Source organism: Thunnus maccoyii, chromosome 4 (assembly GCF_910596095.1).
Source record: "Thunnus maccoyii chromosome 4, fThuMac1.1, whole genome shotgun sequence".
NCBI lineage: Eukaryota > Metazoa > Chordata > Actinopteri > Scombriformes > Scombridae > Thunnus > Thunnus maccoyii.
In genome coordinates, this window is record NC_056536.1 from 28,292,066 (window position 1) to 28,422,427 (window position 130,362).

The following is a 130,362-nucleotide window of genomic DNA, read 5'->3' on the forward strand; positions in this document are numbered from 1 at the left end:
ATGTAATTTCCCCTCGGACCAATCAGTGTAATTTTGAACGCCAGAAAGCTGTGGTGAGATGCATCATTTTCCAAGTTTTGTCAAAGTGAGATCAGTCATGTCGGATGTTTTGTGTTTGACACATAAATGAGCAAACAGATGTTGCACAGCCCCTCCTTAGGCTCATCTGTGTAATTCAGCAGTGAGTTTCAGCCGAGTCCAACAAGTAAGTAAATACTGTGGTGCTCCTATATTTATCACTTTAATCTTAAAAAGGCCAGAATGCACCATTTGCTTCAACTGCTCTTTTATGACTGTTTTGGAATCTTGAGCTGTATTTATTAAAGCTGCTGTGATCAATATTTTTATATTAACAGTAAATCAAATTACGATGTATAATGTTACAGAGGTGACTCATAGTGACAGACTCACAGAGAATTATACTCTGCAGTTCCCCTCAGCTCTGTGAAGCATTTCAGCATCTTTTAGCTCATTGTTTCGATTTTACAGCCCACAATTTTAATGTTTTGGTTCACTCTCAAAGTCCTTTCCAACAACAAGAAGCCAGACAGACAGAGTTAGCGAGTATCTGGTGACCACAGTAGAGCATTTAGAGCCGGATGCTTGTAAAAATAAAGTTAAATGGAGAGTTCATATTGGACTAATATTTGTCAGGTGTACAGTTTTTTTATTTTATTTATTTATTTAATTTTATTTGTGTGATTTACTGTGTAATTGTAGTACTTAGAAGTTTTAAGCATGTAAAACATTTTGTGCTACACAAAGAGCTGTATAAATAAAGTTATTATTATTATTATTATCATTATTGTTGTTGTAAACAAAACTCCAAAACAAATGGTAATGTTGCTCTGTGTCTACTGGATGTGTAAATAGGTAACAATTTGCTAAGACGCCATAATAACCTTTTAAGGTTATATGTAAATGTTGTGTTTGTTGTGCTGCCCCCAAGTGGCCAAAAAAAAATAAATCACTAAAATCAACGCAGGTTTAAAGAAGAAAAAAGTTATACTGGCTGAGGCAAAGCTACATTTTTTGCTTACAGTTTTTCAATCATATACAGGAGTCACTACGTGTCCTGAGCTTACACAATGCAAACAACATATCCCTAGTTAGCATAACAACCCTGGCTAACATTTTAGCATGCTTATATTGGTTTTGGAACAAGCATTTCTGCTTCCTGACTAATGTACCAACACAACAACAATCGCGACTCTTGTCAGCAGCTATACTAAAGCTTCTGACCTCATCTGGGATGTTCCAATCTTGATAACAGTCTTCTAGTGTGAGTGGTCAAACGAGTCGAACCTTCACTGTGGCCAATGTCAAGCTGCAAATGACACCAGCAATACATCTAGCGGGTGCCTGGTCCTACAGAAAGCTGTAGTCAATTGCTATCTTGCTCCTGTTGGCACCGGCTGTTAAGTTCAGTTTATCTTTGAAGAACATTTGAAGTCCCCTTGTCACACACTGGCACTCTGGTATCAGAGCCTCATGGAAAATGGGTTTCTGTTGGCTAGAATCTGACAAAAAGTGACTGGGTTTCTGTGTGCTCCCAGCAGTAAGTCTTTACGGTTCCTGCTAAGATGTTATTTGTTCTTGAGAGCTGTGTGTCTCTGTTGTCAGCATGTCTTACAGCACAGGAAGTATCTGAGAAGCTCAGAAACATTTTTTTTTTAACAACATGATGGTCTGGACCACCTAATGCACATCTTTACTGAAGTATAGTTTCTAGACTTATCTCTGTGATTACTTCCTGCTGTGATTTGATAATCCTGACAGCTGCATTCAAATTCTTGTTGTCATAGTGTAAATTATTACTGTAATGTTGTCGTCTGTTTACACTGGAGTGAATGAAAGAATTAACATTCATGCTAAACAGTAGTTACTAGACCATTTTGTCTAACATGACTGATCTGGTTTTCAGAGAGCCCGTCCTCCCAAGAAAAACAACACCATAGGTCATAAATCAGTCGCCAAAAATGACCCATAGCTACGTTTGAGTGACAGACGCCATCTAGCGGCCGTAGTAATCATGACCCGGGGAAGTGACGTAGTTCAGATGACGTTAATGTAAAGCGACTTCCTTATAAGGAGGAGGCGGGTTGGGTGGATGGATAGATAGTTAGTTAGATGGCAAAAGTGGCAAAACCTGCAGGAGACCGCTGTTTGCTTCCTGTTTCCAACCACAAGTGTCATGTTTTAATTTGTGAGTTGGAACATTTTTTCAAAACCATAATATATTGTTTACTGTTGCCATGATGACGACGGTTGCCACGTTTAACCACATTTCAAGCGATCATTTTAACCAAAACTTTCCGTAACCCTAACCAAGTGGTTTTTGTGCCTAAACCTAACCAGACCTTAACCACAACGTTGTCACACCATAAAACATCCTTATTTTTTAACAGTGATTTGTTACGGTTCTGGAAAGCAACATATCACGCTTCAATGGGTCGTTCTGGAGTGCATGTACAAATGACCTATGTGGTTGTTTAATTTGGAGGACTTGTTGTTTTCAGACTGAAGAGGAAAGAAGAAATTAGGTTTTAGACCCAAAGATTTGACTTAAAAGATCAGTGTGTAAGATTTATGGGGATCTATTGGCAGAAATATTGGCAGAAATGGAATAAAATATTCATAAGTATGTTTTTAATAGTGTATACGGTCCTCTTCCATGGAGCCTACCATGTTGCACCACCATGTCTCTACAGTAGTCCAGAATGGACAAACCAAACACTGGCTCTAGAGAGGACCCTTTGTGTTTTTTTTTTTGCGAATTTCGCGGCCACCATAGGTTCTCCTACATGCTTGGATGGGGAAGGGGATCCATTAAATCTTACATATTGGTTCTTAAAAAAAAAACAAAAAAACAACAACTTTTAGTTGGACCTCTACTTTGAAACAGAAAATAGGAAACTAGTTGTGTAGTTGTGTTAAGATTAATTTAATTTAAATTTATTTAAAATTAACATGGGTTTACTTTCAGTCTTTCTTCAGTTATATCCTGAATATTTTTCCACTTACTCCCACACAACTCCCTGGTTAAAGTTCAGATGGAAAATATTTTTAAAAAAATCAAATGTGAATGTACAAGTCACAACTGAATAATCCAATGAGTCAAATTTGGACATCCGCTTTCCCCCCCCCCAAGATCCAATATGATCAAACATGTTTCCAGATATAATCTCTATTTACATCCACGGATTACTCAACGCACAATCTTGTTACATGAGTCGCACATGCTCTTACCACCACATTAAAGCCTCCTTATAAGCATAGGTGTCACCCCTGTCTCTGGTGTCTGGCCATTTGCGTTTGCTCTGTGAGTCCAGAGATGCTTGAGAGGCACAAGCAGCCAGTCGGCAAGAATTAGAGCAGCGTCCATGATTGTGCTGACGTCTGCAAGGGGCTAGGCTGGAGATTAAGCCCAATAAAAATGTGTGATTTGTTGCTTTCATATTTGGGAGATGTCAGCTTCAATTTGAGCTAGCACGCTGCCTTGAGGCAGGCTGGGTGACATATATGAAGGATGCACTGAGGAACTGCTGGCAATCAAGTGTTAGTTCTCTCATCCACTATATGATGGCGATGAAAACCTCCACATATTTTTACACAGAGGTTTGGCAACATCTAATGGTATCAGCTTTTATATAAGATCATGTATCAGCTTAAAAAAAAGAAGGAAATGTGATTTATTTATTCATCTTTTGTTCACTTGTTTGGTCAGTTATTTAAAGGTTTCCTCTACAACTGAAAATATATGATGGGTCATTCTGATTAAAAATACATTTAAAATATATAGATGTTTTGGTTTACAGTGGTCACCTCAAGTGTTTTTTTTAGTGTTTTCTACTTGCAATTTAACTTTAAAAATTCTACATTTTAAATAGATATTTTCATAAAAAGTAAATAAAAATAAAATAATGTTGGATACTACTTTGAAATATAGCCCTCAAAACTGGTAAAACCTTAAAAAGTTATAAATTTAATCACTAACCCAAAGCAAGAAAGTAGCGAATATCTGTAAATACAGTATTAGGCAATCATTACAAGTGAATATCTGAAAGAAAAAAAGGAGGGGGGAGAAATAATTAACAAGAAAAAACGTGCAAAGGGTTAGGAACATCTGAGCTGGGCTATCAGGAGTCGGGATCGACTGACTGTTTGAGATTCTGGAAGTTTGAAAATACCTCATGCATTATAAAGCACTACCCTGAGTTCTCTGAGTTTAATCCTTTTTGCAAGTGCTTCATCAACCTTCAGCTTTTTTGACAAGACAGAAGTTTCAGCATGTATGATTAATAAGATACAAATGTGCAACTGATATTTGATAAATGACTTTGGTTTCATATTCATGATGTACAATGAATATGCAGCACCAGGGGCTTAGGCCTACTTGATTGATCAAATGTATTCCATTCATCACTTATTTTTGCTTAATTAGCATATTTGAAGCAACACCATTAACAGTGGAAGGACTATGGGCTATTTGGGAGATATGATGTATGTATGAGAGCAGACATACATGCATTCCTCTTTGTCTTGTAGAGCTCTCATTCTCAGGAGGTAGAATTCATTATAACGAGGTGAAAGAAAAGCAGATTTTAGAGGTTATTATTTACCAAAAAAAGCACAGTGTTTAGGTTCATCACGTTTTGCAAACCAAGTATTTGCTCTGCTACCTTTGGAAATAATATCATGTCACTGTCTCTGCAATAGTACAATGCAGGTAAAAGGACAATGAAATGTTCTGATATGTCTGTGAAGACAGGAATAGAGGGGTGTAATGCTCTTTCTGGGAGATTTCTCCGAAGGACATAATAACCTGAGGACTTTGGGGAGAATAAATGGGAGAAAGGGGAGTTAGGATGTGGGTCATTATAGCTATAAGTTCTAAAGCCCTTCATTAAACACATGAGCCAGTCATTACCCTGCTGCTGTGTGATGAACATTTTGAACCCCCCCCCCCACCCTCCTCTGGTTTACAGGCCAGATGATGCAGAGAATCCATGCTTGTCTAGCACAGGGCGAAGCAAAGTCAGGCACAGTGTAAATGTTTTGTGTGTATCCAAGCAGGCAAATTCTGCTGCACATTTGCCCTATTACAGCACATCAGCATCAGGGAGACGCACGCTAGTGCGAGCAAGGAGCGTACACTTATCATTATTTGATAGCATGTTTAATGACAGATTGACAAAGGATTTGCAAATGCGAGCTGGCATCAATTTTGCTAAGGTCGGGTTTCACTGCGTCTGCAATGCAAGTGTACTTATGTGCATAATTTGATTTTTCAACTAAGCTATTAGAACTGTTTCAGAAAGTAACTCCAAGCTGTGAAAAATAGGAGCACTTCTGATGTTTTGAGTCAGAAAGTGAGATATTACCTTTCTCGGTTTACAGTATTTCAAAACAATTTCACAGCTAAACTTCGGTAAATCAATGATACTAATTGTAAGGATAATAAAAGAATTGTTTGAGCTGTTGACTTTAATTTGATTTACTACATGTAAAGTGATTCCTCGAAGAGATAAATTGACAACATCCATTTTAAACCACATTTTTTCTTATCATTTGTATTTTTTACGTTGAGAAGAACCATGAATGTATACAGCTTTATCACTGTGTGATCTGCCTAATGCTCTGGCTAACGTAGTGTACTGAAAGAAAAAAAAGAAAAGTTTACTTTTTTTCATATAAACTGTGTGTGTCCATGTCACTGTGTATAATATCCATCATACTCAATCAGTTTAAAACACAAGCATCTGTGCATGTGTGTGTATGTGTGTGTATAACTGCAGAAAGCTGGCTGTGTTCTGTAATTAGCCATGACATGTTAGATATACGGTGCGATTAACTGTGTTAATATGCAAACATCTAAAATGAATTAATATAAAGCATCAAAAGAATTATGGGTTTATTTCAGTTAATTACCTGCAATGTGTTACCTGAAGTATATCAGTATTTAATAACTCATGTATTCCTATTACAGAGCATTAGATTTATTTGAAAAACAGGATTAGCTGATATTTACTGTACAGTATTTTGATTTCAGCTCACTACAGTTAATGTACCTTTTGAATGATTGGTGATTACATGATAAGAATCATATTAACCTACAAGAAAGTTTGCTTTAAATTTAGATTATATCGCATTTTTGTGTACTAACAATAAATCCTGAAGAGACTTTGACTTATTAGAGCAAATTATGGTCAGAGACAACTAATTTCCTTGTGTGATTGCACTGATGATTGCATTTTTCTTTGGTTAGCCTTGGGTGAATATCTACTAGGTTGTGCTGAATCCTCAAAATGTACTTGTAGCCTACTACTGCTATGTATGCTCTGAATAATGATTGGTGTCTACATAAAGGGAATTGCTGTGGAAATGAATTTCCAATAAAAATGGATACATTTCGTGTTGCATTATTTCTCCTTTTGTTGGTAAAAAGCAAAGAGCCCCTCTAAAATTCTATTAATAAACACAAACAACCAATAATATTCTTGTTTCTTTCCCTGCACAGTATTCTGCTGCATCTTAAGAACAATGCTTGCTTCAGTTTGGAATAAGTTGCTCCTTTAAAACATAATGGCCCTACAGACAAATCAGAGATCCATCGGTGAAGAAAGGCACTAAATAATTTATAGCTTTAATCTGCTCACTGAGGTGTGTGGTCTTTGACAGTAATTATAAATGCAAGGAGAAATTATAGCTGAATACTTTAACTGCATTAGGAGTCATCTGATGAACAACGTGATTGCCTGCTCATTTCCAACAATAGGGGGCAAGTTGGTGTCACAGCATTCAAATCACCGCAGTGCCCGTGTGCTTTTTCCCATTTACCATCAAATGTCAGTTGCCCGTTATAAAATAGAGATTTGATGGGTGGAGGTAATTGAGGACTTGATTGCTTGAAAAGAGATGAATTGCATAAAATGTTTATGAATTTAGAAGGCAATTATTTTTAATAGCCTTGAAATAATAGAGCTGGAGGAAATATGTTTAATTGTTATGATACCATCTTGCAGCAACAGCAGCGGCATTCACAGGAAAGCAATAAAGTCTGACAAAAAGATCTATCTTTGAGGTGTATCTAAAAGTCATTAGGTAAGAAACAGAATGCAGCGTATTGTACTGTATGAGGATGTTGTCTTTTATCTCATACAGGTTCTCCATGGATTTAAAAACTTGTAATAGATGAGAATGATATCCTGAATTTGAATATGAGATACTTGGATAATGCTTTATTTTATGGGCCCACAATTTCCTGATAATTTCCTCATAAGTTTCCTGAAAAGAACAATGTAATGTGGTGCTAATTAAAAGGAAAATATGAATTTTCTTGAAAGAAAGGCTCCATTTAAACCCAAATGAATATCGATTCATTGTTGGTAACTTTATTCTCCACATGTCGAATTTTATGCTTGCCTGTAGACAAATTTAACATTTTTGCATGTTCAGCTTAACTGCTGTGCACTGACTAAATGACTATTTAGGTTTCACTTGAGATTAATTGTAATATTTTTAATTGGATGCATAACAATTAAACAGTCTCTATTTTCTCTATAATTAGTACCGCATTGCCAAGCTCTTTCTGGTAAACTTTCTAGGAAATAATAAGGAAATTAGCTAATAATTTAATAAAGCATTACTGATGATTATATGACATTTGAAAATGAAAAATTTGATATTGAGTATAAATTGTTGGTATAATAATTTTGGAAACATATTCAAGCTGCTAACGTCAAAACTAAACAATTAAACAAACGGCTTGATAATAATAAAAAAAAAAGGAATACAAGCTGTTATCAAATGTTAACTCTTTATTTGAATAAGTAAAAAAAGGTGCAGGTATCACAGGTATCCTCTGTCTTGCTGTTATCCTTGTTGCATGAAACACACTGTTTTTTCTTTTTTTCTTCTAAAATATATTTACATGTGAAATATCCTTGTTTCCAAATTCTAATTATTTTTGAGTCATGTACAGAATCCGAGTCTAAACTGGTGATTAAACATTTATTAAAGTGCTTTTTTTTTTTCTCTTCTATCATTGCAACACAAAACATCTTTACATAGCAATACACTGTACAGTTCTGCATGTGTGTTATCATGTGTCGGGCTACCTGTTTTTAACAGCTGCACATTTATGCAAGTGTACTGTATCACAGAAGTTGTAAAGTACAATTAGTTCATTATTTTGTCTTTGAAATACAATTGAAACTTGACATATCATACAAATAAATAGTAGTCATAGCCAGGGCTATTGCATGCAAACATCAGCAATTATGTTTCTTCAAGCAGTAATACATTTCATTACTGGTGATGCATTTGAGCAGGGTGCAAACGTATCTCTTAGTGTTTTCCTTATACAATTTCTAACCAGTGTGTCTTTGCTGTACTCCATGAAATGTTTTAGATGTCATAATGATGCACACTACACAACGCTAATTTGAAAAATGGTTGAAATATCGGACCCGTGTATTAAAATAAAAAAAAAAGGAAGAAAAGGAAAAAAAATGTGACAATAATATGAAAAACTACTCCCTGTCCATTTCCACATATTGTGAATGGTTGTCGGGGGATTTGCTGTGAGTTTTACTCAAATGGAGTTTGACTGCGTGATTACTGGCAAATGTCCGACAGCAGAGCTTACATTTGAACTTTGAGTCAATGTCCTCCTCTGTGACCAGAGCCTCTGTGGCTCTGACATTGAGAGCCTTCGACAGTTCTGGCTCCTCTACCTTCGTCTGGTGCTCTATCGGCATTTTGCACATGTCTTTGATTTGGAACCCGAGATGGGATTCCAGATGGGAAATGAATGTGGTCGGTGACCTAAACTGGGAAGCGCAGTCATTGCAGTAGAAGACCGGGTGGCCCGTGTCCATGTTCTTGAGAAATTTGGTCCCTCCAGTTTTCCGCAGTTGGTATTTTACATTTGCTAACCAGTGGCTTATGGTGGTCATGGACAATCCAGTGAACTTGGAGATGTGCATCCGCTCCTGAGGGCCGAGGTCTGAGAGTAAGTATTTTCCCTCAGAGGTCAGGAAGAGGCTGGACGCAAACTGAGCTTGCAAGATGAGAAGATGGCGAGGATTCCAGTTTGACTGTCTACCTTTACGCTTGTGGACAGAGTACACCTCGGCAGACACGTCCTCAAACCGCCTGACATCTGATTCCAGTTTCATCGTTGGGATCCTTGATGGGATGGAGGGTTTTGGCGTGGTGGCTTTTGGAAGAACTTTAACCATATCGGCGATGTCGGACAGAGCGTATTTCTGCGGCATCGGGGTGGAGGGCTGTAGTAGCGAGGAACTCGGCTTGCTGTGTTTAGATTTCGTCAGGTCTATTGGTTGGTCATCAGTGACATAGAGAAAGGTGTTTTTAGGCCTATTTCTTACAGGATCTCTGAGCATTAAAGCTGGTTTCTCGCCGCCACGGTTAATGTCAGCAAATATGGACTTGGTGTGAGAAGATAGTTTATCTACTCTCGAGTTATTGGGCTTATTTGCTTTGCCCAGATGATTGTTCAGAACTGACTGCAGTGCACTAAGAGGGTTTATGCCAAGTATATCCGGAGTGTCACTGAGAGACTCTGAAGTAGTGCTGCGTCCATTGCTGGCAGAGGGGCTCGGTGTCTTGCCTCTGTCAGAGAAATCTGGGCTCAACTTCCCTTTGATCGCTTCACTCCCTTCATTCACACAGTCTGCATCAAGCTTTGAAGAGGAAGAGGAATCATCCTGACAATCGCTGTCATCATTCTCCACCAGATCAAACTTAATATTCTGACTTTCTTTACCATCGCTAATGCCAGCCTTTTCTTTTTTGATGTCCACATTTTGATGCTGTCCCTGGGGAGCCTCGACTCCCACAGCACCGTGGTAAAACTTCCCCTTTGGGGCAATCGGTCTCAGCTTGTGGTTAAATGTTTGCTTTAGCTGAGCAGGGGGAGATGCAGAGAGAGGGGTGCTTTTGATGATCCCAGAGAGCTGATAGGCAGCATGAATGCTCGGGTAGGCACTCCAGCTTGGTGTCCCTGTTTGAGCTTTATTGATGGCAGAGGCCACTGTGTTGGCTAAAGATTTAAGAATGTCCCCTCCTCCACCTGAGTCCTGTTCGAGATCCTCCTCACGGAGATAAGGGTACTTAAAAGCCCCATTGCCTGCCTTTTGATCCTCGCTCTCTAGCTTGTCATCTTTAGCTTCGGTTTCTTCCACTTTGTCTGATGTACCTTCCCCCTGGCTATCCTTCTCACTGCTCCCAGGGGGAGAATTTTTGGGAGACACCTTTTCTCCCTCAGTCTCACCGGCGGCAGGCTCAGCTAAACCCTGCATCTTTTCTATGGCCAGAGGGTCAAGCGCTAATTGTTTACCCTTCTTAGAAGCTGAGTTTGTGACTTTGATGAAGTGTCCAGTGACCATCATATGTGTGGTGAGTTGCTGAAGGGTGTCATGGGAGCTTCCGCACTCCATGCATTTAAGAATCTGAGACTTGCATGTCTCAAATTGCCACGTGTAACTCGCTCCGTTCTGATAGCCGTAGCGATTATTGTTAGCATTTGAAATGGTCGCAGCCCGTTGTGCCTCAGTGTAACCGGATACACCAGTCGTAGAGTCAGGGGAGCAAGGTCTTGCTGTTTCAAAGGCCCGTTTCTTTGCTGGTGGCAATAATTTGGGTGTGATTACTGGGATTGGCTCTTTTAAAGGCACTTTTTGGTAATGCTTAGTTTTAATCATATGGACGCTCAAATCCTGGAGTGAGTCAAAAGAATGGCCACAGAACATGCACTTCAAAACTTTCTGCGCATCCTCTTTCCCTTCCATATCTTGCAAATTTCGTTTCCTAGATTTAGAGGATGAGGCAGAAGAATTACTCTGTTTGCTGTGGTTGTTGTCCTGGTAGTGTCCACTCTTGTTCATGTGGACCGTCAGCTCCACCAGAGTGTCATAAGCAGCACTACAATCCTTACAGCGAAATCGGCTGGCTCCCGTGAACACTGAGCCACAGGGTTTGGTGCTTTGCCTGTACAGGTGCACAGAGCTGAAGAGGTTGGGTTTGGATGCAGGCTTTGGGGAGAGTGTTTGCTGCAAGGTCTTAGAGAGGGCATCCTGGTGCCAGTCAAATTCACTCTTGGTACTTCCGTTGGTGCTGTCACAGTTGGCTTTGCTGGTGTTTTTGCCTATTTTCAAGTCCATTCCTATCCCCGTCCAGTAGGAATCAGAGAGGAAGTTTGCATAGGCTGCCCTCATTTTCTCCAAGCTGCTTCCCGTCTCCTCTTTATGTTTGGAGCTACGACTTTCCTCATCCCTCTGGCTCTCAGGTGGCGAGGAGGTTTTGAAGTCTGAGAGTCTGTCACTGCTGTCGCTAAGGCGTGACTCCAACTCTGCCTCTTGATTGGAAAGGACACTAATGGGAGAATTCTGGTTGCTATAACTGTTAGTGCTCTTGTTGTCTAACTCTCTGTCGTCGGACACTTTAGGGCTGGTCTTCTCCGAGCTTTCTTCTTCGGTTTGAGTGTCGTTCTCGCCGTCTTCCTCGGCGATAGGGTCATGAAGAGGAGCGTCTTCATCAGGCATGTACACTAGAAAAAGGAAGAGATATGGAAATTAATGACATTAAAACATGTAGTTTAATCAATGTATAATTACATCTCTTAAGTACAATATTTATACAACACACATTTGTCATCAAAGAAGCCCTTTAAGACAACATAATGGTGGCTGCTCGGGAGGTTTGAGAGTATAACTGGACATAATGTCTTTACTAACAGACTGCTGCCGGTGTAACAGCACCATGTGATTCACGACAGGCCATTGACTTAGTGCTGTGTCCAAGGTTTTTCTGGCCTCAAGTTGAGATGTTTACAACAATCATTGGCCACTGAGTGACAAAAGGAAATTGATTCTTCTGGGGCCTGTTAAGTGTTATTGCAAATGACCTATTCCATAGCGATTATGGATGCCTCAAAACTGCAATGAAAATGTAAGCCTTCTGTTGTGGATAACATCTCTATTTCCCTGAAGCCAAATGTGAGCAATGGCTGAACACAAACTCAGATATTCTATTGTACCGCATTGCTCTATCAATAAATTAAAAGGCTTGACTGGAAAAGATGAGAAAACATTACTTCAGCAGACATTAGCCGGCATCACAAGGTCTCAATATGGCAAATTCTACATCAGGGAGCTGGTTTTTGTCAACAGCAAAATAAAAATATGTTGCAAATGTGAATGCTGATGAAGATGTTGATCATGCTGGTGGAAAAGCTGATTCAATTATCAGTGCTAAAACTAGACAATTATACAAAATTTCAAAAGATTACTGGCAATCTGTCATGTCATTATATTTTCCCTGACAGTCTCATAAACAGCAATTACTTCTTTCATTATTCACCTGTTCATTCTCCCAACTCAAAGAGCACAAACATTATTGCTTCAATTAACAGATAATTAAACAACAGTATTTCTAATTGACACATTTCCCATCATCCAATTAGTGGAAACTCTGACTCAGCATCGAGGGCTTTTCATGTGGCTGCAGGGTCTGCTCGACATAATATGAACACAGCTACGGAAGAATGAAAAACGTCCCATCTGACAATAACTATTTCAGATTATTTTAAATCTAACCACCCGGCAACCCACGTCAACAATTTCACAACCAATGTTTGCATATCTTTTGAAGACACCCAGCGATACACGCAGTTTTGTCGGTGTTGTCACATATCTGAGATATTTTCCGCCTCATAGTCATGTAGGAAAAAATGTGCATTTTGGGAGAGAGAGAGACGTGGCAGATGTGCTCTGAGTTAAATATGAATAGGACATAACAGCCCTGTCCAGGCACTTATGCATTTCATGTGGTTAATATTTCTTTTCTGAATAGAGGGCACTCCATGAGGGGATGGCTGAAGCCGAGCACTCAGGAGTCCCACACTGGGCGGCCCCATAGAACAGCTTCCTTCTTTGCCTTCTGAAAATACGACTTTTTTTTTTTTTTTTTATCAATATTTCACAAGTGCCTCTAGAGAAACCCTGGAGGTGAATTGCTTGCCAGCTAATGGATGAAGATGGAGATGGGATTCGGACTTTCAAAACAAACATAGAGAATGGGGCCTGGTGAACAAGAGGCTGCGTGCACACACACACACACACACAGATACACACACACACACACACCCTAGATCCCCAATGTGCTGTGACCTTGATCCACCGCGAGAGGGATGTTTTGATTGGCCAACCGAGATCAGTGATGGCCTCCAAAACACCCTTGATGCTAAGGGAGAGAGTTGTCAAGAGCACAGAGGTATGTTTTATTTATAGTCTTATATATAGTATTCACAGTGAAGGAGAACACCAATGGCTATGACAAGCTCCCAGTTGATGTCCTCTCTCTTCAAAGTTGCCACTAAAACTGAAAGACTGGTAAGAATGAACACTAAAGTGGGGAGATGAGCATTTTTCCAGTCCAGTGGAAAGGCTATTTCCTGCATATTTTATGCAACTTAAAACTCACCAATACACACGATTCAGTTCCACCTACCCTATTAGTACAATAATTCCACTAAGAAGCAGACTCAGCACAGTTTTTTCCTGAAAATAACCACTTACATGTAGTTTAATTGTATTTTAATGTGTGTGTTTGTGTTGTATCTTGGTATTTGAGGATGGAATTGACAGAGATTAACAGCTGCCCTTCCTGCTGTTCTATGCCTTTCTATCAGATGCCCTAAGTAGCAGACATCCAGAGGCACCAATTAACCTTCTGGCAGGGATCACTCCGAGATACCCGCATGTCTAACTCTGCTTCTCACTCCATTTGTAACTGTGCTTTGCCAGCTCCTGCCCTGCCACAGCAATGTGTCCATGCCAGGCTGCATTACTCTTTAATGCAAGATCAGATTCAAGGACAACTCCACATTAAAAAAAAAAAAAACAGACAACACCCAGAAAAGATTGTTATATTATGACAAATAAGTTTGTCAAGAAATACAGAAAAAGCTGCTGATATGCTTCATTAAACAGCGTTGTTGAAAGAGTTAGAACTTGTGCGTCATAGTGGAACCAAAAGTTAAGTGAAGTGCTCTCAGGCCCTTTTTTTTTTTTTGGCAACTTTGAAAAAAATAGGAAATGCCTGCTTTGAAAATGTTGTGCTAGAGTCCAAGCAATGCAACTCCCAGCTAACTAGCCTTACAAAACAAGAGGCTGGCATGCCTTGCCTGAGATTTAGCATGTCATAAACTGCTGTAAAGCCTCCAATCTGTGTCACTACAAATTTATATCTTCAGACAGAGATATGCAAAGGTCAAAAAACCTGAGGTGTCCATCATAAATCAGGCAGCTGAAGTGTTTATAACCTTTATCCGTTAGAGCAGACTCTTGGCATAGCAAGGCCTGGATTTACAGAAGCAGCAGCCTGTTTCTCAGCCAAAGGGCTTTTTTCCCCCCTTACATCTAAAGAAACGAGCTAACTGCATAGGCAATAGTAGATTACATTTACTGCTACATCCACAGCAGGACGGTGTCCAGCTGGATTTGTCCTGAAAGCTTACATGACAATATATTTAGAACTCCACTTTAAGCATTTGTATCTTCATAGAGCACAATCCTATCTCCCCCCGTGTAAGTGTGTCTATTCAAGACGTGTCAATCATTTCAGAAATGTGTGTGCCAGCTGTAAAACGGCATTCTGTTTCCAATATTAACATGCCAGTAGAAACTTTTGTAATGGTGAGAACATCAACATTTATCCCTTGGAAGGTCAACATTTCCTTCATTAATCTGACAAGCCACAGAGAGTTAGCAGCCTGAGGAGCTTAGCTAATGGACAGCTGCAATACCCAGCGCAGGACTTTGTGAGTATCCGAGGTAACACTATCTTCAGAGAAGATTGGGTAATTCATAGGTGCCAGTGACAGGTCTGCACGTCTGTGCCACTTTCCCCAGCGCTCTCTGGTTGTCTCAAGCTACAGTTTTTGCTGCTCGCAAATCAATATCTCTTTTTACTTCTCATTGATTGCCTAGCGGTGGGACCAACCTAAGCAGGACTGTTATGACATTTCTAGATTTCCCCCTGTCCTTGGAACAATCAATTACACGCGCATGGCAATCAAAACCTCTTTGCAAAATGAACCTGCTCCATGACATTTTCATCTCCCGGATTTATGCCATGTAAAGAAAAAAAAAAAAAAAGAAGAAGAAGGAAAAAAAAAAAAAAGGGAGGCCTTCTGGATAGGCAGAGCACACGTTAACAACGCAGGTCAGGATCACTGAGCAATCTCCAGGCTGTCTCAGTAACCATCATCACTTTCTCCTTTCTGTTTTCACTCACATATAAGCAACGTACTCTCTTAATTGCGTCTGTAGATTTAAAAACACTTAGTCACCGTGCTCATCTGCGGTTATAAATAGGTGTGAAACGTCAGTCAAAAAGTAGCTGCTGTACAAAACATAATTCTAAACAAAAGTTGTGAAGCTCTTTTGTGCCCGCAATTCTAGAAACAAGGTATGTGTTTATAAAAAGTCACCACAATGTGATTTTCTTCAGTGAGCTATCATTAGAATGAGGCACACATGCCACAAGGTTTATTATTTGACAGTGATATCTGACTAACTCGGTGAGCGCTGCGTGTCAAGATCAAATAAGATACATTGTCAGACATCCTGATGATAGTCTTGATGACACATCTAAAGTTAATTCTGAACTGAATCACATGAGAAATAGTGAAGAGCTAATTCTGAGCCCTGGAGCCATCTGTAAAGATCTGTAAACACCTCTCTCTTCATTGTTCCCTGTCAGGAAACAGTCTCCCCGAGCCCAAGGACACTGCAGAATAAAGAGAGAACAATCACACACACAGGCTGCTCCCTTTGACAAAAATTTATCTGGAGGTTAATTAATATCACGGAATAAAATAGTTTCTGACTTGCTTTTCAATAGGAATGTGTCATTAGTTCCCATCTGACCCGTTTTTTTTTCATTTCAATACTTCTGTTAAATGACTCCCAAACTGGTGACAACACAGTAGCTGAGTCTACATTATGTTAGGTATTAAGAATCGATCGGTTATTAACAGTATTGTGGTTCATATGGTGCGGTAAAAATAAAAAGGATGTATAGATTAGATAATAAAAAGCGGGTTTAAAAGCAGCCATGAACCCCCCCCCCCCCACACACAAAGGGGTTTTGTTGGAGCGTTCTGAGGGTTTGACTCCATGAGACGGAAACACTCATTAATTTTTGTATACATGAAGAAGATGTTACTTAAAGCGCATTACTTACTTCACTAAACACAAGCTATTCATGCAGATAAATGCCTTGCTTTCATACACCCTCAACTTTAATATTTAATAGTCTAATATAATCAAATAAAAACTTGCAGCTCAAAAAAAAAAAAAAAAAGAAAGAAAAAGAAAAGACACGGACAACTTGAGGACAGATTGTGAACACAGCAAATGGCACAATGTGCTCAGATGGACCCAGAGCCAGATTAATATGATAGGATCGCAAATATGACACCATATCCTGCCATCTGGCTGTTCATTTGGGCAAAAATGATCACAATAATTATGGCTATTAATCAAAAATGTTTTCACAACCAACATTCTGTTAACTAAAAACACAGAGAAGTTTGGAATGCATGATCATCACCCTGATAAACACTAAGAAATATCCGAAAGGCAGTCAGTCTGAGCATCCGCAGCCTTCTGAGCGTGTTATGTTCGAGTTACAGGGGGGAATTTTTATGTATGTAATGATACAAATGTAGGAATTTCTAAAAAGTCTGTCTTTGCATGTTGTACGGATGCTAATCATGATATTTACTGAGCCACGTCAGATTGCCCTGCCTAGCTCCCGGAGCCCCTTCCTTCCAATGATGTCACCGAGCGACGCTGCTCCTTTTGATGCCTACGAGAAGCTTCTGCTTCAAGACGCATCAGTCGGCCCACTGCCTAATTGGAAGTGAGCGGTTGGAGAGCATTGCAATCTGCACTCCAGCACCTAAGTCATCACTTTGAACATGCCACAGCCGCCGCATCACATGCAGTTGCCTGGTGTTGCATCTCACCAAAGGGTCCCTTATCAGCACCAGCAGAGACAATTATACACACAACATTCCCATCCTGTCCTCTACACATCTACCAAACAAGCTATTCAAAGCTGATATTGTGAGTAAGGTGGATATTAGATGTATTTATGCTAGAGATGAAACAAATTAATCTGCAACTATGTTGATAATTCGGTCATTTTTTAAGAGAAAATGCTGAAATATTTCTGGCTTGTGATAATTTGAAGACATTATCTTGGGCTCTAAGAAAATAATAATGGGTATTTTTCACTATTTTCTGACATTTTTTAGACAAAACAATTAATCAAGAAAATAATTTTCAGATTAATCAATAATGAAAATAATCATTTTTGCAGCCCTGATAATACATATGGATAGAAACAGAGACTTTTAAAGGTTTGGTTCACCCAAATTACAAAAAGTACTGTAATAAAATACAATTTTGAGGTGCTTCTGCTTTACATGAGAAGCTCCAGTTTACGCTACTTTACACTTCAACTCCACCATAATACAGATGGAAATATTGTACTTTTTTACTACATTTATTTGACAGCTGTTGTTACAAGTTACTTTTAAAATTAAGATTTTACATTTAAAACATATGATCCGTTTATAGAATATGATGCATAATTATACTTTTACTTTTGATCTTGGACTTTTACTTGTAATGGACTGTTTTTATGGTGTAGCATTGCTACTTTTACTTGAGTAAACTATCTGAATACTTCCTCAACCACAATGAGTCTGTGAGTCCACAAACAAAACAGGCAGATATCTAGTGAGAGAATATGTTTTTTTGCTATTTCTTTGAACCAACCCATTAAAGTTATTGGACACTCAACACGTTGCAATGTACTGTTTTGTATAAGTAGTTAAAATATACTGTACACAGTGCAACAGTCCCCTGTTCATTCTCTCCTGCTAACAAGCAAAGGTAAATATAAACAATATGGCGAGCTTGCTTGCAGGATAACATTGCAACTGAAGAGGCTTAAAAGCCTCAGTGTATATTTGTCAGATTATAGATGATCTTTTCTGCCCTGACTGATACAAAGTTCCAGTTGGTGGAGCAGAAGCAGGGCGGCTTCAGTGCCACTGTTTTTTCCACTGGCAGGATGGGAGCAGCCTCGCGCCGCTCTGTCACTTGGTTTCTGAAGAGCCCGTGACACGGCTCTCCAGGAGCGACATGATGAGGTCTGATGGTTCCTTTCTGCAGAATAGCAGTTTACCCCTCATTCACCCTTATCAGAGAGTGAACCCATCATCTTACAGTACGCCACTCAAACTGCTTCGCATAATGGAGCTGACCAGTCGAGCAAACAGGGCGGTACTAATAAAAGACCATCTTGCTTCGGTTCAAATTTCCCTGATTGAATGTCAGTCAGGAATGTTTGCGTGGCAGCGGGGAGGAAAGTGGGCCATCGTTTAAAGGACGACTGCCTTGCACACATAAGGCCTTTGTTCTAGTTTTATGAGATACTGAGTGAAAGGTATGATGGTCTACACTCGCCTAACGTGCTGTTTGTTTTTCATGCCCACTAGCCCGACTAAATAAAGAGCTTTTCAATTCCAAATTCATTCGCTGATCGTCTGAGGTTTTGTTGTTTCATCATATGATTCAGTTTTATTTTGCATCTATGGGGCAATATCCAGGATTTAATTGTTTTCAATATCAAATCGATCTTTTATTTCCTTGTATTATTCCATGATATAAAAGTATAAAGCCAGTTGGGAGCCTCTTTTACTCTTTTTGCTTCATGGGACTGTGCTCCATTTAGTCCTCCCCTGAGATCTGAAGACATATATACACACAGTACATACAGTCCCTGCATCATAAACTTTGCATGAACCCTAAACGCCGGCCCTCCCAAACAACAACAGCCCTCCATCAAGGTCAGGCCTTGATGAATCTGATAGTGCAGCTGGAAGAGACTATGTGTATTCTATTAAAACAATCTGCATTTCACTAACTCTTCCCGCCCGCTCTGTCCCTGTATGGATCTTTCATTAGATTCTGGATGGGCTCCAGCCAAAGCTTTCCTTGTACAAGCAGTTTTATGCAGTTTTCAGCAAAGGGAGGCATTTTTTTACATTCCAAGTTCATTAATAGTAGATTGCCACTTTTTCCCTTCATTAAATACAATGAGGCTACAGAGTGAATTTGCAGCTGAAGCGTGGTACTGTCAGTTTCTAGTGGGACCAAAGGCTGCTTCATGGCAAGCATAAAGGGAGTGAAGCAAGCCCGCCAAACCTGGAGCTCTGTGGGACAAGATGAGCAACAGTAAGAGAGGCAGAAATGCTTCAAAACAGCCCGCTCCCTCCTATTCAGATTCATTTTAATGGCAAATTTGTTGTCAAGTGTCCCCCACAAAATGATTAGGGCCCGCTGTTTTCTGAAAAGTGCAAACTTCTGGATTTGCCTGGTGCGCACTGTCACTTTGACAGCCCATTCTGAGAACAATGGCTGCCCAAATAGTGAAATGTGTTGGCACCCAATAGTTGAAAGTTTCCCCTCAAAACAGGCTTTCTGCTGTTTGTGGGTATTCTGCTGTGTTGATATCTAGATGTTGATTAGAATGAAAAAAGGAGCCAGTGAATTGGGCTCCGCGGAGCAGGCACATCAACCATTGTAAGAGATTGACAGTCACTCCATTGAGCCAATTATTTCTCTTCATAAGACCTGTTTCTATAAAAACTGGTTAAAGACTACAGTCATTGTTAGAAAGTCTGAACTAAACTACTGGTAGAATTTACAGAAAACCAACAGCATTTAATGGGAGCCACTTTGTGTTACTTTTACTACGTGGAATAATTACAGACATAACACTGTTTCTATTAAAAGGTAGAGTCAGTGATTCTGGAGGAAGATTGTTCAATACATTTTTTTGTCAAAATCAGCAAATATCTCCCTATTGTCTGTTAGCTGTCTGTTCCGTGTGTGCACTGAAAAAAAATGGTGGTGTTCATACACAGCCGTGGATCTGTAAATGGAAAACAAACAAAGTGGCTATTCCAGCCAATCAGCAGGGGGCGCTCATGCTCGTGAACAGGATAGAGGGAAGTCTATGGAAGATTTTATTGGATTTTAATAGTTGTAACCCACGAATATCTCACTATCCACAAACATGTAATTTTTTTTTGTGTTGTGTAAAGTCATATCCACAAAAATACAGAGCAATATGCAAATACGCATAACTTACTCTGTAAACACATTTGTGGATCCATTTGTACATTTGAAATGGGTTTTGCACATTTGTGGATCGTTTCCTGTCAATTTATGACGGAAACATTGTGGGGCGCTTTGGATATCGCTCCTGCACAGCAGCCTCCCTCATCAGTGTATGTGAATGGGTGAATGCTGTATTGTAGAGTGCTTTGAGTGATCGATAAGACTAGAAAAGTGCTATATAAGTGCAGTCTATTTACTCATTATAAGAGTATTTAAATACAACTTGATTAAAGTACACTTAAAGACATTAAAACACAAAGTAAATACACTTTTTTCATATTTAAATGTAATACAAAAAGTAATAATGTGCTTTAAATGAACTTATTGCTGTTCTTTTACATATTAAGTACACTTAAAATGTATTTTACTTTTATTAGGGAAAAGTTGAGGACGTGTCAACTCTGGTCGAAGCAGCAGGCGGGTGTGTGTGTGCACGATACGAACACAAACACAACTTTTTTATTGTTTGTTGTCTCCTGTTGTACGGATGCGGATGCTAGGTAGACTCTAGAGGCTAGTAACTGCGCCTCACATTTGTGGATTGTTTCGACAGATCAGCTGCGGTACAAATTGGACAAAAATCCACCAACAAATCGGAGTCACGTGGCTCACAAACTGACAGGAAGCGATCCACAAATGTGTAAATATAACTTTAAATGTATTTTTGTGGTGAAACTATTCACATTTGTAAAATCTATAACATTTTTATGTGAAATTAAAATATGTGTTTACAGAGTAAGTTATGCATATTTGTAAATTATTCTGTATTTTTGTGACTTTTCACAACACAAATAAAATAATACATGTTTGTAGATAGTCAGACATTTGTGGTTCGTCTTCTCTGGGTTACAACTATTAAAGTCCAATAAAAACTTCCACAGAAGTCATCAGAGCAGCTGTCTGTGTGAGGACATGACAGTCTCCCGTCTCCCGCACCCGTTGAATGGTGGGGGGGAGGTTTGGCCAACTGGAGACAGAGAGGCCGTGGCCAATTCACATAGAAAGTGTTTTCTCACGGAGCAGATACGCTTCCATTTTATTAAATGTTTCAATCCACACTGAATCTGAGACAGTCTCACGGAGACCCCCCGCGTTCTTTTGTGTTCCACATATATTCCTGTTGCATTTAGTGAGCATAATCTGAGCAGGCAGCTGTTTAAATCACACAAATATCCCACTGTATATGTGTTCTCAACTTATTAACTGTATCAATGAATCAATAAATACAAACACTGTCGATTTCTTCCTGTGGAGTCGACATGCAAACTATTTTGGTTTATGGTTGGCACAGTAAATTTCTGTGGTCAGTCAGCCTGGTGAAGGCAGTTTGAAGGCGGAGGATGTGGATGGACTGTTGTGCTCACATGAGATTAATTTTTTTCTGCTCGTGATAAAGTGTGAGAGGAACAGAAGTGACTCTACAGCTGGCACATCGCTCTGAACTCCGCCATACTTCTCTTTCGGTTGTTGCCTTGGCAATGTGCATCCATGAATTTGGGGGGGGTGGAGCTTCTGAAGTAGCACGAAGGGAGGGGTGTGTTTGTTTGGGTGTTTAGTTCAAGTATCAACAATCTTCCTCTAGAATGACTATATCTACCTTTAAAGGACCAGTGTGTAGGATTTAGTGGCATCTAGTGGTGAGACTGCAGATTACAACCAACTGAATACACCTCCTCTCCCCCTCCAAACATGTAGGAGAACCTACAGCAGCTGCAAAACTCATGAAAAACGTGAAAGGCCCTCTCTAGAGCCAGTGTTTGGTTTGTCTGTTCGGGCTACTGTAGAAACATGGTGGTGCAATATGGCGGCCTCCGCGGAAGGGGACCCGCTCCTTATGTAGATATAAAGGGCTCATTCTAAGGTAACGAAAACACAACAGTTCTTATTTTCAGGTGATTATTCACTAATTAATACATACTTATGAATATTATATTCCATTTTTGCTCCAGTCTGTTCTGCTAGATGCCACTAAATCTTACACACTGCTCCTTTAACTGTTAAAGTTGAATACTTTTCAGAATGAACACATAAAAGAAATAATAGTCTAATCTAGGCACATTTCCTTTGTTGTGTGTTCATTTTTTTGGAAAATTATTCTCAAATCACCTACAATAAAAGAAACAAAAGCAGATGTGGTGCCCTGTATGTGTGGGATATATGTTCATTAATGCCACACTGCAAACATATCAAAGCTGTTCAAATATTTCCACTGGAAAAGTCAATGCAACAAAAATATTTTCTCTGTGCTATATCCTCATTTAGCCTACGAGTCAGCGGCATGACATTTCTAAGGTGTTCGGCTGTAATGGAGGAGGAGTAGGTGCCGACTGCAAGACGAGTGCAGAGCCTTTTTATTCATTGCATGGGAGAAAGTGGTTAATTTATTGAAAAGAAGGTAGGCGGACGAAGCAGCGGAACGGAACTGATACCCTGCGTGGCTGTAGGTTGTGCACCGAGGGGGAGGGAAGGAGGGTGGAAAGGAGTGAGGTGCGGGGGGGGGGGGGGGGAGAGAGAAAAAGGGAGGTTGAGGGAGGCGGAGACCAGAGCGACAGAGGAACGGTTAATGGAAATGAGTGACAGGCTTTCAGAATGATTTACAACGGGTGGCGCTGCGGCAGAGCCGGCGCTTGATGGATGATCCTGAAAGACGGAGACGAACCATAAATCATGTCTTTGAATCATTGACAGAGATAAAGGAGGGGGAGAAAAAGCAATGGCATTGACGTTCATTCTTCCAATAATGTACATTGACGAGTTACACTACGGAGCCTTAATTAAAAAGTGAACACGGGTCTTCTCCCTCTCTCAACCCCCTCCCCCCCCCCCCCCCCCCCCCCCCCCCCCCCCACCTCCCCCTTCCCTCCCACCCCCCCCTCCGGCTATGCTCCTCTAACCCTCTCTTCTCTATTGCGATATCAATGGTAATTAAAGATGCAGCATCCCCAGCCCCTGTCCCATAGCCACTTCCTCCAGCTTCCCACAGCAGCCAGATTAGATAAGTGCTCTGCTAAAAGATAATGTCACCCCTCAACAATATCAATGTGGGTCGGGCCCATTTGTTTCTACATCTGTAAACACACACACATAAACCGAGACGAGCGGGAGAAAGAGGCTAGCTTTGTTTCTTTAGAGGGGAAAACAAATAGCAAACCGAGGGTTATGTACACATGCACGGACAAAAACTAAACACTACAAGTCTTGGTTTACGCGGGTTCCTGATGGTTTTAACTTACAAAATAGCATTGGAAAAATTTATCACAAGAGGAGTATTAGATTTAAAAAAAAAAGTGCCACTGACTCTATCTTCCCATCATCCTATCCCACTCTTAAAAATTGTGTTGTTCTGTCTTGAGTGCAGATGGCACTTTGATAAACAGGAGGAGCCCTGTAGGAGCACAGAGCCTGAATGAGTGGCATTCCACATCAGCTGAGCTCCCTTAAAGTGCGCACAATAGAGCAATGAGGTGAAAGTAATCCTAAACATCTGTCTTATGTGTCCTACACGCACAGGCTGTTTGTTCAAGTTCTAGGAAAGACATTAGCAAGAGGGGGAGTGCAGAGGAGAGAGAGAGAGAGAGAGAGACGGAGGGAGAGAGAGGATATATCAATTCATGCACTAGTTCTCCAAAGGGATTAAGCAGGGCCTCTGTTGTCTGTCCTCTCACTGCTCTGGCAAACAAAATGGAGAAGGCTGCCCTACTAATGCAAATACCCTCTTCATGAAATACTGTAGCAAGCTGGTGTTTAAATGGATAGTTTAAACTACAGTTTATCATCGTGTTTGTTTTTAATTATTATCTCCAGCAGGCGTAAGCCTGGAGGAGATCATGTGTTTGGTCGTGTGTGTCCGTGTATCTGTGTGTCCGTGTGTGTATCTGTCCGCAGCTAATCTTGCATATAACTGGACCCGTCAGCCTAATATTTTTTTGTGTGCGTTTATGACTGTATGCTCAAGGTCCTCTTGTGGTTTTACAATTTACAATTGTTGAAAAAACAGTTTTATAGCATGTTTTACACCGTCATTGACTGCTGACTCCTCGCTCCTCTTAACCAGCCGGTAGGGGCAACAAAAAGCGTTTCCGTCAGTCGGCTGGGCTAAAAACTAGTCTGCTGGAGGCCATATTTTGGCCTTGGGTCAATAACTGACATCCATAGAAAAGTTTAGTCTCATATTGAACTGGAGCATCTGCAGATTAATTCTGTACCCGATGTGTTATGATGCACTAAAGTTAAGTGTGATACAGGATGAATAAATCCCTGTTTTTGTTAGATTTCCCACCATCTTGACTGTAAGGGAGCCAGGAGTGACATAGAGTGAGATTATTTGTTTGGGAGGGGTGAATAAGGCAGGGGGGGTTTTATTTTGTGTTGTGTGTTATAATAAAATGTTCTAAATAAATTACAATGTTTAAATTGAGAAGTTTGGATTTATCCTCCTGTTTATTGTCACCTTATTAAGTTTATACAGTGAGGTGAACCCAGGAGGACACTCGGTTACAGTACCATTACACTATTCTATACATCTTAAAGAAAACTGAGACTATACATGTCCCCAGACACACCTGGCAGAGATCTGCACTCTTCTAGTTTCTGAGGCTTGCATAGAAATCACAGCAAAATGTAAAATAATAAGAAAAATGTTTGTATTTGACACTAGGATACAGGGTTTTAAGGCCTCCTGGCAGCCAGCTCTGCCCCCGTGAGAAAGGACAAGTGATGAAAATATAGCCGGCCCGGTGCACTGTCCTGTTTGACGGCCACGCAGGGAGACCGAGGGCAGTCGGTCAGCCTACTGCATATGGGGATATTCACCAACAAAAAACTGAAAGACACACAAAGCTGTCGCTCTCTCTCTCTCCCTCCATCCCTCTCCTGCTGTGAGAAGACATTTTGGCAAGCTAGAATGGAAATGAATACACAATGGTCATCTAGCATTGAAAAGCTGTGGTGATAATATTGGTCAGGCAAAAGGCTGCCCTACCCAGTGTGTGTGTGTGTGTCCATGTTTATGAATGACTCATGCTGCAGCGCAACACAAAAGGCTCACACTCAGGCTCCGCACGAATTTGAAATTCATTTTCATTTGAAGGCTTGAAGTTGTTCATATCATGTTTGATCGCATCCTTGCATCAAAACACAGTTTGACGGACAAGGGAAATAATTACTTGTCATTCATGTGTCTGAGTTTTCTCTCCTCTCCTCTTTTGTTGCTGTTAAACATGTTCCTCTTAAGACTTTCCCCCCCCCCCCACCAAACTCCAAACGCTCTGACACAACTTTCAAGTCGCACTTTATACAAAACAAAAGTGAAACGATTCCGTTCGATTCACCAAAGAGAAAAAAAATAAATAACTCCACGTTTCCTGATGACTCTTCAGCTGAATGAATCAAACGGCTTGAGTGTAATGAACTTCTTGGGAGTCTCAGTCATTAGTGGACGATAGTTCTTGCTGATCTTAAATGGTCTTAAAAGATGATCCATACAGTAATGAAGCCAGCTCTGCTGCTGGCTTGATTCCCAAAGCAGGACATAATCAAAGTCACAGGGGATACGCTGGAGCTACTGTTACCAAACAACAGCCCTCCACTTCCCTATTGTAAGCTCTTTTAAAATTAAAAACAAGGAAAAATCTGTTTGTTGTTACACTGTAGATCCTGAATGCTAAATATTCAAATTCATAGCATGTGTTTCGGGGCCGTCAGCTGGGACCACAGAGCAGCAGGACGGCTTACAACCTACTGGGTCTTTGGAAAAAGCAGCGTGTAGTGTCCAAGGCCCACCCTCCTTCTGACTCTTCTGCCTGGACCACCCTGCTCGCTGTGCTACGCTACATGACAGGACGATGCTGCTCAGTCCTTGGACCCATCGCATTGTTTTTCTTGGACCATGGTGAAAGCAAATAGCAGCTAAAGGGCCCCGGCGCTCGCAGTAAAAACCAAAAACCCGTGCAGTCATTCATCAAAGCCCAGACAAGTCGCTACTCCCCCACCAACTACCAACCCCCCCCAACCTCCCCCAACCCCCCCAAGGCACGGCCATCTCCCCCCCACTCTGGGTTTTAACTAGGACTCCAAATAATTCCAGAAATGACAAATGATACTTATATCTCTGGCCTGTGCCGAATCAATAAGCATGCAGAACAACTATCCATCTTGAGAGGTATCGACAGACGCGGCTCGACATCGGCGGAGAAGCACTTGGTGGCTTTATTCAGGATCGGGATGGGAGGGACGGAGTACAGCAGGAGAAACATGACACTTACTTTTAAATTACAATAAACCACCCGACACTGTTAACAATCAAAAAACGATTACAAGAAACTGCAGCATCTGGAGATATATATATATATATATATATATTTAAATGTCCTCACAATGAGAAGGCAGACTGACCATTTGTGAAAATATGCACGACCTTGTGAACTGGGACGGGGGGGGGGTTATTTTGACAGGAGCACCTGCACATGTTTACATGGCAGTTGTGTGCTGGGTATGAGCTGATGGGTGGCGATACAGCCCCTCTCTGGTCCCCCGGCTGGATCGGAGCAGCTGACAGATAGCACTTCAGAGCAGCTTTAGCTGCAGCTCCCCTTGAGGGGCTGTGATTGATGACTCGCACTGCCACCTAGATCCATTTTCTCCTCCAATCTGACTCCTCACAGGTAGAGTGGAGTCCTGCTTCCCTCCTCTCTCTCTCTCTCTTCCTCTCTCCCTCTTCCTCTCTCATCTCCCTTCAAATTCAAGTGGGCTCATTTTTGCAAAGGTGTTTACCAAACAGAGCGACTTCAAAACCGTCTACTTTGAACAAAATTAAAAACAGAATCATACGGAGGAAATAATCTGAACTAAATGCCTCGTGAAAACCATTTTGATCCTGAACATTAGAGATCAGAAAAGTAAATGGAAAAAAAAACAAAAAAAAAACACAATGAGATGTTTGGAGGCATAATGTCATTAGCAAGGAAAATGTTAAGACCCAGGACCCCTGCAGGTCTGAAGGCATTTAAGAACAGTTAGCTTAGCCATCTGGTAGACAATTACACAGGAACAAACACACCGCCTCAGCAAATAAAGCTTGGCTCATCAATCATGAGAATAGCCAGAAGTTGGCCTGTTATTCCCTCTGATTTAATAACCCGATGAACTGCAGTGTTATCCACCACAAGTCTTCAAGTCAACTGGAAAACATTCCGACATTAACCGACAGCATTTTGTGGGCCGAGAAAGTCAAACTGTAAATAACACTTTCTGGTAATGTCAAATTATTGTTTTAATTTTCAAATATCCAATATATTTCATTTAATCAGTTGTTGATGTTATACAACATTTTTGGTGCTTAACCAAAGAATGAAAAAAAAAAAACAAAAAAAAAAAACCCCCTTGATTGCGTCTCTAAAATTATACTGTAATTTGCACTGGGCTGCGAATATAAATTGAAGTGAAAAAGAAGTGCAAGGTTAAAAGTAAAAACATTTAAAACATTCACCGCTTCCTGTTTCAAGTAGTTTGCTTAATTAACATTTGCCCTGCGCTTTTAATTGCAATCATACTTTCCCGTGGGACCTGAATGTGGATTGTCTGGTAATTGCAGATGTTGATATGAGATGGTGACACAATGTCAAGTCTGTTTCTAAAAATTACAGAACAAAAAAGGAGGAGGATCAGGGATGCGCTGCCGCTGAGTGAACCCCTAAATTCACTAACGAGGGGATTTCACTAACTTAAGACACTACAGTGAAGAGATACTGACCCCGAGGAGTAATGGAAAACAAACAAGCGCTAAGCTATCACAGTTAAGAGAATGAAACAGATCCCTAAGCATAGAAACGCTAAGATAAAGCCTGAATTTCACCTGGATGCGGGTCATTCTTTGTCAGTTTCACCGGGGTGTTTTCAGAGCCAAGAACATATTCATCTGTGTTTCTGGGTTGTGGCCTGCACGGCCTGTGTGGAAGAAAAGAAGTAGGCCACTGCTGCGGTCTCCGATTCTCCTCAGTACACGCGTCACCTGCCAGCTCATGTGGCCCAGCTGAGATGTGAACAGGTCTGGCAAGAACCAAATGTTTTCATTTACCTCAGGGGCATCTACACTCTTCTTTAGCAGGCGGTGGCAGGCTAACATGTCAAGATACCGGCGCGGGACTCTGGGCCTCTGGGAGAGGTCACGACTCGGAGCATAGGTTCAGAAAACATCAAGATATAACTCTCTGAAAGACGGAAGGAAGGCAGCCCCAGACCTCTGCATTACATCCTGCTACAGCCTCGAAGCTTAATACTAAGCAAAATAACATCAACATCAGATGTGTTATTAATGCAGTCATGCAGATAAAGGCAAAGGTAGCTCTGGATCATTTTAGTTTCATAGCTGATTCTGACACCTTGAAACCTGAAAATGTGCTTCATTACACCTTTAGGCTCATATTTGATATGTGTTCACATTGTTTGATGGTTCTACATCCTACTGGGCAGCAGGGGGTGGCGGTGCTTCTCAGGCTAACCTCAACAAGTCTATTTCTAGCTGAGGACTTGCTGACAGCACATTTAACTTTGTGATCTTCACATGAGAGACAGCTAACAGTTGCTGACAGCTGAAACACATTGAGCTCCATTTCCCTATACAATATCTTATTGACACTTTCCATTTGATGAGGACTTCAACTGACTTTCAGATGAAAAAAAAAAAAAAAAAACCTATGTCAGGATGGTGGGTACAAAAATATCATAATAATAAAAAAAAAGGTTGATTTCCAGCTAGCTCATGGAAACCAGTAGTTCCTTTGGGGAGGCTCTGGGAGGGGTGGTGGTGGTGGTGGTTGGTGGGGGGGCAGCGGCTGTCTATAGAAGCCTGATTTATGATCTACTCAGTTTTGCATGTGTGTTCACAGGTTTCTGGGAGTTACACTCAATTAGAGCAGCAGGGGTTAGGAGTATGTTTTTCTCAGGATAAGTTAAGGCTTGACACGTTTATTTCTGCCAGTGCAGCTGAAGAGCTGGTGACAGCCTATCAAAAGTCGTTTTCTTTGATCACCCGACTCAAAATGTGAGAAATAGTAACCGTCCCTGACAAGTGAAAAGAGAAATCCAAAAGGAACACAAAATGTTTATAAAGCACAATCTTAAATACCAGTCAACATAAGCGAGAGCAGAAAATAACTGTATGGTGGGAGATGAAAATGTCATCACTTAGCAGGACAACAAGAAGCTGACAAATGCAGTGCTAATCAAATTTGTAAAATTCAAATTAGCTTAAATGTAATTCTTGCAAAGCATGACCAGGGAGCTTGCATCAAACCAAAGACTGAAGAGCGACTTAATGGATTCAGCAGGACAAAATCCCCAATTACAAGTTAAATGCCATGTCTCTTCACAATTGATATAAAACTAGTAAATCTTATTTTTTGAGACATTTAATGATTGAGCCAGCCAGTGAAACACAGGGACAAAGTACCAGCGTGAGGAGTTACTCATATCCCTGTTGAAAAACTCCTCCGTTTAATGATTCACCACTAAGGAGAGTCCACACACTTCCAGAAGAATTCAAATCCCTTTTCCCACAGCCTCTTTCAGTCCGTATGATAAATGACACCCGTCATTCCGCCGTTGCCAAACAGCACAGAGGGGAATTGTACTGATATATGATTCACAAGAACAGGAAATAAACTCTGCCTTTCTCTGTAGCTCTCCCTCTTGCCAAGTAGGACGGACCTGGACAGTGTCAAGGCTCTCATGGTAGAGGCAGTGGGAAGGCTGACGGCGCTGAAACCCAAAAAGGGAATAGACAGTGGGTTTCCAAAATGAACTCTCCCCTCTCTCAAAAACGCTGGAGCTTCTGATGACTGATGAAAGGCATAAGAGCCACTGCATTAAAATAACAGCAGAAATCTATGGGAATGAGCTTAGGAGGATCAAAAAAATTAAACAGAGGGCAAGCTAAAGTCTGCAATTATCAAACAGGGGAAAAAATATAGAATGAGCAACCTCCCTCTGCCCCCAATTACAATGCAGCAAGTGAGGCTAATTACTGTGCCTTGATTATTTCAGATTTCTGAGTGAATGAGAATGACAAAGACTTAGAGAGATCGGTGCAAGTTCAGATAAGGGCAGTACACACAGATATAACATATATATATAAATGTATGTATGAATTATAATATCTTATTCTTTGAATTAAAAACATTAGAATAAAAATGATTCAGCTAATTTAATACCGTCCTCAGAATACTCTGTTAATAGCCAGCTGCATTAAGTTGGTGTTCTTGTGTCAGAGAGACAGAAGGAGAGGCACATCCTGCTGCTGCTGCGTGGCTGCTCGCCTTCAGGCGAGTCCCTTCAGGCCAGCGCTCAGCGGTAGGCCTCCCACTTGGGCTCAGAGCGCAGGGATGTGCCCAGGGCCAGGACCAGCAGCACTCAATCACCCAGACAGCGACATCCTTTCGCCATCACCATCAGAGAGGCCCCTTTGGGGTGGTGTGAGGGGGGGTGGGGGGGGGGGGGATATTTATGAGTAGAGCGTTCACACACATGCCCATGCGGCTGCGATTCCGCTGATATACTGTCGACTGGACTGTGGGATGGAGCCATATAGTTCATCTCCTCCTCATTTTTAGCCCCTAACCAGACCCCTGTAAGTGCTCCTCTGAGCTTTACAGGTTTGGGTCTGATGTAGGAAGCAGACAGTGAACACAGCACTGCATGTAAATCTAGTGAATGTGAAGCTGGAGTTAGAAGGTAGTTATTAGATGTCATTGTCAGTGATTGCTTTGTTTGAAAATGTGAACCAAATGACCAAAATAAGTTGCAAAGCGGGACGAAAACAATGCTCGAGCTGCACTATTTTAGCACTATTTGTTTCAAAAGACACTTTCAGTCAAGCCCCTTCATGATGAGCAGCATATGTTTACCTAAGGGGTGTATTTTAATGCCTCTTTACCTTTGATTTCAGAGCAGAATAATTACAGAGGAAGCCATGTAAAACCCTGTGGCAGATTAGGGAAGTGAGTTGGAAATGGGTTCAAATTGTCGTTCTGAAGTAAAGAGGCTACTTTGCACCACAAGGGGTTTCTTTCCTCAGGCAGGCCAGGGGATTAAAAGAAGCCATAAAAGGTCTCTGTAATGGCATCAGTAATGTCTTGCTGCCATTAAAAACGGTGAGAAAAACATCTGCTTTGCATTTTTCACTCCCCTGCTACTCATTTGTCTTTCAAACTATCTGAGAGAGTGCCATGGTTTCAATGTGCTCATATTTTTTTTTTTTTCAGAATAAGGTTATTTTACAGACTTCATCCAATGAACATTAGCTTGAACTCAAGATTGTATTTGCAAATGCCAGACCGAGGGCTAACTTGCAGTGGTCACATATTGTATTAACGGTGAAGTTTGTATACTTGTTGGGACCATTATCTGGAGTAGATTTATATTCACCATAAAACTGTGTGGACTTGCATCCAAACCTGCAGCATATCATTATTCTTTGGTAGTGCTCTGTTTATTTCCTCTTTCGCTTTTGCCAAAAAACAGATTTTAAAACCGTCTGTATTCGCACCCAGATCACACAATGGGAGCCAAAACACCTTGATTGGTTTATAGCTAGCCCCTAACCATTAGAGGTGCACTGTATCCTCCTTGTCTGGGCTTCTGGGAAAGCTGAGGCCCTGCAGTAATCTTTTCTCTGCTAACCCTTTAATAAACCATAGCCTGCTTCATTAGCTTCCCCTCACAGAGTGATTGATCGGTGCCAGTCACAGAAACCCCATCCTCGCTCTGCCTACCTCTCCTCAACCCACTAAATAAGGCACTTTTTTTTTTTTTTTTTTCAGCCAGCTACCACCCATCACACTATTAAAGGGGAGTATTCAGCGTGAGCCAAAGAGGGAGTGGCATCAGCCGTGGATGGCAATGCAACAGTGTTCCTTTTGTTCAAAGGCTGGGTCAAAATCAATTTATAGGATGCACTATACTAGGCTCAGTATATTAGATTCTTACGGGTTCAGATTCTGTCTCGACACATGAAAGGAAAAAAAGGAAAAAAAAAAACGAGATTCAGTGAGATTTCAACAATGAGCTGTTCATATAACACTGACGGAAATACATTAAGAATACAGCTCCACTGAGAAAAAAAAAATAAGATGGGATTAAAAGGTGCAGTTTATAGACGGGATGAATCATTATTTTGCCGATTGCTTAACAAGTCTGCCATTATTAAATTACATCCACTGCTGTGATTCCTATTCCTCCGATTTCGAGTAGTAATTGTTAGGATAAATATAGAGATAATAATCAAAAAAAAAATCAGTTAGATCAGAGTGAACAACTTTTGGCAAATTTTGATAATGTCCTCAAATTACACATTAGATTACAGATAATTTTATCTGAAAGTCAAGGCTGTAAAGTGAGATGCCTTTATGGCAACATAAGAAACTGCACTCGAATGCTAATTCAGAGAAAATTACCCATCTGATGACACACAAAAAAAAAAAAAAAAAAAACAGCATAAAGATAGTCAGTACACAAGATCCATTTGCAAAAAAAGGCAAACAATGAGACAGATACTGATACTACTAAACTAAATGTAAAACCCTGCCAGAGGGGAAGACGAAACATGTAAGCCAATGATAAGAGTGGATAATACAGCATTACCGTAATAATGACATATCATTTTCCTGCCCACCATTAGGAGCTGGATTCTTTTCTCTTTAGTAATACCTACAATGTATGTGCTGTGTGATCCTTCACTGCTCTACAGTGGAGGAATAGAGAGATACAGAGGGTGGGGGTGGGGGGGGGGAGAGGGGCTAGATGCTCCTCAGCTGCAGTGATAAAGTCAGTAATATCACTATCTCGCCCTCCTCTCCCAAGAATTGCTATAAACCTATTTCGAAAATTGCACCCATATATTCAGTGAAGACAGTTAGCTCATCCTGGTGACAGTGCAAACTTTTAGGGTGAATTATGCCGGTGTCATTCAGAGGGGTTTATCAAAGAGGGTCAATAACTCAAAGGCCCAAATCTGAGATAGGCCGGCCCCAGCAGCAGCTCTCCCTCTCTGCTGCTACAGGCAGCTGGTGTGCTGCCATGGAACAGTCTGCTGCTATTGCTCAGGACACAAGATGGTGCCCAGACGCACTACTACATGGCAACACTGGAAGCTGTACAACTCTAGTAAAAGGAGACACTGGAACACAGTGTGAAATACAGGACAAGTCACCACAAATTATACACATAAAAACAAAAAACTAACTTTGACGCGTAGTGCGGGAAAATAAATCAACAATTTTTATTTCTCTTTATAAATAGTCGTGTGCGTGTTGACATGAAATGTGGATATTTGTCTGGAGAAATGAGCAACATTCAACTTTGCACTTTCTTAACCAACTTCATGATTCAGCGCTGGCACTGAAACACTGAGGGATGCATTTCACATTTCACAGTTTCTAAATGAAATCTTGTGTTTCGAGCATATTTACAAGAAAGCGAGGCTTTATCACAACCCTGCGTTTACTGAAATAAAAATATCTTGACGTTTATTTTGCGCCATCTTAGGCTCAAAACACATTTCACCCTGACACTTATCTGCAATTAGCCATGTTAGATGTTTGTCATGTGCAAACACTTAGCAGAATTTGACATTCATTTGATTCTAATGGGCTTTTCAGTGGGGGTTTTTGCCTGTAGGATGTTGCACTGCGAATGCATGACTGTTCACAAAACACATTTGTCAATTTGAAAGAGAGTAAATTGGTATCATTTATTGTTAAAACAGACACTTCATATTTTCCTCAGTAGGTCAGACTGGCTTCAAGTGTATTTTTTTTTTTTTTTAAATCCTGATACCAATCTTTTCAGTGGGTGTTTTTTTGCCCCTGCTTTGCCTATAGTCTGAGGGGTGATATCACCTGCAGCTGTTTACAATTAGCTGAATTGTGTCCCAAAGCAGTGCTCAAGTTTTACTCACCCTCTTTAAAATCTGTATTTTCCAGATGGCCTAACATCGAAGCTCCTTTATATATGAGCCTGATGCAGCTCGACCTATACAGCCCAGACTAAGAATTGTACTCATTTTAAAACGGCGTCATGGAAAAAGTTACTAAACTTGAAATAGTCTACAGTATATAGTTTAGCCAAGAGAAGATTAGCATGCACTCTGTTAGAAATTCTGACTATAGCTCAGCCTTTAACTTTATATCAGCTTTATTCATTTTCATACTGTGTAATGTGATGAGGTATTATATAAATGCACAGGTGACACCGTGTCCACCAAAATATAACCTGCCCCGGTGTTGAGAAACGCGGATGTACACAAATTACTTTGCGGCGTCGGTCAGCAGGAAAAGTGTGTTTGGGTCAGAGTGAAACATGCCCACACACTCTCTGTGTAGAGTTAAAGCTCACCATGAAAGAAGCAGGTCTATCAGACACCCACAGCCACCAGCTATTTTGCATCTCGCGGGCCTCGGATGACAGACGGAGTATGCATGAGTATCCACATGCTTACTGTACGAAAGGATAATTCTTGTTATCATATATGACCCAGATTTCCAGCCCCGACAATACAGACAAAGTTCTGAGCTCCGTAAATCCACCAGTGAAAACTATCAAGTGCCGTTTTTTTTGAGAGTGAGCTGTCACGCTGACTACCGGAGACAAAACAGTGAAAGCAGGTATCTGATAGAAAGTCGTGCGGATCGCCGCTTTAGACGGTTTGCAGATTTCAAACCTTCAATTTTTTGGAAGGAAAACTGAAAATCATCCAGACAGATAGTTAACTTATCATCTGAATTTCCATGCTTGGTACATATCTCGGCTTTATGACTGTAATCTGTTATTAGAGTCTCTTATTTAAAGCGAAACATAGTCTTTTAATAATTGCTGCATGTGCTTTAATTGTAAACACACAAAAACAGTTACAGGAATAATGTATTCTAGGTATAGTACTAAGTATAAACCTCCGTGAATGGTGTGTCATGAATAATGATCAGTGTGGGATGCTTGCGAACTGTATACACACTCTCTCACTGTATACGCCTGTAGGGCAGGAGTGCATTCCAGTGAGTGCAGCGACACTGCTCTTTATCCAGCCAGAGGTGGAGATGATCCTCTCTCACAGTGGGGCCTTTCCCTTTGTGTACATGTGTGTTTAGGGTTGTCTCGGCAACTGAGAGCCCGCTCCTTCATTGGGCCGGGCCGCCCCGCCCTGAGTGCCGTTGTGCATAGCGGAGGGCAGGATCCTGCTAGTGGAGCTAATAGTCTACCTGAGGTTTAGATAAGTAGGCGCATGTGTGTGTGTGTTCAGTATATATGGCATCATCAAAGCATGCCAATAATTACAGAGTTGGGTTATTACTGTATGTGACTGTTATTTTCATTAACATTCATTTCCCGTCTCCGGTAAGAGTAAATACCCGCCCACGAGTTTAATCACAGGTTTATTTCAAACCAATGCAGTTACCTCCATGATATCATAACTTGACAGTAGATGAGCTATTTATTTTATGAGAAGCAGATCTCTATGAGGAGACAGAGGAAGCATTCTGTGGGAAGTAAATATACCGCAGACAATAGTGAAACTTGAGTAATTTAACAATGAGCAAGTGACTTTATGACTAAAGCATTAACATGCTGTACTGTGCAATGATCCACTCAAAGATTCTGATTCTAACGTGCTGATTTATAACACTAATAACGAGGAGAGGCCTCTATGTTTTAACATGGCATGATACTAATAACATGGTACTGGTCATGTCCAAATGGGAACGAGTGTTTGCAGGTCTTTGCAGATTTACGTTGCATTGAAATGCAGGCAACCTTGGCAGGAAATAAGAGATGGGAAAAAAGCCAGCCTTTCATCATTTTCCCCAAATCAGAGGAGGAAATGAATATGGATGCCCTCGGGCGTGAGGGGAAGGAAATTCAGGGGCTGATGAGGTCCCTAAAGGATGCGTCTGGACAGTACCGGAACTTTTCAGCTGGGTCGCTGCCAGGGTGTGAGGGGCTGCCATGGAGCATGTAGGAAACACATGCAAGCATAAAGGCACTCACACACATACATACAAACACACACACTAAAGCAACTACAAAAAAAAATCGCAAGGGCGCATCAACACACCAGCTTGTGCACACACAGACTGATTAGCTAAAAGGCTTGCAACCCCTTTCTTTTTTATTGCAGCTTACAGAAATAGGGGGGAAACAGGTGAAGAGAACGTAGCGGGGCAGGCACTCGAAATATAAATGAGATTGATATGAAGTTATGGTGTCTTTGAAAGATGCAAAACAAATTTAAGATGTCTCTAAACCGTGTGGATAAAATCTGACTAAAAGAGGAATGTTTCCATGTGACACCTTGCATTAATTTTCATGTTTCAACAGGACAATCTGAAAGTACCCTCATGAACCCTCTCAGACATACCCTTAAACAAACTTAATCAACTCCTACTGAGCCACCATCAGTCACAAGTCTCAGAACGAAGGGATGAATTCTGTTATCGCACTCCGCAAGTAGTCGTATGGCAGGTCAGCTGCGACGGCTGCTGCTGCTGCTTGCTTCGCTGTGGCGTGTGAGGATGTGATAGACGAGGCATAAGAAATAGAAAAAACGGTGAGATACACTGAGCCAGCAGCCGAGGATGAACAGCGAGGGCTACAGAGTCGGGGTGCACCCCCCTGGAAGTCGGGTGCAACGGATCCACCACATCAACAACTAATTCACCGAGGGAGTAAGGAATTCCTGGTTAGGGATTATAGCAGGCTTCAAAGAGAGCTTTTCAAGGCTTCAAAAAAGAGCAGTGGCTCTGAATGGAAAAGAGACAAAACCACATTCCAAAAGACAGAAGTGCATATATGATGGCAGAAGTGGGTTGTGATAACTGATAAAAACTGTTTTACATTGTTGAGGTTACTGTTTGCTGATTTAATGAGGTTTAAGCCTGCAAGGTCAGCTACCCCATTATCCTGTTGTTAGAGAGCAACAGTGAGTTTAGAAATAATTCGGTGCCACGTTCTGGGTTTGAGCCATCGTGACAATGACCCTCTTAAAATATAACATGTCCCGTCACTACAACCTCCCTGCCCTCAACCGTCCCCCATAAAACCAAAGGCAGGATCAATGCCGTTAGCAGGATTTTCATTTTAGATTTTATAAGATGCAACTTTTTTCATGAGTTAGCCGAACCACAAAATGAAACTATCGGCTGTTACCTCGTAAACGTGCATGAAAACCGGTGACTGCCAGAGGTAGTTTGTTAGAGAAACACCACTCTGTACTCTTTTGAGACTTGAAAAAAGTTAGTGAGGACTGCGTCTTTCTGCTGTTCAAAAAGACAAATCAAGTGATGCGTCTGTTGGGAAATAAACAATCTAGCGTAATTTTCCAGCCCCGCACGTTGCAGCTAAATGTTCAAATACTGACTGACAGCTACTAACATAGACAGTCCACTATAGTGATAATCACTCAGTTAAGTGCATCACATCAGTATCTTAATCACTTTAATCGGGATCTTTGTACATTCAGAGCTAAGCTGCATCTTTTCCTGTCAGTCTGTTAGCTAACATTAGCTCAGCTGCTAAAAGGGGGGACTGAAAGCTGTCAATCTTCAGCTTTAATTGACAAACGTGACTTACGCCACCAGCAGTTAATTACCATAAGTAGACATCTATATAGCAGTCGGCCCTAAATGCTAAATGTATGTTATAATTACAATTATGTAAAAGTTATTTTAAATATCTCAGTAACGTAGCTATTATCGCTGAACGTGAGCTACAGTAAATTGGTCTGGTTTTCTTGATGCACGTTTCAATTTCTTTGAAGTTGGCTTCAAGTAAAATGCCATTTAAAACATTTTCAGTGGCACCCATACTTTCTTCATCACCCCTCCTCATTGATATGATTCATAATTTCCCCAAAAATGTAACATTTGTTCAGTGTAATCCAAACTAAACTTGGTATATATGTAAAATAATATGTCTGTTATCTATTCTGGGCCTGTTTGAGCCTCTTCAGATAATCTTAGACACTTTGACTTACAGTAGGTGTACGTTAGAGGGTAAATGTGGATACAGAAACGAGAAGGTGACTACAGCTCATGACCAGAGTCAAAAGCAGCTGTTAATCCCCCACCCCCCCAATCTCATCCTCCCCCTCTCATCCAAACCAGGTGAAAGCAAACCAGACTCTCTATAGTAGTGATGATGGAGCAGATTACACTTGGTGTTATTTCCAGATCCATCACTGACCAGCCACTGCACCGCTGTCCTGCACGGGTCACTCTGTGTTAAAGTCAGGGCCTTTGGCAAAAGCAATGATCTGTGTGTGACCTCTGTTACATTTTAGGGATGAGTGGGCCCCAGGCGACAGTTACCAGGGATACACTATACAGCACAAAGAGGACGTGTCAGTCACTAACACAGTGAGTGAGACAGAGCTGGAAGGACAGGTGGATACTCAGACAGAATAAGAGCTAAATATAACAAGAACTAGTTTTGACAGAAGGACAAATGGCCACACAGAGAGAGGCGGTTATGTACATGCAAATATTCAACAGGGTTCCTATTATGTCAATTGGCGAGTGGGTGAGTTTGACATTTTAGTCGGTTGACAGCTGAGGAGTCTTAGGTGTGTCAGGTCTGCATAAAAGTTTGGGAGATCTGGAAATAATCCAACAAATATTTCATGCTCTTCCAGGCTTTCTACGAGCGCCGTGAGTACAGAGAGACAGGCATGAAGACAGACAGCGAGAGGCGACTACGCCGGACAAAATGTCTTTAGGGTTCCCAATAGACTCTGTTTCAACCAGGCCGAATAGCTCGCTGACTGCCACAACACTGACCTCCTACTGACACAGAGAAAATGACCACTTTCTACAACTTTAAAATGGCCTGCGGGGGAGCACGAGATACCAGTACTGAAAATACAACAGACAATTGCTGACTCAATGTTTGTCAGGATATGGGAGGGAGGAAAATGTGTCCTTGACAACTTAAACGGTTTTGGATTGAACACGACTTATTTTGACAGTTAGTTCTATATCAATGACTTTTCGCAGGCAGACACAGACGCAACGCATGCACGCACGCTTCAAGACAAAAACATATTCTTCAAAGGAATACTCAATGTATTGAAAACAAGCTTTGGAGAGAAGGGGAGAAAAAAAAAAAGAAAAAAAAAAGGATGAAATGAATAACCTTGTCACATCTAGTGTGCACTTGCGAGGATGACCAGGCCCAAGCAGGTTTCCTGTAATGTGTGCACCTGTATTATTATCAGCCTAATGAAAAACAGAATTCAACTAACGGTAACACAAGACCATTATTTTCTACGCTCCCTGAGGTGCAATGCAGGCCTATTAGATCCTCCAGTTGATCCATCTACACACACACATACTTGGCCCCCATACACTAAAGGCCATAAAATATGCCTGTAACATATTGTGCTGTTATAGTTTGCTTTTAGAGGCCTCCCTGTCACTCAGTTAATCTTAAGAATGCTGTTCTGGTTTACAAGTAACAGCTGAAAATCAAGCAAGAGAAACACGGTCTCGTCTTGATAGACAGGATGACTTATGGCTGGCCTGGCTAGCGACCTCTTGAATGTCTGGGCTGAGATATATGATGAACAGGCAAACGTGGGAGGACACGGAGTCCCTGAAATTCTTGTAAAGGGGGAGGGAGGGTGATGAATCTGCATCTGCTCTTAGCTGTACAGCAAATGTGGACATACTGTAGTTATCATCAGTGAGGTCATGGCTATCATTATGTGTTTGGTAGACGTGTAACCTTGAAAACATGGAAAAAAAAAAAAACCCTCTTCACTGTTAGGTTTTTATTGAAGCTAAATCCCATATGCCCACAGTGTTTCTGGAAGGTTGTTGCCAACTGGAAGTACACTAAAAAAGCCCGACTTCTGCTGTTGCTCAATCAGTTGTGGGCTTAGCATCATGAAATCTGGGTGACGATGACATCAGCCCGCACCCACATGAACCATTCGTGTGACGTGTCAGTGCAGTTCCTACTGGCAGCCTTTGGCATCATGTTTGCTCTCAGTCAAGACACAGTTGGACCATAATTAGACATGCTGCTTCCTGTACAAAGACCTCCCTGTGTAATATTAATCATGTGAGGATAAAGTTGTAAATCCATCCTCTGCGGAAATTCCCCCTCTTTCATGTATTCTCAAAACGGAGAAAAAGGGCTCTTTCTGTTAGGAGCTCCGGTTGTAATCAGATGTCAGCAATGGCGAGAGAAGCTACACGGGCTCTGAAATCTGTAAGTGATAAGGATTTTTAATGTAGCGTTTTCTCTGAGGCCGTCCCAGACAACAAAACTAAACAAAAAAAAAAACAAAAACAAAATCAGATCGTTATGATAACCGGAGTATCTGCCACATGCCCCGATGACCTGATCTCTACTGTGTGAACTATGTTTCTATGACAATGTAGAAAAATATTATGAGTAGATTTTATGGGGTATTTAGTGAAATTAGTTCATCTTCATGGAATATCATCATATAAAATGCTGCAGAATAATATTTTTGGTTTCCCAGCATTCATTTTCTTCTCTAAATTATACCATTCGTCATGCACTCATTACTAAGACAGTCAATTTTGAACCAATTCCAATTGCCTCTAATTTCTAACCGAAATAATACAAGATGCACATTTTTCATCTGCCTGACATCCATTGACTTTATTATTGTGTGGAAATGTCAGACTCTGGCTGAATAAACACAAAGAAAAGTCAACATAATTCACATTTTTAGATACAGTTTATTGCTAGGTGTTACACTCTCCAAGTTATCAAAATCAAAGTCAAATAAACTATAAGCTGCTTTCAATCCTCATGTGTTGTGTTTCTTTTTCATTTATAGTTTGAAAAAGTTGATTATTTCACACAAAAAAAACAAAATTGCAACCTGCAGGTGGCATGTTCCAATATTGACCGATAAGAGCGATCATTATAAGTAGCTCGTAAGTGCATGCGGACCGAGCCATAAGGCTACAACACTGACATGTTGTGTGCTTCTGCTTAATCAAGTTGTAAGTACAACAGAATTATTCTACATTCATCACGGACACCTAAGCTGTCACTGCTGTTTAATGAGTATCAATTAAGCTGTTTCAACAGACTAGCTCAGCACATACTGTAGACACAAACAGGCAGGCGCAGCCCTAAGGAGAAGCCTCTAAACACAACACGGCACTGAGTCTCTTACAGAGGCACTTCAGGTTAAGGATTAGGGTTAAAGATGACAATTAAAGGCAGCCTAATGTATTTTAGTTCATAAAACATACATATAAGAATACTTTTTTTTAGAAACTAACACGCTTTTTTGTTTTCCTTATTTTTATTCCTGATAAATTTTTTTTTCCTATTTGGACTAAACCTACAATAGTTGGTCATTGTTTTTGTTTTTGTTTCTAGTAGAGACAGCTGTTTTACATGTATTTATGCTGTAGTACTTTTATTGTGAATATCATTCATTTGACAGGAGATCATTTGACAGAGGTTAGATATATCAGTCTGAAATTTTAAATACGGCATGTTGTCATTCAATTCTTCTTTGACAATGTTTGTTTGTGCTGTAATTTGAACAAAAATAGATAAATAATTAGCAAACCCACTACTGTGCAATCAGATATCTGTTAATCTCAAGCACAATTACTAATAATAAAAAAAACATAAAAGTTATATAGTAAACTGGCACCTATCCACTGTGACTTGCTGTCTTGTCATTCTTCATTCACCTCCATATTTTAGCTTCAGCAAAAAAACAGCTCAGTTGCACCTTGAGGTGTCATGGGTCGAATGTTAACGTGTTTAATAGGGTGCGTGATCCACTGGACCCCCCCCCCCCCCCCCGCCAAGAAGAAAAACAAACTCTTTATTCTTGTCACTTTACATTTAGTTTGACATTAAAACTTGTTTGCAGCTCACAAATATGATCAAATGAGCCGTTCAGTATTTGAAAGCCCTGCTAGTTAGAAAGCTGGAGTTTCTATCCCCCAGATCAGCGTTTCTATTGAGAGAAGAGTTTGTTAGATAACAACAACACCGAAAGCATTAACAGTACATGGAACAATTAGCAAGCTAACAGTGCTGGTTAGTTCTAATTCAGTTGTTCAGAGTCAAATTGTTGCTTATATGTGTTTCAGTTGTAAATTAAGCTTTTTTAAAGCTGCTCAATCAATAGGTAAGATTACCATTAAAAGTAATGAGAAAACAAAATGTTAAATGTAGTTAAAGCATCTAAGAATCTAACTATCACATTCACAGTTAAACTACTTTTATTTTTTGATACATAAAAAACATGTTTGGCTTATATCAGATATACTACAGGCTGCTTTGATGGTTTAAAATATCAGAAAAAGATATGGAAGAGGTTAATAAGTTCTTAAATGTTGTTTTCCACCATGTAAATGTGGTCTGCTCTACTCTCAGTTTAAACTGGTGAGCTAAAGATGTTTAGATGGAGTTAATTATGGGGCGACGGCTGTGATTATTTAAGCTTACATAACATGTTTTACGAACATAAACAAAGATACATAAGAATCATTTTGGACTGCAATTTAGAAATGCATTATTTTGCTTTGACTGGCTGATTAATGGATTCATTTGGACTGACGCTTTGCCAGAGACGTTTAAAACAAACCGACAATTGCTCATTACAAATCAGTACGTTCTTGATTGGCTTTACTAAGAGGTGCATGTTGGAGATTTTTTTTTTTTTTTTTTTTCTCCCTACCCAAGTTTGACTGAATTGCACAAAAAGCGTGAAAGCCTCTGTTTGACCCACGTAGAGAGACGGAAGATCACAGGCCAGCAAGGTCAACAGAGCCGGTGGAACATTGACTTGATTCATCAAATTAGGTCCTATGTAATTGCGCCGCATGACGACTCATAAAACATGTAGGCTATAAAGCTGTCAGGAAGCCATCAGCCTCGTGCTAAATGAAGTTACAAAAGGTGCAAGGTTCACAACTTCATATAGTGCTCGAGTAAAGTGTCCAGCAGCACTTCCTCTGGTCATAACCTCACCGTGTGCGGTAACCGTGGAGATCAGAAAACTGTGAGGTTTATTAATAATCCAACATCTCATCTTAAGGTGGGTTTTTACTTTAGATGGTTGATAAAATTACTCTTACCTTTTGTTTAAGCATTATTTGTTGCTTCTAGTTTTTCAATTGAAACAAGTTTAATAACAATTTAATTCACCAGCAATTGAGTTTTTTAAAGACTAGATTTGATTTTCAGCAGCTTCAGAGGAGTAAATGCATATATTGACTACATAAGTATATAAAACTGTAGCTAAAAGCAAGCAAATACTATCACAACTGTATCTAAGACACACCTCAACATAGACTTGACAAACAATTTGCCAAATCTCCAGAACACCTGAAGGCATATTTAGGGGACTGACCTCTCGGAGACCCTCAGAGCATGCAGTGTGAAGGCGGTTTACCTTTGTAATTGTTACAGATCACACCATTAGCACAATATTGTCATAGCTCCTGCTCCTGCAGTCGGTAGCAGCTGAGGGTTAATTTGCATAATAAATCTTAATTGAGGCTCATTAAGGATTTGATAAGAAGCAAATCAGGTACACCGCGGATAACTTAAGATTAATGTTTTCTCTGTTTTTTTTGACGCACACATATCGAAGGGAAATGTCACATTCATTCATAACTGGGCATCACTCTGCAGAATATAATATGAGATGTAAATTCAACTTTAACATTCTAACCAGGGAGAAAAAAAAAAAATCTAAATCATGATCCTTCTCTTTATAGTTTGCACAAATTATGCTTTGAATTATTATCTGAAGCTCTCTTGAATAAAAGCAGAATATAAAGCTCAGCTGGTCCTCTGAAATCAGAGTCCAGTCATATTTAATACTGTGCAGGACTTTTTTTTTTTTCTTTCAATCTACATATGATACTGTAACTTTTTTTTTCAAAGGCATCTCAGGTTAGCTTAACCTGATCCGGCTGTGATTCTTTTTTAAAGACCTCCTACCCATATGGCTAACATGTATGCCCTTTGACTGACTATACATGTAGGTCAACAACTACAAGATGGATGTCCTCGCTTAAATCTTTTTGACTCTTCATGGAAAAAAGAGATGACAAAACTGCGGATATAAATTACATAGATATAAACTACGGTGGGAATGTCTATCATTACTATAATACAAAGCACATGAGGTCCAGTGCGTTTTTACCATAAACCATATAAAACACACCATACCTCCTCCGTGTAATCAATACCAGGCCCACGGAGCTACTGTATTAACTGTAAGCTTGCCTTGCATTCTTATCCTCTAAATCCACATAAATGAACAACCCGAGCTATAAAGTCTCCTCCACATTTTTCCTTTGTAAATCATCATATCTGTAGGGACCTGGACAAAATACCATAACATAATTTCTTTTTGTATTTGGGATGTCTTGCAGAAATAATGAGTTTTAGCTTGCTCACAATAAACTCTCCCAATATTCTAGTTATTGTCAGGCTTAATGAGTAAAATAAAAAAAAATAAATAAATAAAAAAATCATAACAAGAAATAGTCTCTTTTTTTTCTGCAGTGATGATCACATGGAAACATTATCCACATGAATCACCCCAACGGCATATCAAATTGTGTCATTTGCCTGGAAACTAGTGCAGGTCTCAGAGGGAAGGCAAGGTGAATGAGCAGTTGCTGTAGAGAGGTGCAACACTGCACAAGCACTTGCCTTGAGACCAATCATAACAGGCTGTTTTTTCCACACGGGAGAGAGAGAGAGAGAGAGAGAGAGAGAGAGAGAGAGAGCAGAGCGGGAGGAGAGAGAGAGAGAGAGCGAGAGATCACTGTGCTGGAGGGCACAGGAGTCTTGGTTCTTATCAACTAGACAGTGCACCACCCTGTCTGCCTCTCATGCAAACAAAAAAACCTTCGCAAACTATTAGCTATCTACACCTGTCAGCCGACTGGCGTGCAGGAGGAAACGCAACCAGATCGCACTGAAGCCACCTGATGTGATATTATTCTTTTACTGTAGTAGGAATATACAGCATGTGAAAGTAGCTGATGAGGAGAAAGTTATTAAAAAGAGGGGGGGGGGGGGGGGATCTCTATGGGGAGCGCCTTCAAGTTTGAAAATTGCAAGCGTTGCAACAAAGTTTAAGTATATGTTTTGGTGTGTTCATAAGCCGATGGAAATTTTAAGGCTGAATTTGATCAAAACAAAACATTTGCCTTGTTGACATCGACCCAGAGAGATACAGTGCAGAGAGATTTAATTCCCACTAATGATTACATCACTTGGCAACTTAATAGACTTTATTTGATGCAGAGTTTTTGCACTCAGGATGAGCTAAAAAAAAAAAACAAAACAGCTGATAAAGTGACCAAAACACTCCTACAAACTGTTAAGTGGGGGCTGTGCTCTTTTATTGTACGGATTCTGAGTTGATTTGCAGAAATTCCCCATTTCAGCCTTGAAAAATGAACACAGCAGCCCGTGTTCCTACATGCTGAGAGCTTCATTTAAAATATTACAATTCAAGTATCGCAATCGTCAAAACGGTACGTCGGAGGTATCCGTACAGCTAGGATCACATGATTTGCGAGGCCACAAAGGAGCTGTGCCTCATTGTTTTCACGTATCATTTCTTTGCACTGGAGTAAGGTTATGTGCTACACTCTCTCTCTCTCTCTCATATCTGTACATTTCCAAGACTGAAAATAGGTGAAGCAGTCATCTGTTATCTGTCTTTACAATATTGTTCCTTCGGTCATTTTCATAATTCAGTCGTTAACGTGATTACTGATACTAAACCAGTAACGCCGCAGCCAATGGGAACTCTTGTTTCCTGCAATTAATCAAATCGTGGAGTATGCGGGGAGGCTTTGAATGGAAAAAATAAAGAGCTGTCACATGCACACGTGATAGAGAAAAAAAAAAATTATTAAAATCATCACCATCATCCTTATATTGAGCCTCAAACGTATCATCCATGAAATCATACATTTGCCTCCCTTTGCTTCTAAAACCCTCTGAGTTGGAGTCCAGTGAGAGTCTAATTCTCTTTTTGATCTCATTTTATAACAATGGTTAAATAGATTTAAGCGAATCACAGAAAAAAAAAAAGAAAATCATATTATAAAAGGCTATAGACAAAAAGGATAGCGTGGTGATACAGGAGAAAAAAAATCCAAGAGAGTGTTAATCTGGTATTAAAAACATAAAATAAGACACTTTTGTATCTGCTGCCATTTTCCTCACAGCTTTTTGTCATTCAAAAATGGACTTCCCCTTTTTCTACCTAAACTGGATAAACAACATCTGCCTTGATCGTAGGATGTTTTCTGAACAAACCACTTAGGAGGAATTTCTGCTAGCCAATTCCCACAAGCTGCTGTCAGTCACTAGCTGGCACTGCAACACTTAATGCCTTTGTCTGTTCTCCAATTTATCTTGTTAACAGCAAATTGGGCTAACGGTTAGAGGCACAGAGCTATTGTAAAAAAAAAAAAGAAAAAAAAAAAAAGAGGAATACGCCCACGGCCGCAAAATAACATATGGCCCCCTTCACTCAAAAATGCATCCCAAGCACTTATAGGGCTTTACGTTTACACCATATATAAACCTGATACACAAATTTCATCCTGGAATCTGCAGAGCCTGATAGCCCTCTGTCTTAGTGATGCTTTCGCAGTGATAAAGCAAAAGGTTTAGTGCATCCTTTCCTGGACCGGTGAGTAATTGGCGTTTTAAAATTACCATACAAACCATGTATGCAAAAGAAGTAAATCAGATACAACTGGCCTTTTACTTGTGCGTCTGTGGTCTCACGTTTTACAAATATGCCTATTAATAATACAATCCCCAGAGGAGAATACAAGCACCCTGGATGTTGAATGTCCTCTGAATTAATGCTTGAGCTGGGAATGGTGTTTTTTTTTTTTTTTTTACATCTTGCAAAATACTATTCCCACCAAGAGGGATACTGCATCTTTAAGAGCCCTACAAAAAAAAAAAAAAAGAAATGAACCTATTCCTTTGCATCTTCCATGCTCTTATTTCAATACTCCTCTCTCCTTGTTCCCACTCCACACATCATTAAACATATTATTATAACATGACTGTCAGCCTGCGTCTCTCTTCGCTCCATTCTTGCTCTGCCAGGTAATCAATTTGTCGTCACTCTCTGTAACCCCAGTAAAGTCATCAAGTGAAATGAGTTACAGCTGCAAAGAGCCTTCAAGAATACAGGAGGAAAAAAAAAAAAAAAGAACGGGAGAAAAATGACAACACAGCCCAGGAATATTCCACCGCTTGATAGCACATCCCAGGTCTTGAAGATGAAATATTAATGCACAATTTGTTTATCTGCAAGCCCACATCTCTCCAGTGCCGAGCTGTTAATTTTCTATCGGCACAGACAACGGATCAGTCAGTCATGAACTCTTCACAGCCATTACCGGGAGACATTTTGATTAAGTATTCCTAATGTAGTGGATAGGAAAGAATGAAAACACTCTGCCTGCCAACTTTTGATTGACCATTAAGCCACTGATGAATGTGCCTGTCAAAGAGGAGACAATTACCTCAACAATGAAGAAACTCTTCTGGAAGGCTTATTTCTCTATAGGGCTGACACATTTACCAGAGTACAGGCGAGGCAGCTGAGAGCGTGTAAAGGGATCACTTAGGCATCTTCTCAAAAGTTCTCTGAATAAAACTGGGGACATTGTTTTTAAGAAAAGGGGGCTTTTGGAGGCTGAAATGTGGGAAAAAATATTTAGTGTGTGACTGTATGGCAATGGGTGCTGTGTGTCTGTGTGTGTGTGTGTGTGTGTAAACTGAGAGTGTGCCGGGCAGATAAGGGTCTCAGTATCTTAAGCGGGTATAAAGAGACGCTATTATTGGCAGAGAACAATCGCCATCTGGTTGCTACATCCGCAACCATAATAAAGACTGATAACTTCTCAACACACCACGAGCAAGTAATTGCATCCTCAAACGCGAAAATACCCTTGATCAATCTAGTTTTAATCCACCGACTCAATCATAATGGGGCAGTTTCTGGGAACATCATAATTCATAGAAAATATGATGACCTCAGGAAAATAAGGTCAAGGGTAACACTGATTTTGTGACCTTGTGATTTTGATAATTTACGAAGGAGAAGTTATGCTTTTTGGGGAGATATGAAAAGATGAAAAGATAAGGTTAGTTTAAGGAAAGAGAGGACACACTGAGGTTTTCTGTCCCATTTGGGCAAAATCTTACAGCATTACATTATAAAAAGACACAGTAAACACACACACAAAACCAGTTTACAACTAGGATGTTGGCCTGTACTACACAAGGGCCTCCTTGTATACATTTCCTGTCAATCTGACACACAAACACTAGACTGCACATAAGCATGAGGTAGATTTCACTACATGACACTGCTGCACAAAAAGTAAAATCTGTATGTTGTGGAGATGTGTGTCCTCCTCTCCCTTGCAGCAGCGTGGATGGAGTGTATGTGTGTGTGTGTATGTGTGTGTGAGAGCAAGAGAGAGAGAGTGTGTAACCCATTCTCCATTTGTCCATAAGATTATGAAGAGTTCATACAGAGTTCATCTGCTATGGATACAGCGGCTCCACATCTTTCAGCTCCTCTCCGCACTTCATGCGGGGTCAAATCAAACACAGCGAGGGAGGTTTTTTAAACTAAACTTTTTAACCCAATGAATGAACAAAAGCATCATGACTTGTTATAAAGATCACTGAGGTGAAACTACACAGCTTTTTTTTCCTATCTTTTTTACTCCTAATGAACTCTTTTCTTCTTCTAGTGTTTGTATTATCAGTGTTATTAATTTACCCACAAGCAGCTCATGATGCTACAACCATCTTTCTCCATATTGTTATAACATTTTACAGCAGTGCAGTACCCAAACTGGGGTCCCAGGCCCATGTGGGAGCCCTTAGGGGTCCACGGTGAAATGAGAATTAGCTGAATTTCTATAGTATTGAATTCTCCCAAAGCACAAAACATAGCTAAGTCTATATTCTTCACCACAGTACACGTATAGTTATATAACTCTGTACTAAATCCTAACCTAACTACAAAAACCTGCTCATATGGGGCTCCTCGGGACAATATATCTCTCTTAATGCAGGGGTCTATAATGCGTATCTATTCGGGGGTCCCACATGAAAAAAAGTTTGGGAGGGGGGGTGGTGGGGGTGGAGGGGGGGGGGGGACCCTGTGCGGTTCACGGAATCATAACAAAAATAATCCACAAATGTTACACTCATATTAAACAGATCCTTTGAGAAAATAATATCGCTTACCCGCAGCCCGTTTGGGCGCCTGCTGTTTCCTCCGTGGCATTTTTTGGAGTCGCAGTTCACTACTGTGCCCAGGTGAAATCTGAATGCGGTCTACGATAGTCCATGCATAGAGAGAGAGAGAGAGGGAGAGAGAGCGAGCGTGTGTGTGTGTGTGAGAGAGAGTCTTTATTTTGGCTCTCGGAGTAGTTCAGTCTCTCTCACTATAAAGAAAAAAAAATCCAGTTAGGAATCGTTTTCAGTGGGGAAACAGATGTTAAATCGGGCTTGTTCTTTCACCTTCTTCTTCTTCTTCTTCTTCTTCTTCTTCTTCCTCCTCCTCCTACGGGGGGCGAATCGTCTCCTTTCACCATCCGTTTTTGTCCATCAGTGGCACATATGTTGATCGACGTGTGTCAGTCAGTCCCTCAGGCAGTTTTTCGCTGGATAATATGTGGAGGGAATGCGCGTAAAAAGCGTTTGGTAATGGTACAGTATATTACGCACGGTGCAGGCGAGGGGAGAGGCGATGCCAGCAGACATCGATCCATAGAACAAACTGAACATTAAAAACTCCTCCCTCCTCGCCTGGACTTGATGATGGCAGCGAGACATTTGTTACACTAGATAACCATGAGTTTATTAAAGGAACAGAGGCCAGGGAAAAAGAGGCAGGAGCACAGGCTGTGTGTGCTGCTGGGGCTGCTGCTGCTGCTTTCTATCACTCTGTGCTCGGTGCCTTTTTTCATGCAGCGTTTTTTTTTTCCTTCTCCTTCTTGTTTTTAGACCCGATCCTGCAGCTTCCGCTTTTGCTCGCTAGATGAAAGACATAAAGTTTGTGAGATTTTCAACCGCTGCGGTTATGAACGTCACTTATCGCTTTAGGTGTAACACATGCTTAATGTGACAACTAAACCTGATCATGTCGCTTTAAAAAAAACACACACACACACATATATCTGTTCATCAGTCTGTTGTTGAGGAGTATCTCATTGCAAGATACACAAAACAAGCTACATCATTGATTTTTTCCGCACTGGATGCAACTTGGGAGGCCTGATAAAAAAATCCTCATGCTTGATAAAGTTACTTTGATAAATATATTTAGTTACACATTGTGTGAAACTAACCAAAAACTGACATTTGAACGACTTTTCAATGATTTTTTTTTTTTGGACTGAAAATAGTTTATATTTGCTACATGAAGTTTACTGCAATGAACAAAGTGAAAGCATATAAAACGACATAAAGATACTGTATGTACATTCATTTATATTCATCATCACATCAAGTTACATTCAGTTTGCTCCTTTTCCCTTTCATGGTTTCACGTGTACAGTAGCTATTACTCCGTCTTGTGATTATGATATTGATTATTGACAAGATGTGAGATATAAATACAGTATTTAATATATGGCTGCAGCTGAATTGAATGAATTGTTTTGTCTGTAGAATCACAGAAAATAGTGAAAAATGGTCTTCACAATAAGCTGATGTCATATTGTTTTCTCCCCGAAAACGTAAAAATATTCACTTTTCTATTCAATAAAACAAAGAAAGGCAACAATTCCTCACAATTGAGAACCTGAGACTGGGGAATGTTTGACATTTGTGCTTGAAAATTGACTTAAACAATGAATCGATTATTCTTAAAATTATTTTGTGTTATAAAAAGCGATTATTTTCTGTCCACTGACTAATCGACTAATCATTTCAGCTTTAATTGAACCTTTTCCCCAAAAGTAACAAAGTAAATGTCTCTTTGTAAGTCTTTTACTTATGTCCTTACAGGTATGGAGATATTTCCAATTTTCTTCCTACAAACTTCCTACTTTTACTCCATTAGATGTGAGAAATAAATACTTCATAATAAAATCAAATCAAATTCTTGTAAAATGTAGATATTATAAATTGTTAAAGGTGAAATGACCCACTTAAGTAACTTTTTACTTTTGATCCTGAAGCATATTTTTCACACTTCAGTCATATTTGGAGCTCTGAATTTGTACTTTTAATGGATTTTTTTTTTTCAATTCTCAGTATTCTTCCCCACTACAGCCTTTATCTTTAGTTATCATATGCTCAATAGTAAAAGCTCTCTTTTTCTTTAAAAGCTATTCATGACCTAATCAAATATGAAGTAGAGGTGATGGATGACTTCATTTCAGAGAGACAACACCCCTTAGAGATCCAGGCTCGCCCCGCATTACAAATGGCTTCCTGATAATATTCCATCACCCTATTTTGTGTCTGTCACTCATTTCGCCGATGATACCAGAGACCTCCAGTGAACTCCACCTGAAACCTTGTGCGATCAATCACGGGCTCAGATCAAGCCTGAGCCATACCTGTCTGACAGCTCTTAACACCCCGTGTGTACACAAAGCATGCGTGCGTGGTGACAGGCGTTACACCGGCGCCCACCGTGACCTCACCTTATCTCTCTCGGCACGGCCTCGCTCCGCAGCCGCTCAACACCTACGCTAGTTTCGCTCACCCACACCTTCGTTCTCCGAACCTGCTTCTGAAAAACTTTTGTGAGCGGCGCTTGCGTTTCAAACTTTTACCTACCATCCATGCATCAGTGTCGGCGGCTGATCCGCATGCAGATGGTGGAATTTGTCATCCCTTAAGTCTTGATGAGCTTTTTTCCTTCCTCACACGGTTGTAATTCTCATACCTGGCTGCTTGAGGATTTTCCGGGATACAACTTCAACAGGTTTTTACTTAACTGTGATCCTCCACTGTAACAAAATATGACAAACATATGTCTTGTTAGTGCTTTTTTAGAATCACCTGTGGCTCTCTTTTCAGTAAAGAGACATGTATGCAGCACACATTTTCAGAAAGTAGACTTTGTCTGTGCACTTTGACCTTTGTTTGATGATAGTCTCATAAATCTAAAGTGGAATTAAAGTCATATATTTGATTTATAAACAACGATTTGGAAACGGTCCCAGTTACACAAGCAGATGTTTCCCAAAGCTTGAAATCAGATAAGTAATTCTTTTATCTCAGACCTCATCAAGAAACTGGAGCTGCTTCTCTGACAAAGCAGAGTTTGTGCATTCTTTGAATGTTTGTTTGAGCTTTAACACCCATGTACGCTTGATTTCCAGAAAAGCTCTGAAACAGAAAATGTGCCCACATTCCTTGGAGGTCACCCGTGGCACTTCTGGAGTGTCGACAAAATCAGACTCTTATTTATTGTCAACAAAGCAGCTGAAGAAAGTGTCTTTTGACGGCGGCCAGGGTTTTGACCTCTCATCATTTTTTGCTTTGAGGGAGTTCGATTCATCTTCACAGTCGATTCTGGACCATTCAGAGGTGGAGGAACGCTGCTTTAGGAGTGGAGTTTCAGGTTAACCTTGGATGTTATGTCTCAAATACAGTCGAGAGTTGAAACCGGGGATAAAAGTGTAGGACAAAGAAGACAGACAGTCTTAGGACAAAGAAGACAGACAGTCTTCTTTGTCCTGCACAGACGGTGTGATGTCAGTGTCTGAAACTATGGCTGCTGATATGGGCCTACGAGCTTACTTACGCACATATAAAATAAATCATTCTATCTTTGTGTTGTAACTTTAGCCAATAAAGCCACTAATACTTCAGAGGCTTATGGCAAATCACTAGAAAATGTATGTATGAACAACGTTTAAAAAGCAGTTATCATCAGTTATTTACATTAGTTATTAATATGGCAGGGACACTATTAAAGGTCCCATTTATGTACGACACCCTCTGTTGAGTCTAATTGGAAATATGTTTGGATTTTTATACTAGCTGACTGATCTTCTGGTAGAAGAAATGACAGTTTGACATCTGAATTTACTTTTTTTGGAAATTATGAGAGTTATAATAGACTACAAATTTATTTCTCAGGAAGTCGTTGCATTTAAAGTCCAAAAACCTGTGTGATTATACATAAAATCACAGATATGCAGCTTTTTTTTTCACAGATATACTTGTCTGTCTTTCTCCCTGCAATGTAATGATGAAATGCTGTGAAAACGCTAAAGCTGCTACAATCATGGTTTTTATATCAACAATATATCAAATCTTCATATGTGTAATGTCCCCTCATAGTGACGAATCCACAAAGAATTATCACCCGACTCTGCGGTTTCCCTCAGCCCTGTGGAACGTTTTACCGTCTTTCAGCTCACTGTTTTTCTTTCACTGCCTGCCAACTTTCCCGATTTGGTTCACTCTCACCACTCTCATCGGCGTTGTTTTTGGCAACAGGCAACTATTTTCAGAAAAAAAATCTTTAAAAAGCCTAAGTACGCCATCTGCTCTCCACCAAATGACAAACAGACAAACTTAGCAACTAGCTTGTGAACATATTGGAACATTTAGCAGCTGAGGAGCCAGATATTTCGCCCAGGAGCTGGTGGAGACCAAAACAGAGTTAAACAGAGAGTGAATATAGGATTTAGACACACAACTCCAAATTCATGCTCATGTTGCACCGTTTCTGCTGGATGTGTACATAAAGCAATTGTTTGCTAATATGCCACAACATCTTTATAAAGGTGATGATATTTTTTCTGGCCCCAAGTGGCCAAAAAATGTATTACTGCAAGTTTTAAATCAGTTTCTCTTTTGAAAATGTGCACTCAGAAAGAGAAGAGCATTAATGGGTTTCCCTCAAAGGGGCTGTATTACAGATCTGTTTCCTTATGAGAGTAATGTCCTAATGAGAAAATGAACTTGGACTCTTGGGTTTCAGCCAGTGCAATGAGGAAGGAGGACAATGCTGCAATTAAGCTGTTGTAGTTCTTTTTTCCTCAACTCTGACATTTGTGTCTGTCTTCTCCCACTCTCCAACATTTCAAACGTATCTAATTGGGTTGAATCTGAGCTCACACAGTTCCAGTATTTAAAACTGGAACCATAAATCCAAGTAGAGTTTCCCCATTTATCTTAGCAAGAATTCTGAAACGATCGTATCGCTTCGTTATCGTTATCACTTCTTTACAACCCACAGTTTTGCTAAACATTAACTGTCCAAGATTTATGGGCTCTTTCGCTCTGGTCTGAACAGTAACGCCTGGTAAATAATGTCCAAATAATTACTCTATGCATACAGCTTTGCCATACAAACATTACCAAGAGAAAAAGAGTAGAGCTCATTTTTTTTGACAAGGCACTGGATTCTAGCAAACATGTGTCAGACAGCGATGTGAGTTCAAAGTGAACCCAAACAAGCACAGTCTTACAGACTTCACAGACCTGCTCACTCGCTCACATTAGAAGATTTACAAGCTCTCTGTGAATCTGCAACATTCAAAAAACACACACAAGTGTTCTGCGGATCCACACTGGTCAATTATCCATTTGTGCAAAAATCTGGACTCAACCTGAAACTGTTTCCAATATCACAACACTGGTCTCATTCATATTTTGTGGTCGGACTGTTTAGTTACACAGTCTTTTGACAATAGGGAGTCTAATTATAATGCTGTAGTCATGATAAAAGGAGGACGGTCTGGGAAATCTAAACCTGTCTTTAATCCAAAGATGCACAATAGACAGCCTGTGATTGAAGTTCAGTTTCATAATTTTCAAAGCAGAACAACAACATATGCATACAGTCAAAAGCAGCTGCTTGATTTTGCGTTGTAATTCATTTAATGCTTGTGAAAATTTACCAAAGCTGAAAACAAAGAGCTATTACAAATTCAGAGGATGTCTGAAAAAAACTGAAGTTGCGTGATTGACAAGCGGTTAAAAATAAAATTTCCCGGAGCAGGAATACAGCGCAGCGATATAATGATGCAAGCCTATTATGAACTTGTTTCAGGGATGGGAAACAACAAATCACATGAAACGGGGTGGGAGTAATTTGTGATCATATAAACAGATACAAACATCATTTAACACATCTTGAAGTGACGCCTCGGTTGTAGATTTTTGATGATGGCATTAAGCGGTTTCCAGACACGGACTTGGATACAATTGGATTTACATGTTCTAAGAGACGTTTGATTCATTCAACAACACACAGATGCAAAAGGGTTCTCATGGTTATATATACAATAGCATGTGGTCCTATCCTGTTGTAAGAACAACACAGTTTAGTTGAAAGTAGGTGAGGTTGAACAAGCTGATGTGAGTGTTGTTGTTGTTGAAAGCGCAGTTAAAGGAGCTTTGTGGGACTCAGTGTGTTTGTCCTCAGGGCTGAATGTAACAGATGACAGAGATCATTGGAGGTTTTTTTTTTTTTCTCACATCAGTCAGAACTTACTTCTTTTCACTATTTTATAGTGTACTATAGAGACAGACACCGTTGTGATATTGTTGCACTGTTTGTACCTAATACTGATACTTGACAAGTGGGTACTTGTTCTCTTCATGACAGGTGTTAATACCTCATACTTGATCTTCTCTTATTCCATTACTTCAGTGACTACTTGTGAGTCAGTATTACCACAGTGAAAAATAAAGGTTGTTGTTGCTATGTGTGTATATATGTAAGTCTATAGTGCATGTAAAGGCTCTTGCAGGTGTCTGTAGTGCCACGATGTAAATAGAAAAATAAGTGCAAGCAGAAACATGTTATAAACTAATTGTCAAGATGCAGCAAAAGCAAAAAAGCTGTTTGTTTTTTGAACTGTCAGTGTATTCAATATCATTTCATGCTGTATTCTTATTTGGTTTTGATTATGTATTATATGCAGGGCGTAGCTGCAGTCCCATTGTGAGAATTTGGGCTTAAATTTCTGACAGTCACGATGTTAAAGTGAGCCATCTTCGGTCGCCAAAATCTTTGAATCAACCTTCGTTGGCTGTGTCTCACAGTGTGATCTAAGTCTGTCGGTTTGTATTGACGATCAAAGATTTTCCCCATGTTTCCTTCACTATTGTCAACTTTTGTCTGGGACAGCTTAACACAACGTAGAGGTAATTTTAAGTATCTATCCTGCATCTGAAGAGACATGAGAACAGAAAACAGAAAACATGTCTGTTGCCAGTTACTTGAAAGTGAAATTGTCCGAAACAAAACCAAAACAGTGAGTGAGTAAGCCACAGAGAATTATAGCTCTACGCTCCAGTTCCTCTCCGTTTCACCAAGCTTTTTTTAGCATCTTTCAGCTCATTGTTTTGGTTTTCTGGTTTCACTTTGTTATGGTTCACTCTCACAGCTCTCATCAGCAGGCAGACAGGTAAACACAGGCAATGTCTGCTAACCTTATATCAGCTTTATAAGCCCATAATACATTAACGTCATGTTTGCAGCTTATTGCATTGCCCACAAGAGGCCCCCAAAAGTTTAATGAATACAGGTTTAATGTATCTGTCCTACATGTGTGGAGACCATTTTGGAAAAATATATTTGTTGTGGGTCCTTGGGATAAAATGCAAGCAACAATAATTTTTATTATAGATTAATTCATATAAAAGTGATGAATATTACAAGAGATAGATTAACATGAGCTCTTCAGACGTCTCCGGACACATCTTTACTCAAATTATACTTCCTGGTACACAAGTCATTGATGTGTAGCTATAGTAAGTATTACTGCAATACATTATAGTTGTTCTGAATTTAGAGGAAGTCTGTTACTATGGCTGACGAATGCAGTCGTACATTAGTTACCAAGTTATCAATTTGTAACAAAGGACTCTAAAAAGTCATATTTTAGAGCAATACTTACTAATAATACTAATCTTTGAATCTCTAAATATACAGTATATTCACATGGGCTTAAACTGACCAATAGTAAAAGTTTAATAGTAATAAACTGACTTTATTTCCCTATATGGCCCGTAGACATTTAATTGCAGTAACATTATTTGCTGTGCTTTTAGGTGCCATGGCAAAAATGTGTCAAATGATAGCAGAACATTTAGAAAAAAGTGGAAAAAAACTCAAAAAATGTCCACATTTTGTAGTAAAAACACCTTCAAATACTGTTATTATCTGTTATTCTTGTCAATGCTAGTGAAAACCACCACCAGTGGTAGGGTTAAAGTTGGCACGTTATCTCAGGTGGAATGGCACTATGACCCAGATGTAACCCTGACTGTCATGGCAAATACACGACTTATCAGAAAAAAGCTTTCATATCTGTAGGAAAATGAGTCTGAAGCTGGAGCTGTCAGTCATTCTGCAGAGTAAGTACAGTATATGGGGCATGAAGGGAGGGGAGTATTGTTCACTGTCTTTTTTAACCCAATAACATCCATGCAAACAATCTTTCTAACATTGCTGCTTGACCTATTTCCTCTCATGTAATATATCGTTAAAGCAGCCTTGTGAAATGGCTTAATTATTCATGCTTGATTTCAAAATGAAGAGCTTTGAGAACATGGCTCCACAGGAGGATTGACACACGCAACGGTGCTCTTACAAGCACACACACTGAGGCACACTGGGGCCTAGCTTACTCAAAAAAAACACACACACACACACATTCACACATACACACACCCTTGACTGACTTCATCCACTGTGTTGTGCACAGAGCATTAAAGCAAGAGTGAAGATAAATGTCCTGTCAGCGCCTTTAATGATTTATTTCAAACATTTCACTCGATCCAATAAGGTTACAATCTATGGCAGGTAATTGTTTATACAGAAATAGAGGGCATTTTGTTTGTTTTATTGAGCATTGAGCAGAGTGAACACACTAACCTCAAAAAAATGGATGCACTGTCAGAAATATCAATTTGCTTTTTAGACTACATACACTTGCAATTCTCATCACACATATTAACATACAGTGCAGTCTTCAGCATTTTGACTTTTTTTCCAAATTAGGCTGAACACTGCCTCTGAAGTTTTTTGTTTTTTTTTTAATCCCCTTTTTTAACGGTGTGAGGCCTGTCTGTCCATATGGACGAGCGTGCACGTCGGTGTCTGATCCGCCGCGTGCTGTTTTTTTGTGCTTCCCCCGCGTGCGTGTGCTGCAGTTAGGTAAGGCATCAGAGCAGCCTGTCACTTGTCCCTTGGTATTGCTTTAGTCTGCGTAGACAGTGTGTCCACCCTAGGTTTGTCAGTGTCTATTCAGACCTGACCTGTCTTGTTCAGCACATGGCAGAGGATGCTGATGGACATTTCCAGTTCTCCTTCTCGGTGTCCATCACTCGGCGCGGGATGCATCCCCGACGCATCTTAGTTTGAGCTCCTGAAATTTGTTGACAGTTGCAGAGGGTGGTCTGCAGTTCTGCCACCCTCAATTATGGGAGATGTGATCTGATTCTGACTTGAGGGATGTAGGTTGCCTGCTGTGCATAAATGCTCAATTGTGGTCGATCGATATCTTGCTAATAGGTTTTGAAAATTGAAAACAATGCAAATAGAAAAGATGCGTAAACCCCGCTGAGGGATTTTGAAATACAAACCCAAAGGGCTAAGTGAAGGTGGGGTAAGTGACATCATTTATTTATTTCCAGTCCTGGTGGATTAGATTCATTCATCCTCTTTCATGTTTGTTGCTTTGCTGCCAGTCAATCTTGTGTTTGTTCTCTTAATTTCCTGCAAGTCGCTGATGTAAAAGAAGGAGTATTTAATTAGCACTCCCTCTGTTCTGTTGAAACAGTTAGTGTGTTTTTATAGGACCAGGAACAGAGCTAAAGTCTGTTTCTAATGGAGATGGAGGCAATCAGATAACTAACATTGCCACCCATGCTCTCTTTTCCTCTTCTTGAAGAGGACAACTTCAGCTTTTAATAAACATGTAATAAGAAGGAAAACAGCTGGTAGCTGCATCACAGATGGTGCCGTTCTTGGCATCTCCAAGGAAGGGACCACACATACAGATGGCTCATTATTCCAGCATTTGGTTATGCATATTGCACAAAATTTTATTCCAATGCTTAACAACCAGTATAAGCAATACAGGTGTTACTATTTTTCACGAGGCTCCCCTCTGCAATGTAAGCAGTCGTGATCTTGTTTTGGTCCTATCTTTTGATGCGGATCACTCACACAAGCCTCAGAATCTACTTCTCCCCTATCAATATTTCAGTGCTGTCTCTGTTTGTGAGGAGTGCCACGTTAATCTGCACTCAGGTGTGATTCATGGCTAAACCAGCTGTCAGTCTTTTCCCTGACTGCAGCTCTGTTTTCAAAGTGCACCTTTGTGTCATTAAGGTAACAGCCCGCAAACACCTCAACGGGTCGTTGATTAAGACAGAGGGAGAGATATTGATCACAAAGAGCGACGGCGAAACAAGTCAGCACGGCCGGCCGAGAGCGAGGCCGAACACATCAGCGCGCGACCTTGACCTCCGTGAAATCCCTGAGACCCTGCTCTTTCATCTCAACTTACAAAACCCCTGCTGTAGGTTATCTGCATATGTGTCCTCTGTGTATTATTTAGATTCGTTCAAATAGAAGATGTCACTGGCAAAAAAAAAATATAATTTGAATGAAAACAAGGCAAAGGATTCGGTCCCGTGAGAGAAATGTGTTCTTCGTTGAGGCTTTTTTTAGGTTGGCTGTTTTAAATTACAGATGCTCTCTAATTGGCTACGGTCAAATAAAACCTGCCTAATGAGGCATTGCATTCATTTGCTTATTTCCTTTCAAGTCGTTTCCCTTTGTATCTCAGAGCAAAAGTCTGCTCTTGTGCTTACTGTCTGGTATTCTTAGTCAAAAGACTATAATGCCTCAGATGAACATGTGAATATATGTTTCCCCTGCTGCAGAATAGCTGAAACTATTGAATTTACTCATTAACTGTATAAACAGTCACAATAATAAACCCTGAACTTTAAATGTTATCTCACCTTCCTGCATTATTTTGATGACCACTAGCAGGCTTTCAAAGGGAAGACAGAAAAACACAAGGCTGCATCTCACTCACTGCGTCTCCATTATACTGTATGATGAACTTAGCGCAGACTTCTCCTTTAATGTGATGATTAAGTGCGCTAATCACAAGTGAGAGTGAAACACAGACACTTTTATCCTGTCCCCCCCCCCCCGTGTGTGTGTGTGTGTGTATGTGTGCGTGTGTGTCCTGAAACATCCAAGGGATTTTCTTTCAGACCTCCTCACACTTGACACTCCATGTATGCTGGAGCTGTCCTGTCCAATTTATAACAGGAGTCAATGTGACCTTTATCCTGGCAATGACTATAATGTACTGTAGCACATGTCAGTCTCAGGTCAGGATCATCCCCTGTGTCATATGTTTTGTCTTGCATGTTTTACAGTCACCGGGGACGTACTGCTGCGCTTCTGTGCTGCAGCCTATTCAACTTTAAAGGGAAGTTAGACAGGTGATAAGCTTATAAAAACATAACGTATTATTACCCTAGAGACAGTTTCTAGAGGCCTATTTAATATAGCATGCTTTTAAGGATATATTCCTTCTGCAATATTACATGTTTATATATATTTATAGCTTGCACAATGTTATTAGACATTATAATTACACAGTAACGACTATTTTGAACCCCAGTTTAATAATAACAGCTCTCTTTTGTTCTCTATTCTACTCTGCAACAAATGCAGGAAACAAAGGAAGCCAAGCGATTTAAAGTGCTTAAAAGCATAGGTAGGCTGCACAAAATAACTGTCACATGTTTTTTGGCTCTAATTTTCCCCCCTCATACTCATCTTATTGCTCATCAGCTAAGTTGTCAGGTCTGCTACATCCCTTTGATGGCATCACTGACAATTAGCAAGATGATGCCACACAAAACCATCTGGACAGGCACGTCTCTCGTCGCTGAAGGAGACAGTTTTCTGGTGTGACAAAAATAAATCTCAAGGTCAGTCGCTGTCACTTTTTAAAAGTATCAGATTCCTTCAGAGGTAGATTTATGGGATTGGATTTATTTTGAGAAGGTTTACTCGCTAATAACGAGGTGTCTTGACTGTTAAGTGGAGATGAGGAATTAAATCAGTAAATTATACAACCCTGTCCCTGCTTAATGTTTTCAATACCGCATTTCATTGCCAAGGTGCAGAGAAGCAGCTGAATTGATAGGCAGGGTGATATGTAATCATATCTATTTCTATTTTTATATGTGTATAATATTTTTAGACGGGCGGATGGACAGACAGAGAGAGAGACAAACAGACAGATAGACAGATAGATAGATAGATAGATAGGTAGATAGATAGATAGATAGATCATGATAGACCTGGCATGTCATCTTTCTAGTGCACTCAGAAAGAAACGATCAGTTATCAAGAGGGGCAGGAAATTGATTTTTTTCCCTTTCTCTATACACAGCAAATGTTCCACATACTGTAAATATATGATGCTTTGAAACCTCTTTGTGTGGTAAAGCTGAAGAGCCTTGGTAATGAAAGTCATACTACATATAACTCTGTTAAGGCCCCGTCACACCAGCATTTAAAATAGCTAACTTTTGTGGCAACCTAAATGAACTTAAATGGAATCAAAAAATCAGTTTGAGTTCAACTTCGGTGAACTTTGGCACACATTTTGGCCGTTGATCTATGGCAAGCTGTCTTTGATGATGCTGACCTTTTAGGAAACTGAGAGAGAGAGAGAGTCCAAAATTGAGGAAGCTGTCATAGCTTATTAGCTGTGTGTCCATCTGACAGGAACAGGAGTTGAAGCTGCAAAGACATATTCTGAAATAACTTACTGTCCGGTTAGTGACCGAGCTACGAGCTTGCTAACTGACAGTTAACAACATCTTTTCAATATCTCTTTATTGAATGAAATCATGTATAATCCTAAGAAGAAAATGCTTGGGTGATTAAAACAGCACAGTAAAGAGAAAATAGCAAGAAGGTTGGAAAGCTATTGTGACTGACTGTTTGCAGCTTGCTAGCATGTTAGCTGTTAGCTCTCCAGTTTAGAGCTGCAACGATTAGTCGATTAATAGATTAGTCAATCCATAGATAATGAATCGGCAACTATTTTGACAATTGAATAATCGTTTTAGTCATTTTTTAATCAAAAATGCCAAATATTTGCTTCTCATATGTGATGATTTGATGCTTTCTTGGTCATACATGACAGTAAATGGATTATCTTTGGGTTTGGGACTGTTGGTCGAATAAAAAAATGACATGAAGACATCACATTTGACTGAGAAATTGTAGCAGACATTTTTCAACATTTTTTGACGTTTTATAGACATAATAATTAATCGATAATGAGAATAATCATTAGTTGCAGCCATACTCCAGTTACTGCTGTTCACCAGCTAGCCTTGTGAGTAGTATGTACGTATGTCACCAAGCCTTTTGCAGTACCTATTTCATGAATTTCACTATTTCTGGTCGTGTAAACACACCTTAAGTCGTTTGGACAAATAACGAAAAACTAGCAAAATGACTTTGGATGTCTGTATTTTTTTTCTGACCACACGGATTCAAGCGATTTAACAGCAGCATCATCCCATATCCGTTTTTAACTGCTTTATTTTTTTGCAGACAGGTTTCGATCAAGGTTACAGGGGCAAACGGATCGTTAAACAGGAACTAGAACATACTGTCATTGTTTTTGAAGAGCATGTACAATGCAAGCCTTGCTCTTGCTACAGTTACTCATCCGCAGCTCTTCCATTGTGTAGTCCCATGATGGTTCTGTGCTTGTGTGTCCATACATCATGTTTGTGCATGCTGTACTAAAGCAGATCCCCTACAGAATAGGCTCCAGAGTGTCATCCACACAGAGTTATCCCTCACCACTGGCTGACCGTGGCATTATTCCGATGGGGACTGTTTGACTAATAAGCATTTTTGCTTCACAAGTGCTGGCTCTAGTCAATGCTGCTGCTCTGGATATACATACTGTATAAAGGACACCTTGAATTGGAAAAAAAGAAAAAGGTGGCCAACGCTATTAAAAGCACCCACTGGTCCGGAAAACACACTGTGATTTCATTACAAAAATCATATAATGGTCGTAAACACAATAACAAAGTTGCATTTTTGCTTGGAGAATTTGCAGCGTATGTAGAACAGAAACAGCCCTCTCTCTCTCTCTCTAGATGATTTTTTTTTTTTTTTGACAAATTACACTTGAATGCGCAAGATATATCCTTTTGTTTGATTTCAATATTACAAAACAGTTATAGAGGAAGGCTAAACAATTCCTTCACTGAGTAGAAATGGAAGTAGTCTAATAGAGAGGTCAAACAAGCTCAGTGTTGATTTTAAATGCATCGTGTCAAAAAGAAAAGCTCAGAGCTGAACACTTTGTCCACACATCAGTGGGTCAAGCTAAGAGTCAGTGATCCAACTAGGCTTGCTGTGATTCCTCTCTCTTCAAGTGGGCTGTTTCACAGCGAACAAGTGCAGGCATTTACATTTACATTTAGAAAATGTAGCTTCACAACATGCTGCGGATGTTATATAAATGTAGTGGAACAAAAAATAGTATATTTGCTTTGGGATATCTTCGAGTTAAGTGCGTGTACGAGTGGTTCTGCATCTCTGAGGTCAGATACTGTTAAAGCAACAATGTGGAGCACAAAACATATTAACACTTCTACTATATAATATCTCTAATGGATCGGTTGCAAAAAAAAAAAAGTAATAAAACTCATGCGCAGTCTACTCTCGGTTGACCTGAAGGTGAGAAAGAAAGCTGCAAAAATACCTCATTGACCCTCTCTGTGCTGGCAGACACTGCATATTTCGACAACCACCCTCTAAAAGCTATTTTAGCTCTATGATGCTACCTGAGTGTTTTCCTCCCACTCGCAGTTTAAAAATGCTCATCGCAAAAATGACCTCTTTCTTCCTGCTCGGTTTGTGTGCAATTGAGCAGTCGCAGAGTAACTTGCAAATTTAGTTTTTCTGTCTATATTAATATTTATGTCTGTGCTGTAAATAATATTCGTAGCAGCCGTGTAAAACCAATCCGCAGTACTCGGTAAATTCAATTCTAATAAGCGAATCTCTCTCTAACTCCTGGATTCTGGAGGTTTTTTGTGCAGCTGCATATTTGCTACTGTGAATCAGGTCTGGGTCCGAGCCTGCTGTTCTTCAGTAAAGTGCTGCAATCACCTCAGCGAACCACGCTGACAACCTCTTCCTCTGCTCTGTTGTTTAGACTTCCCTGCAGAAAGCCTCACAGCGGAGGGATTCAATCCATGGAGGTTTCCACCATCAGATGGTGTATAACGTCCCACAGTCTCTCACAGTAGGGCTTTGGTAGAAGTTCAGCACACATGAGACACCATCATTTGAAAAACATCTGTCACTCTGACAAATAATAAGTGCATAAGTCCCCCAGGGAAAAAGGGAAGTGCTAGCTCCATATTTTATTTCTTTCTGTATAACAGTGCGACTGACTGCTGTTTTTGTGTGTGGTGAACTGTACTTTATATCTAATGCGATGCATGCTCACACTGACAATTGACATTTTAAGGGCATTACCCTTGACAAGGCGACCTGGACAAATGAAAGGAAAAGGCAGAGTGATTTATCAAGGGGACTGACGAAATATTTTCATTTACATTTTTTTTTTTTTCCTGTGCTGTTTTGAAATGAATCTCCGAGACGTACACCACACCCCTGCTCCAGACTGTGTGAGCTGTCTGCAGAACAGCCTGATGACCTGAGATCAGGTAAGGGGGCTATATCTCCCCAGGGCGCTTGCAAAGCCAAGACAACACTGCACTGCTCTCCTTTTTTTTTTCTAATTCTGCCAGTTCCTCCTGGCTTAATTGAGAATTTGAACAAACAAATTAATCATTGCAGCCCATAAAAATGACAGGATTCATGCAGTAGCATTCTTCATTCTCTCTAATTTGTTGTGTTGTGTTGTCGTCCCCCCCCCCCCCCACCCGCCCCTTTCTTCCTGTGCCTTTTCTCAAACCCCCACAGCATTTTTTGTGCTGAATCTGCTAGTTTACCCCCTTATGAAAATTACAAATACTTGTCAAGGTTAACGAGTTAATATTCTCATTCAATATTTATTTTATGGGCGAAAGAAAGCGTCTCCCTTCAGCGCGTCCTCTTCCAGAGCGAGGATGGGTTTGTTAATCAAAATGACAAGGACAGTGTCCTTTTGATAATCCCCTGAATCATCGAGAATAAAAAATGAACTTTATTAATCAGCGGCCTCTGATTAATTGTTATGAAGTGTTGCTCATCCATTTCCCCTGCATTTCCGTAATTTTCACAGAAGCCTAACAATCTCCCCGATGATTTGAAGCCTTTTTGAGCTGGCGTTGCATTCAGCAGCATAGCAATAAATAGCTGGGCAGCACACTCTCCTTCCTGGATGAGCTTCTGCACAGCAAGACTTTTACAAAAAAACAACACACAATGCTTATTTTCCCTCTCTGCTTACAGCATTTTTTTTATATATAACTTTTTTTTTCTCACTTCTGCGTTTGCATTTTTAAAACGGCATTGTTCAAAAAAAAAAACGTCAATACTGACACAGTTTAGTAGCAGCCATCGGTTTACCTTTATGTTTGTATCCTGCATCAATACTGCAGTTTCTGCCCACTTAATCCTTGAATGTGAAGCGCCGACGTGTTCTCCAATCTTCTCCAGGTGGGAACAACATCCCAGCAAGCTAACAGTGAAAAAGCAGGACTTCCTATAACATCAAATATGAACGAAGAGTTAGTAAATGAAATCATGTTACACATTATCTACAAATTAACAACTCTCCTCACAGTGGAAACATGATCGCCCCCAAAAAATTTTTTTTTTTTTTTTATCTTACAGAAGTAGGACAATTAATAGTGCATACACTGATGATGTTTATGATTAATACATAACACTGAATGTCGTTTTTTTTTTGCACAGTGTATGGTGCAAGGTTGGGAATCTGATGTAATTTAAATGAGCGTGTGAGACGTGTGGTGCTCATTTGCTCTGAAGTTATGTCCATGAAACGGAATATACAAACGATAGGAAAGTTTCATATCAGAAGGGTGTCTCTCTCTCTCTCTCTCTCTTTTTCTTTCTTTCTCCTCAAGGCGGATTACTACAAACGGGGCCTGATGAAGAAAGGATATGCCCGTTAATCAGCGGTCATCTATTTCACCGTATTTACCTAAAAGTTATTACATTCAAGCTCTATATTTTAAAGTCCAGCGTAAGGAAACTATACGTTTAACGAGTGCATGCGGTGAATTCCAGCCTCTTCTGCAGATTTAAAGGGGGGGGGGGGGGGGGGGGGGGGGTTTGGGTGGCTCACATGCAATTAATTGTGGAGGTGTTTTATCCATCAGAATGAATAATTTAATGGGAGTGTTAATAGGTATCCCAGACTTGGCCAAAGGAAGGGAGACAAAGTGTTGTTGAAAGACGTTTCATTACTTCTCCTCTGATGCTGCTCTTCATTTGTTCTCCAGTGTCTTTTTTAGGTCAGTCTAGTCACATTTGAGGATGAAAACAAAGCGATTTAATAGTAATAGGAATAAAAAAATAATTAGCATGATAATAACAATAATAGGGGGAACAGATAGAAGAAAGAAAGAACTGTGTGCGTGTGTGTGACCGTGATTCATTTCAAAAAACCGGATATGGCTCGGTGTCAGAATTATAATCATCGCAGCACACAGCCAGAAGTTAAACTTTCACCATAAATAAAAGCGAGTCTGGTTCATAGTACATGGGAACTGAAGTAAATCTGAGGGAAAAACTTCCCCCTGCTGAGTTACCTTTGAGAAATCTGCTTCATGTAACATAAATTGTTTCAAGGGGGGGGGGGGAAGGGGGGGGGCATTAAAGCCACAATCCGTCATTTTTTTTTTTTTTGTCCACATAAATGTTATATCCACATGAATTACTGCAGAGTTTGATTTATTGATGAAAGAATCAGCGCATCATCATTAAAATACTGTTTTCCTGCTGTTTTCCCCCCAAACAATACTAATATGAAACAAATATTTATTAGCAACATCAATAACTAAACAATCATAACTCAATTCCAGAGACGTTTATGTTTGCATACAGATTACGTGTTGCGCCTTTAATGGACAAAAAAAAAAGAACAATATGTGCATTTTTGAGCTGAAAAGTTTTGTGAATCATCTTGGCCTGTATTAGCATACACTTTAAAACACTTAAAACCAAAATTCCCCTTGAAGAAAGCATTAAATTGATGATGTCTTAGACTCGGTACAGCTTTGACTGATTCCTCCTGTGTGTGCGTGTTTCAGCTGGTGGGGGAACAATGTGAACTTCATCGACTCCCACACGCGCAGGAGGGATGACATCAGAAAGGAGTCGTCACTGTCGGATGCAATAAAGGGACGTCCACATGCGCATAGTTCCCCATCCTTCACACTTTGTGTACACCCAACATAAATTAGCTATGGCGACTACTCTCTCTTTCTACAACCATGCAAGACAAGGAGAGAAGAAGAAGAAGAAGAAGAAGGGTGTGTTCCAAAAGCCCAGGTTCCCCCCCCCCAGAAAAAAATTTAAAACAGTAAATTCAGATGAGATATTGCAAAATTAATTTTCTGACAGTAATCCTTTTCCCCCTCGGTAACAGGCGTCTGTTAATTTTTCACAAAAGGATTCACAAATACATGAGTCCTTTTGTACAGTTTCCTCAGATGGAGATCTATGGCGTTGTGAACAAAAGACACTCCTTCAATGACAAGTGCCAAGTACATCAGCCAGTCCTTCTTTTTCAAGTAATTCCAACCCTGGCTATTCAGGGTTTGCCCTGTGGCGAGACCGAGCACTTCGTTCTCCAGAAATAGCCATAGCTCATCTTTCACAAGGACTCAGGTCGTTGTCTTATCACGGGGAGAGAGGTTCATTTGAATTTCTGTCTCTTCAATATGCCTGGCGATCATGATGCCCGGTTAATATTGAAGTTTAGGGGGAGCGCTTGGTGTTGTTCTTCCTCATCCGGTCTCTGTGGAAGACACAAATAACTTGTAAGTTGCTATCAAATATCTTATCACATGACTTTATCTGCTAGAGATGGTAACCAGGTGCACCTGAGCAGCTCTCCACCTGAGAGAAATCATGATCTTCCACATTTTCTTACCTTGATAGCACTCAACATGGTTTGTTTTTATATATATTTTTGAATGGATACAGCAGAATAATTTCATACCACTGGCCACAAACACTCTGTTCATTTATTTGTTGTCCACTGCACCTCATGAAATTCCTTTTGTTCCCCGTTCACAGCAGAAAAGCAGAAACCACATCTAATTAACACGCAAACACACCTTGACAACTTTTTTTTTTGCATGACATTCACTCAGCTAAAAAAAATCTTTTTTTTTTTTAAAATAACAAAAAGAAATCCACACTGAAAAAAGAGAGGCGTTTTTCTTGATAAATTTAAGATAAAAGACGTGGCAGTCATTTTCTCCCGTGACATATTTGTTCTTTAACAACAAATCAATGGCTGTGAAAGCTTGGCACCTGAATACAGAACAATGGGGAGATGAAGCGAAGATTGTCTTCATTAGGCACATTAATATTCATAGAAAGTAGGAAAATCTGACACCACGGAGGACTTGGTAACCTTTTCTCATATTAGATTTTTTTTTTTCCCAACTTCTTAACACAATTAAAGTCCAGCAATGACTTAATTAATGCGGCTTTCTGTCAGGCGCTTTAAAGAACTGTCAATTTGGCCCTGGGTCTGCCTGTCAGCGGGGAAGAAAGACAGTCATCCCACTCTTACGGGAGACAGTCGGAATCACAGTGCCGGATAAAGTCACATTCTCAGACACCTTGCCAAATTGATTCTTTTAAGGGTTTTCTTGCAGATTACCATTTCTTCCTTCCTGTCTCTTATTCTCCACGAGTGTCAAATCTGAGAGAGAAATCTAAATTCAGTTTTAGGTTGTGGCTATTACCATCCCTCTCCCTATTGTGCTGGTTGCTGCTGATACCCGGTTAAATTATGATTTGAAATGAAACGTTTCTAGTGAAAGAAACCTCTGAGTTCTGAATCAATTAAAGAGATATATGGTTAGAGCGCCCCTGCCCTCGCGGTTAGCGAAGTTATTGTATCAACAAAAAGATTAGCTCCTGTTATTAGTTTGCATGAAGTTACCGCGTTATGCGCTCTGAGAACATGCCCTCGTGACAAATGATATCAGTAACACGTCATAACGACGGTGCGGCCGCTTTTCTTGGTAAAAATCAGCCCCCTTTACAGTATGTGGAGAGCGCTCAGGCTGTGAGGAGCGAGGCGGGTACATTTCCTTTTAGAACCAGAACTGTCTTCAAGTGGAAGCCACAGGCTGTCCAAACAAGATGACAGTGTAAATGGCTGCTGCTAATGACTGATTCTCCTCTTGCCTGGGTTTTGATCAAAAATAGCTCCTTCCCCTCTCTCTCTCTCCTCTCCTCTCTCTCTCTCTCCTCTCTCTCCCCTCTGAAAATGGCAGCGACCAAGATTGAGGTAATGGCCCTTACTTTAGAGGCTGACACAGCTGCGGGATTTGTTATCACTTTGACTGAGATCAGTCTCGCTTTATAATAAGTGAGCTGAGATTTTCAAGAGATTCCGAATTAGCCTGTTACGCAAGTAGTTTGAGTCAAACCAAAACAGAAATATACTGCATAATATTTTGTTAATCTAAATGATTATAAACTCCTCCTTATCCTTCCTGAGTGTTATTCTGAATGGTGCCACTATAATATTAAAAGCAGTCAAAATCAGATTTTAATGTTCACTTTCTCATCTATCCACTAGGTGTGACCAGAGGGGGGATGATGAGGGGGTGGGAAGGGGGGAGGAGGGGGGGGGGGATTCATACACTGCCATTCTCTGTATTAATGAACCAATACCTGTGATCATTCTGCAGGAGGTGTAACTGGCTTGGCAGGTGTGCTGCCACTGGGAAACAGATTAAAATAGTCAGAGTTCCTTTCAAGGCTTGTACGGAAAACAATGGAGGCTTCACAAGGTAATCATGCCATTATATGAGACGGAGGGACTAATTGGAATTATACTAGAACAGGCAGGGAGCTCATTAAAACCTTGAGCACTACCTCATGATAAACAGTCACTTTAAGGGCTGGCACTAATATGATGAGGCAAAGTCTTTATTTCTCACTTTCCAATGAACACATCTGATGTTTAAGCTCCTTATACTCACTCAGCAGGTATCGTGCCGATTGTAAGACTCCTTAATTGCCACTGGAAATTAGTAAGATGGTTATATAGAGAGCTTTTCGTCGTCGTCACGCGGAAACACCGACCGAGACGACGCTGTCTCTCAAGGTCTGGATCATTCTGAACTCTTTTTAATACAGTCATACTGTGCTTTTCATACTTCATATTAAACATTTCATGTTTTGTCATCCGCTTTTCAACATGCGTTTCATTATTACAAATTTAACCGTGTGTTAATATATTAATTGTTCAACTTTGCTCATTACAACCCCATAAAACCTCACTAATACAATCCCATAATAACGCAGCAAGCTTGTTATGGACTCTGACAACCCGTGATTAAAATCAGACTCATTTTGCTTGATGAGAAATTGGCTTTACCCAAAATAACTTTATATCCCCCTGCTTTCCAACCACAGTTCATTAGCTCCATCTTGCTCAGGCAGGATTCTTTGTGCCATTTTGACTGTATTCAAATCTCTTTAATGCCATCTCATGTTTAAAGACTGGCCATAAATCCCATATCAGTTCTTAATGACCACTGCCGGCCAGCCGGTAATATGTCATTGTTCGCAGGCGATCACCCAGCGGGGAATAGACCATGCCAGTCTTTGTAATTGCACACCCAGAAAGATTTATATTGCCATTATGCACACCCATAAGAAATAATTCAAACATATCATTGAAAAAAAACAGCCTGCACATTGCTGATCCCCCAAATCTCCACTGAGCATCTAGCTGGTATAATATTCGACTGCTACTCTGCTAACATGGCTTTACTGTCTCATAGTAAAGATGTCTCCAACACTCATATTCCATATGTCTATTTATTAGCAATAATGTTTCTCCTTCTGAAAGGCACTTTAGCAGGAGTATGCAAAGGTGGTGTAGGAAAATGCGAGGCGTCGTATAACTGCTGGAGCGCTACGAGTGATCGAGATTAACAAGATCGAGATTAACTTTATTGTCATTCAGAATATACACAGGACGAGTGCACAGCAGAGGGAAATTATGTTGCAACCGGCTCATGAATGTGATGAAAAAAAATGCTAAAAACTGACAAAAGTAAAAAAATAATGAGTTAATTATATAAACATGATGTAAACAACCATGTACTAATAAAAATCCACATCACAGAATAAAAGCAGTAACTAGATTTGCACAGTCCAAGTGTGTGTTTTTGTATGTGAGTCGGGGAGGGTGTCAACTGGTGGTGGTGGTGGTGGTGGTGGTGGGGGGGGGGGGGGGGGGGGGGGTTACTGGGATTTAAGGAGTCTGATGGCTTGAGGGAAGAAGCTTTTGCAGAACCAGGCAGTTCTGCACTGTATGCCACAGTACCTCTTGCCGGAGGGCAGAAGGGCAAACAGTCCGTGATAGGGATGAGCGGGGGTCCCCCAGCGATGTTGGTGGCCTTGGTCAAGCGGCGTTTGTGTGATATGTCCTGAATAGATGGGAGTGAAGTGATGATGACTTTCTCAGCTGTCCTCCCCGCACTCTCTGCAGGGACTTCAGGTCTGAGGCATTGCAATCTCCATACCAGATAGAGATGCAGCTGGTCGGTACGCTCTCTATGGAGCCTCTGTAGAATGTAGTGAGGATGGGAAGGAAGGGAGGGAGGGAGGGAGGGAGGGAGGGGGCGGGAAGTGCGAGCACTGCTGGGCTCTCTTGGCTAGAGATGAGGTGTTTAGGGTCCAAGTCAGGTTATCCGTGATGTGCAACCCCCAGGAACTTTGTTGGTGCTGTTGATGTAGAGCGGAGTGTGAAGTCAACAATGATCTCTTTCGTTTTTGTTGACATTCGGGGGACAGATTGTTTGTGTTTGCAACAAGTCCGCTGGTTGTTTCACTTCCTCTCCAGCTCCTCTTCGTCCCCGGATGAGGCCGACTGCGTCATCCATGTATTTTATAATGTGGTTGGTGCTGAACTCACCACAACAGCGGCTAAGTGGCTGGAATATTCCTCCGCCATCAATCAGCTGGGGCGGTATTCCCCCTAAACAAACTCCTCCACGTGCACTCCTGCTTTTTTTTTTTAACTGAACGGCTGAGATCCTTGGATGGCTCTGGGATGTGGTGATTGAAGACGCAGTTAGCTGAACTCCCCAAAGTGTGCCGCCGCAGCTTTGTTGTGCAGCCTTTCCTCCTGAGAGGGGAGGCAGGTGTAGGCTGACGCAGGTTTTGATCACCTTGGTGAACGCGGACCTAAGTGGCTTCTCTCTCTCCGTCGTCCGCGGGGAGGACAACGGCAGCCAACTGCGGAAGGACGGGTGTTTGACTCGGGCTAATGAATTGCCTGGTTGAACAGAATTACATCATGCTTGTTTTCTTTAAAAGGATTTGACAGGTACTCAAATATGCCGGTTGACATTATAATTTAAACTACCACACCGCATGGGGGGGAACAAATAAGAAATTGTAACTGTAGATTGATAAAAATGTGAGGATATGCGGGATGTTTATTCATGAATAGCTGATAATAAAAACTGATATACTTTTACAGAAAATCTACAGCTACCGACATGAGAACGACGGTGACCTCTACTTGTTCTCTTTGTCCCTGCTTAGAGGGCCGGGGAAGCAGAGGGGGGAAGTTGAAATACCCTGCTCAAGTCAGTCATCAAAAGCAGGCCAGTCATGCAGACTCCTGTTTCAGAGTCTACTGAGACCGCTCCCAGGGACTCTTTGTTCCTTTTCAACCAGACTGCTGCTGTCTCCTCGCTCAGGGGGCTCACTCACCAGTGACAGCCACAGTCAGATGATACTCCCCGCAATCAAATACAGTTTTATTAGATCTGTCTTGCAGAGCGGCACTCCACTGCAAAAACATGTTTTGTTCTCTTTAACCTATTCCGCCGGGGACGCAAACCAACAGTGACACTGTCGTTTGTGAGCAATGCAGTATGACTCCCTTGTGGTACAAATGTCAGATTATACCGTGCAGTACTAGTTATCCTCCCCCTAAATATAGCCTCTCTGGTATCATAGCCTGTCGCAAGAAATTCATGGCTTCACACACATGGCCTTTAGTGGAACCCAAGACACTGTCACAAACCTTAAGAAGTCGCCAGGATGAGACTAATTGTAAATTCATATCTGTCTGCAAACTCTCCTTGTAATTCTGAGAGGAGAGTCACCTGCCCCCAGCTTGATCCGGGCTTGTAGTGTGTGATGTGCACTTTTCAGTCCCCGTAGATATCAAATTGATTTGCACGCGGAATCGCCGTCTCTTATTAAGCTGGCATTTCAGCAGCGTGTTTGATTTAAATAGGCACATGTATTGGGAAGGTATGACCAGCTGTGTGTCTGTCACAGCATGATAGACTGTTTTGATATTGGTCACTCAAACCAATCATCTACTCTTAGAGGTTTTAATTAAACGCAGAGAACTATTGGTGTATTAAAAAAACATCATCACAGCTCTGCCATATAAAAGGAGCTGTTTGTGATCTGAGGTGAATCATCATAACTGTGACATGATCGTCATTTTCTTCTTGAAGAGCTGCTTGTTTTTCTCCTCTTTTCTCTCAAACAAGGCTTAGTATAATAATACGTGGGCTTTTTGCATGCTGTTATCATTGGATGGAGGATTACACGCAAAACAGCAGGTGAGGTCACAACAACAAGGTGAGGTGGAGGAAAAAAAAAAAAACACACCACCACCGAGCAGTGACTGTTGCATTCACATGTCATTCACCTGAGCGGGAACACTCATGCGCCATGGACGAAGCATGACACATGTCCGGCGTTTTCGTGTATTCGTGAGAGCGTGAGAGACGGCGTGTCATGCGTGTCTGGTAGGAATACATTTATCTGACTGTCCTCTTCTGGGATTCTAGAAAAGTTTTATCTCACACTTTGTTTTGTTTTGTTTTTATATGAAAAGAAATCATTTTATGCCTAATAAATAAGATCCATAAACTGTTAAAACATACAAAATGACTCCAGGGCTTTGGATTTTTTCCTACAGACTTGATTTTTTTTAAAACAATAATATTCTTCTATAACTACTGAAAAGTCATTCAAAGCTGCATATAGGGTTTTTTTTTTTTTTTTTTTTTCCTTTTCAGACATCCAACCCTATAAATAATCAAGGCCTTCTCCGATTCCTCCGAGTAATTATCTGTGTTCTCTGACAGCCACAGGCAGTGGCAAACTGACAGGCCTCCATGAGGGAGATGTTGTGTAAATTTTATGAGTGACAAAGGAGATTAGTAGAGTGACTTTGTACATGTAACTTTGACCTCCTTGGAGCTGTGCATGCGGAAAGGTGAGCCGGAGCCCGAAGAGGAGCCTGACCCAAAAACCCACTTCTGGGTGAGTTTTTTCTTCCCCCAAACATTCAAGAGAAATATGTTTGAATACAGTGGAAGAAAGGTAAAACTTATTTAGCCATTACACAATAGTGATGTCAGCTAACTTGCAAACCGCCACTTGTACTTCCTGTGTATGTAAGGGATCTCAGAAGATGTGTGTTTACGTCGGTCTGTTGTTATATTTTGGCAGATGGTTGGGATATTGTGTTGGATTTGGGTGAAAGCGATAGTTTTCCCACAGATATAGTGATTCTGGAGAGGCACTCGTCAGTTAAATAGTGGCCTGCCTCCACGATTTCCGTTTCCGAAACTCCCCCTTTATCATACAGCTATTGTGCGCCGCTACCGACGGACCAACCCTAAGCGTTCTTTGCTCTGATTTCCCATTGATGGTCTTTCATATAGTGAGTCTGCTCCCAGAAAGAGAGAGGCATTGTTCCCCCGTAATTACAGGGCCTGTGGTTTCAGCACGTATGTATGCCTCGCCTCCGGCTCTCTCCGTGATTGTCACCGAGATTTGACGGAGGCATCGGGCGCACGTGAGCGAAGGGGAACACGGTCTTGCCATCACACACCCTTCTGTTTACCCGAAGTGTCAGAGGACTGATGTCACCCGGAGAGAGAGAGAGAGAGAGAGAGAGAAACAGAAGAGTTGGGCCTCGGTGGATTCCTCCACGTCTCTCTCTCTCTCTCTCTCTTTCTCTCTCTCTCTCTCTGTACGTCTGCCTGTCTGTCTCTCCGGACGTGTCGTGAAAAGCGATGATAACGGAGCGGTGCGTCGAGTTCAGCGGCCACGCGGCGTTGCAAATCTCCCTGGCCATCTTGCACGGCTCACGCTGTTCAAACAGGTTCCACGTCGGCTTGTGTCTTGTCTTGTCAAGTGGCTGACATTCTGATTTAATCAACATCCACGCCTGCCAGATGAATTAGATCACTATCAAAAATGCACAGGGAGCGCCGTGTCCCTCACTTGTCAGAACCAAAACTCATCTGCTCGTTTAATTATTACATTCTCCCGCCAGAGGAGCGTTGTAGCTCTGTGTGGGCTTAAGGTCGTCTGTCCTCGGTGCTTTGTTAAACTTGGATGAGCCCCAGAGACTTTTATAATTCTATCTCCGACTTGCATCATTTTGAAAAAACACATAACGGTGGTCCGGAGAAGAAAAACAAACAACAGCATTCCTTCCTTGCCTTCTCTTCTGAACATCGTCTATGATCTGTTTTTCAGTGGAAAATGAATCCGCTACTATGTTTTAATTTCCACCATATCTGCCGCGGTTGTTAATAAATATAAGATCTCGGCGCTCTAAACAGACAGCGAGGCGTTCTTTGTTTTTATTTGACAAATGACTCAGAAATGTTTAGACACGTATGTCCATCGTGCTTTCCGTGGAACGCCGTACCTATTACTCCTTCGTTTTTTAAGTTTGCTGTGATGATTATAATAAATGGGGAAGTTGAATGCTTGCTGGCAAAGCAACTGAGAGCGGCGTGATCATCTAGAAACAGCTGAAAAAGGACTGATGTGAACGCCAACAGCTCGTTCCCTGAATTGAGACTGTTTTCTGGAAGTATGTACTTTGAGAAGCAAATGCTTTCTCTTATGTATATCACTTTCTTTTTATTATTAAATTCACTATTTTATTCAATATGTGAGTGCAGGAACGGGCATCGGATTGATGCGATTGTATATGAAAGTGGTAGCAAAGTCTAAAAGAAATGATTTTATTTTGAAGTTTAACAGAATTACTGCGAGGAGGAGAGGACTGTGCTGTGTGAGGATGGTTCAGCGTGTTCCTAATGTGAGTGTATGCTGCATGAATTATCAGTGGGAGGACGGCTGTGGTTTAGCTGAGCTGAAGAGATTCAGATTGAGATGTCCACTCACGGCTCACTGGTTTGATATTTCCATCATCGACAGCAAAGGAGACTCTGACAGTTGGGCTGCACAAAGCCAGCTGTTTTCATGGTTTGAAGCGTCCTGAACGTGCACCCAAGTTGAAGGATTTGGTAGGAGATTATTAACTAAAGTGACACCCAGAACACAGGCATCCACAGTTGGAAAATCACTGGGTCTCCCTTTTTTTTTTTTTTTTTCTTCTCTCTCTCCTTCTGCTGCTCTCTTTCTCTGTGTAATTTTGGAGCAAAGTGCTCCAGCATGTTTGTGTCAAAAGTTCCAAATTGAAAAGTGTGATAAGGTAGGAAGAACATTAAAAATAGATAAACATACATCTGTGGACTAATCTGGCGGGGGGGGGTGAGGAAGGGGGGGGAAATCAAAGCATGAAGGCATGATGGTAATCATGGCACTGCTGATCAAATGATTCCAGAATAAAAGGGCAGATTAAATCTGTGATCGATGCGATAGATTGTTGTCATTAAACGACTTTGTGATTTCTGAATTATTCAAAACACATAAACCCATCTGGTGGAGTCTGGTCTCCATTAACAGACGGCGATGGTGGGCAGGTTCACAACCGAAGACGAATGAACGTTCACATGGATCTGTGTTTAGTTAAAAAATTGAATGGAGGATGTGTGTTTTTTTTTCCTGTTTTAGGCATTGCTCACTACTTAAACTCTTGATTTCTTTTTGTTGTCTTATTTATGTATTTATGTACTAATCATTAACAGCACCACCTTTGATGTACTGATCATATTCTGGAAGAAGGAGCGTTGTTCAGCCTGACAATGAGACGACATGAGACGACTCTTGAGTTAACACATAGTTAATATTTCTTTCACTTTATTCTGTGAAGAGATAGATTGTTGAGTTACTGCTGGTCTGTGAAATGAAAATATTGGAGTGATTATGTGCAAAAGAAAGTTAATCCTTCACTCGGTTTTCATCACTTACTCATCCTTCAGGAATTCAGGATGAACAAATTTATACTTTCACAAGGGGAAAAAAAAAAAAAAAGTTTCCACAGGTGGTAGCCACAAGGAAGGTGACCTGTTAACTATTCAGGCAACTTGATCCAAATTTCCGAGAAGCGCTCGTATGTTCAGTTCGTCTCGAAGTTCAGGGGATGTTTCATTTTTCACCATGTTCGCCACATTTGACATCACACCTATCATTAGAAAGCAATTAAAACCCAACTTCCTTTGCAGATTTTAAAAATAAGAGACATTTCTTAATGTTTTGCATCATTTCTTCCTATAGCACTGCAGCTGCTTGCAAAATAAAGGGAAAAAGACCTTTGTGGATGTTGTCCTTCGCCATCCTAGGAAAAGATGTGCATCAAAGTTTTTTACTCCCCATATCCTAGTTTAGGGTTGGAGATGAGGATGCAAACAGACACCTGAAACTTGCATTATGCTGACTAAGTAGTTTTAAGGATATATTTTGATATTGCTTTGCTGTTTTTAAGGTAGATTTTATTACGACTAACACTGTTTTGAGGCTCCACTTGATAATATTGATGTAAAAAAAATCTTGTGTGATTGAGCTTTTGATTATTTCCTGTAATATAATATTTATTTATTATATATATTTCCAAAAATGGCATGGATAAACTAAAATTATTCTCTTTTATTTGTCTTACTTGATGAAATGCATGCAAAAAACTAATTGAGTGCCTATATGATGGCATGTTTTCTATGAATTTCAATATATTTATCAGAGGGAATGAGGTTTGTTTACTTTTAATATTACTGGCTCGGACGCCTGCGAGCTACAACTGTAATCACTGCAGTCATCTGTACCTCAAAAAAAAAACGACGCCAGCGTTTAGTTTTTTCTTTGTTTATCTATCAAAGCACTAATAATCTCTCTAAAAAAAATTCTCTCTTATTCGTTTGACCACAGCCGAGTGTTTTTATGTGTCAATTGAATAAGAGCCAGAGCAGAAGAGATGCTGCTTCATCGTTTCTCTCATCCGGGTCGAGCTCGGGTCAATCCTGAATCTGATCTGAAAAATGTAACATCTCCGGCGATGCCTCACAGACGCATTAAGGGGGAAAAAAAAGGTATTTTGGCTTCTGTGGATCAGCATTCTTCTCAGGCTTGCGTATGGGGGAAGTGAAAATACAATATCATTTCGGAAGATGCTTGCATTCATCTTTGAATGAGCCTAACCCTCACTTTGAGCCACCTCACAGAAAAAGAAAAGAAAAGAAAAAAAAAAAAAGAGGTTTAGGAAGAAATGAAAACCCCCAGCGCTGCTCACTCATCTAAGAAACATTAAATGTACGGTTTGTTTACCCCGCATGTGCACTTATGAATCCCAGGGGTGCCGCAACCTGTGTATAACTCACCCTTAGGGCCTTGGGAGTATTTTTCACTATGAAATGAAATTTTATAGCATGCGAGATTAGCCGACACTAATGCAAGGTCAAAAATAATAGAATCAATAGGCAGGCTTGGTGATGTTAACATTTACAGAAAATAATGGGCTGAAAAGCGCTGTTGAGAACAGAATGAAATGAGTCTCTGCAGAATTCTTATTGATGGCTTTTCATTATTTCTAATAATTTGACTTTCTTTTTTGTGTGCTGTTTGCCGGGGGTACGGCCCTCGCTGTGGTGCAATGGTTTATCTCTCCGTTGTGTGTAGGTGTTTGTATGCTTGTGTATGTGTGAGTGGGTTTGTGCTTTTTTTTTATGTTTACACGCACATGTTTTATGGTCAATAAACAGCTATTTTCTGCCAAAGTCTTTCAGCTGCTGATCAGATCTCTCCTTGTAACGCGGCGGCGGCGGCGGTGATGATGGCGGCGGTTCGGGGGGAAGAGATGAATCTCAGTAGATGGGCCAACTTTGTAGATGTGAGCTTTGTCTGGCGTTCAGAAATGTTTCAGAATGCTGGATGTTTATTGCTTCTGACAACACTTACTCCTTCAGAGAACGGGCCAACATCAAATGAAGTGTCCAAGATAAACTCAAATGAATGTTTCTGCATGACCCTGTGTTTTATAGGCTATTGGGAGTATTTGCACTATCTGAAGCTAATTCTAGTCTGATTACAGGGGGGTCTGAGATCCCCTTCTCCATTATAACCCCGCTCGCTGCTATTGTCTTCCTCTCAGACTAATGAAAATAATGGTTATGAATGTTTTTGGTGCACTTTGATTGTCACATCAACTGTTTTTATTGCTGTCATTATGGTTTAACATCGCACTGTTAATTCTGTTAATTAAAAAGCTGATTGCTTTTGCCAGTCTGTGATCTCCATTTGGTGAGTCCATATGGTAGAGATTGCTTGTTGTAAATTTCAATGAAGCCTTATCACAGCGTCGCTATGTATAATCAAGCAGTACAAGTGCTTGAATTGCAAAGAAAGCCTCATCATCTTCCTTCGCCACTCTTTTCCCACCGCAACTTCACTCGGACTAACGTCTTTAAACGGCTTTTGTTTGGAATCGTTAGAGAGATTACGACAGGGTCTTTGTTTATTAGCGACACGTTTAAATGCATATCTGATATAGATAAAAGGTGACGATTCCAGTTTTAGATGACCACACTACATAAAAAGCTGCAGTAATTTACTTTAAATGACAAAAAAACATGATGAGGATACCTTTATAAGTAATATTTCATGCTCTAAGAAGCATTCAAGCTCTCATTAACTACTACTCAGATACAAACAATTCTAATGAATGAATGTACTGTATGTATGTATCCTCTATACCTAACAGGTGATGACCTACTTCAGCTGGATTTTGTTTGTTGTTTGTTTTTGTGAAAAGTCACTCTGTCCACTCCCTCTGTCTGACAACAGACCGGCTGAATCTCCTAAAAGGACAGATTAGGTTTGTTTTGGGGGCATCAAAGTATAAAATTTGACCTTAATATGAGAATCAGATGAGCTGAGAAAACAGAATAAAGTTCTTCCTGTAAAGAGATGTGAATTCATTCGCTCAATTTTAAAAGTGCACATGTAAATGAGCAGAGTTCTTCTAGTTTGCATAGTGCAGATAGTTTTCACCACAAATGAAAAGGGTTGGAATAAATATTAAATATCCTGATGTGGTCAGTTCAACAAAAAGATCAGTGATTGAATGACTTTTGCTCAATCACTTAAAAGTCTTTGACTAGATATTTTCTGTATCGCTTTGGTGCTGAGCAGAGCGCGAATGTAAAGTAAGTAAAGTAGCGTCTCAGCCTCCGTGTGTTTATGATAAAACAGTGTCAGAGTTTTTACTCCTGCATCAATAAATAAAAGTGCAGCAAATATTTGTATACATACTTAATTCTCTCCTACCTTATTCTGCATCTCTAAACACCTTAAAGTACATGTTGCGTGAGAATTTCCACTTTCCTTCTACTTTATCAAAGAGGTCCTTTAATAAATAAGGATGAATACAATTTGGCTTTTTTGTGGCGCCTAAAAGGGGCTGCAAATTCTTAACAAACATCCTTGCAGGTTTAGTATTGGGGGGACATGCTGTTAGCTGATCAAAGCCTTGTTTCCTGTATCTGTCCTCAGAGCAGGTTTGTGCAGATACAGGAGCGAGGCTACGGTGGGTACAGCTAAACCTGAAACTGAAATTAAAATGTCATGAACTAACATGTATTTGGAGGTTTTCCAACCGCAAAAAAATTTCTCAACTTAAAAAACTTGTCGCTCGCACGTTCCCTGCCACCTTAAACACCACACAAACACCCAAACTGAGCCCACTCAACAGCTGTCCACGTTGCCACCCCCCCTCCCATCCTCCCCCCCCACACCTCCCCTCTAATCTGACTACATGTATCTCTACTCTAAACAGAGGAGGACTCATGATTCATGGGGGCCCGACATAAAACGCACCATTCCGGGTGAGCCGCATAACTCTTGTCATCGCAGGTCTTTGAATTCTTTGACGAAGCTTTTTGCTAAATAACGTCCTCATGCGTGTGGAATGCCGGTGTTTACAGAGAGAGAGAGAGAGACGGGGGGGAGGAGGGGGGCGCTCACGGACGCGTCTGCCCCTGTCGAGCCCGTTCGGACTGTCTATCAGTTCAGAAGTCTCACACGAGTCATCCATTTCTCATTTTTGGTTCCCTCTGACAGGGGCCCCGGGCTCTGTCTCTTCTCCGCAGTATTTACAGTTGGTGGAATCTGTTTATGTCACACAGATGTAAATGTTTATACTTGATGAACGCTGGCTGGAGTTTTTACAGTCTGAAAAGATGTGTACGGCTTTTTTTTTTTTTTTAAAACGCGCGGAGATAGTTTAGCTTAATTTAACTGTCATCATTAGGGAATGTGAGATCCGTCTCAGACGCCGGCTATTGGGTTTTTTTTAAAAGCATGGGTGCCAGGTTTACATGTTTAATAGTGGTACTGTTTGTAGCGCCGAAGCCGGCAGCGTCCTTGTTAGGGCTCTCGTTTGCAAACGCCAGCTGATGTGGAATAAATTAGCTGGTTTATAGTTCTTTATTTCACACGTGAATAACTTTCCCAAAGCATGTTTTTTTCCTGCAATAAGAAAGAGTTTGGTAGAATTTAAGTATGTTGAAATCATTGAAATTAGGTTTTATGTTTGTTTAAGTTATGCATGTATATAAGTAACCATGGCAACTCTTATGATGAACTGGATGCAGTGTTATCACTAGTTTTGGTGAAAGAGAAAAGGGGCAATAACACCTTCAGGCGGAGCGCTACAGTCTTAATTTGTTAAAGCCGTTGTCCTGAGCTCTTCTCAGGTGGGGAACTATTTATCATTTAGGCGGCCGTTATTTTTAATGAGTCTGTTATCATTCATTTTAGGGCATCCCACCTTTCCTTGACACGGATAGTATTTCTTTTTATATAGGACATAGGATTTATGTCTCCCTCTTCCCTCAGCCTCTCTCTTCCTCTCTCTCTCTCCCCCGGCTGGGAAGCTGTCAGCCGGATGGCAGTTGGGGATGCGGTGGTACGCTTGCCCTCCAACACCCGGTGCAACTGAGGGGCCATGGGGGCTCATAGAGCTTAAAACCGTAACCTGCCTTTGTGAAATCACTTACGCTACAGAAAATGTGTCTGTAATATGGACCTGTTGTTCTCTCTGTGTTCTTTACAGAAGAGGACATGAAACTTCCACAAACTGGCTACAAGTTAAACTATCATCATGTTGTATCGATGTAACAGAATATGATTTTATTTTGAAATTTCACAGATTTCTACTTCCAGCGATGGCCTCGACCTGCGCTACTGACCTTTCACTATCTGTAAACTGTAACTTCTGCTATTTTCTCACTTGCACCACCTGAAGGCAAAAAGCTTTACAGCAGCATTTCTTTATAGCTGACGTTTTCTTTGAATATGTATTTTTTAAAGGTTTTAACTTGTTTAAACACTTGTTTCATCTGTTCATCTGTAAAACTGTAACATTGTGTCACACGAACACTAAAGGATATTAAATATAACTTAGTAAATAGAAATACAATTCATTCATTAAAAAAACCAACAAATGTTAGCTTTTGAAGATTTTTTTAAATGAATTTCAAACAAGCCACTGTGGACATTCAGACCGAAAAGTGTTTGAAGTTTTATCAGACGCCAAAACACTGTACAGACGGTTTATTATACTATAAAACAGGATTTTACGACTCTGGAAAGTTATCATGGTGGCATCCTTTTATCTTTTGTCATAACAATCATAGGTTGAAGTGTAGAAATACAGCATTCACGGTACTATGTAATCTTCTACCCACAGTATATTGATCATTGACAGGATCAACTATTTTGCATAACGGCCTTCTGTGTCGGCATCCTCTCATGGTCAGAATGGCCTCTTTGAACGCGGTCAAACTGTTAATAGTCTGGAGAAAAAGTCATCTCTCTGGAGCTAACTATTACTATTACTATTACTACTATCTATAAAAACAGATATGTAAATAACTTTTGTTTTTAACTTTTGCAGATTCAAAAGTAAAATCTAAAAAAGAACTCCACATCAGTCATAAAAAAGATAAACGTCAGCAATAACACTCATTGCCTGCAGGTGGAATGTCTCCATGTTGTTACTTTTCTTGCCTGAGAGTAGCGCAGTTCGGTCTGAAATCACTGACGCTGCACTTCTATAACTGTATCATATTAGCTAGGTCTGATATCAGGTGCTTTGCATTGTTGCTGCTCTCAAAGTCACCTTGTCCGACTTTTCAGATCAGACCGGAGCTCTGCATCTCTGTCACTTAACAGATTTGACATAATTACCTCAAATTTTTATTAGCTATTAGTCTGAGTATTAAATGTTTATTGTGAGTGTTTATTAATGCAGACCGACTTGTCTTAGAAAGTATCTATGAGAGTATTTAAATGCAGTGTCTGTTTCTTTAAGTTATTTCTGTTATTATAACATTATATTGTTATACTTACAGTTCCTCTTAATGTACATCCTGGTCACTGTGCTTGAGTCAGAAGTGGCTCTTTAATGAATGTGTCTCTGCAATCTGCCTGCAGTGTATACATGTCTTAGTCATGGTAGCATTAGACATGTGTTTGTACTTGTATTTTACTAAATGTTGGGCTATGATGCCTTCTCCCTGAAGTGTTGATCTAGGCCATATGTAGAGCTGGCAACAAACTGTAATGGCAGGTGAAAGAATGTGCACTTGGCATCTTGCTCATTCTCACAGATGCACACACACACACATTCAAACACACAAACACACACACACACACACACACACACACATACACACATACAGGACATTGGCTCAAATTTTCTTGCTATAACAGAAATGACCCGACAGCTTTTGCGCAGCAAGATGTTTTCTGCTCTACTACACTTTTGGGTGGTGGTATCAGGATGTCCGCTCGGCGCCAACACCTCCCTCAGTTCCTCCGCCTAACAGCTCCATCTCTCTACGAAGGCCTTCGACAGCATCCACGTTTACGATTCTAGAAAACACGTCTTAATCTAGCGGATGATTGCGGTGAAGATTTGAAGTGGGATAAAGTAACAGACTGTTTCACTAGATAGGCAAAGCGCCCTTCATTGAAAGTTATTGCCAGGCAGCTGGGGGTAATACATCACAGCTTTTGTGAGGACAATGCTACCAAGCCGGATCCAAGTACAGATGCATCATAGTTGCACAGTGAGCATTTTGTTACAAATAATGTTGTCATCAATTTTCATCTTTTGTTTAAACATATTAGTCTTTTGGACAAGATAGGTCATATTTCAGCAGGTTGATAAATTTTCTCCCCTCTCCTCTTCACAGAATGTGCACTTAATTAATTACACAACCTTTAATTGGACAGATTATTCCTAATGGTGCTACGGTGCTAAATGTACAAACTCTGAGAGGGCTCACAAGTAATTATTTTAATGCCACATTCTGGGCTAGCTGTAATCAGTACATTTCAAATAATTAGTATTTTTCATAGGATAGGTACGGATACTCTAAAATAGACAAATTACATTTACATTTGTGTGTTGGGGTTTTTTTTGTGGCTGATCCCTCATCTACTGCATCATTTCCATGTGCTGAGGGCTTTACAGTATTAAGGGGCGTATGATCACCCCTTGATATTTTACGATATCTGGCTGTATTACCTCCTGTTTAATTACCTCAGTAATGTGCATTGATGTACATGATGGATTTTTACGGAAGCCCGCTTCTTAACTATCGGATGCTGCGACATGAATGATCATCACTGCCGCAGTGGTCTTAAGAGATAAATTAATAATTGTGATAGAGGAAGCGGAATACAATTAGCGGATGCGTCTGCGGTCAAGTAAAAAGAGAAACATGAACACAAACATGCTTACACGGTGTCGTGTCACTTAAACCGCTGATGTCAACAGCGTTTAAACAAATACAATCCGGTTTGTTGGCCTGAGTGATTCGGATCGCGTTCCGTCAAAGTACACAAACAATCTTTATTTACCTTATGTGAGCGTTCCTACTCCGAGCTGCTGGAACAATTTAGAGGAAAGAAAGAAAGGGGGGGAATGATGGCGTTGTTAAAACTTCACAGCTTGACTCAGAGATAAGGAGAGAGTGGTTGAACTAATGGCTGAGGCCTGGTTGGAGGGTGCCTATAAGGCCTCAAAGTCATATAATTCAAAGCATGTATGTCAGCCTCGTGCTCATTACCATGACTGATCATACTGTCTACCGGTATCCTGCCCGCCTAGCACCCGGGACCTGCAGGTGGTACTTTATCTAACATCCTTGTCGATTTTTCACGGGAAAAATTTTCTCTGCTAAGCAGTGCGAAATCACAGCTTGGCAAGGAACAAAGAGCAAAAAAAAACACGATATAGTCAAATGAATAGTTGAACGACTGCATACAGTTTCTGTTTGTCTGAAATAAAGACAAACAACAGAAACGATGCAGTTGTACTGGGCTGTATCAATTTGTTTTCAGTGGTGGTGGACAATATAATACCATAAAGTGTATTTCATGCATTTTTTATGTTTTTTGCGGTGAGTAGCCAAACAACACACCACCCTTCCATTCTGACAAACCCTGATTTCATATATCTAAGTGCTCAAATGCCCAAAAATCATGTGTCACCGACCATCATTCTTCCCTCTCCGCCATCGATGGAGCTTTTTTTTTTTTTTGTTGTTTTCCCCTCGTTCTCCCCCTCTGTCTCTTGTCCTTCTCTTTTATTGCTTTGTACAGCAAAGCACCATTACTGATCCCTTCCAAAGCACAAACTAAAAATCTATCCCGTTGTCATTTGCTGCACCGTGCCATCTATCATCGGGGGTGCTTGGCAGCGTCTCCGTACGAGAGAGGAGGTGCTGGAACAGGAGGCAGAGTCAAGGACTTTCACGCGCAACAAAAAACTTGTCACAATTATTTATGGCTCTTGCTGGGACACATAATAGGACACATCAAACTGCTGTTTTTTTGTGTGATGAGCGCCCTCACATCGCTGGCTCCCTTGTCGAAGTGGGTCACAGGCATCTCTTGCCTTACACATACAATTTCCAAGACAATGGCGGAGCACTTGGGGAAGTGACAGTGACAAATACTGGAGCCCCCACGGAAAGCTGGGCAGGCTGTTACATGAGTGATTGCGCCAATAATCATGCGGAGTCGTCACGTGTCTGTGGAGCAGGAGGGAGATGGGCAGCAGGGGTGGCAGGGGGTGGGAAGAGACGGAGAAAGAGAGAGAGAGAGAGAGGGAGAGAGGGAGGGAGTATATGAGTGTGTGTGAATAAGACAGGGAGGAGCTGGGGGAGCAGCAGGCCTGTGTAGAGAAGTGGCTAACAGGTCCTGGCAAATCATTTTTTATTTCCTTATCATCCATCTCCCACTTCCTCCCCTCAGATGAGTTGCTGCTAAATGACTGTCACTTTGGACGGTGCTGTGATATGTTCTGCTGTAGCGCCCGTAATTGGGAAGGGGTCACCGGTGCCTGTTTCTCTATGTGACCTTTCTTAAACTCGGCCGCCCAGGGAATTGGGCAGAGCCTCAGATTAAATTACTTCTCCAGCGCCTCGGCCCTTCACCTTAAGTGCTGGCACTTGGCTCCAGTTCATGGGAAAGAAGCCCCTTGTTCTCGCTTCAGCGCTTCAGGCACCAAGCACGGACTTGCCCGGTTTGCCAGCTTGAGCTAAGAGGAGAGAGAGAGAGAGAGAGAGAGAGAGAGAGAGAGAGAGAGAGCCTGTGCTGTGGATGTATGGCTTAAAACGCTTGGATGTATTTACACCGCACCTACAGATACGTTTCTTAATAAACAGTCGCTACATTCAAATTGGATCACATTGTCCTCCTCGCAAGTATCTCCCGGTAGGATGTCCACAGCAAATCTGCGATAAACAACTTTTTTTTTTTTAACCAGACGATATAGGATGTAGAGTAATGTGTGAGCTGAAGTAATTTCTTCAGTGTTTGTTTCAAGCTGTTGGTAAACAACAACAAAGAGTTAAACGTGAAATCATCATCTCGCTGTCAACGATATATACCCCCCGCCTCCTCCTTCCCGTCACCACTTAAAAAATGGCACATTGACCTGACACAGCAATGTGAGGAGAGAGGCAGCTATTCACTGCTCTGTTAGATATGATATAATGAGACGCCACAGCTCTGAAAGACTGACAGAAGAAAAAAACACCACCCAATTGTTCTCCAAACATTGTGGGGACGTCTAAATAAAAATGTCACATTTTGGCTCGCTATCATGCAAATTAATGGCATATCTGGCTGTAAAATAGACATTATGTGAAATCAAATCATCTCCCAAGACATAAAAACGCTCTGATCAAGTGTTCGTCCTCCCCTTTGAGAGCCTTCAACGGCTCGACTACCTCCTCAATTACTTTGGGTGTCAACAGACAGCTATCTGCAATGAGGGCATGTTTTCCCACATAATGACAACTGATAGCTGGTGTCAGACAGGTTATGCTTTTCAATTTGTGTCTGGCAATAATAACAATTACAGCTCATGCAAGTCCTCATTACCTTACAGTATGAATTCATTTTTGCTGTGCATATTTCCCAAAACACTCATCTCCACGCCCATCAGCAGAGGGGTAGGACAACAGAGGATAGAAAACAAAATGGTAAACTTTGATATAGTTGACCTTTGACTTTAAGAAGAATCTTTGCAGCCACTGATTCACTTTGGCTACTCTTGAAATTGCTCTGGATTTACAGGGTGTAACCTCAAAAAATAAAATCAGTGACACATATTCTCCAGTTAGTGGTGAGAATCATGTTGCTGTTTGACTAATTATAACAGAGGTTTTTATTTCAGTAGCTCAGCAGCGTGCCAATGATGGCAGTTTTACGCATGTAGAGATGAACAGCAAAAATTTTCAGGCTCTTAGAGAGATGCAATTTGAACAAAAGAGGCAAATTTGGCAAGGAATTACAACCGGAGTAATCTGAATCTATACATGCAGACAAATATATGCGATGCATTTCATATAACATGCCAGATTACATGCTACACCGTTTGTATTGGTGTGAAAAGCGACAGTCGAGGGATTATAATCAGGCAAGTTCAAGAAGTAAAATCCCATTTATTTCCCCTCCCATACTCTGTGATTCACTGAAACAGGAAGGAAAGTTAAGACACATCACAGGTAGCAAATACAAGAACTGGCATGAATTCAGTTTGTCAACATCAACAACAAATCTGTTGGCTAATGGAGAAATAGACTATGGCTATGTTTGCACCAACACATACAATACAAATATAATACATATCATACATCTTAATGTCTTCAAATTACTTACTTTGTCTGACCAAATGTCAAAAGTGTCATTTAAATTAATATGAGTAAACAGAGAAGCAGCAAATCGTCACATTGAAGAAACTTAAAGTCACAAAATGTGTGACTTCACTGAATTAATGATTCAAATAGTCAGTTATCAAAATTTTCTGCCAATTAACTTTGATCAATCAATGAAAAAACAGTTTCAGCACAATGCAGGGACGAGATGAAATAAAGTCAACTATTTAAATCCATTCAGTTTTGGATTTAAGGGTCAGTTTTGGGTAAATAGAGCAACTACAATGGTGTGATGTCACATCACATGAATTCTGGGTAATGAAGTCCTTAAAGCTGCTATAATCATCTGACCTGTAACTTTACTGTTTCGGTTTACTTTAGCCGCTCTCATAGCCAAAGCAGGTACAGCAGCAAGCTCTAAAATCTCACCGTACACTATCTGCTCAACACCAAACGGCAAACAGACACAGTTAGCGACTAGCTGGTGAACATAGCTGATCATTTAGCAGGTAAAGAAACGGATATTTCCCTCGGGAGTTGGTAGAAACCAAAATAAAGCTGAGAGAGAGTGAATATTGGACTTCTTTGACTGCAAATGAATGATAATGTTGTTCCATAACTGCTGTATGTGTAAATAAGAAACTTTTTGCTAACCAGTTAGCCTTATCATATTAAAAAGTGATGACATGTTAGAATAGATAATTATTCTGGTTGGTGGTTTAGTTTGCTTTGTTACTTTTGCTATATGAATTCTTATGGCATCAACCTTTTGATCATCCATATGGGGAATACTACCAACTCACCCTTTCATACATGAAAATATAATGTTCACTGGTAGACCAGCTTTAAAAGTGGATCATTGTAACAACAGTACATCGGCAAACAGTAGAAGATGACTGAGTTGAGGGTCATTGCTTCTGTCACTGAGCTGCAGCCTCTCATTTTCTCTGCCTGGCGTCCAGCCCTATAAGTCACTGCCCTCAGTCTGGAGACTGGCTTAGTGTATACAACAAAGACAGACACGCCTGAGCTCCATTCAGTACTCCACAGTCAAGGCCCACCCACTCTGAAATCTTAGCTTACTCTGTCCGTCTGACAGGAGTTCTCCCCAAAAATATTCTTCCAGGAGATAAATGAACCTGTTCATCAAAGTTTCTATCGTTCTATCTTTACTCGTAACTTCCCTTTGCTAAAAATTCCACTCCACGTCTAAAATAAGAGATAATCCTCCCGATGAAAGAGCCTCACGTACCTGCTGGTGATATTCGACTCATCCCCTGAAAGAGAGATGTGACTGGTTGCTGACCTCGCCGCTCGAACATGAACTGGTCGATGCTGGGGGCCGTGAACTTGAAGTGTTGCTACTCTACTATGTGCTGTCCTCAAGACTGTAATTTGGTTCGGGTCCATCAGTTTTTATGATCAGTGTCAGACCAGAACAGGATTAAGAATAAAGACATGGAGGCTCTGACACACCTTTATGACTGGCATGTGAAAGCCTAAAGGATTTACTCTGATCATATATACTGGTGTACGTTTAATGCGACTGGAGACCAGTGCCAACAGGGTGCAACAGGTCCTCAGAAGCACAGATTCTTCAAAATACTCAACAATATGCTGTTCCAAAAATGTTTTTAGGGAAGTTAATCTAAAATGATTAGGAATTTATTTGAAGTCAGTAGAAAATGCTTTAAGTGGTCAGTGTTGAAGGGTTTTTGGGGGGATTTAACAGATTCCGCGGACGTCTTTCCTAATTCTAGTCGACATCTTCTAGCGGACGGATTGCATTGCGCTGGCATCCGTGTGTGTCTGCTCCTTTTAAACACCATCCATGTGTGGCCGGAGCCGCTCTTGACAATGACGCAGAGTGATGCCCCCTCAAAAGCAGAGAGAGAGAGAGAGAGAGAGAGAGAGAGAGAGGGGATCTGTGATGAATCACGTCCCATGGAGGGGAAAAATGTGTTAAATAGTACTTGGACACTGCAGCATGATAATTTTCTATCACAGCAGCCTATAAGTATCTGACAAGCCCTATGCTGACTTGGCAGTCTGTTACAAAATGGCAGGCGTGCCCTTTTATCTCGGTACATGTTTCACGGCAATTGGACAATCAGCCACTGCAGTGAAAATCCATAGTATTGATCGGCCTGTATCTTCTCTATAATTTCTCCAGCAGGAAATCCCTGATGACAAATTATATCTGCACCAGTTTTTGATTGGTGCTTTGATGTAAGTGATCTCCAAGGGCAGACCGAGGAACTGGTTGAGGCTTTATTAACTGAGTCTAACCTGGCTCTTCCTCGTCTCACACCTGCCCCCCCCCCCCCCCAAAAAAAAAGCCAGACTTCCTGTCAGACAGTCAAAACCGCTTCAGTGATTTTGAATTTACAGCTGCACATGTATGCAGGCCGCCCGGCGTCGTCGTCGTAGACGGAAAAACGCGAGGCCGACTGGTTCGGAGGGATGGTTGGCTGTGAAGGTGACTGTCTGCCTCTTGTGTCTAGACTTGAAAAACACACACACACACACGCCAATACAAGCGTGTCACAATAAATCTTGCATCAGATATAACTTTTTCCTATTTATTTCTAGATCAGATCAAAGTCATCGCTGTATTTCATTACAAATTACAACATGTATACTTTTTTACAAGTCTATCCTGAGCTGCCTTTTATTACGTCTTTGTAAATTGCGCCGCGGTGTTAAGTTTCAATTTAATGTCAATATAAGCGGTCGTTTCATTCAAGCAATACAAGACAGGTCCTACACTGTTTCCCCCCTCCTGTATCTGCCATAACAGTGCTGCTACAGTGAAGCTAGCCATCTCCTCTGATCTTTATGAATGTAAAGCAAAGAGGTGGAAAAGGCAGCGCGAGATAGATTAAATGTGATAGTGTCTTCTATTGATTCTAAACAAACACACATGCTCTTTCTCACTCTCTTGCTTTCAGCGCTTGATGTGTATAACGAGCCCTATCATTATGCACTATGTACTACTGCCTTTTTTTTTTTTTTTGCTTCCTTTGGTTGATAACCCTGACCACAATACACTGCTCAACACACACTGGAGTGCACACATCAAGAGGCCTCTTCTAATCCTGCCGGGGTACTTAGCAGGCATCAAAATTGGCGCGGAACTTTTCCGAAATCCACTGTCATAAATCCGATGATTTTTGAAAAGGAGAAGGGGAGAGAGAGAGAGAGAAAGCCCTTTATTGGAGAGTGGTGTGTGTGTGTGTGTGTGTGTGTGTGTGAGGGGGGGGTGGTTGGATAATGTTGGACATAATCCAGCCTCTGACAGAGGAGGAGGGGGGGAGCCAGCATCGTTTACAGAGAGGCATATGCTCCCCTCCCTTCGCACAGACACGAACTACAGCAAAGCAACCTTTTACCAGCCAGTCAGAGAAGGATAATCTTTCCCCCTCGCAGCACAATGCAGAGAGATTACATGGAGAACATGTCAGTCTGCACTGGATTTGCTAGACACTAGATCTCTTGTCCCTATCGATTCTGCGGGCTGCTCATTCATGTTTTCACACGGGTCTCGCAGGCATAGAGGCCAAAAGCATATGGTTGGGGAAGGCAGTCGTTTCTTTTCTCTATGCTCTCTCTCGCCCTCTTTGTGTGATTGGATGCTTCACTTTATATGTGTGTGTGTGTGTGTGTTTGCACCAGCATTTGCACATACATGATCTCAACAGTGTGGATGTAACACCTGCTCCTGGGAAATGCGTTTTGTAATCACAGGACAAGTTAACCTCGACACCGTAGACTGCAGATGTTGTAATCCCCGGTGCTGTTCTGTCGCTGTTGATTTGCATCGGCACAAGCGCAATCATCGCCCCTCATTTTAGGGGTTATAATTTTCCCTAAAGCTTTGCATTATTAATCAATTATTACATTGCACGCCCTAATACAAATAACAGAGACGGCTATAGTTTACACTCCGCTGAACCCAGGTGGTTAGGACTTTCTCTATCTTAAGCGGGGGGTTTATTCGTTATAACATCACAGCAATTTAAACGACGGAAACAAAGCAACATTGTTTTCCGGCTAAGCTGCTCACGGAAGCATAGCTCCTTGGTTTATTGAACACATATGTGCCAAAACACTATTTTGACAAGTTAGCAAACGAGCCTTTGAAACGGTCGACGCCGGCGAACTGCTCTTTCCATAATGAAGCTGTTAAAGTAGAAAAGAGTAGCTGACAGAAAGCGAGTCAACTAGATACGCTTATTTTCAAAAGTCTCGGCTATGTAGCATGAAGAGCTAACGTGACAGATCACTGGCGTAGTGTTTAAAATGATGAAAACCACAATAATGTGTTGCAGTAAAAGAATTCGGTTGAAACTTTTCCCCAGTGATGCTGTCTAACACAAAGTAAAGTGGCAAAGAAAGTTTTTTTTTTGGTGGGGCCTCTTGGTCCTGAATGACAAAGGCCCTCCATATTTTATGCAACTTTGACGAGGGCAGATTAAGGTCCAAAGCAGTAGACTTTGACAGAGGAGTCCAGTGGACTCACAATGCCCGTTTTAAGGAGCAGAAAACAAGAAGTCCTCACTCATGCGTTTCTCGGTGATCAATATGCTAACTCGGGGAATGCTAAAATCGAGGCGGATGCTTGACAAAGATGGATAGATTTGCACCGTCCGTGAAATGTCACTGATTCAGTGGAGGATGTCACCTCAGGATCGCTCGGCTGTGTGATAAGCCTGACACATCAGCTAGGGGTGGAAAGTGGCGTTGCGCTCTCTCTCTCTCTCTCTCTCTCTCTCTCTCTCTCTTCCCTGTCAGAGCAGACGGATGACAACGACCACCGCCGCTGCAGGTCCGGTGGGACCCAGGTAAAAATGAACACAATTAAAAAAAAAAAAATGGATGAGTTGCAATCTGTGGAGAAAAGTCAATGTGTGAGGTTTCGGGTGGTTAGCGACTGAGTGGTCGCAGAAAAATAAAAATCATTAATTTCAAGTGAGGGGTGTCAATCTAGATTTGATAGGAACAGTCTGAAGTGTGAAATGTTTTCTTCTTATTTTTTTTATGAGTTTTATATCAAAGCGTTTGTGTTTATTTGCAAAATGTGATCAGATTTTCAGCTTTTTTTAAATTTCTGAATGTAACCACCTTGACACAATATGATAGGTCCACATCCACAATATATTCAGTCTGACATACATCATTTTCATTTTCAGCACATCAAACACCCCTTGCTAGAGATTTCACTGATAATGGGAACAAAGCTCTGTCATTTTCCATAGATAATGTAATTGCCATAGGAAATGAAGCCATAAAGATGGCAATAAAGGTTTTAATTTTACTGCCTTCTTCCAGAATTTGACCCTTTGTGATGCCCATATTTCCTTATGCCCCGAGGCGGCAGCTCTGAGACTCTTCTATCTATTTGTTCAAGATCAAAAGGTCTGTCCGACAACAAGAAGCACTGACAGGCTGCTTTGGCACATGTTGGGCCCGTCTATGGGACCGTGGGGAAGGTGAGAGAGTGAGAGCTTTCTAGCTTACTGTTTTCCACATCACTCTGTCAGAGAGGCTCATCTCCGGAGACTTTCGGGCCGGTTTGTGTGGTCAAAACAAGAGAGTCGCACGAGGGAGAAAACAGCAATCACCGCAGTGGTACTTTAGAGCGACCCCGTAGCTTAACCTACCGTCAAACTACCCACCTTTTTCCGTTCTGATAGCCTTGTGGATGATTTTGACTGATTGGTTTTGTTTTTGTTTTTGCCTTTTTGTTGTTCCTCAAGCCCTACCGTCTTCTTCCTTTCCACTTCTAGGTAACAGGGATCATATCTCATATTGTTTCCCAAAGACTTTGATTGTAATCCTTGTTGCTTTCTGAAGGAAAAACACCAGAAGCTGACAGAAGACAAAGCACCATCCACCCACAGGATCCCGGGTAACTAATAGCCCAGGTCAAAGTCTGTCCTTTTATTTATAATCCTCAACAGCATGAAATATGAAGGGCTAGATTGAGATACATAACTTCACCCCCTTTTTTTGAAGCAGGAAGCCCTCAGACACCAAAAATGATGAAATGCTTTGGCTGAGAGGTAAACTATTAATAGACTCCTCCACCTGAAACTGTCACTGTGATCCCTGCTCTACAGCCCTGCATCCACACCAGGAGCACCTTTCAGGGACCTGTGAAGGGCTGCCGAGAAGGACTATCACATATGCTTAGGTGCACCTACTGTACAGAAGGCACGTTTACCCAGAGACCGATACCTTTCATAATTGATAGTAGCGTGCACGTGTCAGTGACTCCATGACGTGAAAGCAGGAGTATGGGACATGCGGATACTTCATATTGTGCTGATTCCGGGTGTATAACTGCATACAAAAGCCTAAAAGTGTTGTTGAGTCGAATAGAGGATGATAGTAAAACAGGCACGCCTGCATTTTTCATGGCTAACTAATTAGCTATTTCCCCTAAGAAGCACAAAAAAGAGCTCTTGTGTGTGTGTGTGTGTGTGTGTGTCACTGCCGTCTGCTGTGCATCATGAATAAAATGCTCATTTTAAATATTTTGGGGACAACTTTCAGGATGTAAATCAGCCGGCGCTAAAGTTATGTCAGAGGAAAAGTCACCGCCGGTAGCAACCACATTCCACAAATGATCATTTATTACCCAACACTATTTTAAAGGGGGAAATGGCAGCCTCCCTTTGTCAAATCTAACAAGGGAATAGCTTTCAGGTGCTTATACCGCCATAACTCATCTCGGTGACCTTTTGAGCAGGAATTAGGGCACTTTCATCCTTGCTCAGGTGCTTGTTGGAGTCCATTAGCATTTTTAAAAAAGTGCTACGGAGTGTAAAGAAAAACAGGGAGTCTTTCATTAATAGGCCTAGTGAACTTTAGCGTGATCGGTAAATTATGAAGAATGGCCTGATAAAAGATGATTATAGCGTTGCAACGGATTTGATTTTTAAAGCACCGTCTACTGACTAACAAGCTGAGTTTTGTGGGGTTTTTTATTTTTTTTATTTTACAACACTGTCCCTATTTTTTTGCACACATTGAAGCTAAAATCCATGACAACTTCAAGCACACGTAGCAATCATGAGCTCATATTTCCTTGTTCCGAATGCTCAGTTCCTCCTTTATCATTATTCTCCAATTCAACATGCTCCTCCTTCAGGGAAATTACACAGCCAACCCGCCTAATCCCAGTCGTGGTGAGTGCTATTCCACGGCAGCGGACCAAATTAAACATCTGACTGAGATCGCTGAGAGACAGGACATACCAGTCTTCTAACCCGTTCCCTATTTTTTTTTTTGAAGCTTCTAAATAATTCATAGATAAAACAAAACACAACAAATACCTCGAGACGTGGCGCGCTACCCGGTAAGTTAATCCCACAAAATGAAATAGAACTTTATCTTGCTGCTCAAATTGAAGCAATACCGTGATATTAAAGTGTGAAAGAGAGCACAAACACTGCAACAAATTACAAAATGCCAGGAGGGACCAACGGCGGTATTACAGAGGACGACCGAATACCATTTCATTTGTGTGGGCCGTGCGGTTCAACCGTTATTGTCAATAAATTGTAACATGCAAGCTAGTTGGAGTCCTCACCGACAGTGTCATATATCAAATCATGAGGTATGATCAACAATTTTTCCAAGACCAGCAAAATGACTGATTATAATATAAGAAAAAAGCTCCCAAGTTTTGTTTAAATCCACCACATAAGGCACTCAAGAACTGGCTGGAACCCTAAAGTGCCAGATTGTGTTGAGATGTCATACCTTCTGATATCTGCTGCTGGTTTTGTATTACCAGTTTCCCTGTGATCAAAAGCATTCATCTAAAAAAAGAGGATATCTGAGTGCAAATATCATCTTTATACGGCCATTACTTATTAATCTTTATGTTCATTCCGGGGCCACTAAGTCATGTCACCTCGATGTCCTCTGAAAGCGAATGGCCCCGACACGAGTATATTGAATTACATGTTCCCCTGTTTACTGGAAAAGCAGGTCTTGGAGATAACAAGAAAGGTGATATTTACTGTAGCCTGCAGCAGTGTGATGATGTGCCCTGCCAAATCAACACAGCTCAGGTGGGCCGAGGAGCTCCTCTGTGTTGGGGAGAGGACGAGACCGAGCCAGACGCTCGCCGAAAAGAGTGATTTGTGTAATCGTACCTTAAGATCGGTGGCTATCGGCCCTTTTTACGGAGATCGGTTTGGCGAATAGAGTTTCTTTTTATTGGACTTCCTGTTAATGACATTTGTGTGCAGACTTTTTTTTTTTTTTTTTTTAGCCGTGATGACATTCGCCGGTCTTTTCAGACAAACTGCTGCAGCTGCTGTTGAGAGGTTACTTTTCTACTAAGACAGCGAATAAAGCAGTCTCACAAAATTTGGAGAAACCACCAAACACCGAAATGCAGATTAGCAAACTGAAACATTTCTTTGTGTTAAAGGGTCATGTGACAAAAACTTTTTACTTATACTTCTACTAATAATCATATTTGGAGACAAGTCACACTATTTCTTGCCATGAAGATAAAGCTGACACTTATAATTTGTTTAAAATGAATATATCATTCTTATATCTCGTTGCTTTGAGCATTTTTCACTATTATCTGACATTTTGAGGAATAGTGCCATATCAAGTTGTGTTTAAGTTTCGAGGCTTGTCACCTGATTAGAGCCAAAACTATCTTTTCTTTATGTTATATGTAGAGCTGCAACGATTAGTTAATGAATCGAATAGTCAGTGATCAGAAAATTAATCTGCGACTGTTTTGATTGATTGTTTCAGTCATTTTCTAAGAAAAAAAAGGAAAATATTTAATGGTTCCAGCTTCTCAAATGTCCTCATCAAGACTCAAGAGGTCTCGTTCCAATTAGAGTAGCCTATATAATAAAATGAGAGATTAATATATAAATATATATTATATTGCACATTTGTGCGCAGGTACAGTATTGCACATAAGCAGCAAATAGATAAATAAGTGTATTGCACATAAGTGATGGGTGATAAACACTTGTGATCAATACTTCTGATCTTATACGTCGGTTAATTTAATATCTTAACATTTTTAGACCATTAGTCAGACAAAACGAGCATTTTGAAGACGTCATCATGGCCTCTGAGAACTTGTGAATGCCATAAATGTGAATCTCAAAGTCTAAACAATCAACTGGGAAGATAATCAGTTATATGATATGATAGTAAATGTAATATCTTAAGGTTTCGGACTGTCGGTTGAACAGAACGAGTGATCTGAAGACGTCGCTTTAGGCTTTAGAAGGCTGTGATGGTCATTTTTCACTATTTTCTGACATTTTGAGGACCAAGTGTTTAATGGATTTATTGAAAAAAAATAGCAGGCAGATTAATCAATGATGAAACAAATAACACTAACTTTGCTGTAGTTCAAAGGTCGCAGCGTGTGGAAAGATTTCAGCTGCACCTTTAACTGACATTATAGACAGATTCTAGTCATATTAAAAACTTCAAAACAAAATGATCAATACTTTTATGAGCTGGTTTCTATAATTAACATACATGATTCTTTACATAACGACCTCTGTCACATAAACAAAATGACTTTATGGTGACATGTGACATGTTTAAATAAACACTCAGAGGCAGAGACAGTGTAGCATACAAAACAAGAGCGCTTTATGGTTAATAGAGTGTTTTGATCATCATATATATAGGACTAGGGAAACAGGTGCAGATGAAACAACTGGAACACATGGTGGAAGCCAGAAGCTCCACACACCTGTTCCCTTCCTGCTAAACAGCCTCGCAGTAGAGCAGCGTCTCTGGAGCACAAAATAACTTCCATCTCACACACACACACACACACACACAGTATACATTTCTCCAATTCTAATAGCACAGAGATGGAAAACAGACATTTGTCCCTTTTAGGGCCAATTGCAATAGTGATAAATGAAAGCAGGACTCTTTCTCTATGCTGCTGGAAGATCTTAATGCATTTTCCTCTGGTCTGTGTAGACAGAGCACTCCACAGGGAGGGAGGAGAGGGGAGGGGAGGGGAAGGGGAGGATAAGTAACTATAGGAGGTGGTAATGGTGTTGGTATCGGGCTGGTGTTGTTTGCCCTAGCTGTATTGAAGCGATGGTCCCTGAGGAGCCTGGCACAGGGAGCTGGGTTTGTCAACCTTGTCTGAGGGACTTAATATGAAAACAACACTAATGAGAACCATTTCCATTGCTCTGTTTATTTTCAGAGATGCATTGAGCGGGGCATACGCACGGCTCAGTGATCGCACGTTGCATTGCATTCATTATGGGGCCCTGGATGGGCTACTGATACATTACACACAAACACACTTATAATTGCATTTTTTTTTTTTTTTTTTTTATTGTTCAGTGCTACTTTTAATGCCGCACTGAAGCAAAATGGGCTCCATCTGACCAAACACAATCATAATGTTATGCGTCTGTTTGGCATCTTTTATCCTTTTTAGAAATTCCGACTAAAAAGCTGAAAATTAGACATATTTCATAAGGACTCTGTAGCAAAAAACTCTACATCTGCACTGTAGATTCTATAGTATCTGAAGAGATATTCTCTTCATCAATAAATGACAAGCTTCAGCAGACAAGTATCATTTCCTCCGAGCAAGACGAATCCTCCGGCGTCCATCTATTCACTCAACATCACGCCATTCTGAAAATCTCTCTAAAGTGACATTACTCTAGAGATTGAAACCACTATTTCATTGAGCAGAAAATTGCTATTGAATTTGGAGCTGAATAATTGGAAGCCATGTTCCAAATGCAACCCGCAAGAAAAAAAAAAAAAAAAAAAAAGGTAAGAGTTATGTTTTACTGTCACACTCAAACCGATGACATTCTGAAGCTGAGCGGCACAAATGGTATGGGTATTGTTGGACGGGACATTGCTCTCCTTTGTATATGAGCCATATCAAGCGAGCCAGTTGCAAGGCAATTTTTGAAAAAAGGATGCAATTCACTTTGATTTGATAGAGGGCCATGAAAGGAATAAAAAGAAAAAAAAAAATCAGCATTTTAAAGAAAAGATACAAGCATTCAACTGTGTAGTTACATTTGCTGTATTTGTCATAGCGTGGACTACATATTAATTTTTGAAAATACCGGTTGTGTTGAAGATTGAACGTGGCGAAGATTATTTGTGCAAGGAGAAATTTCCCTTGTGCAGCATAGAAATCATAAATTCAACATGTAACATACATATAAAATATAATGGTTGCATGCATGTACATCAAAACTAAGATTCCTACAAGCCTCTACCTTTTAAGGAAAGAATAACGGCTTCAGCAGCTCTTTATCTGTTTGCTGTTTTTCTTCTGTTGAGCTTAGTGGCATTGCCTCTCTCTCTCTCTTTTTCTCTCTCTCTCTCTCTCTCTCTCTCTCCATCCCTGCCCGCCCCTCCCTTCATCCAGTGATCGTTTTGTGAACCCGTTAGCCTGTCATTGGTTTAGAGACTCCAAATGACCCTGTGTTTCTGCGGAAGACTCATTCATCCCCTCCCTTTCCCTCCCCAGGCCACTGGCAATACTGATGACCACCAGAAACACACACACACACACACACACACACACACACACACACACACACACACTTCCTACAGACAGACATTAACACACACACACACACACATGCACACACGCACTGATGGCTGCTGTGGTTTGCTGGTGTAATGTGCTTTGTTGTGTGAAGGTATCAATCAGAGGGGAGCAGATTATTAGAGTGTCTGAAAGAGATCAAACAATGTTGCCGTCTGCACCCACACATGGCTGATTTACAGGCAGGCTGATAAAGTACTGCAGCTCTCTGTCAGGGGCTACATGACGGCTCGCCGCGCTCTTAGGATAAATTATTGCAGAGGCCCGCGGTAATGTCTCTCCACCTAGCAACCAGCCGCCCCAGCCGCTGCCAGGGGAGCCCTGCCTCGTCTGCCATAATGGCACTGTGTCCGGGGTCAGCAGTTACTGTATTGTAGCGGGGTGGGAGGGATATATACACACACACACACATATATATATACTGTATACACACACACACACACGCTTGAATGCATGCGCGTGCACACTTAACGGCGACGTTTGTCTCTACGCTTGCCATTGGAAAGCGATGCCAAAAGACACTCAGGGATGACTAGAGGAGGACTGAGTGGACACAGGGGAGGAGCTGGTGTCTCGCTACAATTTTGCAGTGGAGCAACATTTTTTGAAAAACTGACGCCTCGGTTCCAAACAAGACAGCGCCGAGAGACGAGAGAGTGTAGGGGGGGGAGTGGAGGGGTGGTGGAAGGGTGGAGGGGGGCTGCCATTATCAAAAAATAAAGCTCACTTGTGTGATTGGCCAGAAGGCAATTCCACAGACACATTATTTCATACTAAGCTGTCTCTAACTGTCTAACTGTGCTTATGTCAGGCCTGCACAAAACAAAACAATCATGTCCCTGATTCATACCAGCCTGATGGGGACGTTTTTTAAAAAAAACGCCGGTGTTTTTATGACAAAACGCGGTATCGCCAGGTCCGCTTTTCAAGGCGAGGCCGCATATCCTGAGCCTCGCTTTAGCGGACGGTGACAGAAGTTAAATATATAGATAGATAGGCAGAGATCAAAATGAATAAGTCACCACCCAGAAGTGGATTTCACTTACAGATGACGCATAACTATTTTATGTCCCGTTGAGTTCCTCGGCCTTTTATTTACTCGAGATGGCTTTTTTTTTTTTTTTATTCCTGTACACAGAGCAAGGTCAGAGAATTCACTCTAGAAATTGGCAGGGAAAAGACACACAGGGGCTGCGAAAAAAGTGAGTAGAAAAACTATACCGAGATGCTAAAAGATAGATGCTGTCGATTGAGCGTGATGAATATTTTACCGAGGCTTTCTCCATTAGAGCTTTTTCAACAGGATCTTCTTCTATATCAAAAAAAGAGGAATAAAAAAAAAAACAACAACTAAAAAATACATTTTTTTAAAGGTGGTCCGCAGTCAGGAGTTCAGAAACTGGCTTTGGCGTGTCGTCTGCCATTTCACTAGTGACTGGGTGATCGTCGCCTCCCTGTCCCCCCCCCAACCCCCTCCCCTGTGTTATCTCGCTCAAAGCAGTGCCATCCCTCCATTGTAATAATGCCGCTTCCCAGCAGCCCTTGGAATGACCTTTCTTTAATTAACTGCATCTTGATGAGCAGATCTACATAGAATGTGAAGGTTAATTAATGAAGTATCACTGCTTAGTCTTAAAACCATCACCTAGCGGATGACAGCCAGCCCACCACTCTCAATTTTACCCCCCGATCTCATTAGCAATGGTAGGCCAACGGACAGCTCGGCTCTGGCCGGTGGATCTCCAGTAAATTGTATCAAAGACAGGCCCTTTGATATCCTTCGTATGGCTACATAAGACCATATTCTGACTCTACATTTTGAATAATATATGAGAAATGCTCACAAATACACACACACACACACACACACACACATTCTTGCATCACATAATGTGTTCGTGTTTTTTCTCTGAGGTATGAATCTAGTCAGCAACACCCCCATAAATAATTCAAATGAAGGTAAAATAATATTTCAATTAAGATCCATGTAATCTGTTTCCTGCAAACAAATACATGATGGATGGTGATGGATAATTCTTGTATTATTGCGCAGTTTCATCTTGATAAGCTTTCGGTTTCCGTGTGATTTCATTTCAGGGCGCGTTTCACCGTCGCTTATCGTTGCAATTTGGAAAGAAGATCCACATTAGCGAATGTTGCCCAACTACTGAGAGTGTCTTCTTGTGGCGGTTAAAGATGTTATGATGATCCAGGGGGTCTAACGTTACAGCACATTTCCCAAAACTGGCTGCGCTCACACAGCTTTTTGTCTATCTATAATCTATCACAGTAGAGGATGAAGTGAGCTATGCGCAGCACTTAGAGCGCCGACACTAGGTGGACGCTATCCGTCATGGTGGATGTGCTGGGTTTTTGTTGCTGTTGATTGCAATTTTCCCTCTTGGGCATGGCGGAGCCGGTCCAGCCACCTGGGCTCATTTGCCATCCCCACCTGGCCTGGACGTCGGGAAAATGAAACCTGAAAGTATCCATGAACCGGCTTCTTTGATGTTATAAATGAGAGCCCCAGTCAAAAGGGTGTTTATTTAAATAATTCACATTTTGCACCCAATTGAATCAGTTCTGTCATTATCCTGTTACGGATCTGCCGTCTTGTATGCATCGTATGCACTTTCACTGACACCTAACAACTTCTCTGACTGTGCTGCTGCAGCATATATACAGATGTGCATGTAAACCTCCCATCAGAAAAATCACTATTGTCTACTGTATCAGTATTTCTCAGCGCCGAGAAACATGATTGAGTTTCTCAAAGTAACCTTGCTTTTAGCCCCCTAAAGTCAAAGCATTAATGCGTGGCTCGGCTTTCAGGTAAGCTGCGGAGGCACAAAACAACTTACGCGAGACGGCGGAGTTTGACAAGCGTGTGTTTATCCGGTTTTATCCGATATCTGCAGAATATAAAGAATAAAATATGACAGATATATACCCAGGGCCATCTGGATGCAGCTAACCTACCGGCAAAGCAACCGGTCTCTATTTGTGTCTGTTAGCGCTACAACGTTATTGATTCTTACCGTTTACCACTACAACCTTTTGACAGCCATGTATGTAAAAACTGACATGGCTGACTTCATGACAAGCTAACAAAGAGTGATACCCCCCCCCCTACCCCCTGCTGTCTCTCACTGCCGTCTGTGTATTTATAGAATAGAACAGAATAGAGTAGTTATATCTAGTTATCCAGGATGATGATTTCCGAGCCTCATTTACGAATCGAGTCATGAAGAAAGACGGGGGTGAGATTCCCGTTTTGTTTTTCATAAATTCTTAAGAGTTTCCCCAGGTAAACTCGATCCCTAATTGGTGTAGCTTTTTGCTACCACTGATATAGTGTCACGCCTTCACTGATGACTGTCAGGTAAACTTTCTATATAGAAGTATTTCTCCGTTGAAGCGTCTATCTGATTTCCATTTCAGCACCTCGAATGACACCCCGCTAAAAGCTGGCACAATACGCTTCCCCGCACACAACGCTGTCACCAAAGACAACTCGGGAGGAAGCGAGTGTTTTTGAGAGTTTGAAACAAAATAGCTGGTGCAGCATTTCCCCCGTTTTCCCGTCTGAAATCCTTGACACCAGAGGATTTACAGTGAAGTGAAAGTGAGGTGGGTGCTGTATGGAACGAGCTGTGGGGGCTGAATTAGATGGGGTGAGGGTGGTGGGAGGGGTGGGGGGGGGGGGGTCCACACTACACTCATGCTGACAGGGATCCTCCCTGTAGCGTGTGCTTTTTTTTCCATTAGTTCCTTACTCACTCTCTTGCCCTCCAGACCCGCAGAGTGAGGAAGATTTAAGTGGCCAGTCAAGTGAAATCCCCAAGGTTTGGCAGGTGTGAGGTCTGGCTTCATTATCTACAGACACCTCTGTCCAATTATGAGCCTTGCTCCCTCTGTGACGATGATGATGCCGTGTGGTGTCCGTGTGTGTGTGTGTGTGTGTGTGTGTGTGTGTGTAGGGCACGAATAAGCCAACCTCATTGTTATCTGTCTAACTATCAAGATTCCCTCCTCCGTCATGACATCACTGACAATTTCACACCAAAAAAAAACACATGCACGCGCACATTCGCACATCTTTTGTTTAGATTTGACTCCGTAGATCCGTTCATGGCCTCGTTTCCTGCTCCTGTTCTACTTGAGAGTTAGAGAGCAACACCTGAAACCTACTTGTGCAATAATGTTAACGGTCAGTTCCTTAGCAACGATAATTAGGCCTCACTGTAAAGAAAAAACAAAGATATATATTACACGCGCGACCGTCCTGTGATCGGGAGTCCTGCTGGTTTTTGATACATCTCTGTGGCTTCTCCATTTTGCTGACCCACTGGTTCCAAAATGTCAGCTACTACAAACTAGAGCACTACAGCCTTGTAAGCCGCTTCAAACAAGCACAGGGTCTCTCTCGCTAGCCTGATTTTGGACACCCCCTGCTGACGCTACAGCAAAATGCACCCACAGTACCCTTCCTTCCAAACCACTGGAAATACCTCAGTTTTGATAGGAATGATTAAATTAGGAGACAAATAGCTGTTATTTATTCCTCAATGTGACATTAATATCTTATATTCCTGCCACTGCGGCTGCATTAACATCTGTATCAGCAAAACCTCCATGTTTAAGAATATATAAAATCTTATACTACATATTAATTTCCTCTTCATTTACATCCCAGCTTGTTTCTAAGGGGTTGAATACTCTCCTCCTAAGGCTGTGGTCTGCTATTGTCTATGAAGGCACATGTACCCTCTAGTCTCTGGTTAGCCTGCACTCATCTGCAGCCCTATCATCTGCATCAGTTGGCAGATACAAAGAGCATAGCGCCGATTTGCGTGTGTGAGCATGTGCGCCTTTTGTGTGTGTGTGTGTGTGTGTGTGTGTGTGGCACGGCTACACTTGCTCGCGTGTGCAAGTCTGTCTGTGTGTGTGTGCGTGTGTTTTCCGTGCGCGCTTGTGTGTGTACGCTGTCTTTTTATATGATATAGTGGGAGTGTTGGGAGGCATCTGATGGTTCCCAGACTTTGGCTCTGTTTTATCTGATGCTGAGATGGCAGCTGTTGACCAAAGGAATTCGTACATGTGTGTATAATTCGTCTTACGGCTAAAAAACAAACACTCGGGGACATCTTTTACCCATTCGATTTGACATGATACAAACAGAACAGGTCAATATGTGTGTGTTTGGTTTTCTGTGTTTGCTTGATTATAATTTCAGGGGTGTCTATAAATAGAGAAAAAGGGGCCACAAATCTAAACACATTATACAGTATTTTCTCCTAGCTGTGTGTGTGTATATAACAATCATCAACATGCTCGAACCGATGTGGGGCTGAAGCATGTTGCAGCAAAGCTTTGAACTCACCGTTTTATTTGCTTCCCTCTTAATGATAATAATCTTAGGACTGGCAGTGGCGAATGAGCCTCCCCTGAATTGCAAAGGAGGAAAAAAATGACATGAATTAATAATGAGCAAAATTACTCAAACTCTGCACACCACGACCTGCCGCAGCACGGTGAGCAGCGGGCCCTAAGGTGACAAAGCTAGATAAATATTTTATGTCTAAATATGATTTTGGGGTCTTAAGCCTGCTTGTCTGACAATCCTGCCCGGGTCTTTGCAGCACACGGCTAAACCGTTAAAGCTAAAAAAAAAAAGAGAGACTTGGAATCGGGTCTTGTCTGGACAGAAGCGAGATCAGGTTTATGTGTTGCAGCCGGCTTCTGAGGCTTGTGCCGGTGAAGTGAGTAGACGGTGTTCTTTGGGTGCCCTCAGGTGGAAGCCTGGTATAATTGCTGTTGACAACCTACAAGTCATTGTGCAATTAAAGCATCTGCCGTTCCTGTGTGGCAGCGGGCTGTGATGCCTTGTGACAGCTCGTAGCCATTAAGCAACTGTAAGCAGCTGGCGTGCCTCGGTGGGGGAAAATAATGTGACAGAGGCACTCCCCCCTATTGTTGCCCTTGTCTCATTGGGGAAAAGAGGGACATTACATCACTCACTGAATACTCAGGCGTCTCAATGAATGGGAGAGGGGCATGTCTACAAATTAGAATTGGCGCAGCTGGATATCCGAGTGATATTTTGTTTCTGAGTACGAAAACTGAATAGAAGTTTATTGTTTTGAAAGGATAACGGAGAACCGGTCATGCTTAGAAAAGCATGTGGTGCATTTAACAACTGCTATTGCTATTACTGGAAATTAGAGCTGAAACAATTAGTCAATCAATACTTTTGATAATTGATCAATTGTTATGGTAATTTGCAAGCAAAATTGAAAAAAAAAATGCTACTCAAGTTTCTCAAATGTGAAGATTTGTGGCTTTTCTTTGTTTTCTGTTACAGTGGATTTAATATTTTTTGATTTGGGGGCTGTTGGTTGGGATGTGAATATGTCAACTTTCTGGGAAATTATGAAAGGCATGGACTTAATTATTAATCCAGAGTCTCCAGATTAATTGATAATGACAATAATCACTAATCACAGCCATACAGAGAGTATTTGTAATCATACACATTACTTTTAGTGCTGTGTTTCCTCATAAATAAAGGCGTACTAATGAACTAACCAGACTGCCCCTCATAAAACTTCTTCAGTGAGAAGAAGTGGAAGAACTGCGAAGTGTGAAAAAGTGAGAAAAAACTAAAAAAAACAGATTTACAATTCTTTTGATTGTATAAATAAAGTCTAGATCAAAGTAGAGAGCACACTGGCTGGCTCTCCGCTGCTGGGGGTAGACGACATAAGTCTTTCTTTAATTACCCCGTCTCGGAGTCATTTGTCTGTCACATGTAAATGTGGTCTTTTGATGTACATTTAACTGTATGGAGTTTGTGGGGGGATTTATGTGCATATGATTTGCACGCTCTTTGGTCAGATCTAATTATTTATTTAATTATCTCCTTTTCATGTGTTTTTTTTTTCTCTCTCTCTCTTCGGGACCATGTCATCAAATTTCAAACTGCCCCAAAGTAAACTGTACTTTCTTATTAATGTGACATTCACTGTTACCGTGAATGTATCTGAATCTATGGAGACAATCCTGACAGAATCAAACTCAAAGACACTGGGTAATCAACTAGTCAGATTCATGTGGGTAGACCATGAAAGGTTGTATGTGTGTGTGTGTGTGCGTGTGCCACTGTGAATATATGAGTGTATGAGTGTGTGTGTGTGTGTGTGTGTGTGTACACACCTCCTGTCTGTCTCAAGGATTTGCTGTTTCAGCAGGGAAGGAATCAGTCCTGTGCCTTTGCCATGCAGTAAAGTCAGCGTAAGGAAATTCCTGAGCCTCACAGTGGCAATCAGGCAGTTAAGGACCTGCCACTGAAAATGGAGCTGTATGTCAGTCACTTTCATGGCTTATTCACACTAGCACAACTACTCTGGCATAAAAAGAGGCATTCTCATTCACTCACCCCTACAACCAAGCAAATTGCCCTTACTTGAAAGATGGCAGGGATGTGTATATTTTAAGTGCCCTGCAACAATTGCTACGCCGGAAATCTTACCTCTCAGATATGCTCTTTAAAGTCGTTGAAGGTATCACAGCTAACGTTGGAGCCCTGAGCTAGTCTGTGAACAATGAAGCCAACAGTGCACATTGAGGCCAACGTCTGTTAGAACCAGATATAATATAATTTATGTGCTAAAATACTGGATTCCAGCATCTGAATAGTTTTATTAAGCCTAGCAGGCCATTGTGTGCCTTTGTTATATGACTCCCAATACGACAGGTGGCAGTAACGGCCGTGCTAGGCTTTTTGAAAACGAAGAAAACACGGTAATAGCTACATAAGATTCTCAATTCACTCCAATTTCATGCTACTTTCTCTTTCTAGAGATAAATATTGCGGTTCAGATGTTAACGTATTATATAACTAAGACTTCTGTTCATTTTAAAATAAATATATGACATTTTTAGAGCAAAATTGGGTTGTTCCAATAATTTGCATCACACTTTGCACAACAGTAGCGGTGTTGCTTTCAGGTGCTCATAAATAAATCCAATGTCACCAACCGAAACGTATACAAAACAAGTGTTGAACGGAAACTGCACACTTGTTTGAATTAAAGTATTTTTTATCGACAACAATTATTATGAAAAAAATGTAGCAAAAATACAACACTTCTCTCATGTCGTCTCCAATTCTCAGCGTTGGTAAATGTAATTTTTCCCACAGTCATTAAAGGCAACGCGTGACGTCACCCGGACAAAATACATGCTTATCCCGCTGCCGCAAACCTCACCTAGAATGTCGTAAAAACCGATCTGTGTCAGTGTTGTCAAAGAAGTAAACTGTTATTCCAGTCGGTATCTAAACCGCGGTATATTTCACCTTTTGAAATGTGAAATTGTTGTGCTGGCTGTATCTGGACTCGAGCCGGTGCAGTTTAACAGCATATTGGTCGTCGTGTTGGCTTTCGGGAGCCAGAAAATGAGTTGATCTCAACCAAAACTAGCTCGGAAATGGCAACATACAACGCAGGAGGTAACGTTTAAGGAAAACAGACTTGTTCCCTTATTAGACCGTATCTCTAACACTTCAGTCATGATTTTACGTCGTAATATTGCAGTCATGTTTCTCGTCGTGCATGTGCACTTTACATACGTTCGCCACACAACTTCATATTGAAATCGGTGGTTTATGTTGTGTGTTTTCTGCCTTCTGATGTATCTGCAGGACATCCTGTTGTGGTGGAGGTGAGCCCAGATATCCATATCTGTGGCTTCTGCAAGCAGCAGTACAATAATTTTGAAGTCTTCCTCGCTCATAAGCAAAATGGGTGTTCCCTACCCGCCTCTGACACATCAGCCCCCGCAGCAACAGCCCCTCTCACAGGTAAAAAATACTCATTCATCATTTGTCTGCTGAGTTCATTGTTTGTCTCATGCACTCAACGCTGTCATATATTTTTCCTGCTTAGATTCCAGCGCAGAGTTTGTTTTTGAGGAAACCTACCAGACCTGTGTTATGAGAGGTGTCAAAAAGATCCTGACCAAAGCACAGAAAACACCTTCCAAAAAATTAAAACCTGCCCTGACTTCAAAGAGACACAGCTGCTGTTTCTCAGGTTGGTGCCTCTTGCCGTTTATGACTATAACACATTCCTTCTTTCCAGCTGCCAAGCAGGGAGAGCTCTACTTCCTGCCAGTCATGTTTGCACTTTTAGGTTAATTTTCCACAACTGCAGAGGCCATACACACACACACCTTGTAAAAGCACAATCTCTCTTGATCTACAGGTTGCACTTTTAAGACACAGTATGGCCAAAAAGACATGGAACGGCATCTCAAAACCCACACTGGTATGTCACTGCCTTGCTGCCACATCTGTTGTTAGAGCACTCCAGAATCAGATATTGACACAAGTTGTTTCTCCATCCACCATCCAGGTGAGAAGCCGTTTGAGTGTGAGCTGTGCCACAAGCGCTTCAGCCGGCGGGACAAGCTCAATATGCACAGCCGCTCACACACAGGCGAGAAGCCGCACAAGTGTAAACACTGTCCCTATGCAGCGGCGGATAGCAGCAGTTTGAAGAAGCACCTGCGTATCCACTATGACGAACGGCCGTTTAAATGCCAGATCTGTCCTTACGCCAGCCGCAACTCCAGCCAACTCACCGTGCACCTCCGCTCGCACACAGGTAGGCAGTCAAAAAGCCCAAATTGTCAGCAACTGTGAGATGATGTTCTGTACACTGCATTGACAATTGTTTTTTTGTTGTCATTTATTTCATTTTCTCCCAAGGGGATGCACCTTTCCAGTGCCAACAGTGTGATGCAAAGTTCAAAATCAACTCAGACCTGAAGAGGCACATCCGGATTCACTCCGGCGAAAAGCCTTACAAGTGTGATTTTTGTGAATACCGCTGCGCCATGAAAGGCAACCTGAAATCCCACATTCAGATCAAACACGGCACCGAGAACTCCTTCCACTGCGTACACTGCGATTTCAAGTGTGCCAACAAAACTGCTCTGCGGCAACACTCGCGAGAACACCAACCCACTCAGCCCATTCAGTGCTCCAAGTGCACTTATTCCTGCTCCAGCAAGGGGGCGCTCAAAGTCCACGAGAGGATCCACTCAGAGGAGCGCCCCTTTAAATGTGACTTCTGCAACTTTGCCTCCAAGCAGCGCAGCAACCTTGTCATCCATAAAAAGAAGTTCCATTCAGATAAGCCTGAGAAAGGCAGCGGCGGGAAAGGAGGCAGAATCGGAGGAAAGAGCGGAGGTGGTGACTCTCCGAAGCCCGTCAGCTCCCGGTACCGAGCCAAACTAGATGCGGCTCGAGCCTTCTGCTGCGACTCATGCGATGCTTCCTTTGTCAGGGAAGACTCGCTGCGGAGCCACAAGAAGCAACACAGAGACACTCAGCATGTGTTGCAGCTCCATCTCTCAACTCCAACCGATACAGTCAACTTGGTTCCCGCCACAGCGTCACAGACCCAGCTCGAAGTTCCTATCACATCTGACTCAATGACTCCTTACAGCACTGCACAGCTCAAAATCATCGTATCCCACCCTCTGAGCCAGGAGAACCCCTTAATTCCAACTGGTGTGGATAGTCAGAATAAGACCAACATGGTTCTGCTAAGCCCAGAAAACCAGGACATGGTAGTCAACTCCATGATCCAGCAGGTCAACCTACTAGCACCTATGCAACCACTCGGATCGTCTCAGACCGCAGAAGCCACCCTTGAACCCCAGACGGTCCTGTTGACGCAGCTCAGCCCAGAAGATACCAACAACCCTCTCCACCAGGCGCTGCTGCAGACGGCCATAACCGCTCAGGACTCCAACAGCGGCACGCAGACTTTCATCACCACCTGCTCTGAACTGGAGGGCCTCAACGCTTTGATCCAGGAGGGTGGCACGGAGGTTACGGTAGTGACAGAAGGGAACACCGCCATGGTGACCACAGCAACTCCACCAGACATGGTGTGCGGACCATCGAAAGACATGTCCAAGCCAGCAGGGACAGTTACAGTCGAGGACAGTGCCTTACCCTGTGAGGAAAGCGCGTTACTGGTGCCAAACATCAGCCTTGGGAGCCAAAATGTCGTCATCCACGGCGTTCCGCTGATCGTGTCCACTCAGCCGCAGCAGAGCGCAATAGAGCAGCTCTCTCCTCACACCCTCTACTCAGATTCACACACACTGGAAGGCATCCCGCAATAAGTGGAGGGCGCGGCGTGTTTTTCTGAAAATAAAAAAAAAAGACTGTAACTGCATCATAAGCTATTTATTTGCCAGAAAAGAACTTTTTAGTTGTAAAGATTGTCTGTGCAGACCATTAACAGCTTTTGTTTCTAATCATGAAGTAACAATGCTGTTATGACTTTTGAATTAGACATCGTTTTAGTTTTCAGATTTTAGTATACTGAATGGTTGTCGTAGAGCAGTAGTTTAATCCAGAATGTCATCATGTTTAACACTGATTAACTTTGAAATTTGGACATAGATTCGAATACTCTATTTTCAAGTGTCATTTTTGGAGGCATCAAAATTGAATATACTGTTTATTTTCAAGCAGCGGTGTAAAAGAATAAAGTCTGAAATGGTTGAGTTGACCCAACTTGAAACTGAATGAATTTTTTTGTGATACACTTCTCCAATTTGTCCATTAGGTGGCAGCAGAGCGATAAGAGTAAAGAGTGAAGCTCACTCTGAAATTATAGGGCATTGCAGTCCTGTAGTATTGATTCTATATATTCTGTAAGTGTGTCTTTTTCGGGAGATGAATATGTTCAACCACTCGTCGTCATTCTGAATCTAGCAACTAGATGTCAATTGTAGAAAACATTAGACTGCATATCAAGGTCTTAGTTTCTAAAAGCCAAGTTGCTTTTTCCTGATAGATTTTCCAATAAAGTGCCTGTTTTGCTTGTGGCTATCTATTATTCTGGCCATTTTTACACTCAGACTTCAGCTCTTAGTATTTGCAGAAAGTGAAGGCTGCACCTGAATAGAGGTCTCCTGTGAACAGTTGACCATTGATTTCTTTCTTGTCCCTCAGCACTAATGGCTCTAGTGATGCAGACTCATATGTTTTCGGGGCTCAGCATGACCACAAACTAAGATGAAGTCGTTTGATGAATGACCCTTTACCAGCGCTGAAGTTTGTGTCTCAAAAGCAGAATTGTCTTCTGTCAGAAAAGGAAATGGTACTCACAACAAATAGCAAAAGGATGTAAAGATCTTTGTTGTTGTACATTTAAGGTGGTTTAATCTATTACATATAGATAGACATGATGAAATTGTATATACAGAATGTCTGCTGCATATCAGCAATCAAAATACAGGATAGATTAGCACGATATGGCCTCTAGTTTGAAATCTGAGAAAAACTGAAAATCTACCAGTTTTATGGTGAAACGAGTGAAGATTATGTGTTCTGGTTGTTTTTAAGTTTAAAAATAGCCTCCAAGAGTTTATAGCCGTGTTTTTGGTTGTGCTTACAGGACGGCTTCACAATTATTTCAAGTATTAAACAACAGTCAAGTGCCCAAATGAACACTGAAATAGTTATTTTCTTGCTGTAAACATTCCTCCTGTTTATCCCTTCATAATGCACTTACAATGTAAGTGATGGCGGACAAAATCACAGTTCTCCTTCTGTGCAAAAATGTTTTTTTTTAAATGTTTATCTGAAGCAAATATGAAGCTTCAGCTGTCCAAATGATTCAAATCAAGTAGATGTCTTTCAACATTACAGTCTTTTTAGTGCCAAAGTCCATCTTTTTGTTGCTATACTTCCACCACAGCTCAACACAGGAGACACAAAGAGGGAATTTGATGATAAAAATACTGTAGATGTGGCAGATATCCACTTGATATGACTAACTCAGACTGCTGAAGTCTGATATGAGCTTCAGATCAACTTTTAAATGCATTTTGCACTAAATGACTGTGGATTTTGCCCCCCATCACTTACATTGAAAGTGCATTATGAAGGGGATCTTTTAATTGCCAGTATGAACAGGAGGAATGATTACAGAGAGGAAAACCTCTTTCACTGTTCATTTGGGCACCTGACTGTTGTTTTAAAACAGACTTGAAAAACTGAACCTATGCTTTAAAATAAACCAAGTGGTGATTCGAGCTAAACTCTAACCTCAGCATGCTAACATGATGTTTAGCATGATGTTTACCATGTTCACCATCTTTTAGCGTACTAACACTTGCTAGCACAAAGCTCTGAATGCAGAATAATTGAGAATGTGATCAGTTATGCAGGTATTTGGTTATAAAGCAAATTATTGTACATATTAAAAGTTAACCTGATAATGGCACCGAATAAAATGTTAAAGGGATCATCAAGGTTATTACAATTCAGTCTGAAGGGGACATGAACGTCTGTGCCAAATTTCATTGCAATCCCATAATATTTGTCAAGACATTTCAAAACCGCAATCATCAACCTCATGGTGGCGCTAGAGGAAAACTCAGGGGAAACCAAGCAAAGTCAGTGGGATTTATCTGCTGAGGGAAATGAATGTGTGTATGAAATTTCATGGCAATCCATCTTATGACTGCTGATGTATTTCAGTCTGGACCAAAGTGGTGGACTGACAGACTTTGCCATCACAAAGAGCGCAGTGTTCTGGTTACGTGGCGGGCATAATGCATCGTCAGTACCTGCACTCGAGCTGATATTAACACTCTAATCACAAAAATGATCCAAAAGTGACCCTTTTGAACGCCGTGTGTACCTTTAGGTCCAAAGTCTTCAGGTGGAATCACTAAATTCTTCTGAAATTCCATTATGAGTGAAGATGAGCGTTATGTGGGAAAGACAAGAAGTGCTCTCTGGTGTATCTCTTTGATCTATTATCTAACAGACTTCCAGGCCCTAATCCTGAGCACCCTTGAGGAGGAGAGTCCTTTTTTTTTTTTTGGTTTCTCCCCCTCCTCTCCTGTTCCACATGCGACATCATACAGCTAGGTTAAGTGCTTTCTCTATGGGCTACAACATCTTTAGAGCTTTGCTTGAGGGGGGAGAGAGTTTGAACTGTTGTAGAGAGTGAAATATTTTGCGAATGTTTGATTGGTTTTCAGTCGAATAATGAATGAATGATGGGAGAAGTCGACACAGTTTAAGCACATGTAGCAAATAGCATCTATTCTATCATGAAATCTGAAAGTTTGCTTTGGTGAAAGGTTTTTTTTTTTTTGCAGGAAGGTAGCAGGAGTTTTAAACTCCTCTTGATACTGTATGGCACTTCTCAGTTCCTTCCTTCCTGTGTTTGAGATGTCAGCCTTTGAATGGGGTCATAAACGTCTCCCCAAAAAGCAATTTCCACTCACAGCTGCTTAAAGAAATCGTAAGTTGTGATGCATTCCTTTTAGACATAAACAGATCCAGAGAGGACCAGGTGACAGAAGGACAACAACCAGAAGTAGATCACACACGAGCATGAGCATAAGAGGGCAAATACTTTAAATAGTGTGAAAAAATGTCAAAGGGCTGTAAAATAAAAGTTGAATGAATTTAGTATCGCGGTTAGTTTCTTTCATCGGAGGTGGTTATAAATCGTAAAGACAGCCACTGAGTGCAGACTGTTTTTTTCACACTGCGCTCCTCCAGGTACAATCTGTCACTCGGTTTAACAACACATTTCTGACCTTTGCTTTGTTTGCACACAATTTGCTATCCCATCAGTAAATGGCACTGAATGCCTTAATGAAATTAACTGATTGGTGAAGTATTGATATGGATTTGTTTTTCCAATGTAAGCATCTTGTGCGCTGTGACACTATTGACATCTTAAGTGAGTTTTGATTTCTCAGTACACTGGAGGCTTTTATCTTGTCTCTTGTTCAATTCTATTTGCGTATGTGTGTGTGTGTGTGTGTGTGTGTGATAGAAATACAAGACGATAGAGCTATTTGATCAGCCTTTTACAGCCGAGCAACAAAAAGACACCTTCATTCGCCTCTCTGAATGCAATGTGATTATTTGCTAAGACGTTATTAGGCTATTGTAGCGGCTAAGAGTGGAATCAATAGTGTCACTTTAGGGCAAATTCTGGTTGTAAGATTATTTTGATTCTACGTGTCGTATGTTAGTTATATTTTTTGTGCCACCGAGCACAATTTAAAGTAATTGTATGCTCAGATATACACATTAGACACAATTATTACATCTCACTGATCAGTCTACTTTCTGTTTTTCCACCTTTTCTGAAAGCACTGACACCCTTTTGTGGTATTCATTTGACATTTGAGTGTTTAGGGTGTTGTTTTTGTCTTTTTTTTTTGTCTATCTTGGGTTGTCAGGACACATTACCCTGACAGGCTCTTTTGTTGTTGTTTCTTTAAGATTGAAAGCAGCAGTTTAAAACCAGTCCTCGGGGGGCAGAAAAATAAGTATAATTTTGAGCCAATAGGCATGGCTGGAGTGAGAGAGCTAAAGCCCATAAAAGTCCTTTAATGGACAAAGGAATGCTACAGTATCTCCTGTGCTCTAACACAGAGCCAGTGCCTTTTATAACAATGTCCTTTATAATGATGTGGGTTTCACCATTTAGCAATGGCCACTGAGTGTGATCTCGTGAATGCAAATAACCAGCTATCAGCTTTTGTGATTGAGTAACAAAGACATTTAGCCATTGTTTTCCTGTCCTGTTTCTGTGCCACTAACCCTAAACAAATGAATGTTTGCATGGTTTTGACCGTGCACATGGTGCCATGTATTGAAAGGGGGGAACAATCGCTCAATTGTTTTCTTTTATTCCATATTTTGTGAGATGCAAGTTGCGTCGGGAACACTGGCCAAGTGTTAGTCTTGTGCCATCAGGTTTAGCTCGGCACAGAGATACAGCATTGGTGTTTTTTATGCTCGGTTTTTTTTTTTTTGTGACACAACCTCTGATCGTTCTCACATGTCAGCATGTTGTTTTGTGTTTCCTCTGCGCGCATTCTCATAGTTTGCAGAGCAGGACAGTCAGTTTTTTTTGTGCGCTTCGACATTTGTTTTCATTGCCAGCCTGCCATAATAGAGTGATTAGATTGTTCTTAAGCATTCAATATAATATGAGTTATGCTCGTGAAGAACTGGAATAGTGACGCTGATTATAACAATGCAGACGAATGTGCTTCTGTAGGATTGTGTGGACGTTTAGAATGAGACTATATAAGTTGTTTTCTTTCATTTCGGTAGCAGGCGGGTAGTGTTTCACTATTTTAGGAAAGTGTAAGCACCTTGTGGGAGTTGTAATCAAACGTTAGAATATTAATGTTAGAATATTGTCCCAATTAAACCTGTTGCCTACTTACAATTTTAGGAAATTCCACTGGTTTCAACAGATGGCCATGAGCGAGCCAAATATTTTCTTTGTTCACACATGCCTTATCCTAAGAAAACAAACATGATGGAAATCTGATCTTTACACATACAAGCCATTGTTGTGTGTGTCTGTGTGTGTGTGTGTCTGTGTGTGTGTGTGTGTGTGTGTGTGTGTGTGTGTGTGTGTGTGCTTAAGCTGTTGTTTACCTTGCCTGCTTTCAAAGCGCTTAATGCACACAGATACTACTGCTGCCAAATTAATTCTTATGCAATCTGAAAAGAAAAAGAAAAAGAAATCCATGCTGGTTATGGAGCAATTAGAAAAGCAGTTGTTATATTTCTGAGCATCTCTACAGGAGTCTTTCACCACATTTATTTTTCCACTAAAATCTCAATTCATAAACCAAAATAATTCCCCCTCACACAAATGCTCAAGAGGTATTTTATCTAGAACCGCTGTGACTTGGTTCTCCAGGGTGGCATAAGGGAAGTTTCAGTGTATCTTTCCTGTATATCCGTTTCATCATTGGTGATAATTTGACCACTGAGGGACTCAGACCCAGGAAATGTTCTTGTTTTCATTTTGATATGGTGTGGTATTTGTCGGGAACGGAGAGGTGGGGAGAGGGGATGGTAATGGGGGCAGAGCGAGAAAGATAAGATTAAGGCTGTGCTTTTTTTAAAGTATTACTATTACAATACCTAATGTGGTCCCTTCTCTTTTTGAACAGTAAAAGTAATTATGCCTCCATCCCTAATGTTACCCATTATTTTATTTCAAGAATTCCTTAAATTAGCTTCTCTCTCTCTGCCAGCATAATGTCCACCCAACCCCGTGATCTAAGTCATAGCCTGTCCATATTTGCTGTTTGTTTGACCCCATAAGGGCACGAACCCTGGCTGATCCTTCATCTGAGGACAAAGCTTATGTTTGCAGTGACATCATAAATGCCTGTGCAGAGAAAACAATGGCTGATGAATTCAGCGGGAGTCGAGCACAGTGGACGGCAGAGACACAGAGACGAGGCCCGAAACTTCCAGTGTCATGGAAAGTTTCGGACAAGGACCCACACCTTGACCAAACACACACAGAGAGCGCTCCCAAAATGAAGGGGTTAGATTGCTGGCATTGTTTTAGAGGCGGTGGCAGGGAGGAACTGAGCACTGCTGAGATCATCAGGTTATATCACTTGCTCATATGAACATGTTTATATGAAGCTTTGTGACCGTCGGAGACAGTCGGAGATGGGGTTCTGCTCCATGAGGAAGAAAGACGCTTTGTTTTTATAGGCTGCCTGGAATGTGTTGAGGACTGCGGACATCTGCTTTATTAGCATATGTGATTCCACCCCCAGCTATGAATCCGCTGGTGGTCTGATAATGTGTCATACTGTGACTGATATCTGTAAATACAGATGACTGGTAAATGCAAATTTTACACCATTAAACGAACTGGTTGTCATTTGTAATCATATTTAAAAATTTATATTTTAACCTGCAGCTGAAACAGAGGAAGTAAGCTTTCTTAAGTGCAATGTTTATGAATGAAAGAAGTTTTTTTTTGTTCAGCTGCACCACACAGAGATTAGCACTATATGAATGTGTGTGTGTGTGACTCTGCAAAGTTTTAGTCTGGCTCTCCTGGAGCTTATTGGTGTGAAAATTCCTCAGAAGCATTCTCAGGTCATTACAGATGCATCCCACCCATGCACTCATACTGGCTCATGGATTACCATTTTCTTTGTTAGGCTAATTGCATTATTGGGGCCTTTTTTTTAAAAATCAAGTAGGGGGTACATGGGCCTATGTATGAATGTACAATCACTCATGGATGAGATTTCTTTCTTCACATGGAAATTGAAGTCTTCAATGTGGACACTGAAGGGTTTTTTTTTTTGGGGTTGTTAAATGTGACTTCATGCTTGCTCAAAATACATACATGATTTGTCGCTGAGTGTTTTAATAGGAATTATAAATATATAAATCAAACTAGTCCTTAATATAATCATGGGTTTGACCCACAACTCTCCTCAGCCTCTGGGTATTTCCTGTTATCACAACCTCGCGCCAGATGATTAATTAGTTTATGAATGATGCACCATTTCTCAAAAGCCGAGTGATAAGGATCACATGGCAAAGTCTCCTCAGACAGATTTCATCTATTAAATAGACCAGGCCTGTGTAACCCAACACCTTTTAGGGAATGCACTCAATCAAGCCTATTGTTTCTCTTCACATACAGTTCCTTCTGAGAGATAAGTATGGCCTGGCCAAGGAGATAACAACAATGCCTTAAAAGCATGGATGAGACAGTCACTGTCAACACCTCGGTTTGTAGGATTTCCAGTCAGATTAATGTGCCAGCTCGACTCAGCTCAATCAGGGCAGCTCGGGTCATATCAGAAAAAGAACGTTATAAATACAAGAATATGTACGTGGCAAGCAAAACTACAACAGTGCCCCTCAGTTGTTCCCAGTTATCCCTGACTAATATTCAGACTATTAGTCAGGATGTAATGAGCTGAGGCGGTGCCTGTGGTGTGATTCACATAGCAATTTGATGAGGGCAGTTTCTGAATAGGCAGCATAAATATTATGGCATGGAGGATGTGAGTCAGGACAGAGAGAACTCAGTTCATTGGGCCATTACTTGGCTTGAAAGGAAGGAGAGGAAGTTGGTTTGAAGATTTGTCACCAGCAGATCGCTCTGTTTTTAGGAAGGGGGTGGGCTCTGCACAGCTCAGGAATGTGAAAAAAGACCTGGGTGTTGGGAGGTTTTTTTTTTTTTTTCTTTCATAAATAAGTCTGACTTGTCTAAGTAATCAGTATCTGTGTGTGTGGCACAGACAAACAGTGACTATTGAATTATACAGAATACAAATATTTCTAATTTAATATTTAGTAAAATATTAATATTACATTGAAGATGAAGTTTATCTATATAATATTCCATAACGTATTTCGTCATCACAACTATTGATTGAAAAGCAACAAAGTTCCTGACAAAACCTGTTGTTCAAGTCTTAAATATGCTTTATGTATGTCTTGAATGACAGGTTTTGTCTCCTTCCTGAAATCTCACTGCTACAGGTAAAACAGAAAGTGACACAATTCTCCTGCCTACATGCTCCAGTTAGGCTCATTATTTCATCTCAAGTCTCGTGATTGCATCTAAATTCCTGCTAAAAGCTGATTTGAGGCAGTTGTCCTGCTCAGACACTCATCACTGTTGGTGGGAGGTGGCTGATATATCCATCTGCGCCTGCGAAGGAGCACTAATCCTTGACAACTGTGCCCCTCTGGCACCATATCCGTTGCACTGCTGGTTGTTTGATACAATGGGCTCCCCTCCTTTGTCCTTGAAATTGTTTTAATTAGCCCCACGGCGGGGGTGGGGTTGCAAACATAAGACTGACTCAATAGGATTGACAAAATCACAGGGGCATGATACTACAGGCTTGCAGATGACAGACACATGTTTGAAACAGATGTTTTGTAATGGACTAAATAAAAGTGACAGATATAGAAACAGTGCAGGCTTTTAAATCACAAGTAATGAGTCAAATTAATGCGGCACCTCAGCTAGCATGCTACATAAATACCACAATTTAAAAACATGTATTAATAACTTTGGAAATTCCTACATTTGGATCCATAAAGTTATGGTTTTTAGCACAGCAGCATACGTTTGAATATTAGCTTATACCATTACATCATCATAACAATGTACATATCCTGGAGTTTATTTGGTGAATCATGCTAATAGAGGATGTTTGCTGTAGTGGAGATGAACAGTCAGTAAGGAATTTAAGTGGGCAGTAATGAATTTTTCATGACGGACAAAACCTGCTGAAAAACACACAAGTAAGCAACGAGCCCCCAAAACTAACTTTCCTCAAATGCCACTTGCAACACTTATTGCAAAACTCTAAAAACCTGTTGCACTTGTTGGTGATTCACTAAACAAATGCACTGTGTGGGTGGTTGGTGTGTATGTGTGTAAACATGTGTAGGTTTAGATAAGCCACAGCCACATGCAACCGCCTGTCCCACCACCAAAACTTGCAGCATGGACCACTGGGAGCAGACGGCAGCCAGCAGCCAGCATCTGCCGACTAGAGGTGACGAGAAGCCGAGTCATTACGTGATCTAAAGAGGATCATGTGACCTCTAAAACGCCACCATAATCCAATATCCATGTCTGTTGTGCGGGTCACTTTCTATTGGAAAGTTAATTCAGGGAATCTCTGTGGAATGCCGGTCAAATAATTAGCACCGGTTCATGATAAGGAGGAGAAACAATCTATGATTTAGAGCAAAAGAACAAAACAGTGCATGTGTAATGGGTGAAAAATGGAGGTCAAAAAGAAACTTAGTTTGGCCTTTTATGTAAATGCTCACACCCCCTTCCAAATTCAGCTCTCCCAAGTCAAACACACCCATCCCCCTCATTCCCCCTCATGTCCTCCTCCTCTCCCTGCCCCATGGGAGGAGGGGTGGTGTAGAGAGAGAGAGAGAGAGAGAGAGAGATCCTAAACCATCTGAATCCCCTTTAACTAAGTGGCCAGAGAGGAGTAAGGGCAATTATTCCACCATGATGCATTCCTTTTCAAAAGAGGATACCATCACTGTTCAACACATGGAATGCAAGCTGTGTTATGGGCACTGAAGGCATGTCACATCCTCCCACCGCTCATGAGAACGAGAGATGTGCATCAAAAAACAGCAAAACAGGTGCTCACAAACGCATTAAGTGCCGCGTGAGCAGCGGGGGAATGAAATATGTTAGGGGGGCACCACTTTCATGTAAATGCTTTTACAGTATGGTTATTACAAATGGTTATCCAGCAGCCAAGCAGGGATGTAACTATGTTAAAGAGTGACATATTTGTAATAATGAAATTTCAGATAAAAATGTACTCCAAGTAACAAATACTGCAGAATATATATTCTCAACGTTTTACTATTTCTGGTAGCTGACTGCAAGCTGGGGGTGGTGGGAACAAAATAGTTTTCTTTGAGATTTGATTATTTATAACTTGAGTTGTAGGTAATTTTTACTGCCAACATAAACACAGGCTTAATGATGAAAAATATAGCTGTGGGACGTTTTCGAACGGAGAAGCCTACAATTAACAAAGATTAATAATGGTGTGTTGTGATGAAGCCCCTCCTCGTACTGGGAGCCTCGGGCAAAGTTCTGTGAGAAAAAAGTGTTTGTTTGTTTTCAGCCTTCATAGTCATGCTGATTATAAGAAACTGGAGACGTTTCAATTCTTGTCTGCATGGAATTTGAAGTTTTTTTTCCGCCCCCTGTCACCTTTCATCATCAGTTCGTTGAGAGCGGAACAAAAGAAGGCATGCAGGTTTTTTATTTAACATTGATCAATACGTGCACATTTCCACGTTAAATCAAAAGATTTTACACTTATTAAAACCTGATCACCAATTTTTATTCTGCTCGTCTTTCATTTGCTACAGTTGTGATTATGTAACATACTTTAAGAGGATATAATTCACTCCTTTACGCTTTGTGACAAAAGATATGTGATTTTAGTGTTGTGTGGCCTCACTCTCCATACCCCACCTGTAGCCCGTGCAGTATTGATTGCTCTAGACAGCCTTGTGAGGTCCACTTCTTCAGTGGTGTTTAATGGAGCTCATCGTCCCCTACCAATGCTCTCACCATTTCCCCTGAAACTGGACACTTGCGCACATGTATCATCCAACAGCACCTTCCTTAGGAAGCGACTGGAGCATGGAGCGAGAGCTTTAACACTTCTTTTAAGAGTAAGACAATGAGCGCAAGACAAATTTCCAACCGAGCAGCTGTGCAGTGAAAAACACTTGCCTTTGTCCAGTCCTTCCCATAGTCTCATAGGGGCTGTCATATGCTGAGCATTTGTTTGACTGTTTTAGATGGGTTTTTGAATGCATGTGGGGTGGAACCAAACACATTCTTATGTGTGTGAAAGTCACAGGGTATAAAGACAGATGTAGCATTGCTCAACTCTTATTCTCTCATCTCATCTGTGATATTATTAAAGCCTTTAAGTGGAAGAGTCAGCTGGGCTTTAACTTTTTTTTCTCTTCCATATGCTCTGCTTTTTATTGTCAGTCAAATGTCTATGAAAAAGCAATATTTTTGGAAATATTCACTTTTCATGCTGAGAGTTACATGAGAAGATTGATACCACTTTCTTGTACTACTGTCAATATGAAGCTGCAGCCAGAAGCCTGTTTAGCTTAGCCTATAGCATAAAGACTGGAAACAGTAGGAAACAGCTGTCCAAACATGACAAAATCTGGCTACCAGCATCTCTAATGGTCACTGATTAACACATCATATCTCGTTTGTTTAATATGTATAAAAACCAAGGTGTAAAAACGGCAAGTTGCAGTTTTACAGAGGGTTATGTGCTGGATTGTCTCTTGGCTGAGCGCAGTAACTTCCTACATTTCAGGCAAATAACCTCCTGAAAAACCACATCTTGTTGTTTTTAAGCTTTAGTTTTTGTACTAATTAATCAAAGAAGATATAATGTGTTAATTATTGAGTTTTAGAGGTGCTGGTAGGTGGATTTTTATCATCTTTGGACAGGGCCAGGTTAGTTGTTGTGCTAAGCTAAGCTAACCAGCTGCTGGCTGTAGCCATGTACAGACATTAGAGTGGTATCAGTGTCCTTATCTAACTCTCAGCAAAAAAGCAAATATTATTTATTTCTCATCATGTGAAACTATTCCTTTAACTCCCCTACGCGGACATGTTCCCCATTTTAAAGGCTCAAACAGGAGACATTAGCTTGAAGTCTCTGTAGTCTTTTGTCTCATACCAAACTTTACTGTGTCTGTATCGTGTTAGCAGGCAGATTCTATGCGCTGACACAGACTGCAGCCAGCTAAATGTGTCTGTGTGATAAGTCCAAGCCGAGCCTTTCATCCTCTGGACGTTCGGACGGAGACACAGACAGGTCAGGGTTAATGACAGGCTGTCATTGCACCTTTAATGTACTATGTGTTGAGTAAAGGCTGTTTACACATCCACATATGGATAATGGTTATGCATAGTGAAGAAAAAAAAGTCAAAACTTAAACATGAAAGGATTTTTGATAATTGAATACTGATAAAAAGTATATATATATATTCTCACATGGTTTATGGAAGGATTGAGGTGGTAAAAATACATTTCTTTACATGACCGAGGTAAGCTCATATTCCATATCTGTGTGACCTGCCTCTCCTCTCTCCCTCGTCCTCCCCACAAAGAAACTGAGTATGAACAACATTTCCTTCAGAGTCTGACTGTAATGGAATACTTGTTAAAAAGAGAAGAATGTGCTTTAATTTGTCAAGGGGATCTGAGCTGACAACTTTAGTAAAGTCCACTATAACAACCTTCCAGGGCCCCTGACCTAGGGAGGGAGTGACCCTTGACCTTATTTGGGCCTCTTTTATGAGGACTTTTTTCGGCTCCGGCCAGATGGCTAAACTATCAAAGGGTTTTTTATGAGAAAAATCTGCAGGCAAGAGTGGAGTAGTATATTTATCTCATTGTGTGGAGGACGAAGCCTCTGTAACTTCCGACTAGGTGGGTCGAGAAAGCATTGGATACACAGAGGGGTGTGTGTGTGTGTGTGTGTGTGTGTGTGCCAGCCTGCTGCTAAACATCTGAAGAGTTGCCTTTTCATAAATTGTATAAACTTCATCCTAAGTACCTCTTTCATTAAATATATTAACTTACTTTTCTTCTTTCAGTCTCTGATTTCTCATATATCTCAAACACAACCATATTCATGCTCAGAAGACTTTACAGTATGATGTGATTGCTTGATACTTTGCACAATGCTTTAGATTGGATTATCAGATTAAAATTTTTGTTGCGTTGCCATTATCAGCATCTGACTATTGACTCACGGCCGACACTAACAGCAGCAGCGAACAGAAAAAAAAAAAACAGATATTGATTTTATGTCTTTGTAACTCAAAAGCAGCTCCTTGTCAATACTGGCAGTGATTTGGAATAAATGGCCTGTTGTTGAATAAGGCTGCTGCTGCTCTTCTGTTTTCAAACAAACCCTGACATTTTTTTTTACAGGTAATGTAAAACCTGTGTATGAAAAGATTTTATAAATGCTACCCTGAAACTGATGTGACAGTTTCCTGAGATCACATGAGCGCAAATCAGTGGAATTTGTGTGTTTGGGAAAGGGAAGAGTTGTGTGTCCCAGGGTCACTATAACTCGCTCTGCTCACATCACTCATGTGGTGTCTTTATGAGCGATGGGCTGTTTTGTTGGATTAGGTTTCTGGGGAAGCATTTAGGGCTGGTCCATAAGCAGAGCGATACAGGAATACATTCAAGATCCCAGTGAATTTTACATGAACTGGATGTACGAATGACATTTGATACGTGACCCAGTACACGACTGCGTGTACTGTGTATTAGCATGACTGACTTTGTGAATGTCTCATAAGTTAATGATAACATGGCTACTCTATCTGGTGTAGTCACACTGGTGAAAATCCCACTCAGCAGGAAGTAGCTGCCTTCTTATACACACACATGCATAGTCACACAGCTGTTGTAGGCATTACCTATTTGTTGTTCTCCTCAGAAACCAACTCAGCTGCTCCCTCTGAGCCCACTCATCATATGTCTTTTGACTTCTGTATGAACAGGAGCAAGATAATTTCCAGACATGTCTTCCACATGAGTGGAAAGGGGATACACGGGAGTTTCAAATTCATCATGGCACCGGATTCATCATGAACATGCATGTAAAAGATTTAAATATTTGAAGGGATTCTCTCCATGTTTACATTCAGGGCTAAATATGACACCTAAATGTTAAAAATGCACTATTTTTTTGGTATTTATAACCTTCAAAAATGATTCCCAGAATCACAGATCAATCATTTGCAAACATTCAAGGCTTTTAAATGAGTATAACCCTTCATAACTGGGGGTAACCTAAGCTGTTGCTGGCCTGGTTGTTTTAATGTGGCCATTCCTTCTCTTGATTGCACTCAGAGGTCGAGCGAGATCTGAAGTCACTGGAAGCAGTTAAAATAATAGGAGCTGACCATGTGTTTGAGGTTATGAAAAGGGGAGGGACGGCCCCCTTACGCAGACCCGAAACAGTCGCAGAGGGAACCGCTGCAGTTTACTTCAATGTTATTAGAACCTGGAGAATATATGATGATAAAACATCAGTTATGAGGATTTTCATCAGTTATGCATGTTCAGATCTGAACGCTGCAAGATGATGATTGTTTCCATCAGTAAATTCTGTATTTAAAATGATTATTGCTGAACACCTGATCTAAATAAGACACAGCCTTGAAAGCAAACAAAGCAAACATCTAAACTGAAATTTATATAAATACAGAAACAACACAAATTAATACTTTTTTTTTCAATCTGACATAACTCAATCAGTAATATGTATATTGTGGCTACAGTCAGTACAGTCGGCCTGTTTACTTTCCCTTGCAGGCTCAGCACATGTGCACACACACATGCACACACGCGCCTGCTTTCAAAAATACTCACCTCATACATGTAGATACACCCCAGATAGCTCTGTCTCCGCCCATTTTCATTCACAAAGAGAAGCGTGGTGAGGGAGGCGGGGCTTATTCTCTCCCACATTTGTATGAATCCCTGAGAGAGCACACCGGGGCATCTGTGCAGCAGTGAAAGTCGCTCATCAGCCTAACCTGATATTGTTACTGTGAAAAGATCCTGTAGTTGCAACATTTACACATTATTTGTATCATGAAGGTGTTTATCAGTGTGATTCCCTTTATAAATACTTTACTCCATGCCATTTTGACTTCACAGCTTGATTTGTGTGTCTTGCAAATGAGCTAGATGCAGAATTATTAGGGGGGGGGGGGATCCTCCACCTTAAGATTTTTCTTTTTTTTTTCCATTTCACTGTTAAATCTCCCAAAAGTTGAGAACACAAAGACCCCTGAGCGCCGGCCAGCCCACCCTGCAGATGGCCGGAGGATCAGAGGCTGTCAGCATGCTTAAACGAGTCAAGAGTCGGGGCTTCAGCCCTGTGGGGGAGGACAGAGCATGAATGGGGTATTTCCACCAACCTCTATAGCCCCCCACTGGGCATTTGTAAAATGATTTGTGGCAAATTTGTTTAATCAATATGGATGTGGGGGTTTGGATACCCTCCTCGGACAGAAGTCTTTCTCTCCCCTTTCTCGCCTGTAAATGCCTGAGTGGTCACTGTGTATTAGAAAAACTCAGGTTTTGTTTGTCTCTCTCTGTGTGTGTGTGTGTGTGTGTGTGTGTGTGTGTGTGTGTGTGTGTGTGTGTGTGTGTGTGTGTGGATGCATACCTGAGTGCAAAGAAGTTATTGATCAGGAGAGGACTTGCAAAGCACAGGGATTCAAACAAGTAATACAAGTTTGGACACATAAGCAATGAGGAGAACAAAGACTTGTTCTTTATGACATCTATTGCATGTTGTGTGTCCTTGGGAGAGGAATCCCTCCTCTGAGGTTTGTTTTTCCCTCTTTAAAGTTTTTTTTGGGGGGAATTTTTGCTTATCTAAAGAGAGATTTTATGTAAAAGCCCTTTGGGGCCTTTACAAATAAAATAGACTTAATTAAGTTTGACCTTAGTTCATGAATTCTGAGTCATATTTTTAGCATCTTGATAACATGCTTCTCAGTGAGTGTTGAGATTTTCTCGTTAACATTGTTTGTGAAGTTTTGAACCAGACGAGGAAAATACAGTAAAAATCTTGCATGTAAATGTATTAAGCACACTCCCTTACACAAAAAAAGCTTAAATCCTTCATCCATCATGTAAGGAAGCAACAGTAGTCTCTCTATATATATCTCTCTATCTATCTATCCATCTATCTATCTATCTATCATTTAGCGTGCACAGTGGTTTTGCAGACAGGCAGGTGGCTTCAGTCCAACTCTGCTCTGGCTGCTGTCCATGAGGAGTCAAAGGACAAAGACACTATAGGGTTTTCTCCTTTTTGTCTAACTTGTGATTTACAGTTGCACCTCCCATAAAGAAAACCACCCTCTCTCATAAACACACACACAAACTTTTGCTCAGTATTTTCTTGTCAGAGAAGAAATTGAGGTTGTTTTTCAAATACCTTTAAATATGGCGCTGACTTTTAATGTAGGAAATCAGAACTAGCGGCATCCTTTAATTATTTAAGACATTATGGCATTTCTGACAACAAAATATTGCTGCGAACTAAAAATATTTGACATAACAAAGTCCTGCATGCCTCTCCGGTTGCTATGCGCAGTTATTATTTACAGCCCGTCCAGCTGGATGGTTCTGGCTCTTCCTCTGGAATTGTTTGCCATTATAAACCCCGGACAGCGCGTAAGAACTTTTGTCACACACACTTTTTTAACCCCACCGAGTTGAATAACTTGAACAGGCCTTCATATGTCTCTCTTTTTTTTCTTTTTTTTTCTCACTTCCTATCAAAACTCTGCTACCAGAGCTTACGGCGTCACAGTTCCTGGACAGATGTAGGCAGAATTCCTAATTTCATTCTCATTCTCTCAGCCTGTCAGTTTTGAAAGGGAGAAGCAGGACAGAAAATAATCGGCAGAACATCCCATAAGTCTGAATGTGGGGGCAGCAGATGTGGGTGTGGAGGGGGGGGTTGCCACTGGGCCTCCCCAAGGCCCATCGGACTATTGTTCAGCATAGAAGCCATTTCTGCGGTTGCCATAACAACCATAATACACTCTTATCCATGTCCCTGCGCTCACGGTTGTACGAGCTCCGATTCTTTGAACTTTATTGACATAGGGAGAGAAGCGATAACAAACACTAATGTGTCTTTTAAATGATTTTTAAATTACTATTTTTAAAAAAATCAATATGTTTACTTTAATCAAGAAGCAGATAGAACTACAATGTTTTCAATAGCACACAATGACAGGAACTCGCTGATATTTTACTGATCTTACAGAAAATGTGAACATATTTTAAGTGATTGGAAGTGAATATTGTTAAATACAGTAGGCTGAGGCTGCGGGGATTAAGAGTTTCTTTCAACGGTCACAGAAGGCAGTCAATACCTCAGAGGTCCGCGCCTGTCTTTGTCAATGGCCGCTGTAAACCTACATTGAAGAGCCTGAAAACCCACCAGGTGTCTTATAGTCTTTGAGCCTCTGCAGAGGGACCACATTCACTGTCAAGTGCTTTATGCTGTGTGTTTCCTTTGTATTCAAGCCAGTTTTCCCCCTTCAACACCCAGAGGCGCTTTTTTAAAGCTTTTTGCCTATGTTAAGAGCAACCTTTAAGGATTGTATTAAAATGATTTTTATTATTATTATATAATTGTTATATTTGTATATTGTTGCTAAAATCTGTTGTTACTTGTGTTAATGACAAAAGAATGTGTATTTGCTAGTTTGGTAAAACAAGACAATAATTCAATGTGTATTATTATTATTTTCTTTGTTCACAATCTGTTTTTGTGTGCGTGTAATTAAAGTCAACCTGAATATGATCAATCAGTATTCGGCAACATATACAGAAGCCGTGTGTGTCCGTGTGTGTTTATGTTCACGGGTGTGTCAGCGTGAGATCATGTTAGCATGTGTGTGTTACAATCATCAATGTTTCATCAGCACCATACTTTAACTCTGGTCACTTTGCCATCTGGCTGCACTTTCCAACAAAAAAAACTTAATCCATCAATGTGAATGAGCATAACATGTGTCCTCCTGCGCCATAAACCACGCCGGTTACATTTGGTTTAAAAAAACCATCAAAATGACCACAACTCATATACAAAGTTGATAGATGGGAATTATTTGAACGTTCGCATGTTGCTGAAATTGTTTAATAGGTTTAGTTTATATGATAGTCCGTCCATTTGAAGTGTTTATGTTCATGTGTTCTGAAGGTCATGCATGAACCAGATTGTTATAGTCCTCTAATGTAAGGTGGAAATACTCTGATACTTAAAAAAAAGTACACCACAGTGTAAAAATACTCCATTACAAGCAAAAGCATTTAAAAACCTACTAAAGTAGCAGATACATTTACTTAAAGTATTAAAAGTAAAAGTACTTGTTTTACAGAAAATCCTCCCCTGTTATTTATATATTTAATATGTTTAATAAAGTACATTATTACTACTGATGCATCAATGTGTAAGCAGCATTTTACTGTTGTTGAGCTGTAGAGCTGTAGGACTTTATAAGAGTCATATAAATCCGAAGCCTCAGGAGATGATCCTTTGTGTAAGAAAGAAGAAAAAAAAGTTCTGCTACATAAATCTGGATTCATTTTTTTTAGATTTTTTCTTTGAGTTTTTATGCAATATTGTAAAGTTTTACCTCTTTAGGTCACAGTTATTTATTTGAAAACATCTGAGAAGTTTAG

General features: G+C 40.9%; 2 protein-coding genes across 11 annotated transcripts; one reads left to right on the plus strand and one right to left on the minus strand.

Moving 5' to 3' along the window:
• Window positions 1-7,824: 7,824 nt before the first annotated feature.
• Window positions 7,825-108,644, minus strand: LOC121895173 (teashirt homolog 2). 10 transcript variants are annotated; one of them, XM_042408086.1, is made up of 8 exons: window positions 108,179-108,644; window positions 107,863-107,993; window positions 106,031-106,094; window positions 65,959-66,094; window positions 52,164-52,336; window positions 49,893-50,408; window positions 49,617-49,816; window positions 7,825-11,575 (listed from the first exon to the last, which is right to left on the minus strand). In XM_042408086.1, the coding sequence occupies exons 7-8, from the start codon at window positions 49,654-49,656 to the stop codon at window positions 8,535-8,537; spliced, it is 3,081 nt and encodes a 1,026-aa protein (XP_042264020.1). In that variant the 5' UTR covers window positions 49,657-49,816; window positions 49,893-50,408; window positions 52,164-52,336; window positions 65,959-66,094; window positions 106,031-106,094; window positions 107,863-107,993; window positions 108,179-108,644; the 3' UTR covers window positions 7,825-8,534. The 10 variants fall into 10 exon arrangements, 5 of the variants coding, with proteins under 5 accessions (XP_042264020.1, XP_042264019.1, XP_042264021.1 ...); XM_042408085.1 differs by adding an exon at window positions 87,303-87,406 and having other exon boundaries at window positions 49,617-50,408; XM_042408087.1 differs by having other exon boundaries at window positions 49,617-50,035.
• A 255-nt stretch (window positions 108,645-108,899) lies between these two features.
• Window positions 108,900-112,242, plus strand: zfp64 (zinc finger protein 64 homolog (mouse)). Its single transcript, XM_042408090.1, has 6 exons — window positions 108,900-109,159; window positions 109,352-109,510; window positions 109,596-109,742; window positions 109,914-109,976; window positions 110,064-110,315; window positions 110,420-112,242. Exons 1-6 carry the CDS (start codon window positions 109,138-109,140, stop codon window positions 111,847-111,849), a joined length of 2,073 nt encoding a protein of 690 aa, XP_042264024.1. The 5' UTR covers window positions 108,900-109,137; the 3' UTR covers window positions 111,850-112,242.
• Window positions 112,243-130,362: the final 18,120 nt, after the last annotated feature.

Bases quoted from the DNA above. Each gene is read 5' to 3' on its own strand.
- zfp64 (XM_042408090.1), top strand. From the start codon at position 109,138: ATGGCAACATACAACGCAGGAG. The intron at 109,160-109,351 runs GTAACGTTTAAG...ATGTATCTGCAG, and splicing joins GGCAACATACAACGCAGGAG to GACATCCTGTTGTGGTGGAG. The intron at 109,977-110,063 runs GTATGTCACTGC...TCCACCATCCAG, and splicing joins GCATCTCAAAACCCACACTG to GTGAGAAGCCGTTTGAGTGT.
- LOC121895173 (XM_042408087.1), bottom strand. From the start codon at position 49,656: ATGCCACGGAGGAAACAGCAGGCGCCCAAACGGGCTGCGG. The intron at 11,576-49,616 runs GTAAGCGATATT...TCCTTTTTCTAG, and splicing joins GGCGCCCAAACGGGCTGCGG to TGTACATGCCTGATGAAGAC.